The following is a 117,808-nucleotide window of genomic DNA, read 5'->3' as shown; positions in this document are numbered from 1 at the left end:
TAATTGCTCAGTATTAATACTAAGTGCATGTGTTACAATTTTGGTTTTCATTGAGCTAGTGATATCTGTGGATAAATGTGAGACAAGAGTGACCAGTTACCTTTCCTCATTGGCTGTAACCTGGACTTTGCTCTTCTTTCAATGTACTGTCTGGCTGTGGAGTGCAAGAAGTTGTGCATGGAGCTTGCCCAGGGAGTTGGCTGTAGGCAGTATCTGGGTGACGCTAGATCTTCCTTCTGTGCAATGGCTGCAGCTTTGATGTCCCTGGTCTCAATCATGTGTTACTTCAATCAATTCTGAGCTCCATCAGCCTTCACCAACCAGGGACTTCAGAACTTGGCAGTGATTTTTGTTTCCTATGGGAGTGGGCCAGTTCATACAAGGGCAGTGTTCTTTCAGTGGGGAAAATTGTTAATGTAAAATCCCAGGTTTTGGAAGGAAAATACAGCAAAGACTGACTATAATCCTACTTCAGATCCCTGTGCACTAGTGTCAACTCCTTTTCTTCAGATCTTAGCTCAGAAAGAAGAAAAGGGTTGATGAGGGATGAGGTAGGATAGATCCTAGGACAGAATAGGTGATGCTTACTTCCTTAGCTCCTCCTTCCTTTCTGATCTCAGGGTTTTCATTCGCTCTTTAAACTCTCCAAAACGTGCTAATTCCCAGCAACCCTCTCTGGCCTCTGAAGTTTGGTCTAATATTAAGTGAAAACATTTAACGTGTTAATGGGAACACGTGTTAATGGGAATATTGAGCCTGCTCCCAGAATCTGTCCAAGTTCCATGGGGCCAGGACTACTTGCACCCTCGAATCTAGTGACTCAGATTCAGTAAACAACTCTTTGAGATAAAACACGGACTGCAAACTCATAAGAAGGATGTTAAAACTATGTTTTTGCTCCTCATACTTGTCATGCTTCCAAATAACCTGCAAATCTAACGGAGCCCAAAGTCTCTCATAATGCTGATTACCCTCTACCCTCTCAACAAACCCTCCTCCCCCACGTTTACAGCAGGTAGCTTGGTCTCACTCTATTACAGCCCTATAATTAAGCCGCCCCCCCCCCCCCCCCCTTACTGCTGAAGCATTTCTTTCCCAGGGCAGACCAGGCATGTTGGCAACGTGGGAGGTGCTATGCTGTTCAGCCTGGTCCCATTAGGCCCTGTTGGCCTGTTGCACGTTGACTCAGGGAGCCAGAGAGCCAGGTGGAGGTAGTACCTCTCAGCCCTTTGGGGTGTTAATATTGAGGGCTGGGTTTGCCTCTGATAGAATACAATCAGAAGACTGGAGTGTGGTGATTTGCTAGCAGGTAGACATTCTGATAGCTCACACTGACTTGTAAAACCCAGATGCTGGTTCCAGAGCTCTGTCTTGAGAACACATCCTGTGGCAAAAGGAAACTTGAGCTTACTGTAACTTTTCTTTAGGAGTGGCGATCTCAGGCTAGAACCTTGTGAGTACACTTGTGCTGATTTGGTATGAGCTCAAAATCCTGCATTTTTAGATCCCTTTGATTCTAGTGGAGGCCTCTCTGGGTGCTCTTCAAGTCTGTGTTTTTTGAGGCTGGGTGGAGAAAGTATATCATCATGATTCTGTTGTTGCTTCTCAAAGTCTTCCCCTCTATTTCATATCATTCCAGAGTTCTTTTCTATTAGCCAGACTTTTTCTTTTTTGTAGTCTCTTCTTTCCTCTTCCCTGGTAATTATTTGTTTATTTGCTGGTTTCCTTATTTTTTGGGACATATACGGTAAGAGATTGAAGGGGAAATGTGTAGTCCTCCACTGAAAATTAACTCTCCACCCCTCCCATGCTGATAAAAGGTTTACATTTACAAATTCAGATGCAATTTTCAACTATTCTAAAACCAGCAGGTCAGACCTGACTTTAATAGTTTTCTTAGCTGAAATTGTAGATGTTTTTCTTCAGTTTAACTTATGAGAAAAGATTATCTGATGCATTTTGTGTTGAACTTCCCTTTAGTGGTTTATTTTATCTTTTTCTGCCCATCTGTCTACTAATAAAATGTGAAATAAAATATACCTGTATTGCTACTTCCCCATGGGATGACCCTCTTCTTTTCTTGTGTTAAAATTAAAAGGTGGTCTTAGTATCTCCACTGTTCCCTTGCAGATTATGCCTCGGATTCAGCTGAAAAATTAAAATAAAAACCAACTCTTGCTGACCTGCCTTTTATAACATTCTGCTCGGCTCACCTTGCAGACTAAATATCCCCAGTCCTTACCTAGCTTAAAAAAAAGGTTATTAAAAACAGCCGTTTGTTAACCTTAATTCTGAAATAGGGCGCAGTCTGCCAGCAGCACAAGTGGGTCAGGGGGAGGGATGGAGAGGTGCTCCACTGCCCCCCTTAGGAGGGCGTTTGTTTTCCTTGTCGCTGACCCTCCGAACTTCCTGCTGCTAAAAGCAAGGAGCAGGCAGGAGACACCATAGTTTAATGAAAACTCCCATTTAGTTTCCGTTGTGGACCTTTACCTTTTTCTTTGTTGTTATTGTTGTTTTTAATCCTCACCTGAGGATATTTTCTCCATTGATTTTTAGAGAGAGTGGAAGGAAGGTAGGGAGGGAGAGAGAAACATCAATGTGAGAGACACATCGATTAGTTGCCTCCCCAATATCCGCCCTGACAAGGGTTGGGGATTGAACCTGCGGTCCATGTACATGCCCTTGACTAGCAATTAAATCTGCAACCCTTCAGTGTGCGGGCCAACACTCTAACCACTGGACATGCTGGCCAGGGCCACTTACCTTTTTTTTAAAGCTAGGATCCCAAGCTGTGGATTAACAGCAGAACCTCTCTGATCTGATGAAATGATTTTAAAGGCAAAAGTGGAAAAGGTAAAGACTGTAATCCGGGCACACCACCTTGACTCGAAGCAACACTTATTTTGCCCAGGACCTACTTAACCTATTTTTTTTTCTTTCTTTTTTTGTTAATCCTCACCCAAGGATACTTTTCCATTGATTTTTAGGGAGAGTGGAAAGGAGAGGGAGAGACAGAGAGAAACATTGATGTGAGAGAGACACATCAATTAGCTGTTTCCTACATGCAGCCCAACCAGGGCCAGGGAACATGCACCCAAGGTACGTGCCCTGACTGGAATCGAACTCAGTACCCCGAGTCCGCGGGCTGACACTCTATCCTCTGAGCCAAACCGGCCAGGGTACACTTATACCTATTTCATACCACCCTGACTCCCTAGTCACATGTTCCACCACAGCCTTGACTGTCAATCAAGATTGTTTGGCTGACGAAAAGCAAAGGTTTAGCTGTTCAAACTTATTCTCTCACCAGCCTAGAATTGTGGTTGCAATTATTACCTTTGCTCCTTTGGAAGAGAAATTACCCTGCCCAGCTATTTCTGCTGACAGACCCTATAAGAGACTGCCTATCCCATAAGTCTGTTATGGAGCTGCAAGAAAAGCAAAGTAAACCGGTAAACACTGCCTGTGTCTTGTCAGGAACATTTGCTGTCTTTTTAGCCGAATCATTTCCCTGGATGCTATTTGGGGCCAAGGCAAGAGAAGGGCCCAGCAAAAAGAGTACCAATTTAAACCCTCAACCTGTTGCCAAGAAGACTGTGACCACGTGAGCTCTACTTCAGCCCTGTGGAGTCCAAGGGTCCCTGGAACTATGAGGAGAGGGCCTCGGCCCTAAACTATCCTTCAGTCACACCACACAGAGACTGTGCATGCTCTCAGAACTTTATTAGGTGGACTTTGGGCAAAAGAGAAAACCCTGAAGCAGTCGCCCACCTGGTTCAGGACAACTGGAAGAGAGGAGCCTTTGCATGGAGACGTGCTCTCGTGGAGCATTATCTGATTTTTAAAAAGGGGAGCTGACGACTGGCTGAGCATCTCTGAGCACAAATTCAGATTATTACTAAAATGGTCAGCCAGAGGAAGGCAAGTCCCTGGGGACAAGAGCAGGCCAGAAGCAGATACCCCTGCTCTATATGAAGACAAACAGGTGCCACTTTCATGTTGAGCAGGGGGGATATCTCCACTATGCCCAGATCAAGATTTGGCAGGAGAGGAGCATAACAAATGACAAAAGGACAAGTTTCTCAAATAGAGGGATAAAGTAATTACACAAGGAAGAAAAAACTCAAATAATGGTTTATAAGGGGATGAGATAAGTCGTGATTCTTCATTGGTACCCGATCCCATTACCCAAATGCCTTAAACCAGCCCTTCCAGGCACTGCCCCTTGCAGCCTCCTGGCAGGGGGGCTATGTGGGAGGCAGGAGGGGAGAGGAGGCTTATTTTGCTACAGCGAAAAGGGGCTTGAGTGGGGAAACAGACCTGACGAGTAGTAGCTGCACCCCCCACTCTCCTAAGACTTCTGTCACATTTACAAATACATACATAAATACATTACATACAATAGCGAGTCTGGGAGGTAGGTTCCCCACAGAGGCTCGGCTGACACAGTTACACGTCTCAAATTCTAGGAAAGGGTGCTGGGCTCCCAGAAATGGGCTCCATGTGGTATCTCCTGCCCAGGGTAAGCCCTGCCCCAGCCCACCCCTCTCTTCAGGGTTCAGTTTGTCCAGTATGGAGAGTTGCCGTAGGCAGGTTTGGAGGCTTGTGACTTGGGCTGCAGGGAGCTGGGCTGGCTGCGCTGACCCGAGCCACTCTGAGGAGGAGAGAAGGCTGTCAAGGCTGGAGCAGAACCCCCAACCCAGGGCAGGGTGGCTGCCTCCATCATTGGCTCACCTGAGCATCCTGCGGAAGGTGGTGGTGTAACAGCTGTGAGTGAGGCTGCTGATGGGCAGGAAGGATGTGCAAGAATGGTGGGGGTGCATAACCAGGAGCTGCTCCAGGGGCCAGGGGCCCAGTGGAACCCAAGGCCGAGGGCAGGCTGAACGGTGGAGGGGTCCCTGCATGAAATCCCTGCTTATCAAAAGTCTGTAGGGCAAAGAGACAACGGTGAGGACCATCTTGGGTTGCATCCCTCACAAACCTGCACACCCATCTGTTCTTCCCTCACCTGAGTCTTATTGTAGACAGAACCAGTCATATCAGGTAGGCCAGTGGTGCTTGAAGACACGGACACTCCTAGGAGGGAAAGCAGGTGTTCCCACAGCAGTTGGTCCCAACTCCAGCCTCCCGCACCTCCAGGGGCATTCTGGGATAGCCTTGCGTGAGGAGGAGACAACTACTCTGGGCCTCAGTCCTGGAAAGGAGGGACAGACGCTACCTTTGCCAGGCCCAGAACCTGCAGACTTGTTCTGTGCCTGTGATGATCCACCATAGCCACCCTTGGTGTAGTCTCCCGCTGCTGTCCCCTGGGTCAGGTCATCATAACCTAGCATGGCAGGGTACAAGAGGCATGTGTGAGCTAGGCAAGCCTGTCCTACCCATGTCTCTCCATGCTGGGAGCACCTCTCACCTGTGCTGTAGCTGTGCGGGCCATAACCACTGGCCTGCTGGAAAGGGGTCGGGGGAGTGCTGAGGTTCACACCATGCTGCTTGGCTGAGGCCGGTGGAACCTGGTGGGGCGAGCAGGAGAGGCATTAGAGAAACAGGGCAGGGGGGAGAGGTCAGGTACCCCTGTGTTAGCATAAAGTAGCAGGTGGCATAATCACAAGGGACCTGTGTTAGTACAACACATGTTGGATCTAAAAACCAGTGGGAGCCCTACCCGGTTTGGCTCAGTGGATAAAGCACCGGCCTGCGGACTGAAGCGTCCCAGGTTCGATTCTGGCCAAGGGCACATGCCCGGACTGCGGGCTCAATCCCCCAGTAAGGGACGTGCAAGAGGCAGCCAATCAATGGTTCTTTCATCATTGATGTTTCTATCTCTCCCTCTCCCTTCCTCTCTGAAATCAATAAAAAAATAATAATAAATAAACACCAAAACTAGTAGGAAAGCAACCTTGCCTCCAGCCCAAAACATTCCTGGAGACTCTAAGTGGGGTCATGTCCCTCACTCCCTGCAGCTGGAATTAAAACCCCCACAAATACTCACAAACATGGTGGGCCCATATTGGAAGGCACTGGGCACGCCTGTGTAGTAGGGAAGGCCAGTGTAGCTATAGCCAGGTGGCAGCGCAGGATTCAGAAAGGGCTGTTGGGGGGTGTGGTGGGCCTGGGATTGGCTCTGCTGTGCTTGAGCCAGTGTGGTGGGAGGTGCAGGGGATGCAGAGTCACCTCGACCAAACTTGGTGATATCACCTAGGAGAAAAGAAATACCTATTCTAGTCACTGCCCTGAGCCAACCAGGAAAAAAAGCCAGGCTGTCTCCTGCAAACAGGAATGGGTCTGGCTGCCAGCTCACCAAAGGGAAGCTAGCAGGCGTCTCTTAGCCCTTCTATTTCCAGACACCTGGGATTAGCTACAGGCCAGTCTGACGCACACCCCTTTCCACCCCATCCCCTGAACAAACTGACCTGAATATGGGTTACTAGCAAGGCTCCCATCTCGGCTGGCAAGGGCTGTGGGTGTAGCAAAGGGAATTCCATAATAATCCTAGGAGAGATCAGGGAGGCTCAGTAAGCAGAATGGCCACACACCCCTCTCTGGAGAGCAGGTCCAGCAGGCACAGCACAGGCACTCTATGTGATGCCACATCCTGGGACATGGTAGACTGCAGGGATGTCACATGCACATTCACCAAGTCAATGATGCCCGTTGGAGTGTGGCAGCCACAAAGCATAAAGCAAGCAGACACAATGACCAATCCCTCAGCTTTCCACGGGCAGAGCCATTGAGGCCCAATCGCACACATCCATTTACACCGCAGACGGACACAGGTGAATGCCATAGGCAGAACCACCTCTGCTGGAATTTCCTATGTGAGACTAAGGAGCAGGTGACTAGACAGTAGAAACCTAAAAAGGAGTCAATAGGAGAGGAGGTGCCTAAAGGGTTTAACAGGGGTCAGGGCAGCAATGCCAGGTGGGCACAAGTACAAGCAGGACCCCAGGTAAGGTGTTGAATTTGTCTCTCACCCAGTCTCCCCTGGCAACACTAACACCCCACAGGAACCAGAGATACCAAGAAGGCAAAACACAGCAGAGCTCTGTGGAAATGGGGAGGCCTGCCTCGACCCTTACTACCGAGAGCTTTGCAGTCCCAGACATCCATACCCTCTGAACCAAGGAAAGCCCTCCTGCTTTCCTCGTGGGCCTGGTTTCCAGGTAGCTTCCAAGAAACCTGTAGCATCCTCAGCCCAGGATCCCAGGAGAAGGCAGGGCTGGGAGAGCACAGAGCTAGGAGGAACACAACTAGAGACAGGCCTAGAGAAAGCCCAGGAGGGGGAGCTCTTTCCCAGAAGAAAAGAAAATTCAAAGGCGGGAATAAAAAAGTGCCAGAGGCTAAGGAATGAACAAGGGGAAAATGAAAGCTGTATCTCAACATGTACACCCAGGGATGATTTCTTCTAAGGCACATAATGATAAAGGGAATACAAAGCAAATGACTCCCAGGACTGGGATTCCAATGAGCCACTCCTCGGGGTCCAAGCAGGACCCACATGCAGACTCACTCAGGACCACCTTTTGCATTCCATCCCTGATGCCCTGGGACTCTTGGGCAAGACTGCTGTGAGATTTCATGAGTATCAGGGGGACCAGGGCCACTTCCCATTTCCCCAGAGAGCCCTAAGGCTCAGGCATACCCAAAGACCCTAAATTCTGTTGACCACCCTAGAAATCTGCCATCATGTTTTCAACATCCCTTCTCTGGGGATGTGGGCAACAGCAAGGAGTCCAGAGGCCCCTGGGCAGCACGTAATGAGCTGTCGGCTTGCACAGGTGGGGAACAGGAGCCCAGCTACCAGCCTCTGCCTCTGGAAATACTTCATCAGACGGACACAAGAGTTTCAGCCACTGGGCATGGAAGGTGAGTGACACCTGCAGCTCCCAGAGCTTTCTGTGTCCTGTGTGTGTGTGTGTGTGTGGGGGGGGGGGTCGGGGGGGGGGGGTTGGAAAGCAACACCAATGGGGAGGAGTCTGAGGAAAGACACCTCATTGGGGAGAGAAAACCTCTTCCCCAGGAAATAGGAAGTACCATATCCAGGGGAGAGGAAACCAGTGTCCAAACAGCTATTTACTTCTCAACAGTGTGACAGGTAGATGCCCCGCGCTGCTAAAAATGATCAAGAACCTGGGAAACAGAAGTCTGAGAAACCAGACCAAGAAAGGAGTGGCGATGCAGGAGCCTGCAGGCTGTCCCTCCACAGCCGTCCACTGCAGTCCTGCTCACCTGGCCATCCCAGGGAAGGCCCAGTGGCTCATCCTTGGAGCAAGGCTCAGCATAAAGAGGCAGCCCTGGCCTCGGAGTGAGGCTGCAACAACCAGGAAGACTCTGGGGCCAGCATTCTTGCAAAGAGCAGTGGCAGGCCAGACCCAGAGGGTCCTTAACGTCTGTCAGCTCCAGACACTCAGCTAGGGACAGAAGAGCAAGATGCCATCATAGGCATCACTAACGGCCACTTCAGAAGCCAAAGACACTGAATGGCACTTTGAAGAAGATTATAAAAACTCTAGGGACAGGCAAACAACTCCATGTCTTGTGTCTTCTTCTTCTTTTTTTTTTTTAAAGGGAGGTAAAAGAAGAGAATTTGGTGGGGGTGCTGCCAACTGGGGCCCCAGGTCCCAATGGTCTTTAAGTTCTCCAGGGATGAGCAAAGGACAGTCATATGCCCCAGCTATAGTTGCACCAGGTACAACTACCAAATGCAAGCGAGTTCCTTAGTATTAGGCTGAGTATCCTGAGGGTCAGGCAGGGTGGCAATCAAGGCAGAGAGAGGAAGAACCTGTAAAAGAGCCTCACCCTCCCTGCCATATCCCACTCACCACTGGCAGCCGTGACTGCAGCATCTGGAGCTCATCATAGCCATAGATCTGTGTGAGGACCATAAAGGGTGTTAAGGATGACACATTACCCCCTGGAAAGCCCAGGCCCATGTGGGGCCTAAACAAGATGGGAGGACAGGACACACTAAGGAAGAGGACCAGGATGAGCTGCTGGGAGAAGGCACCTTGCCTTGATGGGAGCCAAGGCTGGCCAGTAGCTCCACCATGCACTCACCGGGTAGGCAGGAAGCAGTCCTCCGGGGCCCACGAGGTACTGGTTGTGTAGCAGGGGTGGCACCCCCTGGGGCAGGTTGGGGGGTGCTTTGCCTATAAAGACAAAAATCAAATGAAGTGAAGTGGCTACCACAAAGAGTAAGATTCCTCAGCTACTATGGGGCTGGGGGTGAAGCTCCCTGCCACAGTCCTGCCCTGATTGGGGCCACAGCCTAGAGGGAAAGCAGCAGCTGAGAGATACAAAGGGTGACACCAGGAAGTGGAGAAACAGAGAGCACGAGTCCCACAGTCAGGCTGTTTCCATACTGAGATAGAAACCCGTCCCACCACTCCTGAAGGTCATACTGCACTAGATAAACCTGAACATAAAGAACAATTGGGGCCCTAGCCAGTTTGGCTCAGTGAATAGAGCATCGGCCTACAGACTGAAGGGTCCCAGGTTCAATTCCAGTCGAGGGCATATGCCCACTAGGGGGTGTGCAGGAGGCAGCCAATCCCAGGTTCGACTCTGGTCGAGGGCTAAATCCCCAGTAGGGGGTGTGCAGGAGGCAGTCAATCAATGAGTCTCTCATCATTGATGTTTCTATCTCTCTTTCCCTCTCCCTTCCTCTCTGAAAAAAAAAGAAATATATTTTTAAAAAAAGAACTGGGGGGGGGGGGGAGGCTGGGTAAAGGTGGGCAAAGAGGGAGAAAATGGTGGAAATCTGTACTAGTGTCAACAACTGAAAAAGAAAAGAAATGGAACAATCTACCTCCTCAGAGTGGAAGAGAGGCTGGGCATTGCCAGGAGAGGGACAGGGCGTGCCAAACGTGGGTTTTAGCAGTTTCTACCAAACCACAGTTTGTCTGGCCCACACAGACTGCTCAGGTGTGGCTGACAGGCAATTAGTCACATAAAATGACCAGAAATAGCCAATGGTAGCTGCTCCCTGGCCTCTGTCACTATTGCCATCACAGTTCCAGGGATGAGCGAGAACACAAAAACTGGCGAGCTAGAAGCACAAAGGCTGCCAGGAATCCTGCCCAAGGGAGCCCATCCCAAAAGACCAGTTTCACCTTCTCCACCCATCAGCGCTGGAAGAACTGGGTTTCCAGAGGTCACTGGAACAAAGAGGACAAGTACCAATGGCAGGGCTGGAGGGAGACTATGATCTGATGTGTGTGGCTGCTCACCATGCCCTGCCAACCTCTGGGCATCCTCCCTGGAATCCAAGTGCACATCTTTGAGGGGATGGGGTAGGTGGGAAAGGCCTCTGGGGCACACACCTGAGGTCACCAAGGGCGTGGCTCTGGTACTGCTGCTAGGGGCACTCACGGTGGTTCCGCCCAGGCAGAGGCTGTTCACTGTGTTCATGCTGCTTGGCAGGCTGAGTCCTGAGGATGTGGCACTCGAGGCGGAGGTTGCTGCCATTGAGAAGGTGGCTGAGGACTGGAGGGAAGGGGTGTTCTCCACACTGGTGTGCTGGCAAAATAAAAAAGCCAGGACACATGGGTCTGGGGGCAAAGCACAGGAGGCAAGAGAACCTAGCCTGGCGTTTGGGCCTATAGTCTTGAGATTCTGACCTGAGGGGCTCTGGGCTCAGCGCTTACATTACCACACATTAGCCCCTTTGCCCCTCACACTGTTAGGTTAGCCCAGAGGTCGGCAAACTCATTAGTCAACAGAGCCAAATATCAACAGTACAACGACTGAAATTTCTTTTGAGAGCCAAATTTTTTAAACTTGAACTTCTTCTAACGCCACTTCTTCAAAATAGACTAGCCCAGGTTGTGGTATTTTGTGGAAGAGCCACACTCAAGAGGCCACAGAGCCGCATGTGGCTCGCGAGCCGCAGTTTGCCGACCACAGGGTTAGGCCATCAGAACACAACTTTTAAGCTGAGTATCAAGACTATTAAAATTGAGCTTTATGACCAAAACCCTCCTAAAAATTCTTACAGTTGCTCATTCTCTGGTATATGCCACAAGGCATAGAAACCCCAAGTATGTATATGTACACACCCGTACACATGTACACACACACACACACACACACACACACACACACACACACACAGTTTTTATTGATTTTTAGAGAGGAATGGAGAGAGAGAGAGAGAAACATTAATTAGCTGCCTCCTGTATGTCCCTAACCGGAATCAAGCCTGCAACTCGGACCTATGTGCCTATCTGGGAATCAAACCGGCAACCTTTTAGTGAGCCACATCGGCAAGGGCCCAAGTAAATTTTAAATGAACACAGACATCTGAGTATACGGTGAGAACCCACCTCACAGAAAAGCAAGTAGTCTCAGGAGAGCTGAAAAGAGGCCACGGGCAGCCCGGCCCAAGTCAGAGCATTCTGGAATGTCCTTCTATTAGGCTTCCTAGCTACTCTGATCTGGAAGTCACAGGTGGCCAGGAGAGGCCTTTGCTCCAAAACTTGGTGAACTTTGCAGAAGCAAGAGTCCTGGGGAGTCCCCCACCAGGGCCTACCTAGAAGGACGAAACCTAGAAGACAGCTCTGAAGAGCCGGAGTTCCAGGAAGCCAGCCTGGCTGCTCCACTTCAGCTAGTATTACCCCTACCAGACCTGAGGCCCTGAACCTAAGTGTCCCCTATACCTGGGCTCCTGAGCATTAAAGAGAAAAAATCAACAGGATATAGAAAAATGTTAGTTACATGCAAACAAGTGGTTAGAATAAGATGGAACTTGGAGACATTGTAGAAAATAGGTACTAGGCAAAGTACAGAAAATTAGGTAAAGCAGTATAGCAGCAGATTCAGAAATTACCGAAAAATCGGTACAGCGGTCTGGTAGCCTTAAGGTAGAAGAGATGCACTTGGCTGGGCAAAGTATGACCAAAGGGGGAGGGAAAGGCTCTGTAGACCGAGACCAGCCTCCAAACCAGAATGTGTATAGAACAAAGAAGCCTGAAAACTCCTAAAGGAGAAGCCAGAGAACAGGAAGCCCCAGGAGAAAAGGGACCCCCATGTGCTCTGCTTCCCATCACAGACAACGCTACAGGTCCCAGCCCACAGGCTGCCCTAGCCACCTGAGCGCTAGCCTAAGGGCCCTAACGTCTAGAATTGGTTCTGCAAGGGAAAGACAGCTCAAATCATAGTCTCCTCAGACTGCCCAGGACTCCTGCTCTTTCAGCCCAGACAGACAGAACCAGGGGAGGAGAGCCAAGGAACAGGGTGAAGGGGCCTCTGCCCCATTTCAAGGGCTCTCAGTGCATCCAGGGGGCTGGGCAGCAGGCTGGGTGAAGAGCACAGCTGTACCAAATCTGCCACAAGGACACGAAGGGCAGGAGAAAACACTAACATTTCATTCATCACCTTCTAGTGGGAAAGATCTAACTATAATAGACTATAAAAGAGGGGCTGATATATCTGACTATATAAAAATAAAAAATACTTATAAAATGACAAACATAGGGAAAATATATGTACCTCTGATCACAAAGGGCTACTTACTAGTCTCCTGAATATAGAGTGCCTAGAAATAGACACTAAGGACCTGACAGGAAAATGAGCAAACAATATAAATAACTCACCAAAAAGAAAAATATAATGGCTTTCCAATATGTAAAAAAGATGGTCAACCTCATTCAAGTATACTGACAGGTTATATTTCTATTAACACATTGGAAAAATACAAATATTTAGTAACATTTCAGGGGCCAGTGGGGAAATAGGGTGTTTCATTCATTTTGACCTGCCCTTGGGAGGTAAGCAGGTCAAAATCACTAAGTAGAGCATTTGGCATTTTGTATAAAATGACAATGCCTAGCAACTCCACACTAGGGTTTACCCTCTACTACTGCTGCAGGACGAAACAACATTGGCAGAACGTTATCAAATGAAGCATCAAGCTTAAAGTTCCATCAGTGAAGGACTGATTACATACTGTGATGCAGGAGAGCTGGTGAAAAAACAACAACGAACACCTCTGCTTCAACACAGAAACAATTAGAAAATTCATTTATTAAGTGGGGGGAAGCATTGAAGGGCACTATGTATGAAATATCCCATTTCTGTTGTAGAAGAGGGAGAAAAATGACTGTGTGTATGCATTTACTATTTTATAGGTTAAAAAGAACTCTAGAGGAACAAGCAAACAGGAGGAAGAGGGGCAGAACCTTAAGCTGATGAAAAAAAACCACTTCTTAGTATATGCCTTTTTATACCTTTCACTAATAAATCTTACAGCTATATTACAATGTGGCAATTCCGTCACCTTGACAAAGTGTGGGACTCCCTGGACAAGGCAATTCTGGCCACAGTCATTAGATGGTATGATTTGGAGTTTCCTGACAACATACAAAGAGCTGCTGACCTGTGCGAACAGGAGCACTGACTCCAATGACAGTGCTCACACTGGGGCAGCTCACGGCTCTACTGATCAACAGGTGGCACAGGCAGGTGGGCAGAAGTATCCACTCTGTGCTCTGGTATGAAGATGGTGCTCTGTGTGTTTTATGACAAAGAATCATGCCTAACATTCACTTTTAAAACTACAGTTTGAAAGCCTCATTGTTTGCCAGATCATGATGGAAAGATAGAACTGACCCTATTCCATCACCTCATTCTGCAGCAAATGATTTGATCTCTTCTTTAAAGGAAACAAATTTTCCCAATTTCCAGACTCCCACATTTATCTGTACCCAAAGCTTCCCTCCCTGCTTGGGGCCCCATCCACTCCAATCTTACCGGAAGCCTCCTGTCTCCCAGGAGAGAGACATTTTGTTCTTTTTTCAGGCACCTTTCTTTCCTCAAATAGCTATGCTCAAGTCTCTCCTAGTATCAGGTCACTACCCTGACTCCTTGCCATTTCATAATTCATGCCTCAAACCATCACAATCTAGACTGACCCCTACCACTAAAACCATGCTCCTCCCAACTTCAAACCTCGAGAAGCCACACTTCAATAACCATCACCTAGGTTACTCATTCCTGACTTCGTTCTGCAATATCAACCTTCCCAAAGTCTCTGCCTCTGAGTTGGGGGAAATGGCCTGAGCGCCAGAGCTAACAGAAAACAGAATACCTAATGCCAGAATTAGGAAAGTCCCCATGACCACCAACAAACTGGAACAGAGCTACACCGACTGGGCTAGAGCCAGGGCTGTCAGTCTCAAAAAGATATGTGTGTGCACATAAAGGACGGATATTCTCACATAAGCTCTCCCTTTCACCTTAAAGCATTTTCTCTACAGGGCCTTCAAAAAGTAACAGAGGGTTATCCAGGAAAAATGGTCTTCATTAACGCTGACTTTTAATAGAGCCCAAGTTGAAGTTAACAATGGGCCCACTTTCCTCTAAAAGCTTGCAAATGCCTCAACATAACATTTCCCAGAAAATAAATCACCCCTGCTAGGCAGAAAGGTCTCCTATAATAAACAGGAAGAACAATAAATTGTTGGGAGTAAATTCACCACCTGACAGCACTGGCTCATCACATACCAGATCTAGAGAAGCAAGTTCTCCAGAGGCATGAACTTAGAAAGCATGGTGCCTAGGAAGTCAACAGCTCAAACCACAAACTTAGAGCAAGACGTTATAGCCAAAGAATTCAAGATTATCTCACATATTTAAAATCCACAAACTAAAGGCCCACCTGGGGTGACTAAGCTCCAAGCTCACTGAGCAGGGTGGAGGATGGGGGAGCCCAGAGGACACTTACTGTGTGTGACGTGCTGGAGGAGAGTGCTGTGTGCGCAGAGGAGAGGCTGCTCTGATGGGTGGAGAGTGAACTAGAAGACAAAACAGAGCACCACGTATGTCCACCCAACCAAGTCACTCCACAGGCACGGAGCCCCCGTGTCGGGTGGGCTAGGTATAAGCTCACCCATTCCCTTCAGGAGAAGCCCCAGCTTCACTCCCAAAACCTGGGAACCCAGGCCAGATGTGCTGGTGGTTAGAATGACCTAAAGGGTCACCCACCCCGAGGATCTGGAACATCCTGGCCTGGGAAACCTCCAGGGCCAGCTTCAGTCAGCTCTAACCGTCTGTTCTTTAGACTGGAAAAAGAATAGGATTTCACTAAGAACACTGTCAGCCTTGAAGACCTCATTAAATCCGTGTGTGAGGGAAAAAGGTTCCTATGTTCAATCCACATGCCAGAATCAGAGCCTGAAGTCCCATCAAATTCAGAATTCAAGTCAAATGCTTTTGCTCCTGGCTTAAAGGGAGAAAGAGGTGAACTCAACTTAGAAGACACAGGGTGAAAACCCAATGAAACCCATTCTCCTACACCCTGCTGTAATAACTTGATCTATAAAGCCATGACAAGCATAAGTCAGAGACGTGCTCAGAAATCCAACAGCAATCTCACTCTGCATCAGTGACAGGAGCCCAGAGTGGCACCCTCCTGAGGGTGGAATAAGAGAAGCAGCAACCCCTTGGGTCCACCCCATTCCCAGGGGGCCCAGTGCTCTCTGTGATAGCAGAGGCATTACAAAAAGCAAGGTTTACATCTGTGGTGCTTTGATGACCCTACCCAGTCCAAACCTATCTAGAGCATTATTGCAAAAGGCCAGGACATGGTGCTAGGGGCAATAAGTGGGTGTTGTTCATTGGAAGAGCCTTCTATAAAGGCTACAGGACTTCGCCCCAGTGTGGGCCTCTCTTTCTGAGCCCATATTTTCCCCGTACCTGCTAAGCTGAGAGAGGGGGGTGCTGGACAGGTCACCAGGCTGGGACAAGGAGGGCAAAGTGGCAGTGTGCTGAGATGCAGAGGGTAGAAGCGTACTGCAGGAGGTGGTGCTGGGCAGGGAGGCCACAGATGGGAGGGCCGAGGGAGGGTCTGTTGTCTTTGGAGCAGGAACAGATGCAGTAGCTGTAAGAAAAAGATCTGTTTAACTCCAGATCAAACCATGAACATCTAAAATATGCTCAATATCTTGAGACATGTCAGGAGCAGTTGAGACATACATAAAGTTACATTTCCCATGGAAAATGCCCCAGCATGTCCCCAATTGGTCTCTTTTCTGTTAAATATGATTATTAAAAGGACACACAATGGTCAGACGTACAGGACCCAGACAGAGTAGGAAATGACATAATCACAGTAATTTATAATCATAAACTGTCCTATGATGTGGACATACTTCTCCCAACTAAAGGAAGCAGGTCAACCCTAAGCCACACCCAGAAAGATGCTCTGAGCTTGAAATAATTATAAAGTAACACAAAATTTCCTTTAAAAAAAACACACATGGGGACAGTGAAAATCTGGTGGGTGAGACCACCCAAGAGGTAGGTCTTTGCTTCTATCAAATCAGTACCAAATCAGGCTGACCTTGTGAAAGTTCATAGCCAATTTGGGCTGGTGGGGCTTGAGAGCCCCAGGTACATATGCTGTGGAGTTACATATGCCTCAAATCTACAGGAAGAGCACACAGCTGCTGCTGAACTCTTACTTTGGCACAGGGAGCACAGCATTTCCTTCACATGTGCTTGGAGAGAGTAACCTCAGAGCACATTATGCTTTCAGGAGACCATGAGTGCTATCAATCCTCACTGCAGAAAAGACTCAGTGTTAGTGCCATCCACACATATGACTCAGATATGTGCTTGGAAATAAAGCATCATTGTCTTTTCCAGTTAGGAAGGAGAAGCAACCAGTACCCTCCTGCAGCATTCCCTGGGAGCCCAGGAGAAAACACATTAGTCTCCAAAAGGAAGGATGATTAGAAAACAAGCACAGGCAGCAACAGGCTCAAAACACAATGTAATCAATTCTTACAACAGCCTTTACTTTCCTGAGGCTTGCTTTTTACCAACAGTCTATTCCAAATATACCTGTTCTTACAGACATCAAATGAAAACACCAATGTCCCTGACCTAAAACTCACACCTCCCTGGGTTTTGGACCACACTGATAAGAGGTCCACCAAAAGCTTCTGGAAGAGAGAGAGAGAGAGAGAGAGAGTTAGTTAGTTTGTGTGTGTGTGTGTGTGTGTGTGTGTGTGTGTGTGTGTGTCAGAGAGAATGGGTAGAGAAGAGAGTACGGGAGATAAAAACCTATCTAAAATGCACACTATGTTTTTCAAGCATCTTACATCTCATTTTAAATCTCCAAATAATCTAGTGCACCTCTGTGTGTTCTCAACCCCATGTCTGGACTACAGAAACTTGCCAGCAGGGCTTATGAAATGAGAACTTCCTCTGACAGCCAATGTTCTCAGAGCTACCAACGTATCTCCAAACAGCTCTGGCAGCCTAGCAATACCAAAATTCTAGGTAACTCATATGTCATTTCAATTCTGACTGAAACCCAGTCCAGCTCTGGTACAACTGCAGGTCCATGTCCCAAAAAATTGTAAATAAAAAAGAGAGTCTTTTGGGCTTCCATACTCAATACCCACTTGCCTTACTGAATGATCACAAACATCACCGTAAACAATCACAGATAGGCTAGCCAAGAACAAAATTCACCTGTGTCATCTCCATTGATCACTGAGCTGTACTGAAACTGGGGGACAGGGGAATCCCTTCTCCAAAGCATTTCCAGTGAGCAACGTTTTATCTCTCTTCCTAGCAATAGTCTGTCAGAACCTGTAGGCAATGAACACGTATTTTCTGAACTAGCACACCAATTTTTGTTCTAAAAGTCCTTTACATTATTGGAGTGGGAGCCCTTTGACCATCTTAGAACCTGTACCTTTGAGCAAAGCATCTTTTAAACCAATACAATACTGCCCTGCTTTAGTGCAGTCTGACTAAGGCAGAACAATATGAAGCTATTACCTCATTTGTAATAATACACCAGCTACAACCTAGTCACATGGGAATCTCTAGCTGAACTTCTAACCCTACCAAAGAAGGGATGCCAACAATGGATCAGAAGTAACTATCAGCAAAAATTTTAAAGGACTATTTTTACAGAATTAGCCACTAACCTACTGCATTCCCTATAAAGTTAGTGATGCTCTTATTTTGTTTGGTTTCCACCAGCCATGCCAAAAAAAAAATAAAAAAATTCACAACACACTTACTGTCTACTGTCTGCTGACTTCGACCACCACCATGTCCATTCTATAAGGAAGAGAAAATAAGTAAACCCACAAAAATAAAAAAACTTGGATGATTTTCTATTGGGATTTAGCCACAAGCACATGAAACATAATCAAGGAATGGTGGCCTGTTTTGTTTTGTTTTGTTTTTCTTTTCATAACATTGAGGGACAATATGACAGACTTTTTTATTTTTTAATTTTTTTTATTTTTAGAGAGAGGGGATGAGAGAGGGAGAGAGAGAAATATCAATGTGAGAGAGAAACATCGATTGGTTGCCCCACGTATGCACCATGACTGGGGTGCAGCCTTCTCTTCCCACTAGGCTTTTATGACAATGACAGAAAGACATAGACCCTCTAGGGAACAGGGAAGAGACTAGAACAGTCCCTTGTGAATCTAAAGAAGCTCAACAGAAAAGGTTCAAAGGGGCTGAGGAAGGAGTAAAAAAAAAATAAAAATAGCCCACCCATGCAGTCCCACATCAAAGCCCACACTCAGCAACCTATACCCCCCACTCCAAGTCAGAGCCCTTAGTTAACCTTTTAGTGTCAAGTAGGAAGCCTGGAGTCACCAGACATTTGAGGAAAACACCTAATATAAAATATGTAAAACAAAAGAAGGACAGTAAAAACAACAACAAAAAATTTTAAGTAGAGATGTACAAATAGTTCCTGCTTATGAGACTTAGAAAATGTATCCAAATTCTGCTAGACCAATTCAACTTTATTTTAATATTTTTATTTTGTCATCCACCTTTTAAAAATATTTTTATTGATTTCAGAGAGGAAGGGAGAGGGAGAGAGATAGAAACATCAATGATGAGAGAGAATCATTGATCAGCTGCTTCCTACAAACCAGGAATATGCCGTGACCAGGAATCAAATGGTGACCTCCTGGTTCATAGGCTGCGCTCAAACACTGAGCCACACCAGCCGGGCTATAATCCAGTTATTAAAGTAGTTCTCACCAATAATGCGTGGACATCTTTGCCTTATAGGAAATGAAAATATTACAGATAGGATTATAGTTCCCCTCTTAGCCCATCCAAACCACTAACAGTAATTTGGGGTGTGTCCCTATATTATCCTTATACTAAGCTTCTGGGTCCATTTACACACATTCCTGTTTTTATGGTGCTTGAAATGCAGGTTTTAAGTGAGATGCCTACTGTTAGCAAATTCAACAAACTACAAGGATTCTACTCAAAAGGTTAGTAAATTGTAAAAGAAAGTCTCAATCGAAAAGCTTAATTTCCCACCAGGTGGCTCAGTTCGTGTCATCCCACATACCAAGAAATATGGGTTCAATTCCAAGTCAGGGCACATACCTAGGTTTGGGATTCAATCCCCAGTTGGGGCACATATGGTCAGGGAGCATACGAGAGGCAACCGATTGACATTTATTTCTCTTTCTCTCCCAACTCCCTCCCTCTCCATCTTTAAAAAAATAATCAATAAACATATCCTCAGCTCTAGCTGGTTTGGCTCAGTGGACAGAGCATCGGCCTGCAGACTGAAGGGTCTCGGGTTCAATTCCAGTCAAGGGCCCATACCTTGGTTGCAGGCTTGGCCCTGGTCAGAGCTTGTGCAGGAGGCAACCAATTGATGTGTTTCTCTCACATTGATCTCTCTCTCTGTCTTTCCCTCTCTCTAAAAATCTATGGAAAAGCATCCTCAGGTGAGAATTACAAAATATTAAAAAATAAAATAAAATCAACATATCCTCATGGGAGAGTAAAAAAAAAAAAAAAAAAGGCTCAAACTACACACTGAGCTCCAAAACAGGACAGGAAGGAACCCAAAAGACCACTTACCGTGACAGTGACAGTTCCTGGAACTGACTCGGATGGACTCACAGAGCTTTGGTATGCAACCCTGTTATGCACAGAACTCTGGTCATAGGAGGAAGACGTTGTTGCTGGACTAGTGGAGCTCAGGGATGAGCTGGTCAGACTGGAGGAGGTAATGACTGAAGTTGTATAGGTGGAGTTCTGTTCTGCACTGGTCATTGGTAGAGAGGTATTCAAAGAATCACTACAAATGGTATTAGACATACATTTGTGTCAATTTACATAGCTTCATGAAGGAGAACTATTTCATCATACTCTAAATTAAATAAACATGTCTGCAACCACAAGTTTATACTACTGCATTCTTCAATTTATTAACAATGCAATGATTCAAAACAATCCCCCAAGTCTAGCACCATCCCCATAAAAAGCTAGACCCACCTAACTTAATTGACAGGCAAAGGGACAGCTTTAAGAATCTTAAAGGAATCTAGATGTCTGAGACCATCTTTAGAAAAGGAACCCATGCAAATATAAGGTTTGGGCTCTGAAAATGGAAAAATCCTATCTAATAACAGAGTAACATGTAAATTACCATCACTCCGCTACGCCCACGATTGGGCGGCGGGAGGCTGGGGGGCGGGACTCGGGGTGGCCTATCTGGCCATTGAGAGGCACGGATCCGCTGCCACTGAGGGGGGCTACCCTGCTGTTGAGAGGCGCAGGGGGCGGGACTCCCGCCCCCTGTGCCTCTCAACGGCCAGATCCGCGGCCGCTGAGGGGGCCTGCCGCGAACACCCAGCTGCGCCTCTCAACGGCAGGGTAGCCAGGTGTCCGCGGCAGCCCCCCCCTACCCCGCCTCTCAATAGCAGGGTAGCCCCCCTCAGCGGCCGCGGACCATCAAAAGTGGGGGAGCTGGGTGCCTGTCTGCTCCAGCACCAGCGGACAGGCACCCAGCTCCACCGCGAAAAGCGAAAGCGTGTAGGGGACCCTATGCATGCATTATTCAATCATGCACTGGGTCTCTAGTTAACTAATAAAATAAAATGTAAAATCTGGCCTTCTCTATTTATAAAATATTCCACTGAATGAAAGTGTTGGCAAGATGTGAAGAAACTGAATCTCTCAGAGATTACTCATAGAAATGTAAAATGCTGCAGCCACTGTAGAAAATGTTTGATGCTTCCTCAAATGGTTAAATATAAGTTACCATATAACTCAGCAATTCCTAGGTATACATCCACACAATCAAAAGCACACAAAATATGTAACTAAATGTTCACAGCTGCATGGTTCATAATAGCCAAAAAGTGGGAACAATCCACACGTCCATCACCTCATAGTGGATAAACAAAATGTGGTATATCGGCACAATAAAATATTATTTGGAAACAAAAGGCATTCATGCTTCAGCAAAGATGAACCTTGACAACACTATGCTAAGTGAGAGTCAGTCACAAGTGACCATAAATTGCATGATTCTAGTTATCTTACCTTATAATAGAGAAACATGCAAATTGACCGCACCTCCGCTATGCCCACGATTGGGCCGGCAGGAGGCTGGGGGCGGGACTCCGGGTGGCAAATCCGCCGTTGAGAAGATCAAGATGGCGGAGCCCAGTGGCCGGGCCCATGCCGCGGCTCCGGGGGTGCCTGGGGCGATCGGCACCCCGGGGGTCGTGGCCGGGCCCATCGGCACCCCGGGGGTTGTGGCCGGGCCCATCGGCACCCCGGGGGGACGTGGCCGGACCCATCGGCACCCCGGGGGGGCGTGGCCGGGCCCATCGGCACCCCGGGGGGCGTGGCCGGACCCATGCCGCCGCTCCCCGGGTGCCTGGGGCGATCGGCACCCCGTGGGGCGTGGCCGGGCCCATCGGCACCCCGGGGGGGCGTGGCTGGACCCATGCCGCCGCTCCCCGGGGTGCCTGGGGCGATCGGCACCCGGGGGGGGGGGGGGGGGGGGGGGGCGTGGCCGGGCCCATGCCGCCGCTCCCCGGGTGCCTGGGGCGATCGGCACCCCGGGGTTGTGGCCGGGCTCATGCCGCCGCTCCCCGGGTGCCTGGGGCGATCGGCCACCCGGGGGGGCGTGTCCGGGCCCCTCCCGCCCCTCCCGGGGTTGATCGTCCACCTGGGAGGGCATGGTCCTGCCCCTCCCGCCCCTCCCGGGGGTCCGGGGGTGGATCGGCCACGGGGGGGGGGGGGGGGGGCGTGGCCCGGCCCCTCCCGCCCCTCCCGGGGGTCCGGGGGTCGATTGGCCACCTGGGGGGTGTGGCCCGGCCCCTCCCGCCGCTCCCGGGGGTCCCAGGGGAGGCTTTCCGGGCCTTGGGTACCAGCGGGGAGCCTGCACCGATCGCAGGAAACCACTGGGGGTCGGCTCCTGTGATCGGTAGCAGGGACGCTGGGTGCGGCGAGCCCAAGGCCAGGAAAGCCTGGGGCGGAGGCTTTCCCGGCCTTGGGCACCAGTGGGCAGCCTGCACGGATCGCAGGAAACCACTGGGGGTCGGCTCCTGCCATCCTTAGCAAGGATGTTGGGTACCGCCGAGCCCAAGGCCACCGCCAGGGGCCAAGCCCCGACCCTGAAAAAGGCAGAAGGCCGTGGCCACAGCCAAGGCCTGGGTCCCTGGTGCCGGCAGAAAACTGGTGCAGGCAGCCAGTGAATGAAGGTCTATTGCACGAATCTTCGTGCAAACGGGCTACTAGTATGAAATGTCCAGAATAGGCAAATCCAGAGACAGACTATTGGTTGCCAGGTATGAGGGGAAGGGGAAATTGGAAGTGACTGCTACTAGGCACAGGGTTTCTTTTTAGGGTGATGGAAGAAAAGTTCTGGATTAGATACTAGTGAGGGCTGCACAAATCCACTACCACAGGGTGTATTGTCTGCCTCCACCAGGTGATTTCTTAGGCTCTATTCTGTTTTACCTTGCAAACAAAAGACTTACTCCAGTCAAAACCAGAGAAGTGGGATTGTGTACCTTAAAGACTTTGAATACAAGCTGATGGGAATCTGGTTACTATTTTCACTGCTTGCAGCTGATCCAAATTCAGAGAGAGAAGATTCTGATCCAAATTCCAAGGCGCCAAACTGAACATTTAATCCTGTGACATCTGCTGAACCAGGCATTTCTACTGCAGAAGCTGGGATCTGAAAAGGCAAAGCTGCCATGTCAGGAACAGAGGTCATGGAATCTAAGTCTCAAGGGTCTATACCAGAGCCAAATGGACACTGGATTCCCAGGGCATAGCTGGCAGGCCTGAGAAACAAGGCACGAAAGGCCAAAAGAAAGGAAAAAGGAATATGATTTTTTAAAAAGAGACAGAAGGGACAAGAGCAAAGAAAAATTAAAAGTTAACAGGACAATGGTCATTGCTACCAACTGCTTCCTTAGAACAGTAAGGGGCGAGGGTTGTGGTTGTGGCTGAGTAAGAGAGCAGAATGCCTTAAAGCATTATCTGCTAAAAGACCCATTCATCCTCCACTACGGGCAGCACAACTAAGCACACAAGACCATCAGATTCTGAGCCAGATCTAGTAATTTGAATTAATATTCTGTCTCTCAGCACAAACTCATTCCCTCTAATATTAGCCCACTCAGAAACTGCCATTTCTTCATAAAGCAGTAAGCTATGTGCTTGAAAAACACTACACTCAGTTTCTGAGACTTGCTAATCCAACACTTAAGCTAAATGTTAAAATACATCCACCTTGGGACTGCAGCTTCACATGGAATACCCACCTTAGAAGCTGGAGGTATCCGCCGCTTAGGGAGTTTGATGTGTTTAGGCTGTGGTTGGTGAGCAGACACAGAGATATTTTCGACAGTCAGGCTGGGAAGCTGCAAGAGTTTGTTCACAGTGGAGGTGCTGTCTCTGGGTGCTGATTCTCGGAGTTTTACCTGGGAAGGAAAGGACTCCAACCCAGGAGGAGGAACAGTGACTGCCTGAGATTGGTGCTGCTGTCGCTGGCTCAACTGGCTAAGAACTGGGGATGGTTCAGGCTGAGATTTAAAGTCTAGAAAATAGGTAAAGAAGGGGTAAAAACAAAATTATTTTGGCACACGAGATTAGAGTTCCCTCTTCTACCATCACTGGCTTGTAAGATTGGCTCTTGGCTAGTGTCTGAAGAACACAGAATGCCAACACTCTAACCAACAAACGTGACTCTGTGCTTTGAATATCTGTACAATGTAGTTTAGACTGAACACTTGCTTTCCTTCTAGAAATCTGGAAGTTTGGTGTGTACTAGGCAGAGGGTGCCTACATAACCAGCCCCCGTCCCTTGATAAAAACCCTGGGCATTGAATCTCTAATGATTTTCCTTCATAGGTATCACTTCAAACCTGGGAATAGCCTCAGGTACTCAGGAAGTACCTGCGACATTTAACAGAAATGTGTTTCCATGTCTCTCAATATGCCCTAAGCATAAACCAATCCACACAACCAGCCCTTTAAAGTAACTCCCTGCTGTTCCTTAATACAGTATGGTGTGTGTAGGTGGGAAATGGTAGCTTAATGTCACAAAACTATGGGAGTAGAATTTAGAAAACCTCCAATTTACATGTGATACCTTGAAATAATAAACCACAGATGGAAAGGCTGAACCAAATCATGATGGATACATGCAAATGTTAAAATCAGAAAGCAATCCAGAGGGTTTGATAAGTTGTTTCCTTATATTTACATGCCTTTACCATGCTTTTGTACATCTCTTCAAGGTATGTACTACTAATAATAACAAATAAATGCAGGTATTTATTTATACAATACAAAGCTGACTGATTTAATTCAGAAACTTTGCCAAGTTCTACTAAAAAAAAGATCTCTGGGCCCTGGCCAGGTAGCTCAATTGGATAGAGCGTCGACCCCATATGCCAAGGTTGAGGGTTTGATCTCTGGTCAGGGCACATACAGGAATCAACCAATGAATGCATAAATAAGTGGAACAACAACTGATGTCTCTCTTTCTCAAATAAATCAATTAAAAAAATTTTTTTAAAGAAAGAAACATCTCTGGTCAAAACCCACAGAAGTGTTCACAAGTCAACAGCCTCCGCTAGTGTTTAGGGGTGAAGCAACCACAGAAAATGTATACTTACCAAAATGGCTACGGACTGAGGACTGGGTAGCTGAGGGCTTGAGGTCCCAAGAAGAAGTGGTTGTGGGGGCACTTGTACTATTCTGCTGCAAACTTGGCGTGGTAGTAAACTGGCCCAAACTTGGAGGTTTCAACTGGTCCAAAATCTGGGAGCTGGTGGTGTTTGCCATTTTTGAAGGTGCAAGCTCTCCAAATCCTGAACCAAGGACGGATGACTTTAAAGGGAAAGAAAGCAGAAATCCTAAACAATACAGAATATCTACCCCAGGCTTTAAAACATGCCAAGTATTTTCACAAGGATTTTAAAAACTATAATCCAGGACACCTAAATTAGCAAGACTCATATGATTACACTACATGAAAATATTAGTATGTAACAAGATCTGACTACATAAATCCAGCAATCCTTCCTGATTCTGATATAAGAGGTTAAAGGAAAGGGAAACATATTCCCTGGATTTTAAGAAATTGATTTTAAAAAGTGATGTGACAAATTCACCAACAAAATATCTTTTTTTTTTAAACTAAGGAGAAATGCCATGAATTAAATGACAAGCACAAGCTTAAACAAAAACACAGTTTTTCTTAATGTGTGGAACACTAATTATTTTTAATGATTAGGATAGGTCTGGTCAAAAAAAGATAAGCCATGAGGTCTACAAGATTAAATGCAGATCACAGCACTTACTTAATTAAAATGTTAGTATTCCAAAATGAGACACAGGAGGTATTGAGTAATACCCTGGACAATGATAAGTTTATTTCAAGTAGTTTAGATGACTAGGAACACCAAATATGTCCCACAAGCAAGCATACAAAAGGCAATGTACTCCTCCCCTATCTATCCTGTCAGGCCAGGTATCAAGATCTTAGGAAAATGAAAACCTAATGACTAGAGAACATAATGACAGGTCAACTGCATTTTTACATTATTGAAATCATTCAGTTTCTGAAAAGACAAGTTTTTCATCAAAAGTAACTTTCAAAAACCACCTAAAAGGTCAAAAACAGAAGTGATTTGCATTCCCTCAAGAGGCCAGATCTAGAATGTTGAAATAAAATTATTTTTGTTACCAATATCCAAAGGCCCAGAGTATCCTAGTTGTTCTAAGGAACAGTTGTGTTAACATTACTTATTACTACTCCAGATTCTTAGCTTATGCTGCCCATTACATATCTCTTTCATTGCTACAAATCTGCCAAAACCCACCTCAAGCCCACTTGTTCAATGAAGGCCTCTTTGAATGATGCTTCTACTCTTCATCTTTTCCCTACCTAATCTCTATTCTATGTCAGCTAATTTTTATCAAATGCACTTTCTGTGTGCTTTACAACACAAAGAAATCACTGCATCAATTACTAGCGCCACCTAAGGATTTCTCAATTCCACCTACACATTTCAATCAACTTTAAAACTCTGTTGGTCTTGTGTAGACTCTGGCATTATTTTATTATGCTCACTATTACTGTCGTTATTTACTGAAGTTCCCCGTTGATTATAAAAATACAGTAGGTTTGAGAACCACTGCTCTAATACATTAAAAACAATTCTTACCAGTTTCTCAAGGTGTTTTTCATGACAAAAAGCCATAGGTCACTAAAAAAAACCTCATGTCTACCTATGCTCTCAGTGGCCTAAGATTCCAGGAAGTCAACAAGGGCATGACACCAATATGTCAGTAGCAGATGGAAAGGCAGAGGAGGAAAGGGCATGATGGTTCAATCAAAAATGAGTGGTATGTACTATCAGGCCTTCTCAAAACAAAGAGAGCACTATGGCTCAGGCTGTCCCACTTCAAGCACTGATGCCCTTTCATGCACAATCATCCATGACAGTAACAATATAAAATATGCCCAAGCCAGATATACTTGACATGAGATGACTATGCAGAATAGAAGATAGCAATAAAAAGTTTGCATACTCACTTCTACATTTTATTAGGGTATAGCAAATGATTTTGCGTCAAGTAAGAGAAAAAGATTATATCATATTCATAAGAAATTATGTTTCTCAACTGTAAATTTCAGGTGAAATACAGTAAAAATGAACCAAAATAATTATTAGTGAAAGCTGAGGATCTGTTTATGGTCCTTCAACCTCCCCTCTGCCAACTCACAATTACATATGGTTAGACAAAGACTTCACTCTCCCAGGCTGCAGCTACATTCTTTTACTTCCTATGCTCTAAGCCAGCGGTCTTCAACCAGTGGTCGGCGGACCACTGGTGGTCCGTGAGGTCCGAAAGGTTGGCGATCGCTGTTCTAAGCTTATCTACTTCCATCAGCCTATCTCTACATCCTTCACTAACAATTCCTTGAGTTCTTTCTGATAGGAGCTTAATTCTCATGGGAGGTCAGAATCATATATGCAGCAGAAGATGACACTGTTTCAATGAAAGCACACTCAAATTATAAGGGTCTCTACTACATAGTGCAGCCTTTTAAGAAAAAGTACACCACGTTTATGGAATAGCAAAACAAAAATAAAAAAATATATAAGTATCTAGGCAGACTTGGAGAGAACTGTGTTTACATAATTTCAGTAAGCAAATATTGGCAAACATTTGCATTTAAGAAAATTGGAAAACGACAATTTTAACAGCTTAAGTCTAGAGACAGATTTTGAAACAAAATCCAAGAAAAATCATTAATAAGGATGCCTGAGTGACTATGACAGAAAAGATTTCAACTTCAAAAAAAAAATTATTTTTATCTTTGCCCAGAAAACTCAGAGTAGTTGAATTCCACATGGAAGCATCAGATATGTGCTTGGAAATGAACACATCATTGTTTTCCGGACAGAAATGTACTGTATAACTTTTTATATTTAGAAAACAGTTATAAGGCATGTGTCATTCTAGCATAAGCATTCCTTAAGCTCCCATACTGAAATAAAAGTGCGTTACCAGACTCTGAGGAGAATAGGAGTTGATAGCAGTGGAGCTGCCAGTCCCTGGTGCCATCTGATTGCTGTGCTGAGAATTTGTGAAGACGAGGGCTTGGCCAAAGCCCTGCTGTTGGGAAGATTCAAAGGAGCTGACTTCTGAGGCTTGATTGGGAGGAACAGGCTTCTGGAGCAAGGCTACCAGATCAACGCTAAGCAGACAAAAAGCAAATGAGGACAAGTCATAAACAAATCTTACCAGCAAATGAATTTGAGAAGTGAATCAATATAAAGTAAACTCATGCCAAAAATTAGTCAAGTAAGAAAAACCCTAAAGCCACAGAGACTGAGGCAGGGCTTTGCAGAGAAGAAAAACGAAAAGGTGCATTGAGATTATTTCCACAGAAATGCAACAGTGACAAATTATTTGAAAATCTAGAGAAATTGAGCAAACTGAAAGAATTTTCTAAAGTTTGGCTCGTTTCCTTTAGGATATCTTGCTCCTTTTATTACTTGGAAAGTGAGTTCATATTTTGGGGGAATGAGGAACACAGCTATAGTAGCCTAGTCAAGCAGTTTCATATTTATCATAAATGTTCCTGTAAGTTTTGCATTCTTTCCAATAATATATTTAGGTTTGTATAAAATCTATGATTTTCTCTCTTAAATATTTAAGAAAGAATGCACAATATATTCACAAATACTCTGTTAACTATAACTCTTGTGATGCCCCCAGAAAGACATATATCCAATTTGAAAACTATGGCCTAAAAACCTGAAAGCATGAGGAAGAAATTACCTTCCAGATACATACACTACCACCTTACATGTGAGTGAGCTACTAACTCTCTTCCGCAGGACCTGCAAGGTACACAGAATTACCTAACATAATTTGCTCCATTAAAACCTTTCCAAGGCCAGTTGCCAGTCAGTTCTTCTGACACTTTCACCATGCCAGTGAAACAGATTCTGAGAGGTGAAATAATTCAAGACTCAGTGCTAATACAAAACAAAGTTCTTGGGCCAGAGTTTCTCCACCTATGCACTACCACGCAGACTTTCCCATAACCAGGTTGAAGTCGCAGACTAGTATTTTGGATTCTAAGGTAATGTTCTGGCTTATGGGATACGTCAAGGATAGAAACACAGGGTAATTATATTACATATGACCCATCCACCAAAAAAAGGTTGTATTACTATAAAAAAGAGAGCAAGTTCTATTCCAAAAGATTGATGAAATACATGCATGAAAAATACACCACTGCTCTGACTGGTATGTTCAATGGTTAGTGTCATCCACCCGACCCCCACCCCCATCCCTGCACCAAAGGGTCAAGGGGTCAATTCCTGGTCAAGGGCACATACCTAGGTTGCAGGTTTACTTCCCAGCCCAGTTGGAACAATCAATGTGTCTCTCCCACATCCATGTTTCTTTCTCTAATTTCCACACATACCCCATCCCTCCCTTCCACTCTGAAAAGCAATGGAAAAATATATCCTTGCCCTAGCAGGTTTGGCTCAGTGGTGCATGTGGGAGGCAACCAATTGATGTCTCTCTCTCACACAAATGTTTTTTTCTCTCAGTCTCTCCCCTTCCCATTCACTCTCTCTAAAAATCGATAGAAAAAATATCATCAGGTGAGGGCTAACAAAACAAACGACAACACTATCTTCTGAAAAATAAGCATGAAAGAGTCCACTTCATATTTTTTAAAAGATGAAAATGATCCTATAAAATTCATTGAGCAATAAATACAATAAAGATGTACACTTAACAAGGAATTCTGAGCAATTCACAAAGCATTATATTGCTAGACATAACCTTTAATCGTGTTTATTTCCCTGCAACAGTCTTATAACCACCTCATTTAGCATGAGACTGAGCATGTTAAGATTAAAATTGCCTTCAATTCTCAGGTATCATATATATCACGGCTTTCATTCTTCTAGATCACTGCATTTTAAAACTATAATAAAAAATATTTAGAGCTATTGTGAAAACTAGGATGTATATAAATGTTTTTCAATAATTCAATTCTGTACACATACTAACAACATTTCTATTACCCCAAAGTTCCTTCCTTTTCTGTAATCTCTAGACTATTGCATTAACACTAGTAGAGCCGTCCTTAGTCGGTTTCTCAGTGGTTAGAGCAAGGCCAGGGACTGAAAGGTGGCAGGTTCAATTCTAGTCAAGGGCACATACCTTGGTTGCAGGCTCAATCCCCGCCCCGAGTTGGGGCGTGTGTGGGAGGCAACCAATCAATATGTCTCCCTCACATTGATGTTTCTCACTCTCTCTGTCTCTCCCCCTCCTTCCACTCTCTCTGAAAAAAAAAATCCTCGAGTGAGGATTAACAAAAACATAAATAAAAACTAGAACTCATAAAAAATGAGCCTGAGATCTAAATAAATGATATTATATGAAGAAACCAAAGTATATTTTGTATTAAGTTCATCTGTCAAAAAACATGTTTACAAAAGTAAAAAAGAATCATTACATAGGTTTAACATAATCTGTCACAAATGATAACAAATCACAAACATAACTGCTATTTTAATTCATCAGTGGATACAACAATTAGGGAATAATGGAGGCTCTGTCAGGTCACCAGGTAGGTTTGGGGTCAAAGAAAGTCTTAGATGGAAAAGGAAAAAAACAAAAAGATTCAAGAAAAGGTAAAAATAATCAAAACAGATCCAAGAATCAAAATGACTTTCCTGAGACCAGAAATTTCAATTACAACAAACAAAAGATGGCAAAAAGTATTTACCTTTTCCCAGGTGTGACATGATTCTCTTGTGGAACAGATGAGGCAGTGAAGACCTTTGTTTCAGAAAGCTGTATGAAAGGGATTAAAAAATCTCTTCATCTTATTTTATCTATATATATAAAAGCCTAAGCGACTAAACGACTGGTTGACATGATGCACATTGACCACCAAGGGGCAGATGCTCAACGCAGGAGCTGCCCCCTGGTGGTCAGTGCGCTCCCACAGCCAACCTCCCGTGGCCGGCCAGCCTCTCACAGTCCTCCCCCCAGGCGGTTGGTCCCGATCAGCCACAATTGGGACTGGGTGAGACAGCCCTGATCAGCCCCAATTGTTGGCCAGGCCGAGGGAACCCACCCATGCACAAATTCGTGCACCAGACCTCTAGTATAACATAAAACAACAAATGTATCAAGTTCCTGACAATTTTTAGTTGCCAGTACTCTCACCATAATTCACCCAAAAGGCAGTCTAAAAGAAAGGAAATACACAGGTGTTCATGACAAATAATTTCCTTAAAGTGAAGGTAATTTTAGATTGATAAGCTCACAAAAGGGTTGCACATCAAGGAAACAACACAGTGAAGTAAACTCAGACCAAGGTTCAAGTTCCAGTGTCACTATTTGACATTCTACAAAATGAGAATACCAATAAAACCACCACCAATGTCACCATAAATGTCAAAAAGGAGTGGGAAAATTTGAAAAGGCAAAATAACTGATGTTTTCTTTCCCCAAAGACAGGTAGCTTTAGTATTTCATTTATTAACAACCTCTAGTTCTTTTTATTAAAGCCATAGGTTTCCTTGCCAATTTTATAAAAATATGTAATCTTATAGAGATATGACATACAATAAACTGCAAATATTCAATCTGAAATATTAAATTAGTTTTGTCATATGTGTACTCCCGTGAACCCATCATCAAATCAAGACAGTGAACATATCTAGGGGCAAAAGTTTGCTCCTATCCCTGGGTAATCAATCCCTCCCACCATTCACCTTCATTCCCAGGCAACAACCAATGTGTTTTCTAGAGATTAGGTTGTATTTTATGGAATTTTAAATGGAACTTAAAAACATGTAAATTTTTTTTGGCTTCTTTCACTCAATATAATTATTCTGAAGTTCATGCATACTGTTTTAATGCACTTTTAAGGCACAAAGAATAAAGTGGGGGTTTTCTTGTTTTGAAATATTTTTTTATTGATTTGAGAGAGAGAGAGAGAGAGAGAGAGAGAGAGAGAGAGAGAGAGATCTCAATGAAGAGAGAGAATCATCAATCAGCTGCCTCCTGCATGCCTCCTACTGGGTGGGGATGGAGCCTGCAACCAGGGCATATGCCCTGACCATGACCTTCTGGTTCATGGGTCATCGCTCAACCACTGAACTACACTAGCTGGGCAGAATCAAGTTTTTTTGAAATCTCAACTGACATTGTTGAAAGGTAGGCTCTTTTTCACATTTTCAAAGTGGGGCATGTGCTTTAATCAGTTAACTGCCACGATATTTTGAATTTAATTAGAAAAAGTCTGCTGCTTGCGTCTATAGAAGCTTATGGCGTACAAATGGTTAAAGGCTGAAAATGTTTATCTAATAAGATCATATAAGAACTAATGATAATGCTATTCAAAGACTGCTATAATTCTTATCAATTCTAAATGTCTCAGAACTCTACCACACTGTACAAATCAGACTTCCTCAGACATTAACATTCCAGCAGAGGCCGAGCAGACAGTAGGTGTCCATTTTCTGAAAAAACAAAAAGTGCTGAATTGATTTCAATAAGAAGGGCTTATTGCTGAACCCTGTTCCAAGGTAGTATCATAAGAGTTCCAAGTAATCCATTTTTGCCTTGAATCTTACAAATTAGAGTTAAGGCAAAGAGAAGCAATAAAGGAGTAATTTTTTTTATTCAATAAAAAGCAATGATAAGAGTAGATCTAAAGCCTTCAAAATATTAATAAGTTCAAGGAAATTAAGAGCCACAGAAATCACTGACATAATATCTAACCCTAGTACAATACAGAAAATTTAATTGTTTCCTTCTTTCTTTTTTTAAAGGGAGGGGAAGGGAAAGGTGAATCGTTATCCTCCCTAAGCTCTAGAAGGAATTTAGAATTTGCATTTTAGATCACTCACCTTTCAATCCCCATTACTTCGTATCCTCTTAGAAAACTTTCCGGGTTTTTTTATAACTCTGAGGGAAAGAAGACGGCCAACTTCTCTATGCTAATTCTTTTCACTAATTATAAATTATACTGTGATACAATATGGTCCATATAGCAGAATATTAATATATCTGTATGTGTGAACATCTGAACTGCTTGTTACCTGACTTTCATTATAAAACGTCATCTGACTCACAGAAAAACCCTGTAAGTTCAGCAGGACAATTATTATGATACTCATTATAGTGATGAAAACTGGAGGCTTGAAAAAAAGAAATAAAACAGGAGGCTCAGCAAGGAAAGATGCCTCATTCAATGTCAACAGGTCAACCCAGCTAGGTATGAATACACTCCTTTTGCCTTCTAACCCCCTGATGATTTTCAAACTTGCCTATAACCCAGACAACACACAAAGGGATATAAAGCTTACGGCCAAGGAACGTGGTTTTTTTTCCTCCCAAAAAATTCAGCAAAAATTCTAGTAACATTTAAAAGTAGGATGGCTTTGTTTGAAATAAGCCCTCTGACTTTCTCTTATTGCTGGTATCCATCCCTCCACTGACTCAAATAACCACCCATCTAGTTCCTACCTCAAGGACTTATGGATAACATGTGGCAGAAATGAAACTATATCCTAGCCCAGCAGCAGGCTCAGTGGTTGAGCATTGACCTATGAACCAGGTCACGGTTTGATTCCTGATTCTTTCATCATTAATGTTTCTTTCTCCTTCCCTCTCTGAAATCAATAAAAATGTATTTTTTTAAAAAAGATAATATATCTGAATCTCCTAAATTCCAATCAAATGAGCATATCTATTCTCCTCCTTCCTCATGCCTAACTAGCTCACTCCCTAATAAATGAATACCCAAAACAGAGGCAGCTAAAAATAATACTGCTAAAAAAAGAAGAAGAAATGGTTTGATGTTAAATGAAAATGTCATTTAAACACTTGTGAATATAAACTGGAACAGAGGGAAAAAATGTAATCGTAAAAAACAAACAAAAAACCACCTCAAAATCTGGATCAATTTATGTGATTTTAAAGGTCAATATTCACAACCCCTTTATTCTCTCCCTCCCAATGTCTGCTGTAACTATCATGTACATACATCTGTTCTGGACCTTGAGAGTTGAACAGAAAAATGTTATAAAATATGGTACAGGGCTAGTTCAGTTACTTTTTCTTTTTCGAGTTAAATATTTTTACCAAAGAATATTTTATGCTGAACCTAGAAACTTAGAGATCAACACTACCCAAAAGCTAGTATAGTGTACTCAAAAATGTCTGGAATAAATGAATACCCAAAACAGAGCCAATCTAGTTGAAAGGGAAAGAAGTTAGGCCTGGAACCAGATGACTTATTCAGATTAATTTCAACTGTGACCCAAACATAGACTCTCTCCCTTTATTAAAAGCATTATAAAGAGTAATTAATAGTTCACAGGCCAGGGTAATAGCATCAATTTGTTATCAGGTCAGACAGAACAAAGATAAGCTAAAAAATGACTTGTCATATTTAACACCTGGGAATTTTTAAGTGAACAATTTAAACCAAGTTCCTTAAAAATCTCAAAACACCAAACTCCTTCCATCTGCTAAAAATACAACATTGACAACAAAAACATGGCAATCACAGACATCTGAACAGGAGCCATGAACAGCCAGCCATAAGATATCGCAAACTTTCCTCAAATACGCATGCCTCTACCAGAAACCAGAAGAAAGATGGGTCTGATCTGGTACTAAACACTTACATCTTCAGTCCAGTCTTCTGTTGTCCACTCTTCCACAGAATTCTTCCAGGCCCCTGTTGACAACAATCACAGCTTATACCACAAAGTCAAACATTGTCTTATTCCAAATGATTATCTATTGTATACTACACAAGATACATTATGCATCTCATTAGCAATTTAGTCTACAATCCAAGAACTATGAGGCTCTTAATCTACTCTCCATAAAATTTATCATGTTTTCCAATGCAATTTAGCTAGGTACTATCCACATAAACTCAAAGCAATGTCTAAAATTGATTCTGCTTCAGTATAGATGATATCCAGGCAATTCTGCCACGAGTAAGAAAGTATGGGCACAACACAAATATACACATTAAACCAGGGGTCCTCAAACTTTTTAAACAGGGGGCCAGTTCACTGTCCCTCAGACCGTTGGAGGGCCGGACTATAGTTTAAAAAAAAAAAAACTATGAACAAATTCCTATGCACACTGCTAAGTCGGCTGCTAAGCAGGACAGGCAGCGGCGGCAAAAACACCCGGCGGGCCAGATAAATGTCCTCGGCGGGCCTCATGTGGCCCGCGGGCTGTAGTTTGAGGACCCCTGCATTAAACAATGACATCATCCCTTATAAATAAAACTAAACACAGAACAAAATTCAATAAAGGCAGGTCTACCTTGGACCCTTTCAGGTGGACTACTGAATTATTATATTTACAGAAGCATCCTTTTCATAAGGTATTAGCTCCACTGAATGCTTTCCTAATTGGTCTTCAGCAAAGCTGAACATTAGTCCTGCTCATATAAAGTCTGATGCTATAACTCCTGAAGAGCAGATACAGAGGATATACTCAAACAGTTCTTAAAGAACAATCATCTATACAACAATTAAGTGATTTAAAGAAAAGTATTGATATTCAAATATTCAAATACAGAGATCCTGTGTAAATAAGTATAGGCCCACTATTTTAAAGCACACACGCAAACACACCAGAGAAAATGGTTTTCAAAGAAAATATAGCAAAATATTTACTGTAACCACTCTCAAAATGTGCGTCTGTGAATGTTTTCAGTCCCTTCAATGGGAAGAAATGAGCATCCGACCTTCCATCAGGTTTGTTTGTGGAAAGGAAAAAAAAGAAGAGAAGTAGGAGCAAATTCTTGAGAAAAAAGGCAGATGATTAGATCTAATTCCCTGGGAATCATGTCAGTAACCTAATAATCAACCACCTCATAAGTAAACTGATGGTATTACCTAGGAAGACAGTCCTTTTTAGAATGCTTTCCACATGATGTCCCTAATTTAAAACAGGTTATAGGGCCTGGCCAGTGTGCTCAGCGGTTGAGTATCTACCCAGGAAGGGGCATGAAAGAGGCAGCCGATTGATGATGTTTCTCTCTCATCAATGTTTCTCTCTATCCCTCTACCTTCCTCCCTCTCTCTAAAAATCAATAAAAATCATGTTAAATAAATAAAAAACAAAACTGGTTATGGCAAACAAATGTAGAATCTATGGATTTATGGAGCATGGATCCTGGTATAATGTCACCTAAGATATGCTACTATGTGGGTATAAAAGAGATATGTTTCAAACTTGCACATGTAGAGGGCGGTTGGCACCCCAAATCCTTGTGTTGTTCAAGGGTCAGGTAATAGTAAGGCTAGATATCTGATCCTTTGTATTGGCTCACTTGTTATATCTTTAAATGGTTTCCATAATTTCTCCAGAAATGCGATAAATATTTATAACATTTCTTTGAATTAAAATATTTTCTTAAACAAAGGTAGAATTAATAGTGGGGAAAAAACACAAAATGAAATTTTAGTCCCTGTTGGAAATGAGTACTGGAACCTTGTCTCTAGGCCCCTGCACAGGCCTCCTTAGCACACTGTACACAAAGCTAAATGGATCTAAGGTTAGCCATTCACCTACCCTTCACTCTTGTCTTCCTTCTACACTGTGACTTTCTTCCAAGTACTACTACGTAATCTCCAGTCTTTTAATGTATTTCCTTCCAGACTTTTCACCAAGTATATGTATAGTTGTTGCTTTTTAATTTTATTTTTTTACAGAGAGGAAGGGAGAAGGATAGAGAGTTAGAAACATCGATGAGAGAGAAACATCAATCAGCTGCCTCCTGCACACCTCCTACTGGGGATGTGCCCGCAACCAAGGTACATGCCCTTGACTGGAATCGAACCTGGGACCCTTCAGTCCGCAGGCCGACGCTCTATCCACTGAGCCAAACTGGTTAGGGCTAGTATATGTATAGTTTTAAAAGCTCACAACTGGACTAATTTCAAAGATGGCCAGTACACAGTGTTCTTGGTGCCACCTCCAAACAACCTACCCTATGGTCATGTTGTGAAATTCATCACAGAAGATAGTACTTTATTTTAAAGACTGAGAAATTCTACAAAAAGCTGAAGTTTAATCTAAGGAGTTTTAGAAACACTCTAAGCAAGAAATGGCAAACAATTTCAAAGCCTCAAAAATCATTCCTAAAACTTTCACTTTTGAGCAATCTAAAATTATAATAGGAAACTATTTATGGTGGAATTTGCCTTAGGACCCCTTCATCATCAATCACCAATGAAACAATACTGGGTTAAAAGCTTACAGATTAAGCATGATTCTAGGTCAGTGGTCACCAACCAGTGGTCCGTGGACCACTGGTGGCCCGTGAGGTCCGAAAGGTTGGCAACCATTGTTCTAGGTACCAAAATCATATCTCATAGGAAAGATAATTAAAAGTTTCATGAGTGATAAAGGTAGCATATTACTGAATAATGATAAATTACATGAATCTGATTAATACACAGAAAATATGGAGTACAAAGATGTTAAAGAAAGCTAGACTGGTAAGAGAAAGCTTATGGGGTTAGATGAAGCACAGCAAAAAACTTAAAAGCTAGAAAATATATGAACAGCCCTGGCTGGTTTGGCTCAGTGGATAGAGAGTCGGCCTGCAGACTCAAGGGTCCCAGGTTCAATCTCAGTCAAGGGCATATGCCCGGGTTGCGCGCTCAGTCCCCAGTGGGGGATGTGCAAAAGGCAGCTGATCAATGATTCCCTCTCATCATTGATGTTTCTATCTCTTTCCTTTCCTCTCTGAAATCAATAAAAATATATTTTTTTGAAAAAAGAAAGAAAATATATGAACAGACAGATATATAAAGAGGAGGAGAGAAACAATGAGGCATTACAAAAAACTATACATAAAATGTTAACAAACATCCTAAAGTTTAAAACATACTTGCTTTATTTAAAAAGTTCAGTTGTGGTAAAATATTCATAACATAAAACTTACTATCTTAGTAATTTTTTAAGTGTATGAAAACTAAAATACAAATTTAGACATGCAGAATAGGGTGAGAACTGAGTACATTACAAAGGAAGCAGAAGACAACATATGTACATAGTTGTAAGCAGCAGTGCAACACGGTAAAGTGATATGGCAGATAAGAGAAAGCCACAACAGAAGCCAGGCACAAGTTGTTGCAGTAACCCACCCTAAATATATAGACTATAAAAAATACCAGACCTCAGAAGAATACAGTCAGGTCCCAACCTTATTTTGGAATATTAAAATCTTACAGTAAGAGCTTGGTTCCCATTACAGGCTTATAGACCTATACGTCAAACATAACTGAAAATGTCAATGATGTTAATTTATTTTCATCATGTATGTTTTATGTTCGCTTTAACTTTGATGTTAGTCCTTTGTTAAAAGCCCATATAAGGTAGCCATGTAGGAGAAAGGAAAACGATGATGCAAAAATCTTTGGTGCCTTGAAGGCCAATCTGAAAAACACTTCCATAATCAAAAGCTGATAATTATTTTACCCAGTAGTTGTAAAAATATAAATTATAAATACTAATCTGATAAATTCTATTAGTTAATATTGATAAAAATAGAAGATACTGTAAGGATTTTGTAAAATTCTTAACTAAGACAAATTTTTAAATAAAATATTCATACCTTTGTGTCCATAAGAATTGTTTGGCAGATCCTGAGCTACATTTTGAGCATTTGATGCCAGTTCTGCAGATCAATGTAAAATGGAGGTTTTAACAGATCAAAACAATTAAGAGTCAGCAAATTAAACAGAGAAAAGAAAGCATCAGAGCTCAGTATACTATATAACGTACTCCAAGGGGAGGGAAATTTACTGTAATCCATACTGTGACAGGCAACTGTGACTCAAGTATGAATCATATTAGCCAGATGGCCCTTGAACATTCAACTTGCATCTGCTACCCTTTTTTTACTCCTACTTTTTTTGCTCCTAGGTTCACCAGGCTCCTTTCCCACTCGTCAAAGAAAGGATTCCACACTATGTAAAAGGTACACTGATTTTAGTAAATTTATAAGTAAACATTTTGACTATCCTCCAGTCTTTCTATTTTGGTTAAGTGTTAACGTGACTCTAAGGAATGGATTTGATTTTTATACTGTCAAGAGTCATGTTTCACCCTAGCCTAGTGGTCGGCAAACTCATTAGTCAACAGAGCCAAATATCAACAGTACAACGATTGAAATTTCTTTTGAGAGCCGAAAACCGACTTCTGCACATGGTCCACAAAGTTTCAATCGCACTGTACGTGCGCGCCCGCACGTGGTATTTTGTGGAAGAGCCACACTCAAAGGGCCAAAGAGCCGCATGTGGCTCGCGAGCCGCAGTTTGCCAACCACTGCCCTAGCCCATTTTGGCTCAGTGGATAGAACATCGACCTGAGAACTGAAGGGTCTCGGGTTCGATTCCAGTCAAGGGAATGTACCTTGGTTGCATGCTCCATCTCTGGCCTTGGTCGGGGCTTGTGCTGGAGGCCAATCCAGGTGTTCTCTCTCACATCGATGTTTCACTCTGTCTCTCGCCCTACCTTCTACTCTTTCTAAACAAGAATCATGTTTCTGGGCCCTGGCCAGGTGGCTCAGTTGGTTAGAGCATCATCCCGATACGCCAAGGTTGTGGGTTCAAGCCCCAATCGGGGGACATACAAGAATCAACCAATGAATGCATAAATAAATGGAGAAACAAATTGATGTTTCTCTCTCTCTCTCTCTCCCCCCCCCCCTTCCCCTCTTTAAATTTCTTTTTAAAAGAATCATTTCTGAACCTGTAAGACTGAGGTCTAGGCTCTACTCAGTGTTATCAACAAGGCAATATCATTCTGTGAGGCCTCTAGAAAAATAGCCAGCACTCCATTGTATTCTGCATCAAACATAATTTGTTTATCCAAATGTTTTTCAGTAAGGAATTTGCTACTCTAAATGAAAATGAAGAGAATGAGCATGAAGAGAGAAGAAACAAAACAGTAAAAGAAGGGAGGAATAAGACAAATAGCAGTTAATCAACTAATTCAACATTGTTTAAATACTTGATTTAAAAAGTAGTGACTATGAATAAAGCCTCTATAAAACATCAAGTGCAGTGAATGTTTTTATTCCTCTTCAATAAAAACCTAGGGTGGGGATTGTCAGATTGCATGTTAAATGTAAGCTTTCACACCAGGAATTTATGAGTTCGAGTTATTCTACCATCTTCACTAACACTTGGTACTGTAAGTTCCTTTTAAAGCTACTTTAATGGATGAATGGTAGTAACCTATTATGGGTTTAATTTGTATTTCCCCAATGACCAATGAAGATGAATGTTTTTGTATACTTATTTGCCATTGAGATATTTTCTTTGGGAAACATCTGTTCAAATCTTTCATTCTTTTTTTTTTTCTCCTCAAATAAGTACAGATTCACAAGAAGTTACCTTTCACCCAGTATTCCTGGAAATTTACATCCGTCTCACATCATTATAGTACAACTAGAGGCCCTGTGCAAGAAATTCGTGCACTTGGTGGTGGGGGGGTGGGTCCCTCAGCCCGGACTGCACCCTCTTGCAGTTCAGGAGCCCTCAGGGGATGTCCAACTCCCAGGGGGAGCAGGCCTAAGCCACCAGTCAGACATCCTTAGTGCTGCTGCAGAGGCAGGAGAGGCTCCCACGACCGTTGCTGTGCTTGCCAGCCTTGAGCCCGGCTTCTGGCTGAGCGGCGCCCCCCCTGTGGGAGCACACTGACCACCAGGGGGCAGCTCCTGCATTAAGCGTCTGCCCCCTGGTGGTCAGTGCACATCATAGCGACCGGTTATTCTGCCATTTGGTCAATTTGCATATTAGCCTTTTATTATATAGATAGCCAAAATTTTGGCTTAGATACAACGTGTGTATAGTTCTGTCATTTTTTGTGACAAAATACACATTACTTAAAATGTATCATGTTAACTTTTTTTAAGTGTATAATTGAGCCCGAAACCAAGGTACGTGCCAGAATCAAACCCAGGACCCTTCAGTACGTGGACGACATTCTATCCACTCAGCAAAACCGGCTAGGACCAGAATAAGTTCTTGAAATCAAGGAATGTTGAATCTTTGAACTTTGTTCTTTTTCAAAATTATTTGGGTTATGCTCGTTACTATACTTTTCTATAAATATTTTCGACTAAAGTTGTCAATTTAATTAAAAAAAAAAGCAAAACCGGCTAGGACCAGAATAAGTTCTTGAAATCAAGGAATGTTGAATCTTTGAACTTTGTTCTTTTTCAAAATTATTTGGGTTATGCTCGTTACTATACTTTTCTATAAATATTTTCAACTAAAGTTGTCAATTTAATTAAAAAAAAAATCTTCTGGGATTTCAATGGAACTTGTACTGAATCCATGCATGTATTTGGGGAGAAATGGCATTTTAATAATAATGAGTCTTCCAATTCATAAACAATGAATATCTCCCTCTTTTGGGGGGGTCTGCTTTGGTTTTTCTCATGTTTCATAATTTCCAACATACAAACCCTGCACATACATCATCATATTTACACCTAAATATTTCATGTTTCTTACTACTATAAATGATACTAGGCTTTTCCCCCCCTTTTATTCCAATTTGTAATTGTTCATTACTAGCACAGAAAAACTGTATTTTAGTGGTGTTTATATAACTACATGTATTTGCTGGAATTCACTTATTCTTCTTTAAAAGGGTAATTAATATATACATCTCCATAAACCTCACTTTTTAAAAGTGAGGTCAATTTTCTTCTTTTTTAAAAATTGAATTTAGAGAAAGGAAGAGAGAGAAGGGGGCGGGGGAGAGAGAGAAAGAGGAAGAGAAACATCGATGTAAGAGAGAAACATTGATCAGTTGCCTCTCATACATGCCCTGACCAGGGATGGAACCTGCAACCTTCTTATGTGCCCTGAACGAGAATCAAACCTATCACCTTTCAGTGTATGCAAGGATGCTCCAACCAAGTGATCTACACCAGTCAGGGCCGCTGGTTTTTGTTTTGTTTTTTAATCCTCACCAGAGGCTATGTTTTTATTGATTTAAAGAGAGGGGACTGAAGAGATAGAGAAACATTGCTGTGAGAGAGAAACATCAATCAGTTGCCTCCCCTACCGGCCCTGACTGGGGATGAAACCCACAACCTAGGATATGTGCCCTAATCGGGAATCGAACCCAAAACCTTTTGGTGAATGAGAATGGGAGGATGCTCAACCAACTGAGCCACATAGACCATGGGCAGTGGGGACAATTCTCATGTGATGGACTATCATGGATCAATAAGTCCATAGAGTGAGTCAATAAAAGCTAAGCTTCATAGTAGTAATACTTGAAATATCTAAAAATGATAAATCCTTCTATTTAATTTTTCTTAAATCTCTCAATTTTATATTTTAGTATGAGTTTATATATTTTATGTTTTCATTGGTAGAAGACTTACCATCTTGTATATCATTAGACTGCTTCATAGTCATTTGTTGTTTTTTGAGGCTATCAATTTTTTTCCCATTTTCTCTTTGTTAATGGTTTAAAGAAATAGAAAGTACCATATGATTTCACTCATATACGGAATCCAATGACCAAAATGAACTATCAAGCAAAATAGAGAGAGACCCATAGACAGAGCAAGCTGACAGCTGTGGGGGGAGGGGCAGTTAGGGGACTGGGGGTAGGTGGGTGGAGGGATTGAGAAAAATATAAAGAGACAAGAGAAATAAATTCATGGATAACAGACAACAGTGTGGGGATTACAGAGAGGAGGAAAGAGTTATAGAAAGGTATAAGGGGGATAAATGGTGATGGAAGGAGACCTGACTCAGGGTGATGATGTATACAGATGATGTATTGTGGAACTGTGCACCTGAAACCTGTATAATTTTAACTAATGTCATCCCAATAAATTCAGTAAAAAAGAAAAATATGTTTATTGAACATCTATGCAACACCTTTTAAAACTCCCTTACTAATTTCAATCATTTCTCTGTAGATTCTTTTATAACATTATCAGAAATGACACGTTTTTCCCCCCTTTCGACCCCTCTGACTTTTCTTCTTTATTCCTTACTGCAATGGTTAAAACCTCTGGTACACTAGTGAACAGAAATAGTGAGAGTTATAAGCTTCTTTATCTTGTTCCAGAGGAAAAACATTCAACACATCACCATTAACGCAATGTTTACAGTAAGTGTTGTAGATGTCCTGTATTTGATTAAGAAAATCTCCTTATATTCCAGATTTGCCTGGCTTTAAAAAACAAAACAAAACAGGATGGATGTTAGATTTAGTCAAATGCTTTCCTTATTGAAATTATGTGAATTTTCTCCTTTATTCTGTAAAGGAATTCACAGAACTCATTTTTGTTATTGAGATTTAACTTACACAGCCTAAAATCCTTCCTTTTAAAGTACACAACTGAATAGTTTTTATTATATTCACAAGTTGTGCAACCATCACTACGACCTATTCCAGAATATTTTCATCATTCCAAAAAATAATCTTTAATTCATTAGTAATTAGTACCTATTTTTCCCCTAAGGTTCCCAATCTACTTTTTGTCACTATGTCCATTTGTCCAATCTGGGCACTTCCCATAAATGAAATCATACAATCTATAATAATAAAAGGGTAATATGCTAATTAGATCAGATATCTTCCGGACATCCTTCCTGATGAAGCCAGAGGGAGGCCAGCCCAGGTCCCGGGTGCCTGCAGGCAGCAGGAGGGAAGCCTCGGTCCCAGGTGCCAGAGAAAAGGGGGGGGGGGGGCGGGGGGGGAAGAAGGCCTGCTCTTGCATGAATTTTCGTGCATTGGGCCTCTAGTATAAAACATATGCTCCTTTATGACTGGCTTCTTTCACTCAGCATAATGTTTCAAGGTTCATCCATTCTTTTTTTTTTTTTTTTTTAATATATTTTTATTGATTTCAGAGAGCAAAGGAGAGATAGAAACATCAATGATGATAGAGAATCACCGATTGGCTGCCTCCTGCACACCCCCTACTGGGGATTGAGCCTGCAACCCGGGCATGTGCCCTTGACCGGAATTGAACCCAGTACCCTTCAGTCCACAGGCCGGTGCTCTATCCACTGAGCCAAACCGGCTAGGGAAGTACTTCATTTTGTTTGTTTATATTTTTATTGATTTCAGAGAGGAAGGGAGAGGGAGAGAGACAGAAACATCAACAGTGGAGAGACAATCAATTGGCTGCCTCCTACACGCCCCACACTGGGGATGGAGCCTATAACCCAGGCATGTGCCCTGCCAGGGAATTAAATCCTGATCTCCTGGTACATAGGTTGGCGCTCAACCACTGAGCCACACCAGCCAGGCAGTACTTCATTCTTTTTTCTTTTTAAGGCAGAATGAATATTCCATTGTAGAGATGACAGACATTATACTTATCTATTCATCAACTGAAAGACATTTGGTTTCCACTTTTTAGCTATTATGAGTTATGCTTCTAAGAACATTTGTATGAACCTAAGTCTCCTATTATCTTGAATATATATATATATATGAGTTTATCTTGAAAAAAAAAAAAAAAAAATATATATATATATATATATATATATATAATGATACTTAAATGTTAAATCTGAATACCAGGTATAAATTTAACATGACTGTGATGTGTATTATCTTTTTTCTATCTTACTGCATTCTGTTCTCCAGTATTTTGGCTTAAGACTTTATAACTAGGGGAGAGAAGATGGCAGCCGAATAGGCACAGCTTTCTTGCACCCCCTCCCAGGGCCAGACTGGAAATTAAACTAAATTGGGTAACGTCATCTGGAATGACCAACTGAGGTCCAGCTGAGGAGAAGATTTATATCAAGCAAGGACAGAAAACCCTGGACACTGGGAGAAAGGGCGAGGCTGAGAGAGGGGCTGACCCAGCCTCCATGGGTGGCAGGCCGAGAGTGAGGAGGCATCTCCTGGCTACAGCAGGGTTATTTCCCTGTGAAGATGGAGGCCTGGAACCCAGCTGGGCTCCACAGTCTGGAACTCCAGAGCTAAGACCAGTGGCATTTTTTTAAAAATATTTTTTATTGATTTTTTACAGAGAGGAAGGGAGAGGGATAGAGAGTTAGAAACACCGATGAGAGAGAAACATCGATCAGCTGCCTCCTGCACACCCCCCACTGGGGATGTGCCCACAACCCAGGTACATGCCCTTGACCGGAATCGAACTTGGGACCCTTCAGTCCGCAGGCCGATGCTCTATCCACTGAGCCAAACCAGTTAGGGCACCAGTGGCATTTTTATACACCAATAATAAACTCTCAGAAAGGGAAACTAAAAAAAAAAAAAAAAAAAGTCCCATTTACCATTGTAACAAAAAAATTAAGATCTGTAGGAATAAACTTAACCAAGGAGGTAAAAGACCTATACTCAGACAATTACAGAACATTGAAAAAAAGAGATAGAAGAAGGTATAAACAAGTGGAAGAATATACTGTTTTCATGGATTGGCAGAATTAATATCATTAAAATGCCAATACTACCCAAAGCAATTTATAGACTCAATGCAATCCCTATCAAAATACCACTGGCATATTCCACAGATCTAGAACAAATAATCCAAAAAATTAATATGGAACCAAAAAAGACCCCGAATAACTGCAGTAATCCTGAGAAAGAAAAACAAAATTGGTAGAATCACAATACCAGATTTCAAGTTATACTACAAAGCCACCATAATCAAAACAGCCTGGAAATGGCACAAGAACAGGCATATAGATCAATGGAACAGAACAGAGAACCCAGAAATTGACCTACACCATTATGCTCAACTAATATTTGACAAAGGAGGCATGAGCATACAATGGAGTCAAGACACTCTCTTCAATAAATGGTGTCAGGAAAATTTGACAGATACATGCAAAAAAATAAAACTAGACCACCAACTTATACCATACATAATAAACTCAAAATGGATAAAAAGACTTAAATGTTAAGTTGTAAATTCATAAAAGTCCTAGAAGAAAACATAAGCAGCAAAATATCAGACAGCTCACAGAGCAGAATTTTCACCGATACATTGCCTAGGGAAAGAGAAACAAAGGAGAAAATAAACAAATGGGGCTACATCACGATAAAAAGTTTTGAGGATGTGGAGAAAAGAACCCTAGTACACTGCTTGTGGGAATGCAGACTGGTACAGCTGTTATGGAAAACAGTAAGGAGTTTCCTCAAAAAATTAAATATGGAACTGCCACTGGACCCAGTAATCCCACTTCTAGGAACATATGCTAAGACAGTGGTTGCCAACCAGTGGTCCGTAGACCACTGGTGGTCCATGAGGCCCGAAAGGTTGGCAACCGCTGTCCTAAGAAACCCAAGACACCAATCAGAAAGAATGTATGCACCCCTATGTTCATAGCAGCACAATTTACAATAGCTAAGATCTGTAAAGAGCCCAAGTGCCCATCAGTAAACAAGTGGATTAAAAAGCTGTGGTACATTTATACCATGGAATACTATGCAGCAGTAAAAAGGAATTTTTACCCTTTGAGACAGCATGAAGGAACCTGGAGGTTATCATGCTAAGTGAAGTAAGTCAGTCAGAGAAAGACAAGTTATCATATGATCTCACTCATATGTGGAATCTAATTAACAAAATAAACTGATGAATGGGAGTGGATCCAGAGACATGGAAGCATAGAACATAATGGGGAATCTCGGAAGGTAGGGGAGGGTGGGTAGGAGGGAGGTAATCAACTAAAGACCTTGTATGCATATATGCAAAACCCATGAACTCAGACAATAGAGTGGTAAAGGCCTGGGGCGAGGGGCAGGGGTGGGCTGGAGAGGGATAATGGGGGGGGGGAGGACGACATTTGTAGTACTTTCAACAATAAAGATTTTTTTTAAAAATGCTTCAGCACAGAAGACACCAGCATCAAAATGAAAAAGGAACTCACTGTATGGGAGGACATATTTGCCAATTATACATTTGATAAGGGGTTAATTTCCAAAATATATAAGGTACTCATACAACTCAACAAATGGAAGGCAAGCAACCCAATTAATATATGGGCATAAGAAATGGCCAAGAGACGTGAAAAAAACGCTCAATGTCACTAATTATCAGAGAGATGCAAATTAAAATGACAGCGAGGTGCCACCTCACACCTGTCAAAATGGCTATCATCAATAAATCAACAAACAACAAGTGCTGGTGAAGAAGTGGAGGAAAAGGAACCCAAGTACACTGTTGATGGGAAGGCAGACTGGTACAGTCACTATGGAAAAGAGTGTGGAGTACCCTCAAAAAATTAAAAATGGAACTGCCATTTGACCCAGTTATCCCAGTTCTAGGCATATATCCTAGGAAGCCAGAAACACCAAGCAGAAATAATATATGCACCTCTATGTTCATAGCAGCATTATTCACAGTAGCAAAGATCTGGAAACAGCCCAAGTGCCCATCGGTAGATGAATGAATTTAAAAAACTGTGGTACATTTACACAATGGATACTATTCAGCTGTAAAAAGAAACTCTTACCATTTGCAACAGCATGGAGAGACCTGGAAAGTATTATACTAAGTGAAATAAGCTAGTCAGAGAAGGTCAAGTATCACATGATCTCACTTATATGAGGAATCTAATGAACAAAATAAACTGATGAACAAAAAAGATCAAGGCCCGGAGGCATGACTCAGTGGTTGAGTGTCAACTTATGAACCAGGAGGTCAAGATTCGATTCCCAGTCAGGCCATATGCCCGGGTTGCAGGCTCAGTCCCCAGTGTGGGATGTGCAGAAGGCAGCTGATCAATGATTTTCTCTCATCATTGACGTTTCTATCTCTCCCTCTCCCTTCCTCTCTGAAATCAATAAAAATATATTTTTAAAATAATTTTTTAAAAAAAGATCAACATTGAAGCATGCAACAGACTGACATATTTCAGAGGAAAGGGGGGTGGAGGTGGGAAGAGATTAACCAATGAACTTATATGTTTACTAGAGGCCCGGTGCACGAAATTCGTGCATGGGGGCGGGGGGTGTCCCTCAGCCCGGCCTGCACCCTCTCCAATCTGGGACCCCTTGAGTGATGTCTGACCACCCCTTTAGGCCCGATCCCACCAGGATTGGGCCTAAACAGGCAGTTGGACATCCCTCTCACAATCCAGGACTGCTGACTCCCAACCGCTCGCCTGCCTCTGCCTGATTGCTCCTAACCGCTTCTGCCTGCCAGCCTAATCACCCCCTACCCACTCCCCTGCCAGCCTGATCAATGCCTAACTGCTCCCCAGCTGGCCCGATTGCCCCTAACTGCCCTCCCCTGCAGGCCCGGTCCCCCACAACTGCTCTCGCCTGCAGGCCTGCCCCTCCTCAACTGCCCTCCCCTGCAGTCCTGGTCCCCCCCAACTGCCCTCCCCTGCAGGCCTGGGTCCCCGCAAATGCCCTCCCTTGCTGGCCTCGTCTTCCCCAACTGCCCTCCTCTGCCAACCTGGTCACCCCCAACTGCCCTCCTCTGCTGGCCTGGTCACCCCTAACTGCCCACAACTGCCCTCCCCTGCAGGCCATCTTGTGGTGGCCATCTTGTGTCCACATGGGGGCAGCCATCTTTGACCACATTGGGGTGGCCATCGTTGTGTCTTGGAGTGATGGTCAATTTGCATATTACTATTTTATTAGATAGGATATGCATAGCCTATGGACAGACAATAGTGTGGGGAAGGCCTGGGGAGGGGATGAGAGTGGGGTGGAGGGGGTCAATAGGGGAAATAAGTGGGGACATCTGTAATACTTTCAATAATAAATTAAATTAAAAAGAAAAGAGCCCCTCAAAAAAGACTTTATATCTGTGTTGAAGAGTGAGGTAATTGTGTAATTTCAAATGTTAGCACAAAATGTATTAACATAAAGTGTCTTCCTATGATCTTTTAACATCTATAATAATTATAAAGAATATCAATATTCCTTTTCTCATTCCTAGAATCAATTATTTATGCTTCTTCTTTCCCTGAACAGTCTCAAATAAATTTATCAATTTTATTAGTCTTTTCAAATTATCATTTATAACTTTTGTTGATCATCTCTACAGTATCTTTGATTTCTAGTTCATGATTGTGCATGTGATGCAGTCTTATTTCCTGACCAGGGTTGATGCTATATAGAAGTGTCAAATTATGTCTTAATTTAAAAAAAATCCTCATCTAAGGACATACTTAGAGGGAGGGAAAAAGGGAGAGAGAGAGAGAGAGAGAGAGGGAGAAACATCGATAGGTTGCCTTCTGTATGCTCCCCAACTGGGGATCAAACTGCAACCCAGCCCTGGCTGGTGTCGCTCAGTAGATGTAGTGTCAGTCAGCCTGCTCATCCAAGGGTCTCAGGTTTAATTCCTGGTCAAGGGCACGTACCTGGGTTGCTTGTTGGATCCTGGGCATGTGCAGGAGGCACCAATCTATGTGTCTTTCTCACATCAATGTCTCACTCTCTCTCCCCCCACCCCCTCCACTCTCTCTAAAAATCAATGAAAAAAATATGCTTTGGTTAGAATTAATACAACAACAACAACAACAAAACAAAAAACCCACAACCCAGGCCTGTGCCCTGACCAGGACTCGAATTGGCAACCTTTTGGTGCACTGGATGACGCTCAACCAACTGAGCCACTCCAGCCGGACTCAAATTATATCTTTATAAATACAATCGCAGTAGTTCTTATTATGAACAAATCCTCCAAAAAGCTCTATTACATAAATATACCCAATGAACAAATATCTACCCATGAATTTTAGAAATGAAATAATCCAAAAACAGAAGGATACAGAAAAAAACCTGCAAAAGCAATTGTTGCTCCAAACCCATCTTTCATCTACCACTTTATCTGGCCAAATTTTACTGTCCACCATTAGCAATGGTATTTTCAGTAATAAGTCTTCTCCTAAGAAATTCTATAAATCCCTGACACACTGGTGGGGGTATGGTGAGGGGTTGGCAGGGGGCTGGGGAAGAAACTAGAGTTATCAGGGAAATCACTTCATAAGTTATACAAATGCCTAACCACTATGCTGTACACCTAAAACTAATATAATATTGAATATTGACTAATCTTAAAAACATTTTAATAAAAAGAAATCCATGACATACTGAAATTTGAGTGTGGATTTGTGCTGACATAGCCTGATTATAACCTATTCCTCAGAGTGCAGAAAGGAAAACAAAATCAAATGTCTTATCATCAATGAGATTTATAAGTGCGAGACTTTGGAAGTGTAAGGAAAAGCTAATAGTAGTCTCAGGGGTAGGACAACAGGCTTTATCGTTATTCTTCATCAACACACTTTGATGTCATCTTTATATGCATGCTATCTCAAACTTTAAAAATACATCTCTGATAAGAATAGACACTTACCACTTCCCTCATCTGCACCATTCTGAGCAGCTTCCCAAACTACTGGTTTTGTCCCACACCCATCTATAGATGGAGAATCTGAATAGTCTGCAGGATTAAATGTCCTGGGTTTGAAATAAAGAATAAAGGCAAATGAAGCAATCACCAAAGTCACAAAAGTAACTGTACATCATCTCCCACAAAAGAAGCCCTTTCCCTTCTAAGAGATGCTATGAAACTTCACCCTCCTTCTCCATTAGGATGCAGATTTTCTGAAAAGCAGAGTTGCCTAGGGATCTTCCATACACTCTTATAAGATACCCCTATTTCCCTAAGTTGCTGTCCTCTGCATTCTAAAGCAGGTGTGGAGGCATAATCATTCTAGGCAGCATGAGGGCTCTATGGAAAGCCCCCTGAAAACTAACCCCAGACTTAAACAGGCAACAAGTCTTTTCTTCCCAAGTTAGAATCAAAGTTTGACTTTGATCCTTTTACAACAGTTGTATGTGATCCTTTTTGTATAGAAAAACTGATAAAAAAAATTTTTTTTAAAAGAAACAAAAATGTTTTGTTCAGTACCTCTTTTGTTGTTGTTGTTCATTAAAATCCTAAACACCCATGACTCAGAGGTCTAGTTACTAGAGCCAAATTAAATACTATCTCTAAAATCTTCACAACAGATTTTTCTTCCAGCTTAATTGTAGTATCATTAACTTTTTTTTAAAAAATCACGAAGGAATAAGTTTGAAAGTACACAGTAAAATCCACAAAACAGTTTAAAGCTACTGTGCTGGGCATAGGTGTTTAAGTGTTCTCATCCTTCCTTTGTCTACAGGGAGCTCAGGAAGAAAAAAGATGGCATGAGGTACCACCTTAAGGAAATGACCCCAAACAGTGCTGCCCTGAAGCTATGGAGAGAAAAAGGGCTTTTCCTGGAACCAATTCCCTTCCTTTCTTGATTGTAATCTACATATGGATTCTGTAAGATGCTTAAAAACTTTTTTCTTTCTTTTTATTTATTTTTCTAAAAATCCGGGGGAGCTAAAGTTTTAGAAGCAGGAAAAAGTTAAAGAACAATAAGAAAAATGAAAAACTACTGATTATACCATTTACTTAATAACAGTATGGTCACCATTACAATTCAGGAAAAAACTATTACATACATAAACATCGCATTTACTTACTATTCAAAGACAATTGCTGGATTTACCAACATAACTCTTATGCAGTGGTTTACAGCTAGGGGTGATTGTGTACCTCCCACCCAGGGAGCATAAGATATTTTTGAATGTGTAACTTGAGAAGGGGTGCTACAGGCATCTAGTAGGGAAAGGCCAGGAATGTCGCTGAACATCCTACATTGTAAAGGACACCCAACCACCTCAACAAACTATTATCCAATCCATAATGTCAACAGAGTCAAGGCTAGAAACTCTGCTCTATCTAAGGTCCAATGCAATACAATTTTATTTGTACTATTTTACCTTTTTACTACTTTTTCTTAAGTATATGAAACACCTGACTTACCAGAATAAACTGGGCATAAAATAGAGGAAGGAAAACCTTAGGATAACAACTGGAGAACTACAAAAATAGGATGGCTACACTTACCCCATGCCTTGGGTTGAGAATCTTCCTGCCCCTCTCCCTCTGCCACGTCCAAATCCTTTAAAAAAAATTATAGTGTAAAATAATACTTATGTCCTACACAATTACAATTTGACCAACTTTATCCTACATGCACCTACTTAATATTGTCACTGTTCCTAACAGCACCATCATTCCCTCTGGTGCACCCAATTTTCTGGTCTCTACTGACACAACTACCTACAAAGTTATTGATTTCAAAGGATATGCCCTAACTGGTTTAGCTCAGTGGATAGAGAGTCAACCTGTGGACTCAAGGGTCCCAGGTTCAACTCCAGTCAAGGGCATGTACCTTGGTTGCAGGCACATACCCAGTAGGGAGTGTGCAGGAGGCAGCTGATCGATGTTTCTCATCAATGTTTCTAACTCTCTCCCTCTCCCTTCTTCTCTGTAAAAAATCAATAAAAAAATATATATTTTTAAAAAGGATAGAAAAAACTTTATCTGCTTGTATACTATTTGTGATATGTAGCAGCTTAATATGGGCAGGCTATATTAAAAAATATTCTGAGCCCTAAGCGGTTTGGCTTAGTGGATAGAGCATCAGCCTGTGGACTGAAGGGTCCCAGGTTTGATTCTGGTCAAGGCCATGTATTTTGGTTGCGGGCACATCCCCAGTAGTGGGTGTGCAGGAGGCAGCTGATCCATGTTTCTCTATCTCATCAATGTTTCTCATTTTCTATCCCTCTCCTCTCTGTAAAAATTCAATAAGATATATTAAATAAATAAATATATATATATATGTGTGTGTGTATATATATATATATATATTCTGGGTCTTTTAAAACCATCTAATGCAGCCCTAGCTGGTTTGGCTCAGTGAATAGCATCGGCCTATGGACCAAAGGGTCCTGAGTTCAATTTCGATAAGGGGCACATACCTCAATTGCAGGCTCCTCCCCATCCCGGGCCCTGGTTGGGGTTCGTGCAGGAGGCAACCAATCGATGTGCTTCTCTCACATGGATGTTTCTCTCTGTCTTTCCCTCTCTCTACCACTCTCTCTAAAAATCAATGAAAAAATATACTTGGATGAAGATTAAAAAAAGAAACACACACAAAAAAACAACAATAACAAAAATAATTCACCTCTTTATGTAAAAAATAGATGTCAATGAATCTATGCTTTGTATTAATCTTCCATATGCTGTCAACTGTTTTTAAGTAAATAAATAAGATAAAACCACCTAGTGTAAACAAAATGACATTTTAAAGCCTGTAGTATAAAATGAAATGAGAAACAAAGAAGAAACTGCTAAGTAAGCTGGCGGTACTGTACTACTAAACACCATTTTTAATACTAGGACTTTAACCAATAACCAAAGTGCCAGCAAGCAAGACAGCTAGCAAGAAGAAAAAGTTTTATTCCACAACCCTGCAGTCTTTCTTGATCAAATCCTAAACTGTGGATTGAAGACCTAAAGAGCTAAAACTATACAACTCTACGAAGAAAATATAACTTTAGAGCATTGAGTTAATGATTTCTTGGATATGACACCAAAGGCCTAGGCAAGGAAGAAAAAAATACTTTAGATTTGTGCATCAAATGCACTATCAACAAAACATAAATAAATACATATTTGAAAGACAATATCAACACAGTACAAAAGCAACCTGTAGAATATTTGCACATCATATATTTGAAAAGGAGTAACATCGAGAATATATAAAGAACATCTACAATTCAACAACAAAATGAACAACCCAATTCAAAAATGGGCAAAGGACTTGAATATTTCTCCAGAGAAGATATACCAATGGTCAAAAGGCATATGAATGGATTCGCAACATCACTAATCAATCGTTAGGGAAACCTGGTAACAGAGAGAAAAAGAATCCTACATAATAAAATGGTAATATGTAAATTACCATCACTCCGCTACGCCCACGATTGGGCCAGCAGGAGACGCAGGGGGCGGGACTCAGGGTGGCCGGGGTAGCTGACTGGGCCAGCAGGACACTGAGCTCGTGGCGCTGGCGCCGCGAGCTCAGCGTCTGTGCCATGGCTGCCGGAGGCTTTCGGAAGGCCTGGGGCACCGGCGGACAGCCGGACAGCTCCCCCGCGATCAAAGGCCAAAGCGGGGGACCCGGCCGGCTGTCTGCTCCGGCGCAAGGCCTTTCGAAAGCCTCCGCAGCGCCGGAGGCTTTCGGAAGGCCTGGGGCACCCGCGGACAGCCGGCCGGGTCCCCCGCGATCAAAGGCCAAAGCGGGGGACCCGGCCGGCTGTCTGCTCCGGCGCAAGGCCTTTCGAAAGCCTCCGCAGCGCCGGAGGCTTTCGGAAGGCCTGGGGCACCCGCGGACAGCCAGCCCGCTGGTGCACCAGGTGCATGATTAAATCATGCACTGGGCCTCTAGTAGAATATAATAAGAGTTTGCAAGGACGTAGAGAAATTGAAACCCTTGTGCACTGTTTGGTAAAGAATGTAAAATGGTACAGTCACTATGGAAAACAGTATGGCAGTTCCCTCAAAATTTAAAAATAGGATTACCACATGGTCCTGCAATTCCACATGTGGCTATATATCCAAGAGAATTTGAAAGTAGGGTTTTAACAAGATAGTTGAACACCAAAAGGAGAAGCAACCAAAGGGTCCATCAGTAGATAAGTGGATTAGCAAAATGTGGTATGTACATACAGTGGAATTATTATTCAGCTTTAAAAAGTAGGAAATTGTGACACATATTACCACATAGATGAACCTTGAGGACATTGAGCTAAGTGGAACAGGCCAGTTAGAAAAGGACAAATATTTAATTCTATGTATATGAGGACATAAGAATAGTCAAATAGTCAAAGAAAGGTGGTTGCCAGGAGCCATATTAGCTATGCTAATATAACTAAAAAGTATATTAAACATGTATAGTTAACTTATCCAACAGTTCAAATTCAACTATTAAAAATATGGTCTTGACAAAAATCTACCCTATTCCCAAAGATGGAAAAATAGAGGGAAATGCCCTAAAAAGTGGAAGAAACCTAATAATGCATATCATCGGTTATTGTCTATTATAACACTGTCCAAGAGCAAAGGTAAAAAAAAAAAAAAGAAAAAAACACCTTGCCATATATCCATACAATGAAATGTTAGCCATATACTAGTAAAGGAATGAAATACTGATAACATGCTACAACACTGATGAACCTTTAAAACACTAAGCTAGGTGAAAGAAGCCAGTCACAAAAAAACAACCACAAGATTCTATTTATATGTTATGTTCAGAATAGGCAATTCTGTACAGAAATAAAGTTGATGACTGGTTGTTTACTACTGGGGTGGGATGAGGAGGGTAGAGGAACTGGGAAGTGATAAAGGGTACAAAGTTTCTTTGGGAGATGATAAAAACATTCTTAAATTGAGTATAGTGATGGTTGCATAATTCTATGAATACACTAAAAATCATTGAATTGTATAATTTACATGGGTGAATTGCATGGTATATAAATTATATATCTCAAGAATATTCTATTTTTTGCTATAATGAACACTATTACCAAGGAAGAAAGCAAAAGAAAAAACACAATTGCTTTTGATAAGTGGGTTCAAGTGCACCCATAACAAAAGAGAATTCATTTCAATGGCATGCATGTGGCAAATTGCACTAACAGTGGTTAAATATTAAGTAAATATCAGCAAAATTGTAAAAAGGGATTCTGCTAAGAAATCATTAAATGATATCTAAAATACTTGAGCCAGAAAGCAAGATGCGCATAAAATAGGATTTTATAAAAGAAATACACTGAGTGGCCAGATAATTATGATCTCTGAATGCATAATAATCTGGCCACTCAGTGTACATCCTATATAATAAAAGGCTAATATGCAAATTGTCCCCTCGACCAGGAGTTCGACCAGCAGACAGGCTGGCCAACCGCCCATGGCTCCTCCCCCTGGCCAGGCTGGCCGGACCCCCCCCCCCATGCACGAATTCATGCACCGGTCCTCTGATACACACACACACACACACACACACACACACACACACACTGAGTGGCCAGATTATTATGCGTTCAAAGATCATAATAATCTGGCTACTCAGTGTATATACCCTAAGGTAAAAAAATTTTTAAGTCCTACAAATCTCCTGGAAAAAGTCAGTATCAACTACATGGATATGGTTAATACTTGCACCCAAGTATTAACTATAAACAAGCCAAATGTCTTAAGTAGATTTTTAAAAAAAAAATCAAATCCTAATTTTAGTAAGGTAACAAAATTGTCCTTTCCTTTTAGACTGGCTAGTGATGCTACCAGTAAGATTGTTTGGTGTGTATATACCATTTCCCTATACTGCTAATCTGGTACAAATAGCTATTTTCACCTAATAGCTCAGAATAAAGAACCAGGGTCTTTTAATAGAGAAAAACAAGATTTAAAAAGAGCATCTTATCCTGGCCGGCGTGGCTAAGTGGTTGAGCACAGACCCATGAACCAGGAGGTCACAATTTGATTCACATTCAGGGCACTTGCCTGGGTTGCAGGCTCATTCCCCAGTAGGGGGCGTGCAGGAAGCAGCCAATTGATGATTCTCTCGTCATTGATGTTTCTTTTTCTTTTTAACTTTAATTTTGTATATTTTTATTGATTTTTTACAGAGAGGAAGAGGGATAGAGCATTAGAAACATCACACCAATCACTTGCCTCCTGCATGCCCCCCACTGGGGATAGAGCCTGCAACCAAGGTATATGCCCTTGACCAAAATTGAACCTGGGACCCTTCAGTCTACAGGCAGACACTTTATCCACAGAGGCAAACTGGTTAGGGCTCATCATTAATATTTCTACCTTTCTTCCTCTCCCTTCCTCTCTCTGAAATCAATAAAAACATATTAAAATAATGATAATTAATTTAAAAGATCATCTTAAAAATGAACCAATACTACCTAATAAAGAGGGAATATGCTAATTGACCCTCACACTGTCACAAAGATGGCGACACCCATAGCCAATAAGGAGGGAATATGCTCATTGACTGCCCTGCTCTCAAAGATGGCAACGCCCACAGCCACAAGATGGTGGCGCCCAGTCCCCTCAGCCCCGCCGAGGCGGCAGGCAGGACCGGCTGCTCTGTGCGCCTACCTCCAGAGTCTCCCAGTCCTCTCAGCCCCACTGCCACCCAGGGCCGGCCCAAGGCTCAGGCAAGCCTTTGATGGCGGCTGCCCAGCCGCCCAGGGCCGCCCGAGGCTCAGGTAACCAGGGCTGGCTGAGGCTTGCGCTGCCAGCAGTGGCAACAGCAGAGGTGTGATGGGGTCGTCGCCTTCCCCTGATCGCCAGGTCACCTCCCGCCCTTGAGGGCTCCCAGACTGTGAGAGGGGGCAGGCCAGGCTGAGGGACCCCCCCTCCAGTGCATGAATTTTCATGCACCAGGCCTCTAGTGTAATTATAAATGCTATACCTTTTCTCCTAAGTTTCTCTAGGGCAGTAGTTCTCGACCTTCCTAATGCCGCAACCCTTTAATACCGTTCCTCATGTTGTGGTGACCCCCAACCATAAAATTATTTTCGTTGCTACTTCATAACTGTAATTTTGCTACTGTTAATGAATCGTAATGTAAATATCTGTGTTTTCCGATGGTCTTAGGCTCTACAGCAGTGGTTCTCAACCTGTGGGTCTCGACCCACAGGTTAAGAACTGCTAGCAGTAATAAAGCAAATGTAAAATACTGAAATTTGGGGAATCTAGATGAACATTATGCAAAATTGTATTTTTTTATTTCAAAATAAAATGGTAAAACCACACTCTGAGCACTTGTCTGCATATTTCATATTCTAATAAGTTTTTATTCTATGAAAAAATCCAAGTTGTTTTCCATGTTTGCATTAGCTGTTCCTTTCTCACAGAATGTTCCTACCCAGATTTTCACATGGCTTTTTTCCTCCTCAGCTTAAATCTCACCTCCTCAGAGACCTCCCCAGGCCACTTAAATTAAAGAGTGACAGTTGTAAGACAACTATTGATAGTAAATCACATCACCAATCATTTTCTTAAATAAATTGAGAAGCGCTTTTACTTGTCTCTCCTCCTTCCCCAACCAGGATGAAAAGGAGTATGTCATATTCACAGCAGTATCTTCAACAATATAATAGGTAAATATTAGTTGTTGCTACTAACATGTAACCAAATTTCATAAATGTGGAATTTTTTCATGGGTTAAACTCTTATATTTGGAGGCACAATAATTATCACTATTCAATTCTAGGAAATAGCCTATAGTTACTGATTTTTGAACACTGCATTTTGTCAAATACTTTTTGTACCAGGACCCAAGATGCCACTGCAGAGGATTCAGAAATTAAAAGTAGAATGTTAGCACATAGTTGGTAATCAATAATTATGTTTCAATTGTATTATACAGACTACATTCATATATTAGTTTTAAAAGTAGGTAAATTAAATTGGGTTGCCTAATGTAAAACAAGTGGCATAAGTAAGGTAAAGGAGTGGAAAAGGTTAGGGAGTAACTATTGTTGCCTTTTCCACAGCATTATTTTTCTTTCGTCCAGAAAGAAACCATCCACCTGCAACCTCAAGTAGTATTCACTACCTTACCTGACTCAATCTCATTAAAGACAAGACAAAAACAATACACACATGCTGCAAGCCAGCACCAATAAATAAGATAAAGAAATTTATAGGAATAAAAGAGTAGGGGAGTGACCTGACTATAACTTCTCATTTATTTATATAATTTAAAAATAAGTATCATGTAATCTAACCTTTAAGATGAGAGTGTCATTTCTAATACATAAACACATTCTGGTACAGCAAGGAAAATCAGATGGCCCATATGAAAAGTATTGTAATATATTTTTATAAATAAAGCACATTCAACACAAAGTTAAATGAAAGGGCCAATAAAAAATGAGTCTCTCTAAATTTTATATTCTTTTGGCATTCCTAAATATGCCAAGACCAAAAAATAAAACAGGCGGTTTACTTTTAAAACAATACACACTGGGAAATACAAAAAAAGTAAATGATGAAATAAGATAGGACAGTGGTCGGTAAACTCATTAGTCAACAGAGCCAAATATCAACAGTACAACAATTGAAATTTCTTTTGAGAGCCAAATTTTTTAAACTTAAACTTCTTCTAACGCCACTTCTTCAAAATAGACTCGCCCAGGCCGTGGTATTTTGTGGAAGAGCCACACTCAAGGGGCCAAAGAGCCGCATGTGGCTCACGAGCCGCAGTTTGCCGACCACGGAGATAGGAAATTAAAGGCCTATGTCATATCAAGTCTAAAATACCTGAAAGCAAAACGCCTGAAAAAATTTTAAATATACTGATGTAGACTACAAAAAAATATCACCTATACACTATTCTCTATAAAACAGTAAATTCCTCTCTGCTTATCTCTTTCCTGCATTTCAGAATAATTTTAGTTGCTCCTCCCAAGTGAGCCACCAGGCCAAGATGAAGCTACATTCTTAAAGTAGCATAATATCCCAAATTAATAAATGTTAAGAGGCCTAGCTGGTTTGGCTCAGTGGATAGAGCATTGGCCTGCAGACCAAATGGTCCTGGGTTCAATTCCAGTAAAGGGCACGTACCTGTTGCATGCTCCTCCCTGCCCAGGGCCCTGGTTAGGGCTTGTGCAGGAGGCAACCAATTGATGTGAGAAATAACTCTCACACAGATATTTCTCTCTGTCTTTCCCCCTCTCTTCTACTCTCTCTAAAAATCAATGGAAAAATATCCTTGGGTGAGGATTAAAATATAAATAAACAAACAAACAAACAAACAAACAAACATGGTAAGAAATGATCACTAACAAAAAAGGGAAGAGAGGAGAAGATAATCAATGGGCAAATAACTTTAATTTTAAAGCCAGTGGGTAGCTCTGGCCAGGTGGCACAGTTAGTTGGAGCGTCATCCTATACACCAAAAAGGTTGTGGGGGTAGAACCTGGTCAGGGCATATGCCTAGGTTTCAGGTTCAATCTCCAGTCTGGGCACATATGGGAGGCAATTGATTGATGTTTCTCTCTCACATTGATGTTTTTCTCTCCCCCTTCCTCTCTCTAAAAATCAATCCTATATAATAAAGAGGTAATATGCTAATTAGACCAAACAGCAGAAAGACCGTCCAGATGACCTTCCAGACAAAGCCGGGGCTGCGAGGGCCAAGCCCCTTGCAGAAGGGTGAGGATTAAAAAAAAAGCTAGTGGATAAAACACATTTCCTAAAGTCCAACATAAAAGAATTTATAATAACACTAGTGGCCCAGAGCACAATAACGCGCACAATAGGCCGCCCACTGCTTCCATGGGTGCCCGCCTGGGAGAGCTAGCAGGAGCTGGTGGGAGCCGCACTGCTTCCTCGGGAGCTGGCAGGAGGCAGAAGGGAGCCGTGCCACTTCTGCAGGAGGTGGGAGCGAGCCACCGGCGCCCACGGGAGCCGGGGGCAGGGACCTAGCGTGCTCCATGCATCTCCTGGTGACCGGCTGCACACACAGCCCTGTCCCTCGCCGCACGCAGCCCCGCCCAGCCTGTTGAACGGTCGTTACTATGACACAAAAACGGACAATTTGCATATTACCTCTTTAGATATATAGATTTTGGTCAAAACTTCAAATTTTTGTTGTTGTTATCCTCTCCTGAGGATATTTTTTCTATTTATTATTTTAGAGAGAGAGGGAAGAAGGGAGGGAGAGAGGGAGATATCAAACACCTATTGGTAGCTCCCGCATGCGCCCAAACCAGGGGCAGGGAGTGAACTGGCAATCCAGGCACATGCCTTTGACTTGGAATCAAACTGGGGACCCTTCAGTGCACATCTACGGGGTCAATGCTCTAAACATTGAGAAACACCGGCCAGGGCAGAACTTCAAATTTTAAATTATTCATATAAAGGGTCTTCACAGCTAATTTGAAAACAACCAAAAGGTTTCCTCAAAATTACATAATCAAAACACTTCATTCATAAACATCAGTAAATGAAATAAAAAGATTTCAGAAGATGAACCATTCTTTCAGAGTACACGGTCATGTCTTAGAGCCCGGTACAGCCAGCAGTCTGCCTCCTCCTTTAGATCAGAAGCATCTCCTGTCCCCCTTATTCTATCTTACCTCTACCACGGGTGCGCTTGCCACGGTCTGAAGGCTTGTCCCCTTGATTGCAATCAATTCCATTCTCTTCACCTCTAACTAAGAAATAAAAGAGGACCTCATATATAATCATACCAGACAACTATTAAAAGCAAGAACAAAAAGACTTTTTAAAAAGGCTAAAATATAACCAAAGCGTTTTTTAAAAAGAAGAAAAACAGGAGTGACTCGCCCTAGCTGGTTTGGCTCAGTGGATCAAGCGTCGGCCTTCGGACTGAAGGGTCCTGGGTTCGATTCTGGTCAAGGGCACATGCCAAGGTTGCGGGCTTGATCCCCAGTGTGGGGTGTGCAGGAAGCAGCCGATCGGTGATTCTCTCTCATCATTGATGTTTCTATCTCTCTCTCCCTCTCCCTGAGATCAATGAAAATATGTATTTTTTTAAAAAACAAAAGTGGTTCAAAAACTGAGTAACAGCACATCTTCCTTATTTATAAGTAAAAGTTCTAAAAAGAAATTAAAATGACATACCACTTTTTATTTCTTCTATTTGGACTTGCCCTCCCCTAAAGTAAGTTTGTTTCAAAAAGCCACATTTGTTATTCAACTATGTAATACACCACACATTTGCTGACTAGTTAGGTTTAAGGTCTGGAAAGACATAGAATAGCAAAACACCACCATCAAGGAAATACTGTTATTGAAGAAATTAATGTTAGAGACAGCTTTTTACAGGATTCTGTCCAGAAGATGCCAATACAGTCTTTTCTTCTCCTCATACCTATATTGGCATTAATGATTCTATATAATATAGAAATGTTATGAGTGATATTGGCACAGCTTGCTTCCCTCGTCTCTTTCAGAGATTAATACCTATGAATTCTCATGAAGGTGCCACTCCATTTAAATTTACATCTCTCTTTATAATCCCAATCTCTCTGTCCTTTGTTTTCATCCACAGCATAATTTCTACTAACACCATTAAAATATATTAATATAAAATGTTACTTTTCCTTTTTATTGTTACATCTCACTCTACCTCCATTAAAAGGGAAGTTTTAGGAGGGCAAAATTGTCTGTACCATTTATTGCTGTATGCCTATAAGAGTACTTGCTACACAGCAGGTACTCAATAAATATCCATAGAATAAACTAGCAAAAGTCTCTAAGGTCAGTGCTGGCCGAGTGCTCAGATGGTTGGAGAGTTGTCCTGTATGCCAATAGGTTGCAGGGTCCAATTCCCAGTCAGTGCACATACCTAGGTTTCAGGTTTGATCCCCGTTCAAGATGTGTACAACAGGCAACTGATCTGTTTCTCACATCGATGTTTCTCTTTCTACCCCCGCCCCGCCCCCGCCACTATCCTTTCCTCTCTCTCTCAAATCAATCAACATATCCTCAAGTGAAGATTTTTAAAAAGTCTCTAAGGTGATGTTTAATATTTATTTTATTCGTTCATAATTTAGCTACTTTGGTATATCTATACAGCAGGTTATTGTTCCTGGGTCGAATAGAAAGTACTGAGAAAATCTTCCCTATTCAATGACCTTCCATTTATTTTAACCTTTGCCTATACCACGAGGAAGAATAAAGAGCTTCATCTATCAGTGAACAAAAACTCTCCTTTAAAATTAGAGGATGTATTTGATTCACAACAGAAGGCAGTCTTTTTTTTTTTATGTTTTTATTGATTTTAGAGAGAGAGGAAGGAAGAGGGAGAGAGTAAAACATTGATGAGAGAGAGAAACATTGATCGCCTGCTCCCCACTGGAGATTGCACCTGCAACCCAGGAATCACACCAGAGACCTTTGATCAGGAATCACACCAGGGACCTTTCAGTGCAGGGGATGATGCTCAACCAACTGAGCCATACCGGCCAGGATAGAAGGCAGTGATAATACACACAACATAATTAACTAACTACAGCCCCGGTCAATGCTGATATGAAAACGCATCAATTACTAAATTAACTAAGTAGTTCATTAGAACCCAAATGTTAATTGTAACAACAAATGGTGCGTTGAGGGAGTGGATTTATGGGCCTTCTTTGGACCACTCTTTCAGCGTGCATGAAAACTTCCATCATAAAAAGTTCAGGATAAAGGTCTATACTTACACTCTTTCCCACGATTGCCACCTCTTCCTTTCCGGTTGTTGTTTCCACGTCCACGACTCACTTCTCTCTCACTTCTCTTCTCTCTATTCTCTTTGTTTTCTGAACTTTCTTTTCCAAAATTCTTCTTCTTCCCCCCTACAGTCTCCCATGAAGTCTACCGAAGATAAGAGTTGTCATTCAGAGTTGTCATTCAAAGAGTGTACAATTACTAAGTGTGTGTGCATGTATCTCCCAAACCTAATTATCCATGCCTTGTAGCTTGCTTGCCTACCATTTTAATTCTTTTCCATATAGTTCTACTTTCCAATGCTAAAGACAGCAAACCTCTTTGCTAAGCTCCTTTGCTATATAGAGCACAAAAGATTACAGCAACTAGCTGAATTGGTAACATACTCTGTTGTTCTACTACCAAAAAGGCTTTTTCTATGCTGATTTGTGAGTAAAGTAAATGTCATTTCTCCCATTTCCCACTCTATGCTACCCTCACTTACCACTTACCTCAGTAGTAGGGCTTAAGTCTATTAAATACATAGATTAGCTCAAAGATTACAAAGGTACATAAAATGATGCCCTAAAATCTCAAGAATATAACTTTCCCTATTCAGTTACCCAAACCATCAAAAAAATTTTAATAGACAAAATTTTGATTTAGTTTTTTTAAGTACCTGAAATTTAAACCTCAAAGACCTATTCCAATGAGAAGTCAATGATTTATTTATAAAACCTCCCTTCTCCATCTCTCCTCTAATGGTGATACCAAATCAAATCATACCATATACAGGATGGGGCAAAAGTAGGTTTACAGTTCAGTATGCAAAACACAGTTTATTTTTATTGATTTCAGAGAGGACGGGAGAGGGAGAGAGATAGAAACCTCAATGATGAGAGAGAATCATTGATTGGCTGCCTCCTGCACACTCCACATTGGGGATCAAGCCCACAACATGGGCATATGCCCTGACTGGGAATCGAACTGTGACCTCCTGGTTCATAGGTCAATGCTCAACCATGGAGCCACGCCGGCCAGGCTTTCACGGTTTACTTTAAATGTTCTAGCTCCTAGCTAGAGTATTTACATAGCATCCCTCCTCCCCACCTCCAATTAACTCTAACCCAGGTATTCCTTACTGCTGCTGGTTAGCCATGCTGCACACAGCAACCAGGTCAGAGACAAGGCAAACAATATGAAAGTAAAGATGCACCACAAAATAATCCTAAACGACTTTCCCTCTGCTTCTGCATTTCCCCTACAGTCCTCTTACCTCCAATCAAGCATACACCTTTTGGTTCTAGATTCAAGCACTAATTTGCTGTTTTCTGACCTTTGAAGAAAACAAGCCAAATCTGGCTACCACTGTGAGATTTCTAGGTTCAAGAAGTAACCAAAAAGACATTCTTGATGTAACATTCAATCCAGAACACCTCCTTTGGATTCAGTCCCAGAAGAGAAGTTAAAACTCAATAAACCACAAAGAGAGAACTGGACTTTTAAGACTTAAAAATTCACCTGACTACCACAGAAAAGAATGAAATCTGCTCGATGTAAAAGAAAAGCAACAAAAGTAGTATCCTGCCCTATCTCTACAATAAAAAGGAAATAGGAGCTCTAATTAATAATTTGAATATATTTCATTTGTTCATATTGATTATTTTTATAAAAAGGGAAGCCCTTTAGTTCATGTGGAAAATAACAGCCATTCTACACTGAATCCATTAGCAATGAGGTAAACACATTCCCCATATTTAAAAAACAAAACAAAACAGTAAATACATGCCTGTTAGCAAACAAAAGCTATTCAAAATTTTATTTCATCACTTAATATTATATATTTTTCCCAACAAACTGACATATTTAGTGGTTTATCATGTGGATGTGTTATTTTGCATGGAATTTTACCCACAAATACTGCTATATTCAAATAGTGAAAGATTTTCCCAAGTACCTAATTATGTAACTACAAAATTCATCTTTCTTGTTTCATATTAAAAAGATACTCATTTTACATTTCACCTTGTCATGCAGTTCATTTTTATACAACCTGACTCTAATACAGCCTATCCCTAAAACTGAGAACATGATTAAACCTGAACACTGACAAGCAGCCACTTTTTCCCCCCTTTTAATCCTTAACCAAGGCATGCTTTTTTTATTTTGAGAGAGAGAGAGAGAGAGAGAGAGAGAGAGAGAGAGAGAGAGAGAGAGAGAGAGAGAGAGAAAACATCAATTGGCTGCCTTTTGTACATGCCCTGACCAGGGATCAGGGACTGAGCCCACAGTCTCAGTATATGCCCTGACCAGGAATCAATCCAGCAACCCTTCGGTGCACAGGATGATGCTCAACCAACTGAGCCACTCTGGCTGGGCAAGGAAAGCACTTTTTGATGGGTCACCTTTGTACCCCTTTTTCAATAAGTCATATTTGTTTTAATCTGCTCAGAAGCAATTTCCTCAATTTAAAAATATAAATGAATTATTGTGCAATCTCTCCACATAGGAATCAAAAGATTAGTGCTGGCAGCTGCCTGGTGTGGCTTTAGTTGCAGCCTTCCTAAAAGAAGTGTGCCTGCACATTCCTCAAACTTTCTAAGCTAAAAAACACACACACAGAAGAAGAAAAAAAACATTAAAAAACTTTTCTCCTTTTATATATCTGTCGAACTGTCATGAAAAATGTGTCTGTAGAATATTCACACATAAGCAAATAGATATACCAGCAAATCCTGGTTTTCTGTTAGTCTAGAGATATAAGGAGTAGTAAGAGGTGACGACTGAGATGAAGAAACATGAGCAGTGGAGCCAAGAGAAGTTTTTTCAGGTGGTGAAAATATCCACAGGCCCAGAGAATTTTGGAAACTGTGTAAGGCTGGAGTAGATGACCAAGTTCTCTTTCGAGTCTTCAGATTCTACGACTTCATGAAGAAACCATATATAACAAAAACAGTCATTTCAGGTTAGTGTTCTTTCTGGAACTTAAAACAAATATGGAATGGCACCCATAATTCCCTCCATCCCCACCCCCATATAAGGTGAAGTTTAAAATGCAATATGGGGTTGGAAACAAATCTTAACACTGCAAATCAACGAATAATACTTAATAATCTTACCGTGTCTGAATTCCCTTCCAGCAATATATTGATAGCTTTGTTCACATCTCCATTACAGTCATGTAGGGCAACTATGCATTCATCCTGATTTTTTCCTGTCACTTCCATAAGCTGTTGAAATTATAAGAACATGGTTAGGGAGACGCCAAAAATGGCACTTGATATTTTAAGATTCTTCTCCATAAAGACAGAAATTATGCAGTCCTTCCACATGAAGATGGTTTCTTCTACACTCGGAACTTTTACCTATTTTGTTTGTGGCCACCCCACGTCTTTTCACCAATATTGGCATAGTCAAACTACAAATCAACCCTCCTTCAAGATGAGCAATAACAGATTATTAATCAGCAGCATACACCTGTATATACCAACATCCTCAGAATACTCTGGATCAGTTATTGTCTACTCAAACTTGGTCCATAGCCAGCATTCCTAAAATTCTAAACTACACAAATGTTAAGTGGGACTTTGTTTCCCAAAGACCACGTGTATGTGGGCACCATTAACAGAATATCCAGTCCAACTGTTTTGCACAGGGACAAATTTCCCTACATAAGCTATTACTACTTGGATTATAACATATATAAGTTATAACACCTAAGGTCTCACAAGGAATTCTGCAGTGATCACAAAACTCACTCCTACACATACTATATTGTCAAGCAGAGTCCACAGATTGCTATGTTTGACATAATCGAAGAAATCCCTTTGGTGCATTCTGTATAACAAGAGAAATTAAGCTGCTTAACATTTTCATCACAAAGAGCAATCAGATTAGGCAAAATAAAGGTGTTTCAATGATCAGTTAACAAATGTATGATTTAAGTATGTATTGTGTTTTAACTATCTTAATTATTTTAGTAATTAAGAGGCCCAGTGTATGGGATTCGTGCACTGGTGGGGAGCGTGGCCTGCTGTGAACCCACTCTCTAAACAGCAGCTCCTGCTGCGGGAGCGCTGCTCATCCTGGTCAGCCGATTGGCTGTGGACACACGCCTCTGAGTGGCACTCCCACTGTGGGAGCACACTGACCACCAGGGGGCAGCTCCTGTGTTGAGTGTCTGCACCCTGGTGGTTAGTGCATATCATAGCGACTGGTCGACCGGTCATTCTGCCATTCGGTCACTGGGCTTTTATTATATAGGATGTACTAGCTGCAGTTCAAAATAGTTTGACCCCAATATTTGAAGTAATTTCTCTGTGGCCAAAAAGCTAGTTAAGAGCAAAGCCTAACAGGAAAAAAAAAAAAGCAAAGCCTATCCGGAATCCAGGTCTCCTGATCTCATAAATATTAACTCTTTGCATTACATCACTCTGTCTCTCATTTCCTTCCTGTAACATAGTGAAAGTTCTACATACTTTCCAGTACACTTTGGTCTTTGGATATCTACTAATAATCAGATTTTTATCAATGATCTGGACTAAGCCAATATCTGTCATATGCAATTGTTAAGATGCACAATAAGTATCAAAATCCCTCAAGTGATTGCCCTGGCGGTTGCTCAATGGTTAGTGTCAGCCTATGGACAGAAGGGTCATGGTTTCGAATTCCCTGTCAAGGACACATACCTGTTTCAGGTTTGCTCCCCACCCCCTGTGAAGGCATGTACAGGGTGTTACCGGGTGTGTCTCTTTCACATCAATGTTTCTTTTTCTTTCTTTTTTTTAAACCTACCAAACCTGAGGCCCTGAACCTAACTGTCCCCTATACCTGGGCTCCTGAGCATTAAAGAGAAAAAATCAACATGATATAGAAAAATGTTAGTTACATGCAAACAAGTGGTTAGAATAAAATGGAACTTGGAGACATTGTAGAAAATAGGTACTAGGCAAAGTACCGAAAATTAGGTACAGCGGTATAGTGGCAGATTCAGAAATTACCGAAAAATTGGTACAGCGGTCTGGTAGGGTTAATATATTTAATTGATTTTTTACAGAGAGGAGGGGAGAAGGATAGAGAGTTAGAAACATCGATGAAAGAGAAACATCGATCAGCTGCCTCATGCACACTCCCTACTGGGGATGTGCCCACAACCAAGGTACATGCCCTTGACCGGAATCGAATCTGGGACCCTTCAGTCGGCAGGCCGACTTTCTATCCACTGAGCCAAACCAGTCAGGGTCACATCAATGTTTCTCTCTTCTTTCTTTCTCCTTCCTTCCTTCCTTCCTTCCTTCCTTCCTTCCTTCCTTCCTTCCTTCCTTCCCGCCCCCCCCTCTCTCTCTTTCCCCCCCTCCTCCTCCCTCCCCTTCACTCTCTCTAAAACAATGGAAAAAGTATCCTTGGGTAAGGATTAAAAAAAAATTTTTTTTAAATTACTCCAGTGATTAGATCAGTAAGAGTACTTAAGTTAGCACTTAAAACTCTGAACTCCTGAACCAGTGCTCTTGCTTATGTATCTGCTATGCTATTCAGATAAAATATAATATGTAGTATGTCTCAAACTGTACATAAATATCATTCCAGAGAATGAATTCTATAATTTTTAATAAATTCTTTTTGTGGCCTTCCAAAATTATCATTAGTCTGACGAAAGAAACTATAAGAAAGAAAAAAGAGTTTACATAGTAAAGGGCTAAAGAGTTCACTGTGGGATGTTCACTCCAAGGAGCAATTACTGGTAGAGCACTGACCTATGAACCAGGAGGTCACGGTTATATTCCCAGTAAGAGCATATGCCCAGGTTGCGGGCTCGATCCCTAGTAGGGGGCATGCAGGAGGCAGTTGATCAATGATTCTCTCTCATTATTGATGTTTCTATCTCTCTCCCTCTCCCTTCCTCTCTGAAATCAATAAAAATATATTTAAAAAATAAAATTAAAATTTCTAGTAAAATTTTCTTTTTAAAACATTAACAAAAATAGGTAACATCCTTTGCCAGAAACATACCTGTTTAACTTTAGCTTCAAATTCTGAATCATTTTTATCAAAGATCACCTGAGCGAGACGCATCTGTTCAGCTGTTGCCTGGAAAGTACAAAAAATTATTAAGATTTGAGTACAAAAATATGTTAGATGCCAAACTCTGATGCAAAACAGATAAAAGCTCTCTAGCACTCCAGCAACTACAGTAATAGAAAACATACACAACCTGTACCCATAAGGTAAATTAAGTATCAAATTAAATAATGTAAAGGTCCTATTTACTTGGCCAAATGACCTAAAGTTTTTATTCATCTTCATTGACTCATTTGAATTTTCTTTCCCCTGGAGAGATGGGAGTAGTCAGCATAAAAAAAAGTGGAAGAACAAGGGACAGTGAAAACAACTGCCAGGACACAGGCTTAGGACCAGGCTTGCTATCAGAACAAAAAAGCTCCGCTGTCAACTCTAAAAAGGTATAATGGTCAGTTTTTAAAAGGCTATATTTATCTAAATAAAAGTTACTATTTTTTAATTGCAATAAAAAATGGTTTTAACAAAAAAATTTAAAAAGAAACTTTCAAACATAAAATTAGTCACCTCTGCAGAAAACTCTTTTCCAGCTGCTTTTTAAACTCAAAATCCTTTTTAAAAAATTCAAGTTACTTAATTATTGTGGTTTCATTTTATGGTGTTTTTGACAATAATAAATTAAAAGGTATGGAAAAAGTTACTCTTTTGTGTAGTAAGTTAATAATAATATACCAATTTGGTTTATTAGCTTTGACAAAAGTACTATGGTTATGACAACAGGGAAACTAGGTGAGGGCTATATAGGAACTCTCTCTTCTATTTCTGCAACTTTCTTATAAATCTAAAATGACTACAAAATGGGTTTTTCCCCAAAAAAGTTACCCTTGTTAGCTAAAATTTATACTAACTCCCAGAATAAATGTTTAAAAAGTTAAACAGTTCAAATTACTGAATGATCCTCACAAGAACTAATAATGAACAACTTTTCTTCTCTACTTTAAGTACATATATATTTCAAATAATCCCTAGTCCTTATACAAGATCCAGCTAGCTTTGGCCTGTTCCCTCCAATCTAATGGCCAATCCTTTCATTCCAACATATGCCTGCCTGTTGTGACCTCAGTTGAATCACTACAGTGCTACACCCAATGGGCTACTAGTATACTATAAACACTATAAAGATCCAATTTATACCTAATTTGTACATACATCCGTAATATATGGATATATAGGGTGTCCCCCAAAAATGTGTACACACACTTTGAATAATTATAAACGCAGTGTTTATTAAAATATATTTCATTTCAAAGTTGACACTATTTCACCCACACAAGTCATTACCATATGTAAGGTAAATACCAATTACTAATTTATTCAGACTTAGTTTTTTAAGCTTAAGTACTATGACTCAAATATGCTTTGTATTTCAATTCAATGATATTATCCGTTTTATTCTTGAAAGGGTACAGACAATCTAGAAATAACTTCTGAAAACACAGCTGATGCACTTAATAGCTGTTTAACAAGTACAGTTTTGCAATACTAGCATAGAATATTAATGAAATATAAAGTATTTTCAATTAGGCCTTTAAATATTTTTACCTTTGCCAATTACCCTGGTCAAGAAGAAAATTAGCTCTTTCCTCCCGCCGCCCAAGATACCAAAAGGAAAGAATGCTAAGGAGAAGGTGTTTGCAGGTCTCTAATGTCGTGGAGAAGCAGGCCAAGAAAGTGGTAAATCCCATTTGAGAAAAGGCCCAAGAATTTTGGCATTGGAGAAGACATACAACCCAAAAGGGACCTCACCCATTTTGTCATATGCCCCCCTTACATTCAGTTGTAGCGGCAAAGGGCCATTTTTTATAAGCGTCTGAAAGTGCCTCCTGCCATTAACCAATTCACCTAGGCCTTGGGAGGGCCAAACAGCAACTCAAGTGCTAAAGCTGACCCACAAGTACAGACCACAGACAAAGCAAGAAAAGAGACTGTTGGCCCAGGCTGAGATAAAGCTGTCAGGAAAAGGAGATTTCCCCACCAAGGAGCCACCTGTCCTTTGGGCAGGGGTAACACTGTGACCACCCTGGGGAGAACAAGAAGGCACAGCTGGTCAACGATTGCACACGACGTGCATCCCATTGAGCTGACTGTCTTCCTGCCTGCCCTGTGCCGTAAGATGTGGGTTCCCTACTGCATTATCAAGGGGAAGGCCAAGCTAGGACGTCTAGTCCACAGGAAGACCTGCACCACCGTCACCTTCACACAGAAGACAAAGGTGCTCTGGCTAAGCTGGTGGAGGCTATCCAGACCAATTACAACAGGTATGATGAGATCCGCTGCCAATGGGGATGCAACATCCTGGGTCCAAAGTCAGTGGCTCGCAGTGCTAAGCTGGAAAAGGACAAGGCTAAAAAGCTGACCACCAAGCTGGGAAAAGTGTACATTGTTGAGTTTTCTGTACATAAAAGTAATAAAAATTATCCTTCAGCCAGCAAAACAAAAGAAAGTTAAGCATCAGATAAACAACAAACAGAGAGTATGATAAAAAAATTTGCCAAGCTGAGCTCAAACAACTGAGAAGAGGTCAGTATAGCTTGTGAAATCAGAGGAATAAGCAATCAACTGGTAATTCGAAGTTAAACATTAGTGCACCCTCTCCTACAACAAACATCAGTGACATCAACACAACTGTCAAGTTGAAAAATTCTTGCCAAGAAAAGCAGCATTACTAATATCTTCCTCTGGATCTCTCTTCCATTCACTTGGCTTATACTGAGCTAACCTACTTTCATAATAAAGTGTTGATAGCTTTTATAGTATGTTAGGACTTACAAGGCAATATAATTCTTAACAGCCATTTTGTAAGCTTCCCCGCCACAAGAGAACAAAGACCAGGAAGACTTGCTGGGCAAGAAATGCCGGACACTAGGAATCAACCATATAAGGAACTAAAACTGCCAAGAAGCGCCCAATCGCACATCCACAGTCCTGTTGACCCAACCCCACTGCCTAAACCCATCAACCAAGACCCCAAAACTCACTGATGACAAATGCTTCCCACCAGTGGCTACATATAAGGAAGAGTCTCCATCTTCTAGGGGCTGCTATCATTGACCCAATACTCCTTAGCTCAGTGCTGTATAGCCCTTCCCTTTAGATATCCCTGTCCCCTTTTCTTTAAATAAATTCAATTTTTCTTTATTCACCATCTGAGATTCCTATTTAGCCTGCCCACACACCATCAATTTTAACCTTTCATAGTACACTCAAATGTTTTTTGTTGGACATCACCCAGAAAATTTGGAAAATACAATAAAGCTGGATTATATTTTTAAGACATCCTATGCCCATCACCCAAAGATAAATATCATTAACATAGTCTACTAGTCTTTTTCTTTTCTTTTTTTTTTCATTGTTACCTGAGGTTATGTTTTACCAATTTGAGAGAGAGGGGGCGGGAGAGAGGGAGAAAAAGAAAGAAACACCAACATATGAAAGAAACATTGATCAGTTGCCTCCACTGGAAATTGAACCAGAAACTTAGGTATGTGCCCTGACCAGGAATCAAACTGGCAACCTTTCGGTGCACAGATGAGGCTCCAACCAACTGAGCCACACAGGCTAGGGCTACTAGTCTTTTTTTCTTAAATGTCTAAACAGTTGTGCTACATTGTAAGTATAATTTTGCATCCTTTCTCAATTGATCAGAAACCTGGCATTTCCCAGCATAATTTCAAATATTATTAATTTCTTAACCTATATGAAATATACATTAAGAGTAAAGGTTACCACTTCCTGATCATATCTTATGCAATTTCTAATTCCTTACAACCATTCTCTGCAAAGAATATAACACCATTTTTAATTTTTAACTACTAGTTTTTCTTTCCCGACATGATACTAGAGAAAACACCACTTTAACTAAATGATAAAATTGATCACCAGTAAGTATAAAGGACAAACCTATGTTCTGTTCATCATGATATGATGCACTAAGAACAGTACTATCTCTACCAAAAATGTGTAACCCCTTTCTAGTCATGAGGAAATTTCTCAAACAAACCGAATTTAGGCAACGTTCTACAAAATAATTGGCCTATATTTTTCAAATATGCCAATGTCATGAAACAGAAAGTTTCACATTAAAGGAGACAAAGAGAATTAATACCTAAATACAATGTAAGGACTTAATTAACTTAAGAGGACATTATTGGGACAACCAGGAAAATATAAATATGATCTGTAGATTAGGTTGGCTAATGAAGTGATTTCCAGATTTTTTAAAATTGTGCTGTTATTATGTAAAAGATGGTTCTTATATGTTTGTTTTTAAATACTGTACATACTCAAGTATTTACAGGTAAAGAAGCACCACATCTGCAACTTATTCTCAAGAGGTTTAGAGGAAAAGAAGCATGTAGTTCCTCCTTTGTACAAGGGAGAAAAAGATAAATGTTAACATCTGGAGATCTAAAAAGATATTCAGAAATAATGTGTACAACTCGAAATTTTTTTCTAACTCTCAAAGCATGATTTTACTAGTAAAAATCTGAGGTTCATCTCTTACCCTTTGCAACAGCATGGATTGACCTGGAGATTATCATGCTAAGTGAAATAAGCCAGTCAGAGAAAGACAAATATCACATGATCTCATTATAGGTGGAATGTAATAAAATCCTACCTAATAAAAGAGTAATATGCAAATTGACCCTAACTCTGCTACACCCACAAGCCACGCCCACCAGCCAATCAGAGCAAGTATGCAAATTAACCCAACCAAGATGGCTAGAGCCACAGAGAAAGTAGGAGGGAGGCTTGGGTTTCCAAGGCGATAGAAGCAGCCAAGCTTTCCCCTGCCCTGGCCGGCCTAAGCCTCCACTCAAGGCTACAAAGTTTCAATTATAGAAGGTAAACAAATCCAAACAGAAATGGCTGCCAGCCACGGAGCAAGCAGGAGGCTTGGCTCCGCTCCAGGATACAAAGTTTCAATTGTAGAAGGTAAGTAAATTCCAGATACCAGGGCCTCCGCTTGGGTCGCCAGGAGGTGTGGCTGGCCTGCAAACCACCACAGGCCCCTCCCTCAGGCCGCCCCACGCCCCAAGGGAACCCCCACCCTGATCCGGGATACCCTTCAGTGCAAACCAGCTGGCCCCCACCCGTGCACCAGGCCTCTATCCTATCTAATAAAAGAGTAATATGCAGATTGACCATCACTCCAACACACAATATAGCAGCCCCCATGTGGTCAAAGATCCTGCCCCCAAGTGGACACAAGATGGCCACCACAAGATGGCCAGCAGGGGAGGGCAGTTGGGAGGCACCAGGCCTGCAAGGGAGGGCAGTTGAGAGGGACCAGGCCTGCAAGGGAGGGCAGTTGGAGGGAATCAACCCTGCAGGGGAGGGCAGTTAGGGGTGACCAGGCGGGCAGAGGAGGGAAGTTGGGGGCAAACAGGCTGGCAGGGGAGCAGTTAGACATCAATCAGGCTGGCAGGGGAGTGGTTAGGGGGTGATCAGGCTGGCAGGCAGAAGCGGTTAGGGGCAATCAGGAAGGCAGGCAGGCGAGCAGTTGGGAGCCAGCAGTCCTGGATTGTGAGAGGGATGTCCGACTGCCCGTTTAGGCCCGATCCCACTGGGATCGGGCCTAAACGGGCAGTCGGACATCCCTCAAGGGGTCCCAGATTGAAGAGGGTGCAGGCTGGGCTGAGGGACACCCCTCCCCGCCCCCGTACATGAATTTCGTGCACCGGGCCTCTAGTAAACTAATGAAAAAAATAGGTCCAGAGGCATGGATGCATGAAACAGACTGACAGATCTCAGAAGGAAGAGGTATGTGGGAGGGTAGGGGAGGTAACAGGAAGAAATCAACCAAAGAACTTATATGAATACTAGAGGCCCGATGCACGAAGATTCGTGCAAGAATGGGCCTTCCTTCCCCTGGCTACCGGCACCGCCTTTGCTCTGGCCCGGGGCCGCCTTTGCGCCTTCCCATGCTGCCCAAAGGCCTGGAGCTGCTGGAGCAGTGTGGAATCTCTGCGTCGTCTCCATGGTGACGATGCAAGCGTCCAGCCCCGGCCCCGGCCATTCAGCACCTGTGTATGCAAATTAACTCATCTTTGTTGGGTTAATTTGCATACTCACTCCTGATTGGCTGGTGGGCATCATGAGGGTACAGTCAATTTTGCATCTTTCTCTTTTATTAGTGTAGATATGCACAGCCCATGGTCAGCGACAATAGTGTGGAGAAGGCCTGGGGTGGGTTGAGGCCTGGGTGGAGGGGGAGAAAAGGAGGGAAATGAGGGACATCTGTAATACTGTCAACAATAAAAAATTAAAAAACAAAAAACAAAACTGAGGTTCAAAGAGACTTAAGTATCAACTAACTAGTAAAGTGGCAGACCAAGGGCCCAAACTCGGGTTTATTCAGATTCATGAGAGCTCATGGATTTCTCTCTTACAACCTGCTACCTAGATAGGTTCTCAGAATTCCTCTATGGACATTTAGAATTGGGCAATAAACATCTTACAAAAAAAGTCTCCCCGTTAAGGTTTTTCCTTAGGATATATTTCCCAGCATGGGATTAATGGATAAATGAACATGCACAAATTTATTACTATATAATATTATTTTGAGAAATTCTCACAATAGTTTTATAAAAAGAAAAATTAGTAATCTAAGGGCCTAGAAATCCTTCCCACAACTCAGTTGGCAGTTTTTCTTCTAATCAGAGAAAATGAGCCATCCCCAAAGGGCCCACGGAAAAACTTTTAGTGACAATCATTGGTAAGAAGGGAGTCCTCCCTCCTCCAGTCTGGAGAATCTGATTCTCTGGAAATCAGCCCAAGGACCTTTACTTGAGTGGGAAACAGAGACAGTTTACATTCCCAACACATTTCATTTGACCCTCCTTGAAAAGACAAGCATTTAAAAGTCCTTACTGATTTGATAAACAAAGAAATAAAATTTGTTTTAATTTATTATTTCTTTCATTATTAGCAGGGGGCACCCACGATTGTTCATAACTTGTATTTCATCTTTTTTTAAAATATATTTTATTGATTTATTACAGTGAGGAAGAGAGAGGGATAGAGAGTTAGAAACATCGATGAGAGAGAAACATCGACCAGCTGCCTCTTGCACACCCCCTACTGGGGATGTGCCCGCAACCAAAGTACATGCCCTTGACCGGAATCGAACCTGGGACCTTTCAGTCCGCAGGCCGACGCTCTATCCACTGAACCAAACCGGTTTCGGCATATTTCATCTTTGATAAGAGGCTATTCATGCTCTGGCTGCTGTGGTTCAGCTGGTTGGAGTGTCGTCCCATGCACTAAAGGGTCACAGGTTCGATTCCCAGTTAAGGGCACTACCCAGGTTGTGGGTTTGATCCCTGGTCAGGATGCATATGAGACAACCAATCAATGTTTCTGTCTCTCTTATTTCTTCTCTTTCTCCCTCACTCTCTCTCTAAAATCAACCGAGTCACCCATCTAGGGCATGCTATCTGCTTTTTAAAAATGAGATTTAAAATCCTGAGGTTTCCTACAAAGAAGAACATTAAAGCACATGTGCTCCCTTAATTTCCACAAGACTTCCACAAAAACTTACCTGTACTACTTGTTTCTGTAGTTGTATTGCCTGTGTCGCTGAAATCTGTGTTTTTTCCCGAGCACCTCGGGAACGGTCACTGCTCACCGAAGTCATCATATACAGTATATACAAAATAACGTGTGTACAAAATAGAAAATCTGAAAAAAAGCAGGCATGGTGAGCAAAACTTGCAAATCATGGTAAATGGCAAAAATAAAATACAAGGCAAGGAGTAAACATGAGATAAGTCAAAGGTTCTCTAGAATACAAATTCTCAAGAAAACAACCATTTAGGATTTTAGATTTTCCTGGCAGCACTTAAGCCAATTTACTAATGCAATCTAAAGTCTAAGGTTTACAAGTACAGCAATTCTAAACAAAAATCTCAAATACCATGAATTTTATTCAGCAATTATTTTACCACTATACTGCATGTAGTTTCTACTACATGTAGTTTTATCTGCTCTTCCCATTTGCAGTTGGTATTTGAACACAAAAAGCTGCATCCAGCCAAAATTTTACTTGGCAATAATCCAATTCAAAATGTGATATCCAGGAGCAAGACATACCTAATGGCAAAAGCCTCTTATAAACAACCAAATCTTGTATAAAACTAAGTGAAAAACAGCCATTCTCGGAAACATTATCCCAATACACTGAGATTCTGCTTCCCAGAAACTGTCGACAGTTTGGCTCAAATAAACTCACAAAAATTCTTAAAAATAACAACAAATCTTCAAAGGAGACAAAACAATAGTGCATCTATTTTTACTTTTTTTATTCAACAAATATTTACTGAATACCTAGTTAAGTATCAAGCATGTATTAAATATAATATGCCACCAAAACATGATTATAATAATGAAATACCACTTCACACCCATTAGGATGGCTAATAAAAAATAGTTTTGGCGAGGATGCAGAGAAATTAGAACTCTTAAATACTGTTGTTAAGAATGTACAACAATATAGTAACTACAGAAAACAACAGGGCAGTTACTCAAAAAATTAAAAATAGAATTACCATATGGTCCAGTAATTCCACTTCCAGTAATACAAATGAGACAAATTGAAAGCAGTCTTTTTAATTATTATTGACAGTACTACAGATATCCCACATTTCCCCATCCTTTTCCCTCCTCCAACCAGCTGCTGCCCCACCCCAGGCCTTCACCACACTACTGTCTGTGTCCATGAGCTATGCATATACAGACAGTCCTCAGGTTAGTACATAGTTTTGTGGTTACGTCGCCATCTCCCATCCTATTTAAAAAAGAGGGAATAAACAAATTGACAGTCATGCCATAACAAGATGGCTGCACCCACAGTAGAGGCAGGGATCCCATAACACAAGATGGCTGCGCTCACAGCGAAGGCCAGTTCCCATAACGAGCCTTAACGAGCAATCAGCAGGGACCTGAGGCTGCACCCCCTGCCTGGTAGAGCTTGACGGGGGACCTCAAGGCACGCCCCCCACACACACCCAGCGGGGCTTGACAGGGACTTCAAGGCATGCCCCCTGCCCCAGGCCAGGGGACCTCAGGCTGCACACCCGCCCCAGCAGCAGGCAACCTGAGGCCGCGCCCCCTACCTGGTGGGGCTTGACGGGGGTGGGGCCAGACGGGTCTGGATCTAGCCCAATGGGGGTGGGCCAGGACTTGACTCTGGTGCCTGTGGTGCGCCTGACTCTGACAGGAGGAAGATTTTCATATACATTTTACTAATTTTTTTCATTTCTGACAATATTATAAAGGGCAAATAGAAATATTAAAATATTTCCTCTAATTAATTCCCTTTTAATGTGCAAGAATTTTGTGCACTGGGTCACTAGTTTATTTATAAAAAAATAATAATAATACTCTGGTTTCTCTTCAGATCGCATAAATCTTTCACCTTTTATAAAAAAAAAAAGTTCCGTCATTTCGATGTATGTACATATGTGCTTTATATTTTTTATTATTTATTTACCACAAGTAAAGGTCAGGAAATATTATCTTTCTTTTAAATTTTTTTTTTACTGTTTCACTTCATTACTGCTGTGTATGTGCTCCATGTGAATGATGTAGGTGCGTATGTAGGTGGGTTCCAAATCGCGTTATGTTGTAACCCGAGGACCTACTGTATATATTTTAAAAAATAATGTATACTTGAAAAACATTACCTTAAAAAAGAACAATATAACCTGATAAAATACTCAAACATGCAAAATTAAAATGGCAAGTTCAGGACCATTTTGTCTTTTGGCATTGTAATACAGAAGTATAAAGGCAAATAATTCAGGCTGGCCCTAACCGGTTTGGCTCAGTGGATAGAGCGTCAGCCTGCGGACTCAAGGGTCCCAGGTTCGATTCCGGTCAAGGGCATGTACCTTGGTTGCGGGCACATCCCCAGTAGGGAGTGTGCAGGAGGCAGCTGATTGATGTTTCTCTTTCATCGATGTTTCTAACTCTCTATCCCTCTCCCTTTCTCTCTGTAAAAAAATAAATAAATAAAATAAAGTAATTCAGGCCGGCCAGTGTTGCTCAGTGCTTGAGTGTCTACCTATGAACCAGAAGGTCACAGTTTAATTCCAGTCAGGGTACATGCCCAGGTTGCGGGCTCGGTCCCCACAGTAGCGGGCGTGCAGGAGGCAGCCGATCAATGATTCTCTCTCATCATTGATGTTTCTCTCTCCCTCACCCTTCCTCTCTGAATTCAATAAAATTATATTTTTTTTAAAAACTGGCTAAATTTGCCTAAACTAAAGCCCCAAATTTTTAAAAATAAAAATAAAATAAAACCAAATAATTCAAATAGGAGATCACCCCAACAAGCCTTAGGTTTCTATTAAAGTGCATTTAAAATATTCCAAAATAGGTCAGAGATTTCTAGGATTGTATGTATTTCCAAATACTTTTTATATATTTACTTTCCTTTAAATCCTACAGTGCTTACATGCAATTCATATTTTAGTTGATATACTCTCTACTTTTTCTATATTTAACTTGTGTTCCTAACCTTTATATAATAACAAGACCCGAACTCATCTTATTTTTTGTTCTCTTCACTACTCAGTAGCTGCCAATGTGAGATGTTTGTTAAGTGTGTCTAAATGACATGCTCTGGAAGCTGGTAACTTTCAGAAATTAAGAATGACACCCCCCCCCTTCAAAAAAAGAAAAGCAACTAGGGGGTAAAATATAAAGAAAAAAGCAAGAGGGGGGAAAAAGGAAGAAACCTAAGGGGAAAAAAAGCACAAAACAAAAAGAATGATCTAAGAAAGACCAAATCATAGCAGAGCCAATAATTTCAAAGATCAATAAATGGAATTCTGTTTTCCAGAACAATCAGTTATGGAGACCTCAAAGCTAGAATTCACATGTGAAACAATATTTTCCTATTTACAAATCATAATACATTCCAGGTTAATGAAATGACATTCTACTAGCATTTTTAGATAAGCTTTTTGACCTGAGGATCTTAAATTAAAGGAGCCTAACCATAATTCAGCATTTCAATTTCAACATCCCAAGAAAAACTATGTCCCTGAAACTTATTTTAGCTAGAAAAGGTTTGACAAGTGTTTTTCTGCATTAGCCGTCGTAATATTATTTACTTATCTTTCAATAGGTCCTCTCTTGAATGCTAGATAAAGGCAACAGGTATATTATTGCACTGCCTTTTACATATACAATAATAGCAAATAACCAATTAAGCAGAATTATCTCACATGCCCAACATGGTTTAAATTTTTTTACTATTATTTGAATCTGTTTTGGGTTTAACAATTTTGAGATTTTGTTGTTCTGAGTTCTTTGTTTTGGTTGTATTAAATGGAAGAAAGTTCACTGTTTTGCCATTATTTTTAGAACTTTCTCTGAGTTTAGTGTTCTCAATTATGAATATACATGAATGAATACATTTTTTAAACTGTGAAGCATCGTACAAATGTAAAAACACAGTATTTCTGAAGTAAAGCAATTACTTGATTATTTCTAAACTCACCTTGAGCATTAATGCTCTATAATTGTATCCTACGTGTCTAAAGTTAAACATCCAATAAAAATCTGCCTGGCTAAGTGGTGTTCCTAGGATAAAACCTTTTAAAAAATCATTTTTAGCCACCCAGTCTGGCTCAGTGGTTGAGCATGGACTTATGAACCAGGAGGTCACGGTTCAATTCCCAGTCAGAGAACATGTCTGGGTTGTGGGCTCAATCCCCAGTAGGGGGCGTGCAGGGAGCATGCAGGAGGCAGCCAATCAATGATTCTCTCTCATCACTTATGTTTCTATCCCTCTCCATTTCCCTTCCTCTCTGAAATGAATGAAAACATATATATAAAGAATTTTTTTAAAATCATTTTTAGTTTATAGTCATGTACCCCATAACAATGTTTTGGTCAACAATGGGCTACATATACAATCATGGTCCCATAAGATTATAATGGAACTGAAAAATTCCTATCACCTAGTGACATCAAAGCTGTCGTGACATCACAGTGCAACATGTTTATGGTGGTGCACTCTTTCTACTTATTAAAGTTTGCTAAGTAAAATAAAGTCAGACAGAGAAAGACAAGTACTAAGTTTGCTAAGTAAAATAAAGTCAGACAGAGAAAGACAAGTACTATATGATTTAATTTATATGTGGATTCTTAAAATAAAAAATAAACGAACAAACAAAACAGAAGCACACTTATAGATACAGAGAAAAAACTCTGATGGATGCCAGAAGAAAGAGAGACTAGGAGGTTGGGTAAAAAGGGGGGGGAAATTAAAAAATACAAATTGGTAGTTACAAAAGAGACACAGGAATATAAAGTACAGCACAGGGAATATAGTCAATAATATTGTAATAACTATGTATGGTGCCAGGTGGGGGCATCACGTCGTAAATTATATAAATGTACCATTATGCTATACACCTGAAATTATACAAAGTAACATTGAATTATATTATTCAATTAATTATTCAATTCAATATAAGTCAACTATAATTGGAAGGGGTTTTTTTGCTTTTTTTAAAATATATTTTATTGATTTTTTACAGAGAGGAAGGGATGGAGAGAAACATCGATGAGAGAGAAACATCCATCAGCTGCCTCCTGCACACTCCCCACTGGGGATGTGCCCGCAACCAAGGTACATGCCCTTGACTGGAATCGAACCTGGGACCCTTGAGTCCGCAGGCCGACGCTCTATCCACTGAGCCAAACCAGTTAGGGCCGTGGTCGGCAAACTGCGGCTTGCGAACCACATGCGGCTCTTTGGCCCCTTGAGTATGGCTCTTCCACAATATACCACGGCCTGGGTGTGTCTATTTTGAAGAAGTGGCGTTAGAAGAAGTTTAAAAAATTTGGCTCTCAAAAGAAATTTCAATCATTGTACTGTTGATATTTGGCTCTGTTGACTAATGAGTTTGCCGACCACTGGGTTAGGGCTATAAATGAAAGTTTTTTAAGTTTGCTATCAAACACTAGCAGCAGCATCATTCTCTCTTGTGCTTGGTTTAATCTCATGTTGCTTTATAAATTTAGTGTAGCCTACATGTACAGTATTTATAAAGTCTACAGTAGTACACAGTAATGTCCTACCTTCACATTCACTCACAACTCATTCACGGGCTCACCAAGAGCAACTATCAGTCCTGCAAGTTTCATGAATGGTAAGTGCCCTATACAGGTGTAACATTTTTTAAATATTTTATTCAATATTTTTACTGTACCTCTGATGTTTTTAGATACACAAATACTAAACATTGTGTTACAACTGCCTATAGTAGTCAATACAATAACATGTTGTACAGGCTTGCAGCCTAGGCTATACCATCTAGGTTTGTGTAAGGGCTTTCTATGATGTTAGCTCAATGATGAAATTGCCTAACACCGTGGTCGGCAAACTGTGGCTCTTTGGCCCCTTGAGTGTGGCTCTTCCACAAAATACCATGGCCTGGGCAAGTCTATTTTGAAGAAGTAGTGTTAGAAGAAGTTTAAGTTTAAAAAATTTGGCTCTCAAAAGAAATTTCAATCGTTGTACTGTTGATATTTGGCTCTGTTGACTAATGAGTTTGCAGACCACTGGCCTAACACATTTCTCAGAATGGCATATGACTGTACTTACAGATTCCCAAACAGTTCTTTTTTTTTTTAAATTAAATTATATGACCCTTTTCTCATTGATCTTTTAAATTGTTTATTCCTTGGTGCCCATTTATAAAAATAAACTAAGCGCACATCTATTCTATACTAATAAATGGGTAATATGCTAATTAGACCGGGAGACCTTCCGGACAAAGCCATGGTGGCAGGGCTGAGGCAGAGGTGGTTAGGGGTGATCAGGCCAGGAGGGGAGGGCAGTTGGGGGCAAGAAGGCCGGCGGCAGGGGGGCGGGGGGGTGTCAGTTGGGGTCGAGCAGGCCAGCAGTGGGGGGCAGTTGGGGACGAGCAGGCCGGCGGGGGGGGGGGGGCAGTTGGAGGCGAGCAGGCTGGCAGGCAGAGTGGTTAGGGGCAATCAGGCAGGCAGGCAGGTGAGCAATTAGGAGCCAGTGGTCCCAGATTGCAAGAGGGATGTCCGACTGCCGGTTTAGGCCTGATCCCTAGGGGACCGGCAGTCAGACATTCCCTGAGGAGTCCCAGATTGGAGAGGTGCAGGCCGGGCTGAAGGACCCCCCACCCCCGCGCACAAATTTTGTGCACCAGGCCACTAGTTAAATAAAACAAAATGAGAATTTCTTCTTACAGGAGTGCCATCTGGTGATGAAAATCTGCATGTACAGAAATAAACTTAAGCTAAGTTGAATGGATGCCAAGATTTCGGGGTTTTTTAAATTTAATTTACTGGGGTGACATTGGTTAATAAAATTATATACACTTCATCTGTATATTGCATTGTGTGCCCAACGCCAAAGTAAAATAAGAGTTTTCTGATTTACAAAAAACTTTTAGTCTGAGTAGCCTTGCTATTCCAACCAAATATTTTTATGTAATGTGCCTGAATCCTCACTTGTCAATCAGAAAAACCGTAAGCTCTTTTTTTTTTTCAAACTACTAAAATTTTGCTAATTCGCTGCCTCAATATAAATATTAAGACTTTATATCTCCATTCTAATCATCAATCCACATTTGATAATGAATAGTTCATTAGTAACGGCCCCTGTTTCATGGCTGAACCAGGACAACTGCCTTGTGAAACATGAAAAGTACATTGCATACTTTAAATGTAATTATTATTTTGGGGGAATAATCATGTTTCTCTTTTAATTAAGGTTCATTGCTCTGGGTTATATATTCATAAATTGATACTACAAAAGGCCATTGGCATAAATATTGAGAATGCAATCCTAAAAAAAACAAAACACCTTAAATAATGATGACCCCAGAATATGCTTCTAAAGGATGCTTGCTGAACAAATTCAGGCTAGCTTATTTTCTGTCAACATGGTTCTCCACACTAACACTGAAATGTCAGAATAGCTTAATTCCTATTCATAAAAAAGTGTTAATGCTTAAGATATTTAGCAAAAAAACTGCGAGTTTACAATGCAAGCACGGGGGGGGGGGCTTCAAATTTTCATATATTAATTCTATTTTATTTTTTCAATATACTTTTATTGGTTTTTCAGAGAGGAAGGGAAGAGTGAGAGAAATACCGATGAGAATCATTGATTGGCTGCCTCCTGCACGCCCCCTACTGGGGATTGAGCCCACAACCTGGACATGTGCCCTTGACCGGAATTAAACCTGGGACCCTTTAGTCCGCAGGTTGACGCTCTATCCACTGAGCCAAACTGGCTAGGGCCATATATTAATTTTACATAAAACTTCTAGAGACAAGTGAATTCATAAATCAAGGTAAGAGCATAAGTTACCAAAATTATCAACACCCTTAAAAACTGTTGCCACCAATGAACTGTGAAAATGAATATGGCATGGAAACTAGACTATAAAAATCAGTACCTTTAACTAACATACTGTCACATGGGAAAACTCTATGACTTCTTTTTTGGAAACAGAAGTATATATAGTAAAAAGTAAGGCTTCTACAATAAGCACCCAGTTGCCAAACCATAGGAATTCAGTTTCCACTTGTTTTCATCACTCTCCATTCCCAAGAGTTTCTACTACCCTGGAACAGGCTCCAGCAGAATTCTTAGAATAGAAACAGACAAGAGCAAGAGATTCTAAAAATAATTCAGTAGAATCTCAAACATACATATCACAGGTTATTGAGCTAAAGAAAGTACCAGGTTATTTCAACCTACCCAACCAAATTTTAAAACCCATATTCATCTCACCTCATTCAAACTAAATTAAAAAGATGTGACAGATTTTAACACAGGTAAGAACTGCTACTATACACATCTTTAACCTCTTTTTTTAAATTTTTCATATGTTTATTTGAGCTAAACTGACAACATGCCAGGGGAGCAAGATTTCAAATGCTCTCATCTTTAACCTCTTTAAAAACAAAATCAGCAAAAAAACTGTATAAAGCTTCCTAGATTACTTAAAGTGCAATAATGGCCTAAATTAGTTGTAATAAAACAGCTGAGTTTTCAAGTGATTCAGAGTTTAGAATGAACTGAAAATGGTTGCGTTAACATCCACCTAAACTTCTATTAATTCATAGTTGACTCTAACTTTAAGACACAGAAAAACATAGTTAAAACTTTTTTCTAAAAACCATGTAATATCATACACCTCCCCCCCAAAAAAACATAAGAGCACATTTGATCATTCTGAAAAGCTACAGAACACTTGTTGATAACATGCTGAGGAACTGTGAATATTTTGGTGAAAGCACCACAGGACTTTATTTAAGAGAGTGTCACTTGTCATGAAGTGTCAGCATTGGAAGGTACATCTAAAACCAGAAGGTTCACACAATGGAACCAAGTATCTCATCTACTGCATCAAATAAATTTATACTCCAGAAAAAGCTAAATGAATGTCTTTTTTCAAACAGAGTATCATCAATCCAGATTATATGAAACTGGAGGCCCAGTGCACGAATTCGTGCACCAGTGGGGTCCCTCAGCCTGGCCTGCGGGATCGGGCCAAAACCAGCTCTCCAACATTCCCTGAGGGGTCCCAGATTGTGAGAGGGCACAGGCCAGGCCAAGGGACCCCACTGGTGCACGATTGGGACTGGGGAGGGACGCAGGATGTTTGCCAGCCAGGGAGGGACCGAGGAGGGCTCCAGGGTGTGTCCAGCCCATCTCGCTCAGTCCCAATCGGCCGGACCCTAGCAGCAAGCTAACCTACTGGTCAGAGAGTCTGCCCCTGCTGGTCAGTGCATGTCATAGTGACTGGTCAACCGGTCGACTGTCTGCCTGTGGTGATCAGTGCACGTCATAGCAAGCAGTTGAGTGGCCTTAGCATATTATTAGCATATTACGCTTTGATTGGTTGAACAGACAACCAGGCAACCGGACACTTAGTATATTAGGCTTTTATTATATAGGATAGTTCTTCAGCTATAGACTCAATCATTAAAAGCAGAATATACAATTTATGTTCAAGAATGATCAGAGAGAGGACGTGGCCAGGTAGCACAATTGGTATCCGGGTATGCCAAGGTTGTTGGTTCAATCCCTGGTCAGGGCACATAAACAAATGAATGTATAAATAAGTGGAACAACAAATCGACATCTGTCTATCTCTCTCAAATCCATTTTAAAAAAGAATGCTCAGAGATGCTGTTCACGCAGTACTAAAGCCAATGGTGCTGGGCCAATCTGGCAAGAACAGGTAGGTGGTCCTTCATCTATAAGAAGGACTTATTTACTCATTCCCAAAAGCCTAAATCCAGTAAGTAATAGTAACAGCAAAAACATACTGTTTACTATGTGCCAGGCACCAATGAAGTGCTTTATTAGTACGTATAGTATAAGTCATTAACTTTCCCAACAACACTCTGAAGTACATACTACTATTATTCCCATTTTACAACAGGAAACTAACACATACAGAGATTCACAGCTATTAGTTGGTAAAGCCAAGACTTACACCCAGCCATCTGACTCCACAGTTTATGCTCATACCCGCTATGCCAGGTTACAAGGCTAATTGTTCAATTACAGATATATAATAAGACTCCAACTCAGCTTCCTCTTCAAGACCACCTAACTGCTGTTAGCATCACTGAATAGTTTATATCTGATGTGAAAGATCTGTCTCTGAGTCAGAATTTCACCTAGCATCCCAGCCTTTAAGATACCCATAGGTGCTCCCTTTGGCTCTATATTGTCATGTTGTTGTTACCAGTTCTGTCTTATTATTTTTATTTAACTTCCAATCTGTGTTCTTGCTTTTCCTAATAATAAAATACCCATAGCCCCTGCCTGTGTGGCTCAGTGGCTGAGCATCGACCTATGAACCAGGAGGTCACAGTTTGATTCCTGATCAGGGCGCATAGACAGGTGCGAGCTCAATCCCCAGGAGGGGGCGTGCAGGAGACAGCCAATCAATGATTCTCATCATTGATGTTTCTATCCCTCTCTTCCTCTCCTTTCCTCTCTGAAGTCAATAAAAAATACATATTTTTTAAATACCCATAAGTTGTACACCTGAAACTAATAATATTGTATATCAACTGTAACTGAAAAATATTTTCCTAAGAAAAGATAACAGAGAATACTTATTATTCTCATCCTTTCTCTACAGAGAAAATTCACTTATTCATTCCTGCAGAGAACAGGATTTGTTTAGATTAAGAACCTCAACTGATTCTGGAGGCCCAAAGCAGCCAGCAAGAGGAAGTCTACCTCCCCAACCCGGAGAGAGTTAGGCAGCTAGAGCGTCAAGGAACTCTATCTAGTGTGAGATTCGATTCTATGCAGCTCAACTGCTTGTGCCCTGCATGCCAGGAGCTGACCAAGCTGATACTTTTATTCTCCACAGCTGCTGAGAGCAGGGTCAGGACTCAAGCAGCTGGTGGACAAGGTTGAATTCCCCTATGCCCAGGATTGGCTGACAAGGAAACCACAATGCCATCTGCTATTCTGTGTATATAATCTGCCCATGAAAAAGATGAGTGCTCGTGAACTCCTAAACATTACAAACATCAAAAATTATTTGGTATATCCACATTTCTTTCAGGTTAACTCAAGTCAGGAAGGAAATTTAATTGCCTATGGTGGCTTCCAGACATCTGTCCATTCCAGCTCTGCTAATTTCTTGGCTCTAAACCCAGTCTTTATCCAAAAACTCTAGCTCAGCAGCTACCTTATGATTCTTTGACCTTTTATCCCTTGAAAAGTCTCTCATTATTCATGATCAGTCTTACCCCTTCTTCTAAAGTACTTTCTCTCTATCAAAAAAAAATAAAATAGCCCCAGCCGGTTTGGCTCAGTGAATAGAGTGTCAGCCTGCGGACTAAAAAAATCCCAGGTTCAATTCCAGCCAAGGGCACATGCCCCGGTTGCAGGCATGATCCCACCCAATAGTGGATGTGCAGGAGGCAGCCAATCAATGATTCTCTCTCATCATTGATGTTTCTATCTCTCTCTCTCTCTCCCTTCCTCTCTGAAATCAATAGAAATAAATTAATTAATTAATTAAAAAGGGGGGCCTAAGCTAGATAGCATTTCACAAGACCTATCAAATTAAAGGAATACTGTACTTTATTTAGCTTACATTAATATAAGTACCCACCAAATAATACCAAGATGGCACCTTTATTAGAGGGTTACTACTTCACAGACAAGGACTAGTAAAGAGTCTGTTTTTAAATTTAAATAAATGTTTTAATTAAAAACTGACTAGCCAAATTAAAAAATAATTTCTATAAATTACCCACTTACAATATAACATTGACTTCCTCATAAATCCAGTAATAATTCTTGTTAAACAACGTCTCTTTGTTTTCTCTCTGCTTCTATCAAATTCTGCTTACCTTCCTATGTATTATTCTCTAGTCTTGCTCCTCCAGAATTTGTACCCACCCACATATACAGTGGTACTATAGTCTGCTTTTTGCTTTAACGCTCCATTTCTGAAAACTTCCAAGTTCCTCACAGGCTCTGGCAACAAGGAATTACAGGCATCCCTGGGAGATATTGTGGTTTCAGCTCTAGACTACCATAATAAAGTGAGTAGTCATCTTTTTCTTTTTCTAGTGGAGGGTTTTGCCTTCCATTTGTAAAAAACACAATACCTGTGAAGCTCAATAAAACAAGGTATGCCTGCACTGAATAATTATGCTATTATCTCCTGCCATGTTCTGATCCTGTGGTGGCACAGTAGGCCCAAGGAACCAATAAAATAGTAAGAACAAGTTAGGAGAAGCCCAGAAAAACCACTACTTCCTGAAACACGAGAGTCTCAACCCTGGTTGTCAGCATATGCAATAGCTAATTGTACCATTCTATCCATGTCCAAATATGAAGTAACAATATCTCCAGAAACAAGAAAATCTCATCATAAGATAAAGACACTGGAATAGAGGATCACCATCCGTCACCATCCCTGGTTGCACAGTACATTCACTTGAGGAACTTCTGAAAAATGAAACCAGGTCCTATTAAAATCAGAATAGGACCCAGACACCGATAGTTTGTTTTGTTTTTTGTTAATCCTCACCAGAGGATATTTTTTCCATTGTTTTTTCTAAAAAGAAAGTGAAAGTGAGGGGGAGAGACAGAGAGAAACACTGATGTGAGAGAGACACATTGGTTGGTTGCCTCCCACATAAGCCCCGACAAGGGGCTGGGAATCAAGCCAGCAAATGAGATACGTGCTCTTGACCAGGAACTGAACTAAGACCCTTCAGTCTGAGGGCCTACACTCTAACCACTGAGCAAAACTGGCCAGGGCACCACCAATAGTTTTTAAAAGTTCTCCAACCAGCCCTGGCCAATGTGGCTCAGTTGGTTGAGCATCATCCCATGAACCAAGAGGTCACTGATTCAAATCCTGGTCAGGGCACATGTGCCAGTTGCAGGCTGGATCCCCAGAGGGGGCATGCAGCAGGTAGTCAATCAATGTTTCTATCTCACTGTTGTCTCTCTCTCTGTGTCATATCAATAAAAACACAAATTAAAAAAAAAAAAGTTCTCCAAGCAGTTCCTAAAAGTTAAACATAGAGTTACCATATAACCAAGCAATTTTACTCCCAGGTACAACATACCCAAGAGAAATAAAAACATGTTCACCCACAAAGGTGCAGATGAATGTTCATAGCAGCATTACTCATAATAGCTAATAGAAAAAACCACCCAAGCATCATAGTGGCTGCCAGGGGCTACTAGGAAGAGAGAATGGACAGTGATTGATAATGGGCATTGGTTGGTGTGTGTGGGGGGGGGTGTATGTGTGTGCGCGCGCGCCTTTTTTTTGAGGTGGGGAATATTTTTTTTTTAAATATATTTTATTGATTTTTTACAGAGAGGAAGAGAGAGGGATAGAGAGTTAGAAACATCGATGAGAGAGAAACATCGATCAGCTGCCTCTTGCACACCCCCTACTGGGGATGTGCCCGCAACCAAGGTACATGCCCTTGACCGGAATCGAACCTGGGACCCTTGAGTCCGCAGGCCAACGCTCTATCCACTGAGCCTAACTGGTTTCGGCTTGGTGGGGAATATTCTAGCTCATGGACAACAGTGTGGTGATTGTAGGCGGGTGGGGGGAAGATGGAGGTGGAAGAGGGCACAGGGGATAAATGAAGATGGAAAAAGTAAAATAAAGAAAATATTCTAGAGATAGTGATGCTTGCACAACTTTTGAATATACTAAAACTCACTGAATACTTTTAAAGGACGAATTTTATGGTATATGAATTATATCTCAAATGTTTTGAAACAGTCTTTATTTCTAATGTGCAGTTGGAATATCAAACCACTATTGTGGAATAGTAGTTCTTAAAGTGTGGTGTCTTGACCAGTAAAAGCAGTATCATGAGAACTGGTCATAAATGAAAATTCTCAAGATCACACCAGACTTACTGAATCAGAACTTCTGTTTAAACAATACGTGATTCACAATAAGGTTTGAAAATCACTGTCCTCAAAGAACCTTAGATTAAAATTTTGATCCTGTATAGTTCAAATGGAAAGATGAGAAAGTTGCAAAAAGCATTTCACCTTCATTATTTTACCCAGGTAATAGTCATTATACAAAATTCAAAAAAAACCCTAAGAAGTGTAAGAAAATAAAACCACTACCTATATAGTTTCACCGCCCCCCCCCCTCAAAAAAAAACACTGCATCAATGTGATCCACTGGAAATGGCTGTGCCATGCTTTATCACTGAACATTAAAATTTACAAATTCAGTGATAACCTTGCTTTTAAAGCAAGGTGGCATTATAACACCTCAATTATCAAGTTCAGCTCAGGAATCAAACATTATCTATAATACTAAAAGCATAATATTCTAATTAGACCAGACCGTCGGACGACCTTCCAAATGAAGCCAGGGCTGTGAGGGCTGAGGCAGCCGCCTCAGCTGTGAGGGCCAAGTCCCTTGCACAAATTTCGTGCATTGGGCCTCTAGTGGGAATATAAAAGAAAACTCTTTGAAGCCAACATGTTTTTTGTTTCAACCCTTATTAATATAAATGCTTTCTAAAATGCGATACATACTTCTCTTCTGTGGCAAATACAGTACAATAAAACTGATTTATCTTTTTCTGATTCTACATCAGTTATTGTAACCACTGGTGGATGTGGGAATTTAGTCTGAATCATACTAATTCCAAGATGTACCTAGGAACTTGCATTCCTACATAAATTCATCACATCACTGTTTTCTTTCTTGTCCATGGTCTCTTTCTCAAAAGTGGCAGCATTTACTTATCTGCATGACTTCTGGGCAGCATAGTATGGCTGCTTTCCAAAACAAATTTCTGAACCCAAGGTCAATGCAGTCTTTCAAGTTCTTTACTTGTCATTTATTTTAAATATCATCTGCACTGTATTTAATCACTGTCATTTTTGTGGGAAGAGGGTTCCATCCCAAGCCTTACAGAGTAAGCCCTCAAACATTTTTTTATTTTCAGAAGGTGGCAGAATGATTTCTATGTTAGCCTGAGTGACTGAAATAATCTTATCCAACCCGCAATCACCCACCAATATTAGCATGCACTTTATCAGGCACCAAAAGAAAAAGCAAGGGAGAGAAATGAAAATGAAGAAGACTTTACACATATAATACCTTAATAAAAAAATTAAAAAAAAGAAAGAAAGAAAATAAAGAAGACTTATGCCACCAGTTTGGCTCACTGGATAGAGCATCAGCCTGTGGACTGAAGGGTCCAGGGTTTGATTCTGGTGAAGAGCATGCACCTCGATTGCAGGCTCCTCCCCAGCCTGGCCCTGGTTGGGGCATGTGCAGGAGGCAACCAATCGATGAGTTTCTCTCTCATCAATATTTCTGTCTTTCCCTTTCTCTTCCACTCTCTCTAAAAATCAATGGAAAAATAAAAAGACTTATTTCATGGATATGAAAAAGTGATAATTGCCAACGAAATGTCCCCATCTCAAATTCCCCTATCCTATTCCTAAATCCTAGTTTAATGTGTCTCTTTCCCAACCATGTTCACTTACATTAATCCCTCACCTACCCTCTTTTGAGGGAATCAAGTAAAGTCTTAGTCATCAGAACAGGATAAATTCAATGCCAACATTAGTCTTAGTCTGTGATAAAGACTGAGACATATTTTTATAAATTTTTGTCTTCCCACCCTCACTCCCATTCGCAACCCCCCTTTCCAGCTCTGCATCCATCAGAGCAAAATTAACTTCTCACTAGTTGCTCTGTCCCAAAGCCTTCATAGAAAAGGGGATAAAAGCAGGGAGAAGTCAACATTCTTCCTTTTGCTTCTTTACTCTTCCTAAGACCCAGTCAGAAAGGGGAAGGAAGGTGTCAAACTATAGGCAAATGCCTCACCATTAATAGGATCACAAGTTCAACAGGCCAAATCTTTCTTTTATTCAAGTCATATTGATCACAATCAGAGATTCTTGATACTAGGCCAAAAAACATCATCCAAATCATAATGTCAGTTTAACTCTTGCTTCTTTATTTTCAAGCACAGAAAAGCAATTAACAATAGTTAAAACAGGTAAAATCTCTAACCTCCAAGGTGTGAAAAAAACTTCAGAAAATATCTCTTACACACACCACTTAAAATGTTACCTACTTGGCGATTAGAGCATCGTGGAGATAAGCCAAGGTTGCAGGTTCAATTCCTGGTCAGGGCACATACAAGAAGCAACCAATGAATACATAAATGAGTGTGTGTGTGTGTGGCGCGGGGGGGGGGGGGGGAGAGGGGAGGAATCAATGTAAATTTTAAGTCCTACCTTTTTAAAAAATACTATCACCCTGGCCGGTTTGACTCAGTGGATAAAGCACTGGCCCATGGACTGAAGGGTGCTGGGTTAGATTCCAGTCAAGGGCACATACCTCAGTTGCAAGCTTGATCACCAGCCCTGGTCAGGAGGCAACCAAATCTATGTCTCTCTCTCTCTCTCTCTCTCTCTCTAACCCTCCCTTCTATTCTCTCCCTCTCTTAAAAAAGTCAATGGAAAAATATCCTCAGTGAGGATTAACAAAACCCAAAAAAAAATGCTACCTACTTCATCTCACATTAATTTGTTATCTTGGTTTTGGGGTAAATTGGCATCTCTGCTATCCACTGTAATATAGTAAATTGAATATTACTGCTAAAAAGTTACTAAATTCCAATTATTCTTTCATAACCAATAAAACTTTACAAGCCTTCAATTCTTGCTAAAGACAGATGACCTAAAATATTTCAGGTTATTTTCATTTTTCATATCTCTGCATGAACCATTTGCTTCTCAATTGTTACAATACACAAATATTTCACAACCGTTTTATAAAGGCTCAGTGTATCTCTTATTAAGCTTTTCCAAGATAACTATATCATGTCTAGCTATTACTATAAATCGAAAACAGAAATGCTGATTTTTAAAAGTACTTCAGACCCATAGTTTTTCATTACAGTTCTTTAACTTTCCTTATGATTCCATGATATAAAATCTTAGTTTTTTTAAGCATATTTAATTCTAATGACATATTTATTACTGTTTCACTCATGCCAAGAACAACTTTTTTAAAAACATAGTCATGCAATCCATTTAAACATTGACATACCTATCACTTATGGACCATGGTCAATTTTCATTCAATACCAAATATAAAATTACTTAATAAGTAAATCTCCTACCACTATTGAGAAAATATCCCATACCCTTTTCCTTCCCACAAGTATGTGTATAGAAACCTGCTCAACTATTCTCTACATCCAAACTAATCTCAAATACAAAGGCTTAGAACAATTACCTTCAAAGAACTCTTGGAAACTGCATGTAGATTGTGTAAACAATGAACACTTAAATTGTATTTTTCAGGGGGGAAACCAAGATGGCGGCATAAGGTAAACACCTAATTGTTGCCTGCCACAACAATTTTGAAACTACAACTGGAAAACAGAGTGCACACCGTCCCGAACCACCGAAAAGCTGGCAGAGTGGAAAACCTACAACTAGAGAAAAAAAGAGAGGGGGACGCTGAGCCTCAGGAGCTGTGGAGATGCGGAGATCCGTGAGCGCGGAAAGGGCGGGCGGCTGAATACGCGGCAGGCTTGCTCGCAGCACGTGCGCGGAGAGGGAGGGCAGCAGACGCTGCGTGGCTAGCTTTCTCATTTGGGAGAAAAACAAAACCTCCCGACTGCACTGAAATCCAGCTGCGGTCGGGGAGAAACTGGGCTGTTTGGCAGCGAACGAGGCTCGAAAGCTGCCTTCTCTCAGAGGCGCGCAGCCATTAATTCGGGCACGGAGAAACCGACCCTCTTAGGGCGGCGCTGACGGAAACCAAGTTTGTCTGCGCCATTCTGAGACTCCGCCCCATCCGAGCTGAGCACAGCCCTCCCAGTGACTGGATTTCTCGTTCGGGAGAAAAACAAAACCTCCGGTCTGTACTGAAATCCAGCCCCAGCTGGGGAGAAACTGGTCTGTTAGGCAGCGGGAGAGGCTCAAAAGCTGCCTTCTCTCAGAGGCACGCAGCCATTAATTCGGGCACAGAGAAACCGGCCCTCTTAGGGCGGAGCAGACGGGAAACCAAAGCTTGTCTGCGCCACCCTGAGACTCCGCCCCATCCAAGCTGAGCACAGAAGCTCTCCCAGCGGAGACACTGCTGATCCTCACCGCCAACTGGCTTGGAAATCAACTCCCGCCAGTGATACCAACAATCCCAACCACTCTGAACTCCAGTTTCTGGGGACAAGCGGGGGACCCAGACGCCTACGGGACTCTCGGCCATCGGTCGGAGAGTGAGAGTGACTTTTCTGTCGGTGTGGACGACACCAGATTCCAACCACTCTCATAAGGGACACATTCAAGAGGCAGACTCAATGAGCACCAAAGCCCTACTGTGTCTCCAGCACAGCAATTCTTCCGTTATAGACACAGCAGGCCCTCACAACCAATTGGACCGGAGGTCAATTCCTCCCAGTGTACCAACAGCAATCAGGGCTTTTAACTACACCAAGACTTTCCACTCAGCCCACAAAGGGGAGTACCAAGAGCGACCACCTAGGGTGATTGGGGAAGCTGAGCTACCGGCCCCTATAGGTCACCGACCACACAAAGCCACTCCATTAACACAGGGAGGCAGCCAAAATGTGGAGACATCGAAGTATGTCACAAGTAGGAGAGATAGATGAAAGCAAACTAATGGATGACACAGTGTTCAGAACCATATTTATAAGGTTACTTAAGAATCTTCTAAAAACCGCTGAGAAACTTGAAGAGACCTTCAAGGACCTAAATGAGAATACCAAAAAAATGGAAAAGGACCAGTCAGAAATTATGCATAAAGAATATACAGAGTAGACCACCACACCCGAAGAGTCAAACCAAAGATCTGAAATATGAGGAAGAAAAAAACACCCAACCAGAGAGGCGGAAAGAAAGAAGAATCCAAAAGTGTGAGGATAGCGTAAGGAGCCTCTGGGACGGCTTTAAGCGTACCAATATCCGAATTTTTGGGGTGCCAGAGAGAGAGAGCAAGATACTGAAAACCTATTTGAAGAAATAATGACCAAAAACTTCCCCCACCTGGTGAAAGAAATAGACTTACAGGTTCAGGAAGTGCACAGAACCCCAAACAAGAGGAATCCAAAGAGGACCACACCAAGACACATCATAATTAAAATGCCAAGGGCAAAAGACAAAGAGAGAATCTTACAAGCAGCAAGAGAAAAACAGTTAGTTACCTACAAGGGAGCACCCATACGACTGTCAGCTGATTTCTCAACAGAAACTATGCAGGCCAGACGGGAATGGCAAGAAATATTCAAAGTGATGAATAGCAAGAACCTACAACCAAGATTACTCTACCCAGCAAAGTTATCATTCAGAATTGAAGGGCAGATAAAGAGCTTCACAGATAAGAAAAAGCTAAAGGAGTTCATCACCACCAAACCAGTATTATATGAAATGCTGAAAGGTATTCTTTAAAAGGAGGAAAAAGAAGAAAAAAGTAAAGATAAAAATTATGAACAACAAACACATATCTATCAACAAGTGATTCTAAAAATCAAGTGAATTAAAAATCGGAGGAACAAAATAAACTGGTGAACATAATAGAATCAGAGGCATAGAATGGGAGTGGATTAATAATTCTCAGGGGAAAGGGGTGTCTGTGTGGGGGGTATGGGAAGAGACTGGACAAAAATCATACACCTATGGATAAGGACAACGGGGGGGAGGGAACCGGGTGATGGGGAGATATGGGAGGAAAAAAAGGAGAAACAATTGTAATAATCTGAACAATAAAGATTTATTTTTTAAAAATGTAATTTTCAAAAGGAATACACTTACTGCCCAGCCAGCGTGGCTCAGTGGTTGAGCATCGACCTATGAACCAGGAAGTCATGGTTCCATGGTTTGATTCCCGGTCAGGGCACATGCCCGGGTTGTGGGCTCAATCCCCAGTAAGGGGTGTGCAGGAGGCAGCCCATCAATGATCTTCTCTCTTCATTGATGTTTCTCTCTCTCTCTCCTTCTCCCTTCCTCTCTGAAATCAATAAAAATATATTTTAAAAGAAAGAAAACCAAGGTCAAGAATACACTTACTTCCTCCTCCATTTCCTCACTTAACTTTCAATCTGGTTTCCATCACCCTATCACTCCAACAGTAGGAAAAAAATGCTATTTCCCCAAGTCATCACTGACCTCCTCCTAATTTGGGAGAATGGCAAATCTCCTACATCTGTCTTCTGTTCTCATTCTTTCATCTGTCTCTGGCATTCAACACACTTTCTTCACTTGGCTTTTCAGACACTACACCATCCTGGTTTTCTGGGCTCAAATCCTCAGCAGCAGCACATCCTTCTACTCCTGAAACATAAAATTGTTAACTTCTTTATCACGTTTCTCCCTTCCTACAGAAATGTTACTATTGGTATCATCCAACTTCAAAGGAAAAGCTAAAAACCTTGTCTTTCTCCAGAAACAGCCCACATCTGCCTACTAGATACCTACACCTATAATGAAATTCATCCAAAATAACCTCATTTGAAAACTTCCAAAATTTTCCAAGTGACGAATATATTCAAATGTTTCAGAACTCAAAACCTTTAAGCCATTCTTTTAATGTTACTATTTCTTTTATTTTATTTTATTGACTTTAGAGAGGAAGGGAGAGGGAGATAAACATCAATGATGAGAGAGAATCATTGACTGGCTGCCTCCTGCATGCCCCCTACTGGGGATCAAGCCCGCAATCCAGGCATGTGCCCTTGGCTGGAATCGAACCTGGGACCCTTCAGTCCGCAGGTCAACGCTCTATACATTGAGCCAAACCAGCTAGGGCTAATGTTACCATTTCTTAACACATACATTTGTCATAAAGGATTTAAGGCATTAGATCTGTCTTCCTTTACATTCTCTCTGCCATCAATTTAGTATAGGTATCTGAATTAAGGGTCATTGTACCAAAGCCACCTCCTCCTCATCTTTTAGAAGTAAGTTTGGTAACCCTTGTCCAGTACTAGTTTTGATATGTGAATACGTCACATATATAACCCAGCAGTTATAAGGTATCTTTATTAACTACTGTATCAATAATTGCCTCCTCTGTGGTTCCCTGAAACTTCATGCCCTTATTTACCTGTCTGAACTATGTAAATTGTGAAACTGATGCCAAAGTGGGACTGTTATTCTTCTAGAACAGTGGTTGGCAAACTGCGGCTTGCGATCCACATGCGGCTCTTTGGCCCCTTGAGTGTGGCTCAGCGTTAGAACCACTTCTTCAAAATAGACTCACCCAGGCCAAAAACCGACTTCTGCGCATGGGCCAAGAAGTTTCAATCGCACTTTATGTGCGCGCCCACACGTGGTATTTTGTGGAAGAACCACACTCAAGGGGCCAAAGAGCCGCATGTGGCTCGCAAGCCAGTTTGCCGACCACTGTTCTAGAATACTGCTAAAATCCATCAACAAACCATAAATGCCTCGATAAAATACAGCTCTTTTTAAAATATATATATTTTTTTAATTGATTTCAGAGAGGAAGGGAGAGGGAGGGAGAGATAGAAACATCAATGATGAGAGAGAATCATTGATCGGCTGCCTCCTGCACGCCCCCTACTGGGGATTGAGCCTGCAACCCGGGCATGACCGGGAATCGAACCCGGAACTCTTCACTCCGAAAGCTGCCACTCTATCCACTGAGCCAAACCAGTTAACCCTTTGCACTCACTTGCTTTTTTCTCGATTCCTTTATTCTAATGCTAACCATGTCAAGTCACACTCGACATCTGAGTGCAAAAGGTTAAGGCAAAATACAGCTATTTCTTTCTGATCCCTACACTTTGGTTCAATTTGGCCCTGCCTTACTCCTAAATTGCACCTGCTCTTTTGCCTCCACCTTCCACCAGCATGTTTTCTCAACAGCATACCGAACATACCCGCCATTACTCATTTTCTGTCCATCAATGTAAAGAGCAATTACTTGATGTCCCTAGTAACTGTGGCATTTAAGGGACACTTAAAAATACACTAAATAGCGCTACTTAACAGCAGCTTGAGTTCTTATGTGTAACTTTGTAGCTTTCCGTCTTGCTTCTCTATCAATTGTCACTTCTTGGTGTTGTATGCCTGACCTCCTCATATGATGCACCTAAATTGTCAGAGGGCTTAGAGACCAACTCACCATACTGATTAGAACAGCTAAGAAAATCAGAATGAAAAACTAAAGGTAGGTTTGTTTTTTAACTGCAAAAATCAAGTCCAACCAAAGCTCTGACTAAACCCCAATATATAAAATAGATAAAAGTGGCCTCAATTATAGAAATGGGCCTAGTGCAGCCTAGCACAGAAAGAAGTTCAAGGGCCCCATCTGCATATCCATCCCACTTTCCCACCCAGTGCAAAATCCCAGCCTTATGTACCACAAATGTGGACACTGACTTATCAGCTAGCACTTGACTGTATTCCCAGATAGCAGTATTTCAGATAGTTAAGGTATTGCGATTAAGAGCACAGGTTTGGAAATCACACAGACCCGAGTTCCCCAAGTTACTAGATTAGATAACCCTGATCAAGTACTTTACTCTTTCTCAGGAGTGTGTGGAGCACTAAACAAGTGCTTAGCCAAGATCCTAATAGCTACCATAAATGGTAGGAACTGTAAGATTAACATACTCTGACCACTTTTTTCTAATGCTGTTTATTATAAAATATTATCTATTCCAATCAATTTAAATAACTTTACTGAGGTATAGTGAATACCATAAAGTTCACCATTTTAAGTATACAGTTCAATGATTTTTAGCACTTACCAATTTGTACACCCACTGGCCAACTATCACTCCAATAAAACCTTTTGTAACACTGGTCGTTTCTTTGTCCCACAGATGGCTAGACTATCAGAGTATATAAACTAGTTTATCATGTGCTTGCTACATCCCATTACAGCTGGGATCTTTCGGTGAATGAGATAAGCATTACAATAGCTCAAATTATCTCTAAAAAAAAAAAAAAAGCTCTTCTGTGATAATAAAATAGTAAATGGCCTATATTAACTAACAAGGCTGGTATTGCTCAGTGGTTGTGTCCACCTATGGGTCGAGAGGTCTCAGTTCAGTTCCCCAAGGTTCTGAAAGGGTATAGGTTGAGCTATCCCGGGGAAGGGGGGGGGGGGGGGGTGGAAGGGGGTTATCAGTGATTATCTTTCACCACTGATATTTCTATATTTCTATCTCTCTCTCCCCCCCTTCCCTTCGTCTCTAAAATCAATAAAAATATACTTTACTTAAAAATAAAAAGGTTTTTATTCCTTAACTACCATCTACCATCTAGATTTTTTCTGAAAATACACGGGTATGTTTTCCCCCCGCCATTACCTCAGCATTCCAAATCACAAGGAATTTAAAAGGTAATAAAGAATCGCCTGCCCTAGCCTGTTTGGCTCACTGGATAGAGCATCGGCCTGTGGACTGAAGGTCCCAGGTTTGATTCCGGCCAAGGGCACATGCCCTGGTTGGGGGCTCGATCCCCAGTGGGGAGTGTACAGGAGGCAGCCAATCAATGATTCTCTTTCATTATGTTTCTATTTCTATCTCTCTCTCTCTCTCCCTCCCTCTCTGAAATCAATAAAGATATATATATATATATATATATATATATATATATATATATATATATATATTTAAAATGCCCTAACCGGTTTGACTCAGTGAATAGAGCGTCGGCCTGCGGACTAAAGGGCCCCAGGTTCGATTCCAGTCAAGGGCATGTACCTTGGTTGCAGGCACATCCCCAGTGGGGGGGGGGGGGGGCGGGGTGCAGGAGGCAGCAGATTGATGTTTCTCTCTCATGGGTGTTTCTAACTCTCTATCCCTCTCCCTTCCTCTCTGTAAAAAAATCAACTAAATATATTTTTTTAAAAAAATTAAAAAAAGAATAGCCCTAGCTGGTTTGGCTCAGTGGATAGAGCGTCAGCCTGCAGACTGAAGGGTCCCAGGTTCAATTCCAGTCAAAGGCATATGCCCAGGTTGTGGGCTTGATCCCCGGTGGGGGGCTTGCCGGAGGTGGCCAATCGATGATTCTCTCTCATCATTGATGTTTCTGTCTCTCCCTCTCTTTCCTCTCAGAAATAAATAAAAATATCTTTAAAAAAATAAAAATAAAAGGTAATAAAGAAGCTGAATTTTCAAAAGGCCATCTGGTCTCCAGTAATTCAAAGAAGCATTTCACTAAGTAATCAATATTATACCAGGAAATTTCTAATAAAAATAAAATGAGATCTTCATTGGAGGAAAAGAATTGAGACATTCAATAAGTTACTATAGCCCTGGCCAATCTGGTTCAATGGATAGAGCATCGGCCCATGGACTGAAGGATCCCAGGTTCAATTCTGGTCAAGGGTGTGTGCCTTGGTTGCAGTTTGCAGGCTCTCACATTGATGTTTCTTTGTCTCTCCCCCTCCCTTCCACTCTGTCCAAAAATCAATGTAAAAAATATCCTCGCGTGAGGATTAACAACAAAAACCCCAGCAAATTCAAAGAGTGTTATGTAATTTAAATCCTTACCCTAGGATATTTTATTCCATTGATCTTTCATTATTGATTACATTATTCATCTGTATTTGTAACATCTAACAGTTGCTAACAAGTTTCAACAATGAATCTTTGTTCAAGTGAACATCTGTACGGCACATATTAACAAAAAAGAAAAAACTATCACTCAGACCTAATCTGAATTAACCTACATTCTAAGCATTTTACAAAAATAAAATGCCATGAGAATATGCTATTTAAAGTTTTTTTAAATATATTTTTATTGATTTCAGAGAGGAAGGAAGAGGGAGAGACAGAAACATCAATGATGAGAGAGAATCATCGATCAGCCGCCTCTTGCAACCCCCAACCGGGGATTGAGCCCACAACCCGGGCATGCACCCTTGATCGGAATCGAACCTGGGACCCTTCAGTTAGTTCACAGGCTGATGCTCTATCCACTGAGCCAAACGGGCTAGGGCAACTATTTAAAGTTTTTATTAATGTAATAGCTTTGCCACATTCTCACACATCAAAAGGATCATTAATCGGTGTTTCAAAACTGATAAAAGGAGTGTGCACAGCAGTTAACTGGATACATAGAATATTTTTAGTCTTTCCAACAGCCCAAGAAAGTTACACTTATCCTAAAATAAATTACAATATACTCAACAATGGCAAGAAGTATCTGAACTAAGTAATAGCAGTAGTTATGTATTACTTATCAGATCGTCTAACTGGCAATTACATCTGAAAAAATAATTATTTAAGACATGGATTATAATTCAGTTCTATACTTCAGTGACAATGCATAGAGTGAATCAGAAACCCTGATTGGACAGGAAGGGAGACTAAAAAAGGACATTTTGTAAACAATTGGGAAAATCTGAATGTGAACTTATACCAAATGTAATTATAGGTATTATACATTATATAGTATTAAATAATTATTCATTTTCCTAGGTGTGATAATGTGGTTATTTGTAAGAGAAGCTCTTTATTGTAAACAGATGCTTACTAAGGAAACATTTGGGCATAAATATGAAGATGTTTGCACTTTACTTTTCATTTACTTAGCCTTAAAAGATAACATGTGTAGTATAGAGAAAAGTCAATGTGTCAAAATGTTAAGTAGGTATACATGTGTTCCCTATTATACTCTTTCAACTTGTATAGATTTGAAAATCTTAAAAAGTTGGAGGAAACCAGCCCTGGCCAGTAGCTGAGTTGGTTAGAGCATCCTCCTGATATGCCAAAGTTGGGGTTTTGATCCCCAGCCAGAGCACATACAAGAAGCAACCAATGTATACATAAATATGTGGAACAACAAATCAATGTTTCTTTCTCTTTCTCTCTCTTTCCCTCTCCTCTCTAAAATCAAATATTTTTAAAAAGTTGGAGGAGCTGCCCTAACCGGTTTGGCTCAGTGGATAGAGCATCGGCCTGCAGACTGAAAGGTCCCAGGTTCGATTCCCGTCAAGGGCATGTACCTTGGTTGCGAGCACATCCCCAGTTGAACGTGTGCAAGAGGCAGCTGATCTACATTTCTCTCTCATCGATGTTTCTAACTCTCTATCCCTCTCCCTTCCTCTCTGTAAAAAAATCAATAAAATATTTTTTTTTAAAAAAGTTGGAGGAATTTGCAGCAACCTGGATGGAATTGGAGAATATTATACTAAGTGAAATAAGCCAGTCAATGAAAGAAAAATACCACATGATCTCACTCATTTATGGATAATAAAGAACATTATAAACTGATGAACAAAAAGATAGTTACAGAGACATTAAAGCAACAAACAGACTTTCAAATTACAGGGGGAAAGTTATGGAGAGGGGGGTAGATAAGAAATCAAACGAAGGACTTGTATGCATGCGTATAAGCATAAACAATGGACGCAAAACTCTGGGGGGTGAGGGCATGTGTGGGTGTGGCGTGGGGGGGGTAATGGTAAGATATGTACACATATAATACCTCAATTAAAAAAAAAAAGATTAAAAAAAAAAAAAAAGTTGGAGGAGCCCTAGCTGGTTTGACTCAGTGAATAGAACATCAGCCTGCAGATTGAAGGGTTCTGGGTTCCATTCTGGTCAAGGGCACATGCCCAGGTTGCAGGCTCAATCCCCATTAGGGGGCATGCGGGAGGCAGCCGATCAATGATTCTCTCTCATCATTGATGTTTCTTTATCTCTCTCCCTCTCCCTTCCTCTCTGAAATCAATAAAAATATATATTTTTTAAAAACCTGGAGGAAACCAAACAGAAAGAAATCAAGACTGCAAAAAGGACAGAAAAACAATAAAGACCAGGAAAGCAGAAGACTATGATGGCAGAAATATATCTAAAATATCCATAATTATAATAAATGTGAATGGCAGAAATATATCTAAAATATCCATAATTATAATAAATGTGAATGATCTTCATGCTCCAATTAAAGGAGAAGCTGGCAGGTTGTATTAATAAAGCAAAATGCAGCTGTGTGGTATTCATAAAAGATGTATCTAAAACATCCCACTAGAATTGGCTAAAACTAAATATTAAAGCATTATAAAATGTTGGCAAGGATGTGGGGCTCTTAACTATTCAGTCTTGAAAATTAAGTTCCAATGTCTAAGGTATCCATTATATGTATGAATTAAAACTTCTTCCCTAGACTTCTAGAATGATACCAGTTTATGTAACACCTTCAAGAGAACTAAGGGTCACTCAATATTCTGTGTTCTGATGAGAAGCCTAATTAAGAATGACTATACAACACTATGGAAAACAGTTTGGGATTACCTAGTAAAGTTACACATATTCCACACACAGCCCCAAATTTCCATTCCCAATTATATATATAATCCTGAGAAATCTGTTTTGGTGGGAGAGAGAGCATGAAAATGTTCACAAGGAGACAACTATAACCTGTAATCACACAGACACCTGGAAATGAGACAAACATCCATCCTATATAATAAAGATGTAATATGCATATACACCGTGAAGTGTAACAATCGGATCATGGATCAGCAGGAGGGTGGGGCAGTGAGCTACAAGTGGGCAGCAGAGCTACAGGAGGGGGCAGGGCAGCAAGCTATGAGGAGGGGGAGGGGGCAGGGGAGCTACAGGAGGGCGGGGCAGCAGACGGAGAGTCCCTGGAAGGTGGCAGCGAGCTACTGGCAAGCTGCTGGCGCACGAATTCGTGCGCAGGGCTACTAGTCAGAATATAATAGGATGTGGCATATCCTTACAATGAACTACTATACTACTTAAAGTGATTGCTAGCTGTAAGAATCAACTATGGATGAATCTAAAACATTTAAGAGTGAAATAATAAAAATAAAAATAAAACATGTAAGCCCTAGCCGGTTTGGCTCAGTGGATAGAGCATCAGCCTGGGGACTGAAGGGTCGCAGGTTCGATTCCAGCCAAGGGCACATGCCTGGATTGCGGGCTTGATCCCCAGTAGGGGGCATGCAGGAGGCAGCCAATCAGTGATTCTCTCTCATCACTGATGTTTCTATCTCTCTCTCTCCCTCTCCCTTCCTCTCTAAAATCAATAAAAATATATATATTTTTAAAAAGAATGGACATTCTAAAAAAAAAAAAAAAAAAATGAAACATGTAAGAGTGGAAGTATCAGAAGAATCATAAAATTCCCTTTAGATCAAGATTGAAAATGGGCAATATACACTATATACGGTTTATGAACATATACATATATGAAATAAAAATAATTCTAAAAAATCATAAACCCAAAATGTAGAGTAATGGTTACCTCTGGAAAAGAGGGAAAGGAATGCCTTGGGAGACGGCATACATGGGGAGGGTAGGAGCTTTTAGGTAGCCATAATGTTTTCCTTCTAATGGTTGGTCATTTTATTCTTGTTTTTTGAAAAGTCTACATATGCTTTTATACCGCATATATCTTCTTCTCTGACTTTTTAAAAATTACATACTTTATGTAAAAAAAAAAGAGCAAGAATTTATACTAAAATGTTAAGCCAATAGTTATTTTTACTTTTTTCCCCCCTTAACTTTCTTAAATGTATTTTGTTAGGTGAAATAGTTTCAGCCAACGTGACCCAAAAACCTACTCTAGCCCTACAAGTGTGGCTCAGTAGTTGAGCTTCAACCTATGAACCAGGAGGTCACAGTTCAATTCTAGTCAGGCCCAGGTTTCGGGCTAGATCCCCGGGAGGGGGTGTGTAGGAGGCAGGAATCAATGATTCTCTCTCACCACTGATGTTTCTATTTCTCCCTTCTACTCTGAAATCAATGAAAATATTTTTTAAAATAAAATTTTAAAAACCTATTCTAAATTGGAAATTGGTAAATTAATTTGAGAAAAGGGGGGGGGGGCTATTGGTTTGGTCTAAAAAAACAATTTAAACTTAAGTTTATCTATCAATCCTAAAGCCATTTTTTTTTCCTAAACCCTATTTCAGTTAAATTTGTATTTTTTTAATTTCATTTATTTTTTAAATATATTTCTATTGATTTCAGAGAGGAAGGGAGAAGAATAGAGAGATAGAAACATCAAAGATGAGAAGAAGTCATTGACTGGCTGCCTCCTGCACGCCCCCCACAGGGGACCAAGCCTGCAACCCAGGCATGCGCCCTTTACTGGAATCGAACCTGGGACCCTTCAGTCCGCAGGCCGACGCTCTATCCACTGAGCCAAACCAGCCAGGGCTAAATTTGTATTTTTTTTAAGCCCATTTATCTCCTTTAATGATTTGCCAATGCCAAACACTGTTATCAAATGAAAAATCCCACCCTTCAAAGAACAGACATTCAAGTTGGGTAGACACACACACAATACAGACAACACTATACACCTTGCCCCAAGCCCATGTGGTTGCAAAGTTTGTTTGTTTTTTCATCTGCTTGCATGGGAAGCAGCATATTATGGTGGCAGTAGAATAAAAATGCCTACAATCTCCTAGTTGAGACAGTGTTGAGAGTGTTTTTATATGGGATGAAGGGACAGAATAAGGCAAGAAAAGAGAATGGAGAGAAAAAGAGAAAGAAAAATAAAAGAGAAAGGAGGAAGGGATAGAATAAGAGAAAGGAGAGGAGAAAGGCATCATTAACAAGAAGCAAATCTGAGCTTCCAAAAGTCTTCATTGGCATAATATCTAGGAGTGATTTGATGAGAAAATTGAGATTACATGTAAAAAAACTTGAGTATCGCCCTGGCTGGGTAGCTCAGTTGGTTAGAGTGCCCTCCCGATGAGCCATGGTTGCGGCTTGATCCCCGGCCAGGGCACATACAAGAATCAACCACTGAATGCAAAATAAGTAGAACAAGTTGATGTTTCTCTCTCTCTAAAAATCAGTAAGATGAAATAAAAAATGTAAGTATCATACTAAGTATTACTGGATTATGTATGTACATGTAACTTTCAGTGAGAAATGAGAAAGTTCCTATGTGACATCTTACAGATTAATAGTAACACCATAATAGCAAGAAAAAAGTTACAGCAACAGGTGTAAAACCAAATGAAATGCTTTCCTTTATTTATCTTTAAAATATTTTCATAACATAAACTTTTAAAGTTTTAGACCCAATCAAATATATGTTCTATTACCTTTAGGGTTCCAAATGAAGAAAACCAAGCAACAAATTCCCAACAACTTTTAAAAGTAGAGTGCACTGCCTAGTCGTAAATAAAACACCCACTCCTTAATCCAAGCCGAATTTCATAAATTAATTCCACAGAGTTAACTGGGTTCCAATTCAATGTACTTCATAATACCAGTGTGAAAATGAGTTACCTGAAAATTGAAATTCACTCTACGTTAGGCAGAAATTCACAAACCTGGCCTGAAAATCCATGGGAAGAAATTTCAAAACTAAAATATACTTTCTTTAAAAAGTACAGGAATGCAGCATCTTTGAAATAAAAGTCAAGAAAACAACAACAAAAAAAGTGGGAAATATCAGCATATGCAATTTGCATTATAATTGTCTAAACAAAACTGATTAATTTGGTTCTTGAACTTAAAAAGGAAAAAAAAAAAAGGATTCTATTCCTACATATTTGATAGTTGAGTCAAGTTACTTCAAAACCTACCACAGGCTTACTTGGTGATATTTCCTATAAATCTTCCCTCTTTCTGCTTCCAAGTTAAATCCCCACTCTCTTTTTCTGAGGGTGGGGGTGGGGTGAAAAGAAAAAAAACAGCTGCTTCTAAAATATATCATCGATTCACCACCTCATCAGTCAACACCACAGGTGCCATTACACTCAACTTTTAAAGGACACTCCATTTACTCAAATTAAGAACTGGTATTTGCTGACCTACAGGATACCTCACTAAGAAAAATAGGGTAGATGTTTAAGAGCAAAGGAACTTCAGTCTATGAATTCACACAGACAGCTTCTTTTGAGCAGGTATTAATCCTTCACAATACACTTACACCAAAAAGGAAGTGTCTTATAACAAAACAAAAAAATCTTAAAGTCATCATTTTTAAAAAGGTCTAGAAAATCAACACTTCAAGACAAACGCTTACAGCCCTAGCCGTTTTGGCACAGTGGATAGAGTGTTGGCCTCGGACTGAAGGTTCCAGGGGTTCGATTCAGGTTGGGGGAACATGCCCGAGTTGTGGGCTCCATCCCCAGTGGAGGGCATGCAGGAGGCAGCTGATCAATGATCCTCTCTCATTATTGATGTTTCTATCTCTCTCTCCCTCTTCCTTCCTCTCTAAAATCAATAAAAATATACTTAAAACAAAAAGACTAACCCTTACAAAAGTAAAGGCTTCACTTCAGACCAGTTCAAATCTTCAAGATTGCTTTATATTTTCTACATGTAGTTTATACTTAAGGCAGTAGAGATATTAACTAGTTCCTATCAAGACACAGCGCATACTGAAGCAAACCTATTCTTCTTCATGTTCTACTACTATTTCTTTCCAAACAATAAAAGTCACTCAGGCTAATAACCATGAGACACTCTGGTGAGCAGTGCACTGGCTGCACCAGTTACCAGGAAAGGGAAGCAGAGGTGTTATTGTTCCAGCCTTATCCTAAAGGCAGCTCCAAGTGACTACTGCTGGTCCAGCCCACATTTAAAGACAGAGGCCAGAAGAAACCAGAGCGGCAGGAAACAGGCAGGAGAGGCAATTACCACAAACCTTTCCCATGGCCTCATTCCCATGCCACCATTTCCAGCCACATTTCAATCTTAACACAAATCCCCCTTTTCTGAATTGTTTCTTAATTATCGAGGGTCAGAGGCAACAAGGAAGCAAAAAGAGGAAATCAGAGCTGTGGGAAACAAGCAGGATGGGGGGGGGGGGGGAATCTCATTACACATGTGAACTAGCTGTAAGGGGGGAGGGGAGATTAGGAGGAACTCACTAAGCTAGCAGAAGACGAGTATGGGAAACTAATCATTTCTGCCTAATGATAGATAAGGGAAGTCTTCACAGCAATGGGAGGACAGCCCAAGCCAAGGGGTCCTTGCAGGAAAGTAAGAGATGTGGTGTACTGGAAGACCCTATCATCTAAAGACAGTGAAATTTATTCCCCTTCCTGAGACAGACAGGAACCAACCCAATCCAGGCACCTAATGCGTAGGACATAGGAGCTCTTGGGTATTATGTCCATTTTCCAACCACCTTTTATTAACAAACTGACACACAAAAAAGAATGTACATCTCATGGCAAAAAAGTGAGGAACACACTACTCACATACCTCTTGGTTTAAAAAGTACTATCATAATAGAAAATATAAAAGATCTGGTTTCACAAAAAAACTTTAATTATATGCCCTTCAAATAAGATGATCTTTGGATACCTTATGTAGACCTTAAAAAGCTCTCAGTTGTTAAGACACACAGGTGCTGAAGAAGTCAGTAACCCTAAATACTGGCAGACAATATACGTTGGATATAAGTAGAAACACTATACAACGGAGGTGGTAGTAAACTACAGGATTATGTCTAACAGGAAATAACAGGAATGATGATGACATCAACTCAGGGAAAACAAGGACAAGAGGCCAGAGTGGTGGCACTTGAGATGCCTGGGCAATTAATTAGATTGAAAACCCACGGGGAAAGGTGGGGCAGCCAAGTGAGAAAGTGATTCAGAGGCAAAAAAGATGTAATGCACTAAGGCATTTTTTTATATTATAACAGAAAGCGCTTTAGTTTACAAAGCGCCAACAGGAACTGGGACTGAGAAAACTGAGTCCCAAGAGACTGTCACCAAAGCCTTCCAGAATAAAAAGGAGTAGAGTTGAACTATGCCTCCGAGAAAGCCGGGAAAGGCTAGAGAGCGCAGAAGTTGAGCTCTAAGAGGTCCAGTCCCAGGACTAGCGAGCGACAGTCGTGAAAACGGAAAGATGGTCAAGATGGGAAGCGTCAGCGTGGTGCGGGAGCTCCAGAGGACAGAAAGAGACTCAGGTAGGAGGAAAAAACCACACCCTCTAAGGCAGAAACCTTCAGGGGGGAGGGGAATGAGCCCCCTGAGGCTGGGTGGGGCCGGGCCGACCGGGACTCGGGTAGGCAGGAAGCGCGGGGCAACAGGATGGGAAGAGGAAGGAGGACGCCCGGGCCTGGGCATACTGAGGACGCTTACAGCCGACGAAGGAAGCTCGGCCCGGTCCTCACGGGTGGGCACTGGGGCAGGATAAACGGGGCTAAAGAAAAGAAGACCTGAACTCAACGCTAAAAAGCGCAGTGAAGGGCCTGGAACTGGGAAGGAGAGAGAGAGAGGGTGCCAATTACCGCTGCTGTTCTCGCTGGACTCGGCACCCGCCGCCGCCGCCGCCGCTCGTTACCTGCCAATGTGCCTCTTACAAAGCGGCGGCGGCGGCAGAGGCAGCGCGTCTCGTCACGTGACCTCTACGTCACGGGCGAAGGAGGAGTCACCACGCGCCTCTCACCAGCCCGCGGGTGGAGCGCATCGCTTCTTCAGCGGCCCCCAACACCACCCGGGGAAGGTCCACAGCGCCGAGGCCAGGAGAGGCGCGGGGATGGAGCACATAAGGAAGATTTATCAGGAGCGAACTATCCACAGCACCCAGGATGCCCACAGCTGCAGCTCGTTGTCGCGCTGTGATGACTTCACAAGGCAAACCCCTCCCACGTCGCTTCCCTGCTCGAATCACGTGACGCGTTCCAACCACTCAGGGCAACAAATGTTGCGAGAGGGGACTACGACTCCCAGCTTGCTGCGCGGCATAGGCCCCCACCCGTGCAGCCTTTTCCCCGCAGGTTCATCGGCGATGCAACTAAGACTTAATACAGAGCGAAGGCCGAAAGGGTAAGCGGACAGGGCTATCATTTGAGACTAATACCAGTGGGTGCCTCCTGCCAGGTGGCTGAACGTGGTTCTTGCTGCGAGAACAGTCCCGGCGGGAGAAGGTTTCCACACCCACAGCCCAAGCTCGCGCTCCTCCCCGCTCCCTGCGCGGGAAAACGCCAACGGCTAGTCACGGTACCGGCGGCACCAAGCGGGCTTCAAACGGAACCTTCTTTCTTATTAAATGTGGGATCGAATTCTGCATTCCCAAGTCTCCTCTGCGTGAAAAGATGAACACTTATTGAACGCCTACTCGATGTCAGCCGTTTATACTACTGTTATTAAGTCATGTAAACCCTTCGATAAAGGGATTTCCCCGTTTTAAGCATGAAAAAGGGGTTAGAGAGGTTCAGCTGTGTCCTGCCTCATACTCAAGATTTTCCCTTTCCAAACAATGAATAATCCTCTCAAAACTATCTCACCTATTTTAACTTTACGAATTAAGTATGATGGAGCCCTGGCCGGTGTGGCTGAATTGGTAGGAGCGTAGTCCTATGCACCGGAAGGTCACGGTTCGATTCTGGTCAGGGCACGTACCTAGGTTCCGGGTTTGATCCCGGGGCGCCAGAGGGAAGGCAACCGATGTTTTCCCCTCTCGCTCTCCACGCCCCCCCCCTTCCTCTCTAAAATCAATTTTAAAAAAATAATAATAATGGAGGAGATAATGGTTTATAATTGTAGTACAATGTTATGCAGTTTGAAATATTTTCTCATTTACTGGCTTATTTGATCTTCAAAGGCAGTATCCCAGACTATTAGATACATGCACTTTGGAGTCCAGCAGGCCTGACCTCTCAATTCAAGTGTTCCTTTGTGATAACACTGCTTCACCAGGTGGTGAAAATTAAATGAGATATATAAAGTATCTGCTTCACACATAGTAAATCCTCAATAAATATTCGTAATTATTTTCACACCCCGTTTGTACCATTTGGGCACAACAGGTCTAAGTAAGGTAGGTAAGGGAATTAACACTACTAACTTGCTAGTTACTAATAGACTAGTTATAGGTTAAATTACTTGATAAAAACAATGGAAACCTTAACAGTCCAGCCCAGTTAAAGTGAGGGCTTTGTTCCTCATCCAAATTGATCAAAGAATGCTCAGACTGTGCCTTTAACAAACAACTTATTCATATGTAGATGTATCTTATCTCTCCCCTTTTGACAGTGAGCTAGGATTGTGTCTGCTCAGTACAGTCTTCCTCCTCTTTGTAGTACTGCTTTATAGAAATGTGTGGGAGAGTCAAAGATAACTACCCTTGAGAGGTAAAAACTTAATAGCAAGAACACAGGAAAACAATTCTGAAAGGATATATATAAACCTGATAACAGTAACTGTTAATAGTGGGAAAAATGGTTTGTGATTGAGGGTGCTAGTCAAAAGGAACTATAATCAATCTAATCTGTAATGTTTTAATTATTTACATGGAGGTGTTGGGGTTTTTTCTTTATTGAATTTATTGGGGTCACATTGATTTATAAACTTACAGAGGTTTCAGGTGAATAGTTCTATAATACATCATCTGTACATTGTATTGTGTTCACCACCCAAAGTCATGTCTCCTTTCATCACCATTTATTACCCCTTTACCTTCTCCTAACTCCCCCACCCCCTTTCCCTCTGGTAATTACCATACTGTTTGTATCTGTGTCTATACAGTTGTCTTTTTCCTGTGTTTTTTCCCTTAATCCTTTCACCTTTTTCATCCAGCGCACCACTCTCTCCCCTCTGACAGCCATTAGTTTGTTCTCTGTATATATGAGTCTATTTCTATTTTATTTGTTTATTTGATTCATTAGATTCCACATATAAGTAAAACCATATGATATTTGTCTTTCTCTGACTGGCTTATTTCACTTAGCATAATACTTTCCAGGCCCATCTATGCTGTGGCAAAAGGTAAGATTTCATTATGTGTTATGGCCAAGTAGTATTCCATTGTGTAAATGTATCACAGCTTTTTTAACCATTCATCTACTGATGGGCACTTGGCTGCTTCCAAATCTTGGCTATCATAAATAATTCTGCAATGAACAAAGGGTGCATATATTATTTCTTTGATTGATTGATTGATTGATTGATTGATTGATTTGAGAGAGAGAAATGGCTAAAGAAAAATCAAAAGAATAATGTTTTGTGACACAAAACGTATGAAATTCAATTTTTAGTATCTATTAAGTTCTGTTGGAACACATCCATGTTTATTTGTTTATGTATTGTGTATGGCTGTCTTCACAATATAATAGCAGAGTTTCTAAAGAAACCGAGTGGCCCAGAAAGCCTAAAATATTTACATGCTGGCCTTTTACACAAAAGTTTGCCAACCCCTATTCTAGAAGAATCTAAATGTATGACCTTAGACAAAGTACTTCCATCTCATCCTGCTTAGTTTTCTCATCTGCAAAATGAGGATAATAATAACTATACCAGTGAATTCTCTAGAGGTTAAGAAACTATAATAATAAAAGCGTAATATGCTAATTAGACCAGACGACCTTCCAGACGAAGCAGGGCTGCTAGGGAAGCCCAGGTGGCCGAAGGAAGGCCTACTCTTGCACGAATTTCGTGCATCGGGCCTCTAGTTCAGTTATAATGTTGGGTTTTGGTTTTAGATTTTACCCTTTTTGATAATACTGAAATTTCTGTGATATTCTGAAATTTCTAGATAAATGGTTTATGGTTGATTTATGTTCCCTTCAGTGGGCTCTCCCTCTCAGGGGAGTATGCATGCACCTTTCCTTTCCTCCTCTTCTTCCCCCAGGCACATTACCTTTGCCTTTCCTCTCCTAAGCTCCAAAGGCCCTTCTACCTCCCTAACTTGTTTCCCAAGCCTTTGCAGCCCAGCTGGCTCACTTCTGCTACCTCTAAATTTATAAATAAACTTTTTCTTACAATTTGGGGGAAAAAAATCTTTTTTTTTTTTTTAAATCCTCACCCTAGGATATGTTTATTGATCTTGGAGAGAGTAAGGGTAAGAGAGATCTATGTGAAAAACATCTATCGGTTGCCTCCCATACTCACCCCAACCCTGGACCAAATCCTCAACCTAGGTGTGTGCCTTGACTGGAAATCAAACCCGAGACCTTTTGGTGTACAGGACAACACTCCAACCAACTAAGTCACACCAGCCAGGCGGGGGGGATTCTTATGCTGAAGTCCTAATCCCTAGTAATGCAGAAGGTGACTGTATTTGGAGATAAAGTATTTGAAGAAGTAATTAAGGTTTAATAAAGTCATTGGGGTAGACAGTAATCCAATATGATTGATGTCAGGACACAGGGAATCAGAGAAAAGACCATGTGAAGACAAAGGGAGGTCCAGCCAGCGTGGCATGGCACAGTGGTTGAGCATCAACCTATGAACCTGGAGGTCATGGTTCGATTCCCTTTCAGGGCACCTGCCCGGGTTGCAGGCTTGATCCCCCAGTAGGGGGCATGCAGGAAGCAGCCAATTAATGATTCTCTCTCATTATTGATGTTTCTATCACTCTCTCCCTCTCCCTCCCTCTCTGAAATCAATAAAAAAAAATTATTATTATTTTTTAAAGAGACAAAGGGAGAAGATGGCCATCTACAAACCAAGGAGAGAGGCCTCTGGAAAAAAACAATCCTGCCAATGCCTTGATCTACATCTATCCTCCAGAACTGTGAGAAAGAGATTTCTGTTAAGTTTCCCAGTCGGTGGTGCTATCTTAGAACAGCACTAGCAAATTAATACAGATGGGATGTTTACAGTTCTATTAAGCATGAAGAATAGGGGCTGGCAAAGAATTGCCTTCTTTTCTTTTAGGAAGAGATTATTTTCATTCTGGTAATTCCAGTTTGGGAAGTAGACAGACCTAGGGCCATCACTGTCTGATCACCCTGTATCCAACTTTTCATTGGTCCTAAAGGTCAAAGACCCTACTTAACACATGTTTCCTTAAAAGATGATTGTATATACATCTTTTACAGAGTGAGTTCATTTTAAATGCATAGAGAAATTAAATTTTTGCCCTGGCCCAGGTAGCTCAGTTGTTTAAAGCGTTGTCCCAATAAACCAAGGTTTCAGGTTCAATCCCCAGTCAGGACATTTACAAGAAACAACCAATGAATGCATAAATAAATGCAACAACAAATTGATGGTTTTCTCTCTCTCCCTCTCTCCATTCCTCTCTAAAATAAAATAAAAAAATTTTTAAGAAAATAAAGTGTTGCCCTAGCCCCGTGGTCGGCAAACTGCAGCTCGCGAGCCACATGCGGCTCTTTGGCCCCTTGAGTGTGGCTCTTCCACAAAATACCACGGCCTGAGCGAGTCTATTTTGAAGAAGTGGTGTTAGAAGAAGTTTAAGTTTAAAAAATTTGGCTCTCAAAAGAAATTTCAATCATTGTACTGTTGATATTTGGCTCTGTTGACTAATGAGTTTGCCAACCACTGCCCTAACCAGTTTGGCTCAGTGGATAAGAGCGTCGGCCTGCAGACTGAAGGGTCCCAGGTTCCATTCTGGTCAAGGGTATGTACCTTGGTTGCAGGAACATCCCCAGTAGGGGGTGTGCAGGAGGCAGCTGATCGATGTTTCTTTCTCACTGATGTTTCTAACTCTCTATCCCTCTCCCTTCCTCTCTGTAAAAAATCAATAAAATATATAAAAAATCAATAAGAATATATTTTTTTAAAAAGAAAGAAAATAAAGTGTTAATTAAACTAACAATTTAAAAGAATCATACTGAGTCAGGATTCAATCCCAGGTATCCCTGACTCCAAACATGGTACTTTATTTTCTCCAGCATTATTAGTGTTTATGCTTATCTCTCCCCCACTGCACTATACGTTCTTGAGACAGAAACTATGGTTTTGTATTGTTTTGGTTTTTTGGTTAAGCCTCACCTGAGAATATTTTTCCATTGATTTTCAGGGAGAGTAGAAGAAAGAGAGAAAGACGGAGAGAAATATCGATGTGAGAGAAACACATCAATTGATTATCTCTTGCAAGAGCCCCACCAGAGTCCAGAGTTTGTGCCCTTGACCAGAATCGAACCCAAGACCCTTTGGTGTGTAGGTCGACACTCTATGCACTAAGCCAAACTGGCGAGGGCAGGAATTCTGTCTTTTCATGTCTGTATTTCTAGCACCAAGCACAGGATTTAGCTCATAGTAAACATATTCAATAAATATTTTTTAAATGAAAAATGATGCCTTCAGTAGTTATCTTTCAAAATTCCCTCTATATTTACAAGAGAAATGCAGAAAGCAATACACACCTACATATCCAAATTAGAACTTAGCAAATTTTAGAGATGGAAAGAATAGTAGACAAGTTTAACCTTGATTTTATTGTATGCCCACTATGTGCCCAGCTCTGTTCTGGGTGTTGTGAACAAATTTTTAACCAATCTCCCCCTGGCCGGCATGGTTCAGTGGTTAAAATGTCACACCAGAGGGATGCTCGTTTGATTCCCTGTCAAGGGCACATGCCTGGGTTGCAGGTTAGCTCCCCAGCCCCCAGGGGGGTGTATGCAGGAGGCAACAGTCCATGTGTCTCTTACATCTATGTTTCTCTCTCTTTCCCTCCCTCCCTCCCACTCTCTCTGAAAAAGCAATGTTAGAAAAAAAAAAAACCTCTGCCCTGGCCAGTGTGGCTTAGCTGGTTGAGCATTGTCCCAAACACCAAGAGATTGCTGGTTCAATTCCCAGTTAGGACACATGCCAAGGTTGCACTGATGTTTTTCTCTCTCCCTTCTCCCTTCCTATCTCTCTCTCTCTCTCTCTAAAAAATCAATAAAAACATATTTTTTAAAAATCTTGCCCTTTCAGGTGTGGCTCAGTTGGTTGAGATTGTCCTGTGCACTGAAAGGTCACCGGTTCCATTCCTGGTCAGGGCACATACATGCCTAGGTTGCAGGTTCAGTTCCTGGTCTGGGTACATTGGGGAGGCAACCAATCAGTGTTTCTCTCTCACTCTGATGTTTGTCTTCCTCCCTTTCCCTTGCTGTTTTTCTAAAATAAAATAAAAAATAAATTAAAACATTTTTAAATTAATTAATTAACTAATTAAAATGTAAAATTTCCTGACAGCTCTGGCCTGGAGGCTCAGTTGGCTGGCTGGTTGTTTAGTTGGTTGGTTGGTTGGTTGGTTGGTTGGTTGGTTGGTTGGTTGATGGTTGTCCCATGCACCAAAAAGGTTGTGGGTTTGGTTCCTAGTCAGGGCATGTACCTAGGTTCTTACAGGAGGCAACTGATGAATGTTTCTCTCTTACATTGATGTTTCTCTCCCTTCCTCTCTCTCTGAAATCAATAAACATATCCTCAGGTGAGAATTAAAAAAAAAAATCCTTGACATAGTGCTTTACTATAGTAGATGATAAATAAATGGCTACTGAAAAATAGAAGAGACAGACTAGGGGAAGGTGGGTGGCCAGATATTCCAGGCAGGGGAAATTGTGTGAACAATAAATGCAGGGCAAGCTCAAAGACCAGTCTGGTTGAAGGGATTGTTCAGTGTAGTGGAAGAGAAAATTATAGAGGTAACATCTGATTGTATAGTGTCTTGACTGCTAGGCTAAGGAATTTATTTCTTCCTGTTACTAATCCTTGCTAAAATGCTTTTTGAGGAGGAATTTGTATGTCAATAGAAACTGAATGTCTCTAGAAGCAGCAAAGCCTTCTTAGAGACCCTGAGGAATTAAGCTGTAATGGTGGAATGACAGGTGGAGGGGTGGATATTTTAGATGAGGCCACCCCCTCAGATCTGCTGATATGGTGCCAGTTCTGCCACTGAGAGTGGGCCAGCTGTGATCACTAAAGAAAGAATATTTTCACTGAGCACTCACTTGCATATCAATCTTAAGTGACTGAATAAATTTAAGCACAACTTTTCTATTGAGCTTTGAAAAATGTACTCAAGTTAGCCATCAGGAAAAATCTGCTCTAATGAGGATGAGAATGGTTCCCAGCCTGCCTGAGGAAGAAAATGCCCCTCAGCCCCCACCCACCCAACCACGCCCCGCCACACACACACACACACACACAGCACACTAGGGAGGGAAGGAAAGGGTTTAACAACCTGTCAGCTCAGACCTCCCCTAACATTCTCCCTGCCAAATGATAATCTCCCGGCAGCTTGGGCCCTGTTCTGTGCCAAAGATAGTTCACTATGGCTTTTTGCAGGGACAGAAAGGCTACACCTGCTGACTTCTTAAAGATCAAATGCCTCTTGGTTGAAGGCATTGTGCCTTTTGCCACAATGCTTCTCGTACTGGGCTCTGTTCTAGGGAAAATGGTTAAGTAGGTCATGGATCTGGGAAATGACTTGTGAGTTCGTTTTTAGCTTCCTGACAGGTAAGGAAACATCTTTTTTAAAAATATATATATTTTTTTTTAATTTCAGAGAGGAAGGGAGAGGGAGAGATAGAAACATCAATGATGAGAG

At 41.5% G+C, this 117,808-nt stretch overlaps 1 protein-coding gene and 1 pseudogene across 13 annotated transcripts; one reads left to right on the top strand and one right to left on the bottom strand.

Annotated features, from left to right (window-relative positions):
- Positions 1 to 3,704: 3,704 nt before the first annotated feature.
- On the bottom strand, positions 3,705 to 110,123 carry UBAP2 (ubiquitin associated protein 2). Of its 12 annotated transcripts, XM_079789691.1 has the most exons (30): positions 109,821 to 110,118; positions 96,765 to 96,929; positions 76,599 to 76,738; positions 68,990 to 69,067; positions 66,100 to 66,210; positions 62,995 to 63,148; positions 60,901 to 60,978; positions 51,797 to 51,851; positions 50,207 to 50,310; positions 38,486 to 38,548; positions 34,521 to 34,573; positions 30,599 to 30,666; positions 27,847 to 28,036; positions 24,942 to 25,155; positions 23,583 to 23,857; positions 22,821 to 22,990; positions 19,870 to 20,089; positions 18,036 to 18,075; positions 15,691 to 15,874; positions 14,720 to 14,789; positions 10,320 to 10,515; positions 9,055 to 9,146; positions 8,820 to 8,867; positions 6,411 to 6,489; positions 5,990 to 6,195; positions 5,411 to 5,510; positions 5,219 to 5,326; positions 5,009 to 5,076; positions 4,735 to 4,926; positions 3,705 to 4,654 (listed from the first exon to the last, which is right to left on the bottom strand). In XM_079789691.1, the coding sequence occupies exons 3-30, from the start codon at positions 76,695 to 76,697 to the stop codon at positions 4,559 to 4,561; spliced, it is 3,411 nt and encodes a 1,136-aa protein (XP_079645817.1). In that variant the 5' UTR covers positions 76,698 to 76,738; positions 96,765 to 96,929; positions 109,821 to 110,118; the 3' UTR covers positions 3,705 to 4,558. The 12 variants fall into 12 exon arrangements, 10 of the variants coding, with proteins under 10 accessions (XP_079645817.1, XP_079645818.1, XP_079645815.1 ...); XM_079789692.1 differs by lacking the exon at positions 96,765 to 96,929 and having other exon boundaries at positions 19,870 to 20,056; positions 109,821 to 110,119; XM_079789689.1 differs by lacking the exon at positions 96,765 to 96,929 and having other exon boundaries at positions 109,821 to 110,117.
- On the top strand, positions 69,074 to 74,033 carry LOC307110567 (large ribosomal subunit protein eL8-like; annotated as a pseudogene). The gene has a single exon. The product of its transcript is annotated as a large ribosomal subunit protein eL8-like (transcript).
- Positions 110,124 to 117,808: the final 7,685 nt, after the last annotated feature.

This window comes from Cnephaeus nilssonii (assembly GCF_951640355.1).
Source record: "Cnephaeus nilssonii genome assembly, chromosome: 14".
In the NCBI taxonomy this organism is placed as follows: Eukaryota; Metazoa; Chordata; class Mammalia; order Chiroptera; family Vespertilionidae; genus Cnephaeus; species Cnephaeus nilssonii.
The sequence above is the reverse complement of the archived record's forward strand: the minus strand, read 5'-3'. Positions and strand labels throughout refer to the sequence as shown.

Excerpts from the sequence above, each read along its gene's own strand:
- UBAP2 (XM_079789691.1), bottom strand. The coding sequence starts at position 76,697 with ATGATGACTTCGGTGAGCAGTGACCGTTCCCGAGGTGCTCGGGAAAAA. Across the intron at positions 34,574-38,485 it reads CAATTCTTATGGACACAAAG|GGGCCTGGAAGAATTCTGTG; the intron begins GTATGAATATTT and ends TGTTGTCAACAG. Across the intron at positions 20,090-22,820 it reads TTGTATTCAAAGTCTTTAAG|TGATTCTTTGAATACCTCTC; the intron begins GTACACAATCCC and ends TACCATTTGTAG.